Source organism: Camellia sinensis, chromosome 4, assembly GCF_055761805.1.
Source record: "Camellia sinensis isolate YWXY chromosome 4, ASM5576180v1, whole genome shotgun sequence".
Lineage (NCBI taxonomy): Eukaryota > Viridiplantae > Streptophyta > Magnoliopsida > Ericales > Theaceae > Camellia > Camellia sinensis.
The window spans coordinates 48,939,263-49,083,441 of NC_138964.1; the positions used below are offsets into that span (position 1 = coordinate 48,939,263).

Genomic DNA, 144,179 nt, shown 5'->3' on the forward strand with positions numbered 1-144,179 from the left:
TCTCATCTGTTTTCTCTCTCTGTCTCTCTTGCTCATCTCTCTTATCTCCATCTCTCTCATTTCTTTTTTTTTTCTCTCTCTTTCTTTCTCTCTTGTCTGTCTATCTCTTTCTATCTCTCTCACTCATTTCTCTTCTCCTTCTATCTCTCTCTTTTTCTGTGTCTCTCTCTCTATCTCTCTTCTTTATCTGTCTCTCACAAAATTAAAATATTTTTAAAATATTTAAATATTTAAAATATTTAAAAAATTGATTTGAATTAAGTTTTGAACAGTGTTTTGAATTATCTGTCTTCTTTATTTATTGAGCTCCCTATCGATTTATCGATCCACTACAAGAAAATGCACTTTTAGCGACCACTTTGTCTCTTTCTCGCTTATCACTCTGTCTCTCTATCTCTTTTCTCTATTCGTCTCTCACTCATCTTTCTCTCTCACTACCCATCTTCTCTACCACATTTACCACTACTGCAAATGCCATTCAACTACCACCACTATTCTCTTTCTCTCTTTCACTCATCACTCTTATTTCTCTGTCTGTTTGTCTATCTATCTGTTTGTCTGTTTGTCTGTGTGTCTTTCGTTCATCTTTCTTCTCTCTATCTCTCTCATTTGTCTTCTCTCTATGTCTCCCTCGCTCATCTCTCTTCTCTCTATCTCTCTCATCTCTTTTCTCTCTCTGTCTCTCTCGCTCATCTCTTTTCTCTCTATCTCTCTATTTTTCTATTCTCTTTATCGTTCATCTCTTTTCATTTTCTTTCTATATGCCTCTCTCATCTCTTATTTATCTCTATTTTTCTATATGTCTCTCTCTATCGATTTCTCTCGCTGCCTCTCTATCTCTCTCTATATCTCTTTCTCTCTTTATCTCTCTCTCGCTCATCACTCTGTCTTTCTCTCTCTTCTCTATCTGTCTCTCACTCATTTCTCTCTCTCACCACCCATCTCCTCTATCACCTTCACCACTACTGCAAACACCATTCCACCACCACCATTACTTCTACTGTAGCCACTTTACCTCTACGACTACCATTACTACTACTATCGCCACCACTCCACTACCACCACTACCACTACTACTACCATTACCTCTCTTTCACCCCTGTCACTCCATTTACACTACCACTACCACAAATTCACTACTAATCTGTTTCGCCATCACCATCATCGCCGCCACCACCATCATCTCTTATCCACTACTTTCACTACTGCTGCCGCTCCTTTTCCTCTACTACAAAAAATTAGTTTATGCTTTTCCAAGTTGCTTCATTTCCGTTATCTCTCTAGATGGTTGTGAAAACTTATTTACAAATATTAATTTGCATGATGATGAGTTTCAATATCACCCCTTTACAACTACAGATATTAAATTCATCGTGTTAAAACACTCTCAAGTAGAGCATCTCTTTGCTGACTTGTTTGGTAGCATTGAACTACAGACAGTGACAGGCTGTGTAGGGTTCCCGTTAGGATTAGGAAGCATATATATGGGGCACCCAAGATTCCCAGTAGGGTGCATTTTGGGTTTGAGTTATTTGCAAGAATGGTCTCTTGCCTAGTTTGGATTTTAGTGTGACATTGAACAGTAGGCATCGATAAAACATGAAGCAATGGGGCTGGAGAAAGGTAGCCCTCAATAGATGGATTTTTATGTACTCCATTATCTCATCATCATAACAGATCTGATATTATCTCAACAAAAAAGAGGGTACTCCATTATCTCAACAAAAAAGAGGGTCATATTAAACAAAATTTTAAAATTATAGTGTTTTCTAGGTGCCCTGAACTTCAATGATCACACCCACAGGAAGTCAATTCACTTGGGGGAAAAGAGATGCCCCCCAGGGCATCCCAACTGGCTCAAAACCAAATATCAAACTATGGACCAATGACTTGAAGACTTCTAGCATGTTTTGTGTGTGGGATTTTCTATTATAGATCATAGTTAAATTGTGTTCTCCTTGGTCACTCTTTTGTGCAAAAGCAGGGGCAAAACATGTTTATGTGGTGTGCCTTTATTTCTTTCTTTTGTATACAATTTTACTCTCTTGCTCTCCTTTTCAATTTCTTTTTAGTTTTGTTTTTATGAAGAAATTTCATGACCATTTAAGATATTTACTCTTATTGGTTCTTAGAAAGTCATTTAAGGCTAGTTGATCTGTAATTTTGCCTTTGCATTAGTCTGGTTGTGGGTGTTGGGCTGGTTGTGGCATAGCTGCAAAATTTTATGCCATTCATTATTATCTGGTAGATTTAAATGGCTTTCTGAGATGTTTGTACTCTATTTGTCTTGGCAAAACAAAAACATAATTCAAGATGTTTTGATTTGTGTTCTATTTGTCATCTACTCTGTTGTCTTCATTTATTAAGACAACAGATGGAGAAGTAGGAAATAAATCAATTTGGAGCATTTTATCATAGAAAGAGCTCATGGTTGTGTACAGTGTGCACCATATGACCTCTAATATAGCTTTAATTGTTTTGTTTTACTTCCTGAATTCATTTTCTGAAATGATAACAAGCTATATTTGGTAGTTTCATTCTACTACTTGTAAAAGTTTGGGAATTACTACAGTTGATTAGTTTCTTATTACTACATAAATGTTTGAAATTTGTTTTTTTAATTATGCTGATTTGGTCAATTTCTTACGTGTATCTATTCACCACCCCACTTGAAGCTGTATTGAAATTTGTTGTATACATATTTATTTGGCTTCAATTATTGGAAGTCACCTCGGAAGCATATACACGGATAAGGGCACGGACACTGACACTGACACTGGGCATGGTGATTTTAAAAAATTTATGATTCAGACTTGGTTGGGGATACGGAAAAATATTTATATAGTTTTATTTGCTATGTATGTGAATATAAATTTAAGACACGAGATATACGAGTTAGGGGTGTGCACGGGTCGGCTCAGCTCGGGTTCACTCCCAAACCATCCACCGAACCGACACAATCAGTTTTCAAATTCATTCGTCCATTTCCGACCGACCTCTTCTTCGAAATCGACCAACCAAAACTATTTAGTTTCTCGGTTGGTTTGGTCGATTTCGACGAGTAACAAGAAAAATGGGGAAAAAAGATTAGAAGTTTAAAAAACAAATCTCAAACTCATAATCATACAATACATGTTGAGTTTAACAAAATCAAATCACAAATTTGGTTAAACATGTAGTTTTGGTTTGTCTGTATATTATATTTTTCTTTAATTATTATTTCAAATTATGACTATTAAGTTCAGTTTCACCTATACATATTTACTCAGCTTGGAGATTTTGTTTTGGTGCAGCAAAGAAAGGGATAATGGTTTTTGCTCTGCATGAGGAGCCTGATCTCACAGAGCTAGTTGGGGATTTCAAAGTTCATATTCAGATCACCAAGGAGACTTTCAATGGTATACCAGCTAGACTCTTTCCAATCCATAACCGACAACACCACCACCAAAATTAGCTCCACCTTCAGTTTGTTCTTCATTTTTTTAAACCAATAAGCTTTCCACTTCGCTCATGATGGGACCTGAACTTTGTTCCTAATTTATAAGCATTGGAGAGCTTTGTTCCTAAATATCCAATGTGTTGATTGGTGAATTTTAGATTTTATTTTATTATTATTTTTTTTTTTAGGATTTGGGTGAATTTTATAATTTAAATATGCTTTTATGAACATGTACAGTTTAATTGTTCTTTGTAAAATATTGAATTTGATGGTTTGATAATTTTTTATTTTTGTTTTCTGTTATGATGTTTTTGTGAATGGAATGTAAATAATCAGCTCTTAGAGAGAGAGACGGCACCACCGTCGAAAAAAATAGAAAATTTAAATATTTTTATTAATTTTGTTACAGGTTTTATTTTTTGCGACAACATTATACTGTCGTAAAAAATAAAAATTTTATTATTTTTTAATATTTTTTGTGACGGCATTATCTGTCGCAAAAAATAGTAAATTTCATATTTTTTATACTTTCTGCGACGGCACCACACCGTCGCAAAAAAGTGTTTTTTTTTTTAAAAAAAGACTATTGGCGACGGTATGTTTTGCCGTCTCAAATAACATTTTTAGCGACGGTAAAATAGGGCCGTCGCAAAAAAGTCAAGAAATTTCAAACGTTATTAGCGACTGCACGGTGCCGTCGCAAAAAGGTAAAAAATGCCGTCGCAAAACATTAGCGACGGCACTTACCGTCGCAAAAACTCTTTTGCAACCCCTGCAGTTGCGACCCCCCTCTTGCCGTCGCAAAAAGTCATTTTGCCGTCGCAAAAAGTATTAGCGACGGCATTAGGAGTATTAGCGACGGTATTTTACCGTCGCAAAAAATCACTTTTTTTGTAGTGATCTAGGGTTACAAGAAACACTAGCAAAACTAAGATCGTTCGAAATTTTAATTTTTAGTAAGTTTTTCATAAGGTATGATATGTTTTGGTTGGATAATTTTGTACCAATATCGATTGAATTGATTGAAATATTATATTTCAATAATTTTTATATTCTATTTTTTTTTTTTAGTATTAGAATATAAATCACAAATATTAAACGTTTACAATAAAAATCAGTAGGAGGGATATTTCTAGAACATTTACATTTTTTTTTGAGGACAAAACATTTACATTCATCTCTCTTCGTTTATTCACAAGGTAGGACTTTATAGATTTTTATAAAATCTTTTAAATTTTCTATGAATCCATCATTTACCCTAAACTAAAAAAGAAACAAAGGGGTGATTTGAAACCCAAATAAAAGCTGCGTTTTGCAGCATAAAAAACGCAGTCTCAGACAACTAAAAACGGCAGAACATTATTTGGGAAGTTAACAAAACGCAATGTGTGAAATTACATGAACTACCCTCCATGTTTACAAGTAGAGGGCTAGGGCAAATCACAATTTGGGAACATTTTGGTTATTTTATTGTGATGTGATATCATAAACAAATATTAACCCCAAAGGTAAAAAAGTAGTTTTTTACCAACTTCTTAAATCACTTTCTAAAAAAATCAAAAAGTTTGGTTAAAAGTCAAAAATTAAATTTTAACCATATTCCTAAAATACCCCAAATTGAACCATAATATGCGGTCAATTTCAATACCTCAATTGACAAAATTGAAGGATTCGACCGAATGCTAAATTTTCTTTCAACCCAACTAACTCCAATAGCTTACACCCCTACTAACATTGTATCTAAGAGAGAAAAAAAAAAATTATGAAAATATAAAAAATAGTAATCAAACACAAGTTTTTATATAGTCATATATTTATATTTATCCAATAAATATAGAAAAAGTTTGGCCATTCAATTCTTCCTCTAGGTTGCTATCCTTCTCATTCTTAATTTTAAAAAGAAATTTTTTATTAATTACCCAAAGACAATAAAAATATAATTTGTCACTTTCAAAATATTAAGATGAAGTAGAACTACAAATAACATTAAATTTTTCAACAGAAATGAACTTTCAAATCATCAAATATTTAGGGGAAACAATTGATTTGCTTTCTCAAGTAATCTCCAATTGCTTTGTCAACTTTACTGTTGGAAAATGGAAAACATTTATTGCCATGTTGACACCATAAAGGAAAATCCAAAAATATAATTGTTCAACAAAATAGTTTCTTTGAAGAACAAATAAAAATAAATTGTTAATTTGTTAATTCCCTTTTCTTATAAAACAAGTTTTAGTCAAAATACTTTTTGTATGCTTTGTTTCAATCATGAATTCATGAACAAAAAAGGAAAAAGAAAAGAGAAAATAAGAAAAAAATAAAAGAAAATAGCTAAATTCTTGTCTTTTGTGGGGAAACTAATCAATGAAATGGTTAATTTCATTTTTAATCCTCAAAGTATGAGATTTGTATCATGTTGATTTTCGATGTATAAAAAAAAAAATTCAATTCGGTTTCTCAACCAAACTCCGTCACTAGACACTATTAAAATTAAGAGTAAACGTGTAATTTAAGTGACCAAATTGATGCTGATCACATAATTTAGAGAATAAAAGTATAATTTTTAAAGTAAATTTTCACATTTATTCTTAGCTTTAACCACATCTATTGATGAAATTAGATTGAGGGATCGAATTGAAGCAGTTTTTATATATTATGGACCAAATTGATACAATTTAAACACTGGAAACCAAAATAATACAAAAAACATATTTTAGGGACTAAAAATTATAATTAACTATAACTAAAAAAATAGAGAAACTAATATTAAAAATTAATTAAGGGAAAAAATACATAATAATCCCAATCAATGTATTAACTCTTCAGTACTCAAATGATAGTGTGATAAAATTATTATATAAAAAGCTTATTTATAGGTATTCCAAGAAACTTAACAAAAATAATTAGAATTTTTGGCTGAGCAATTGTGTAGTATTATTTAGTGGTGTGAAATTGTAAGCTTAATTTCTCTCTCATTATGTGGGATAAAAACCAATAATAATAAAATTGTAATAAGTAATGGTGATGGTTATATATTATCGAAATATTTATGGAAGAAATAAAGTGCTAAAAAGTATCGGATAGCACATATTTTTTTTAGTAAAATATAAAAGTATACTTATACAAAAGTTAATAAAAAAAAATGTTAATTATACCTTTAATCCTAATAGTTTGACCCAAGTTTTATTTTGATTTCTTTTATTTTTCAGTTAGTCCTTCCGTTCAAATTAAAAGTTAAAATTAATTATTTTAGAATATTTATTAATCTTCTAAGGTATACACATAGAAAAAATTAATTAAAATTTAGATAAAAAGATGAAATTAAAACTAAACTTAAAATATAAAAATTAAATTATTCAAATTAAAACTATAAGACTAAAACTATAAAATAAAAATCTAATTAACCATAATTAAAAATTCACATAATCTTTCAAAAAATCCAATCCGGATATAGCCGGTAATCTACCATCTCAAAAACCGGATCATCCGGTCACTATGTAATAAAATAAAGAATAAATTAGAAATACATTCTAAAAGTTTACTTAAAATATAAATTATTTTTGAAATTTAAAAAATTATAAATCTTTTTTCAAATTTTTTTATTTAACAAAATTAATTGAAAAAATAAAATTATAATTAATTTTTTATATAATAATAAAATTATTAATTAAAATAAATTTATAATAATTTTAAAATTATTAATGAATTCGATAATTTATTAATAAAAAAGAGGGACCTTGAGTTTGAAACTGAAGGAGCAAGATGTAATTTCTTTAACTATAAAAGACAAGGTAAAATTACAAATATATCTTTTGAGATTTGTTTAATATACAGATTACTCCTGTGGTTTGAAAAATTATAAATATTCCATTGCATAATTTTTTATTTAATAAAATTAAATAAAAAAATGAAGTTCATAATTGCTCTCTTATATAATAATAAAATGATTATTAATTGAAACATGTTTCTAATACTATTAAAAACTGTTAATTGACTTGATAATTTATTAATAAAAGACGTGATTATAAAATTAAGAACTTCATAATGTATTTATAATTTATCTCAAAAAATAATTGATATTTTAATTAAACCTATATTTGTAATTTTAACAATGCTTGGTAGCTTGAGTTTTTATGGTCCGAATGACTCGAATATCGCAAAACGACATTGTTTTGAAGATAACACGATGTCATTTTGATATATTCAAGCCATTCGAGCCACACAAATTCAAGTTACCAAACATTTTTCTTGTGATTTACCTAAAAATAAAGGGTAAATTACAAATACACCCCCTGAGATTTGCTTAAAATACGAATTGTCTTCTGTGATTTGAAAAATTAAAAATACCTCCCTATCAGAATTTTTCATTTAACAGAATTAATTAAAAAAGTGAATTTTCTCACTATTCACGTATATAATAATAAAATTATCTAAATTATTAATTAAAATAAAATTTTAAGATTATTAAAAATTATTAATTTACTTGATAATTTTTTAATTAAAGGACCTATTGGTTATGAAATTACAAACTTTAGAGATGTAATGTAATTTTTTAAACCATAATAACTAATTTATAATTTAAGTAAATTCAGAGGATGTGTTTGTAATTTATCCGAAAATAAATGGACAAAATGAAATCCCCAATCTTCACTCATTCTCTCTCTCTCTCAAATCTAGAAAGAGAAACTCACAGTCTGTCTCAGATCACACTGTTCTCTCTCTGTTTTTCTCTTCCTCTCTCCCTCTCTCCCTCTCTCTTTCGATCAATTCTCTCTCTCTCTCTCTCTCTCTCTCTCTCTCTCTCAGGTACGTTCCTCCAAACCCAGACCCACTTTCCCGCATTCTGTCTCCTGCTTCCACTTTCCCGGAAAATATCATGAGAAAATCCTCATTATTATTATTATTATTATTATCACCACTTTCAGCTTTTTTATCTGTAAAATAAAAAAGCAAGCACTAAGACAGTCCCAGTTCGATCTTTACACCCACAATAAAAAAGCTTAGATTTTTATTTTTTTTAATACAATGCACAACGGTATCTCTACGTTTCGAGGCTCTCTGAGACCTCATTATTGAAATGAACTTTCTTTACATACCCTTTGGAATCTCCTTACAGCTGTCTATATACAAATGAGCTGTGTGTAATCAAAGATATGTATATATATTAGGGTTTTGGAAGCCCTAGCTTTGGTCAAAAAGTGGGTTTCATTTGACAGATTTCAATGTATAATATATATATATATATATATTTTCTGGGGTTTCGAGAGGGAATTTGAAGTTTAAATTCTCTGGAAATGGCGGTTTGATGTGATTTTGAGGGTTTCACTGAGTTCTAGAAATAGTGAAAAGTGTAATATGTGCTGATTTTGAGGGTTGATCTCCTTTGTTGGGGAGCTCTGAGATTGAGGTGGATGAATGGTGGTGAGTTTTGGGTGGTTTTGTATGTGCTTCTGGGTTGGTGGTTGTTTAATTTGGTAATTCGAGGTCCAAAAAGCTCAAAATCTATATTGGTAGCTCTGAGAAGAAGATGGGTTTTGAATGATTGTTAGGGTTTCGTTATGTTTATTGAACATTTGAATGAACTAAACCTGAAGTCTGGTGGGTGTGGAAGATTTGGGGAACTTTGACAGAGATTTGTGTAGAACTGAAGGGGTTTCTTTAGATGTCAGGAGCCCCGAGAGTAAGATCATCAAACTTGGCTGATTCGGAGGCCAGACCGGTCTTTGGACCTGCGGGTAACAAGGTACAGAGGCTGGGGAGTGCACGTAAACCCATGATGAAGACACTGAGAACTGAAGAGAATTCGCTAGAGGAGGTTGCGGCATTGGCAGAAGAGAGTAATGGTCTTCCATCATCTCCTGTTGCTTTGCCATTGACACCTTTGTCGCATTCTGTTAGTATTCCGTCGGCACTTAGTAGGCAAGAGCATTTACTGCATTCTAATTTATCACTCAATGCTTCATGTTCGTCTGATGCATCTTCGGATTCGTTTCATAGTCGTGCATCAACTGGTAGGATATATAGGAGAAATAGTATGCCTGTCCGTAGGAAGCAATTGGCCATGAAGTCAAAAATTAGTGTATCTGATGCCATTTCAGAGGCTCTACCTGGCAGCTTACAACCCAAGAAAAGGTGTGCCTGGGTGACACCAAATACTGGTAGGTCCTTTTTGGTGTGATTCATTGAAAGTATGTGTACTGTATTTCATGTTTGATTTCTCATGACGAACTTATCAATACTAGTAATTTTCTGGCTAGGCATATCTTGACACATGAAAGAAGCTGCTCTTAGTAGGCTAGCAACATGGCTTTGTTTTCATTTTGCTGTTTAATATGTTGACATGAAGGTACTTGGCCAATCTGTTGAATTATGGTGTAGGACTTTATTGAATTTGTTTTTGAGAATTAAGCCACATTGGGCAACAATTTGCATAATATGTACCATGGTGTTATTAAGATCTTCATGGAACGGATGCTTTGTTTAATGTAGGCTTGGTTTGGGTCAACATGAGCCCAGAACCGAGACTAATGCTGAATCTAATCCTTTGTGATAATGTGATGAGAGTATGTCTCTGACATTCTATGTTGTTAGTCTTGTGTGAAGAAAGTAGATTTCATTTATTTTAATTTATGTCTTATTGAATAGTTGTAGTTTTCTTTTTAATACTTTACGAAAAAGCATTCTTTGCCATTGTAGTATTGAAAACTACTTGGTAAGACTGTAGCTGGTATGCCATTTGTTTAGAATTCTTAGCCTGTTGCTCTATGGCCAATGTATTGGTTGAGTTCTTTGTATGCATCATGATCTATGGTATATTTGCAAATAGATGTGCGATTTAATTTCATCTCATTTGTCTGCTTCATATTAAAAGTGCAAAGTGCTAATTTTGAACTTTTTGGTTAAGAAGTTTGAATTCATGCAACTTTTGTGGTTTTTACTTCCCATGTTTTGAAGGTAAGCAATCTAAAGGCAATGTAATATTTTATTTTTCTTCACGCATTACACCATATCCCATGGAAATTGCCATTATGTGGCAATGGAGGAAATCCTTTTTTTCTGTTAGTAGCATTTTGTTGGATACTATTTTATCATCTCTCAAAATTTTCATTGTCATTTGTCTTTTCCAGACCTCCTCAATCTATCCTTCTTCAAAAGTTTCAGATGCATTTGGTTGTTCTTAAAATGTTCTTTCTGTCTGTCTTGTTTTATGGATTGCATTTTACATGTCTTTCTTTTTGATAATTCTTATTTGGCTTCTGGAGCACATTACACATTTGTATTTTAAAATTGCCTTTTAGGTTTTGGAACCTTAGATTATGTCATAAACTTTTATTTGACTGGTCATTATTTATTGTGGTAGTTGCTCATAAGCTTTGATCGATTTCATGCTACTCCTTACAGTCATCTATAAGCTATAATGGGCCACTTTGTGGGCCAAAAAACAATGTTGCCCTGTAATTGTAATGTAGCTTTATGTGAAAGCTCGACTTCTTTTGACCTACCAGCAGATTTTTTTAAATTTTTTATAAAACCATATATATATGATTTAATGTATGGTTTTTGAAATGTGACCAATCGAGTGAATCATGACTTGGATTCACTATTTAATGGAATGCTAAAATTTATGCTGAAGGCAATGGTGCAGTATTTTGACATGACTAGCTAATGGAATTTAGTTGGTGATAATACACAATTCTTGTCTTCTTGATTTGTATTGTGAAAGTGTTGTGTTGATGCAGTGCCCCTGGTTTTATTCACATTCATCCTGGCTTATGGTGGGCAATGGTAATCAATGGATTGTTTGTAGTGGTGTATCCTATCACATGTATTACTGGATACTTAAAAGTTTCTACTAGTTAAATGTAATGAATAATCAAATGAACCAGAATAATGTTTTCATTTCCAACCTTTCACCATGTTTATCTTTCCCTATTAATTTTTCCTTTTCCCTTTCTTTGTTTGTGTTTCTTTTTTTTTTTTTTTTCGTTTATTGTTTTTCCATGTAGTTTTTAAATTTGGACCATTCAGCTGTACTTTTGTTGATTGTATGTGATGAAATAATCAAAATTGTTAATGGTTGTGAAGATACTCTTGATGCGGGTACTGCACTTCTATGTTATGTGATAGAAGCTCTGCTATTTGGTCTTGTACTTCTAATTTTATCTGATGACTTGTGAAATCTAGATTTAAGTTTTGTTGTTTCTTTTAAACATCAAGTTGATCCTTTCACGTGCACAAGCATTTTAGATCTAAAAAATGGTGCTTTCTATTGTATTTTCTTGGTATTCTGTTAAATGTTTCAATAATTTGTTTGTATTGGTATACTTTCATTGTGGTAAAAAAGTTTGCTTGGACCCACCTAGGCCATGCCTTACCCGGCCCAACTCAGGATGCTGAAACAGCTAGTTATCACCTAAGATTAGATGCCCTGACTCTACCTTCTGTCGCTATTTTTTGTTTTGTTTTGTGCTTGTGTATTTGTGTTTTCCCACTGATTGATGCTCTGGCTACTTTCCTCTTATTACTATCTGCTCATCAATTTTCATATTTTCAAACCAGACCCTCGTTATGCTGCTTTCCACGATGAAGAATGGGGACTCCCTGTACATGATGATAAGTATGTGAGCTCAACTCATTTTCATTTACCTTTGTCAATTCCAAAAGCCTATCTTCTTAAATAGAGTTCCACGTGACAGTTTTCTTGGTTTGCATTATATTCTTGACTACTTGCAGGAAATTGTTTGAGCTTCTCATCTTTTCGGGGGCTTTGGCTGAACTTACATGGCCAACGATTCTCAACAAAAGGCACATATTCAGGTACCGTTCCTATAAAATATTTATGTTTCTTTTAAGAAAATGACAGATTATTTTTCCAATTTTATATTATATTGTCTAGTCCTTTCTTCAGCGTGGTGCCCCTGCTTAGCTTTCTCTTATAACAATTTCCTTGATGCAGAGAAGTCTTTGCAGATTTTGATCCTATCACTGTGGCAAAATTTAGTGAGAAGAAAATAGCAGCACCTGGAAGCACAGCAAGCTCACTATTATCAGAGCTCAAATTACGTGCCATTGTTGAGAATGCACGTCAAATATCCAAGGTAGATTCTCAATTTCCCCCTAAAACTTTTGGGCTGTGTTTGGATCATGGATTTGGGTAGGGATTTAGAAAGGGAAATAAAAAGGTGAGGGAAATGGAAAAAAATTTTAGTTTATATTTCATTCACATTTCCCTCACCTCACCTTTTACCTTCCCTTCTCAAATCCTTACCTAAATCCATTATCCAAACACAGCCTTAATGACATTGCATAAAATTGGCTTGATAGATTTTCTATTTATTTCTTTGAAATGGTGGGAACAGATCCCATAATATAGCTGGTCCGAGTAGTTTGATTAGGACTATGTGAGTTTTGATTTATTTGTTTGAAAATAATTGCGAGATTGTTATCCATGTTTACACCACATATTCCAACTCTCTAAAGTTACTGAAGTTCAACCAGAATTGGAGTTTAAAATAAAATTTGCCTAGAATATCATGATGAGCCATGATGTCCTTTCCATTATGGACCACTTCTTTTTTTGTCATTGCTGAAAAGTTTATTTTTAATGATCACCTGATTGGGTAGATTAGGTGGAAAGTAGTTGAATCGTGGTACTGACCATTATACAATTTTCATGATTTGTTTAGGACAAAATTTAGATGGTCTGACCTCTATAATCCTATAATTTCATTAATAATTTCTGGTAACCTAAATAGTCTTCTTATTGATTATGTCAGGTAAACAACTTCTTGCCAAAGAAGTTAAACAAATGTCATAATGTCACACTTCATACTTTTATTATGATTATTATGCTACAACTAACTTTTTGCAGGTTTTACTGATGCCAGGTCATAGACGAATTTGGGTCATTCGACAAATATATCTGGGGCTTTGTGAACTACAAGCCTATAATTAGCAGATTCCGTTACCCTCGCCAGATTCCCGTGAAGACTCCGAAAGCAGATGTGATCAGCAAAGACTTGGTGAGAAGGGGTTTTCGGAGTGTGGGGCCCACGGTCATCTACTCGTTCATGCAAGTAACAGGTATAACAAATGACCATCTAATTAGCTGCTTCAGATTCCATGAGTGCATAACAGAAGCAGATGATGTCTCGGATGGGGTTGACGAGAAGAAAACCGCTCAAGTGATGGAATCAGAAATATGCCGAGCTATCAACGAATTGACTTTCGCTTCAGAATGATGGATTCATTCGGCATTCAGTCATTGGTTTTCCCATATTGACTGGTACTCGATTTCGATTCCTCTTAATTCTGCTGTAGTTGTGATGGTTGGTTGTGTATAAATACTTGATAAATTTTCTATGCATCATAGATTCCTAGATTGTAGACAAGTAATAGTGAACATTTTAACTAACTTGTGGTGACCCTTTTGCCGAGGGGACCGTTGGAAAGAGAGCCTTCAGCATAAATGTACAACTCTTTGTACAGTTGAAAGAGGTTAGTGATTAGGGTTTATTTCAAAAAAAAATTGTCTGAAACCAGGGAACAGAAAACAAGAACCATCTTTTACTGTTGTATCTGTATTAGGACATGGACTTGGGACCTTTGACAGTTCTTAGTAGAGATTGGCCAAAACCCTAAATGCCTCTTTACCTTGCTGGACACAGCTAGAACTTTAAATTGACAGGTCAGACCTAGCTTTTAATGGGTGAAAATGGGTAGATTAGGGACACATGTTTCTGTGTCTCCTTGTAGTGAGAGAAGAGATTTATACTATATACTATAAAGCTTTTCTTTCTATTGTTGAGAGCAGGATCACCAACTAATGTGGGGTAACCCTGTTTTGTAGTGATTTTGATGACTGATGCTTACCTTTGTCGATGCAAGTGGTTGAGCCATGTGGCTCAAAACCCTTGAATGGGTTGGGTGGTGGTTGGGTTGGGAACTGGATTGTCTGGTATTGTTTTTGTTTGAAAAATGCTCCAGACCCCCCCTGGGGGTGACCCCCAGGACCTCCACTGGGTTGTGATTGGTCAGAATTTTTTTTTTCTCCAATCACTAATCCTCACGTGTGCACGCGTGTGTGTTGGGGGGGGGGTCTCTATCATGTTTGTTTTTGTTTTTATTTTTGTTTTTTAAACAGGAAAAACATAAATTGATAAGAAAATTTGTTTGGCAGACTGTTTTCAGGAAATTTTTGGGTATTGCTTTTAAATTGTTTTATGTATTTTTGAAAACTATTGTCACCACAAAAATAAAAACAATGGGCATTTTTTAACTTTTTCGATGAAAACAATATATTGCTTCCTCTCCTTTCACTCTCTTGGGGTCACTTGCCTTAACTTGGAACTCATGACCCGTCTCTTTAAGCAATTAATGTTTTGAAGGATATCTAGGAGTTTCATAATATCTATATTTCTATATATATATATATATATATAAATAAATGAACTGCTTAGCTGTTTTTGAGGGCTTTTTTTTTCCCTCTCGATTGTCCTTTTATTTTGAATAATTAAAATGGTGGCTTATATGTTGAGTGGAGGGTTTTTGTAATTCCGTAAACATTCTTAGTCAATTGTGTAATAAGTTTTTTATGTAATTACGCGAACATTTTTTGTCAATCATGAAATAGGTTTTTCGTAATTACACAAATATTCTTGGTTAATTATGAAACATAAATATTTTATTTTTTAACAAATTACAAATATATCCATAAGGTTTGTTTAAAATAAGAATTGGTCTTATAATACTAGAAATTACAACTACCGTTTGTTATAAATTTTCACTCAACACAATACTCAAGGAAAAAAAAAAAAAAATCAATTCTCCTATGCAAAATAAATTATCAAAATTATTTATTGAAAATTATTTCTCATATCATTAAAAACTATTAATTGACTTAATGATTTATTTATTAATGGTTAATTAAAAAATATTTTTTATAACATTACAAATCGTTAATTTACTTAATGATTTACTTATTAATAAAATTGGTCATTTGTCATGCGAATATAATGTATGTATTAATAAAATTGGTTATATATATATATATATATATATATATATTCTTTTACTTCTTTATTAGTTCAGTGAATTATCGTAGTAATTTTTTTAGATGAGAGAATTATCTTAGTATTTGTTTTATATTTATCTGTTGAGAAAAGTTACACATTATAATTTTATAATTTTTTTTATAAATTCGGGAAAAAATATTACAAACTCATAAATTTATTCAAAATGATATGATAATAAAATTGGAGTCTACATCATTGGTCATATAACAAATCAAAAATTGATACATATCATACCATATAATTTTATTATATATCTAACGATTTATTCTATTTAATTTTATAGAACAATATTTTATTTTTTAAAAAAAATATCAAAATATAAAACTTAATAATACTGTAATAATCATGGGCTTTCTTAAATTAGTATAGATATATGAAAGGCTTAATTGCTTGAGATTCGTTTTTTTTTTTTTTCAATTTTGCCCGTTTATTTTGAATAATTTACTAATAATGGCTTATATGTTGAATGAAAGTTTTTTCATAATTACGCAAACATTCTTGTTAATTATGCAACAGGCTTTTTCGTAATTATGAGAACATTTTTGATCAATTATGAAATAGGTTTTTTCATAATTGCACAAACATTATTGGTCAATTATAAAACATAAATCTTATATTTTTTTAACAAATTACAAATACACCCATAAAGTTTGTTTAAAATATGAATTGGTCTTATAATATTAGAAATTACAACTATTGTTTGTTATAAATTTTAATTTAACACAATACTTAAGGAAAAAAAATAAAATAAAATAGTTAATTGAAAAATATTTTTGATAACATTAAAAATTGTTAATTTATTTAATGATTTATTTGTTAATAAAATTGATTATTTGTTATGCGAGTATGATTTATGTATTAATAAAATTAGTTATTTGTATATATATGTATTTTCTTCTACTTTTTAGTTCAGTGACTTATTTTAGTAGTTTTTTTAGATGTGAGAATTATCTTAGTATTTGTTTTATATTTATCTGTTGAGAATAGATAAACAACATAATTATTTATTATTTATTTTTATTTTTATAAATTCTGAAAAATTGTAAAGACTCGTTAATATACCCACAATGATATGGTAATAGAATTGGAATCGATATTATTGGGTGTATAACAAATCAAAAAATGATACATAACATACCACATAATTATATTATATATTTAATGATTTATTCCATTCAATTTCATAAAATAATATTTTAATTTTTAAAAAATTATCAAAATACAAAACTTAAAAATATTGTAATACGGGGCCTCTGTAAACTAGTATATATAAGAACCGTTTAGTTGTTTGAGGTTCGTCTTTTCTTTTCGATTTTGCCTTTTTATTTTAAATAATTTACTAACGGTAGCTTATATGTTGCGTGAAAGTTTTTTCATAATTACGCAAATATTCTTGGTCAATTATGCAATAGGTTTTTTTTCGTAATTATGCGAACATTCTTGGTCAATTATGACATATAAATCTTTTATTTTTTAACAAATTACAAATACACTTATAATGTTTGTTTAAAATATGAATCGGTCTTATAATATTACAAATTACAATTACTGTTTGTTATAAATTTTCATTTAACACAATACTCAGAAAGGATAAAAAAAAAAAAGCAATTCTTGTATTCAATAATAAATTATCAAAATTGTTTATTAAAAAAATTTCCAATATCATTAAAAATTGTTAATTAACTTAATGATTTATTTATTAACAAAATGGTTAACTTAAAAATATTTTTCATATTATTAAAAATTGTTAATTTATTGAAAAAATTAGTCTAAGGTCTCTCTCCCTTTTTTAGTAATGTAAGAGATCCAAAATATTATTTTATGATATCTAAGGTCCCTCAACTTCACACCCATATATCATAGAGAAATTTGACTTTTTCAACCTTGGCACTCAATCTTCGACAAAGACAGACTAGTATCTCTCTCTCTATAGATCTATCGATCTAATTTTGTTGATATTTATTCAACCATACATGACTTTGATTTGTAGAATGCATAACTCGAATGTTGAATATGAACCAATTGGGGAATTTAAGTCCTCTCTCTTTTTCTTCTTCTTCATCTCTCTGCTGGCGAAGAGTTCAAGCAACGGTAAACATTCAGTGACGACGCTAGGCAACATGGAAAAAGTAGCAAAAGTGTTCAAAAAGTTCAACGCCAATGGTGATGGAAGATCTCCGCCTTCGAGCGGACCTCAGTGGACTTGGCTTCGATATTTCTCTCGAGGACATTCAGCGAGTAATGTCAGAGATCGATAACAACGATGATAGATTCATTGATCTCCACGAGTTTGTTGATTTTCATCGAAGATGATCGGTCAATGGTGATGAGAGCAGTAGCAAAGAGCTTTGCAATGCGTTCGATTTGTACCATCATGATAAGAATGGATTAATATCGGCGAAGAAATTGCACACTGTATTGAAGAGCTTGGGAGAGAAGTGCTCGTGGAGAGATTGTTTGAAGATGATCAAGTTTGTTGATGTTGATGGCGATGGATGTGTTAATTTTGAAGAATTCAAGAAAATGATAAAGGCTTGAGTTAGGAATTTCTCTAGGGAGTGAGAAGTATTCCTTGAATTTCTCTAGATTCCCACAATTTCTCTAGAGGGTGGTAAGTCCAGAGAAATTTAAGTTCTCTAGATTCCTAGAATTTCTCTAGAGAAAGAAGATGATGAAAGTTTGAGTTAGAAATTTATTTGGGAAGTCCAGAATTTCTCTAGAGAGAAATTTTTTTAAACTTCCTAGAATTTCTTTGGAGAAAGAAGATGATAAAAGCTTAAGTTGGGAATTTCTCTGGGAAGTTTGAAATTTCTCTAGAGAAATAAGATAATTAAAACTTGAGTTAGGAATTTATTTGGAGAGAATTTCTCTAGAGAGTGGGAAGTCCAGAGAAAATTTCTCTGAATAGAATTTCTCTGGATCGAATTTCTCCGGATCGAATTTTCTCTAGATTGATATTGAGGGACCTTAGACATTATGAAAATATTAGATGTCCTTTATACTATAAAATCTTAATACCCAGGACCTTAAAAAAAATCCCCCAATTTATTTAATGATTTAATTATTAATAAAATTGATCATTTGTTATGCGAGTATGATTTATGTATTAATAAAATTAGTTATTTGTATATATATACGTATTTTCTTTTACTTTTTTATTAGTTCAGTGAATTATCTTAGTATTTTTTTTAGATGAGAGAATTATCTTAATATTTGTTTTATATTTATTTGTTGAGAAAAGCTGCACAATATATATATATATATATATATATATAAATAATATTTCATAAATTATAAAGAAATGTTAAATACTTATAAATTCACTTAAAATGATATGGTAATAGAATACGAATCTACATCATTGGGTGTATAATAAATCAAAAAATGATACATATCATATCACATAATTTTATTATATATCTAATGGTTTATTCTATTCAATTTCATAGAATAATATTTTAATTTTTAAAAAATTATCAAAATACAAAAACATGCCTTATTTGTTTTATTAGAAAGGGGTCCCCCTTCAGTACAAACTGCAGTAGCATTTTAATATTCATTATTGCCATTTTTTTTTTAAATAATAAATTCTTCATGCATTTTGATGGTGTCTACATATCAAGTGGTTGCATCCAACTGTGATCACTCTCACAGTAGTAAAATCCAGTTATTTTTTTATTTTATTTTATTTTAATTTTTTAATTTTTTTTTTGTGTGTGTTAAAAATGGTCCCGTCGGTTGTTCCAAATGATCCTAGCATTGAAATTTTTGGTTGTGGTTGGATTTTGGATTTGTGTAAGGAAATTTGTCTACTTTTTCATTTTGATTCATTTGAAAATGTTTATCCACTTTTTATTTTGGAGTTCTAAATTTTATTAGATTTCCAAAACTATCTACTATAAATAATTATAAAACAGTTGTTAAAATTGAAGTAGAATGTAGTGGTGGTAAAAATACTTAAAAATTTAAATGAAAGGGTAATGATTGCATTCTTTTTAATAAGTTGAATTTCTTAAAATGGATAAACAAATTAGGATGACGGGAGTAAAAATAGAAGTTTTTTTATTTTTTGCTATTTTATTTTTTATTTTTATCTACAATTTTCTTCTTAAATTTATGATTAAACACAATTTTAATGAATCAACTTTAAGATTTGGCAAGCTAAAACATGATAATTTAAGGTTGGGTTAACTTAATTCATCATTTAAAACTAAATATATTAAGTAAAAATCATTGGACAAGGTTAAAAGTTAACAAAAATTTAAAAATTTGTGCTTAATGTTGAATGAATTTATAATTAATGGCTTATGTATAAGTATCGATGTACAACATTGCTATCACCACTATTACATCGCACCACTACAGTTACTACCATTGCTACCACCCTTTTAATCACTACTACCTCTACTACCACTATTGTCATTGTTGTCACAAGGCAACACCATCTGGATTGTCTTTGCCACTATCTCCACTATGACAACCCTCCACTTACACCACCATAAGCATCGTGTAGTCATAACTGTGGTGAAGTGATTTGGAAATATTTCTTGATCTAGACAGACGCTCTTGATCCTCGGGTTATTACTTGAAATGGAAATAAACACTCCAATCGGGGTGTCGGAATTAGCACTTCGATAGACAAGTCAGTATTCTCTTAAGTTTTCTTCTTTCACAAGTTATATCACATACCTCCATTTAGCTGACGTTCCTCTCTTTTTATGTTACGCCTAAGCCCAGGGTCGGGCCCACTCTTATTCTTGCATATAATTATCTAGTCGCTCCTTTCATTTGTATGTCGGGTCCCATTTGGCTCCTCACATGGCCGATTCATGTACTCCACTTCAAAGGCCTCTGGATAGGGCCGAATCTTTATTCGGCCCAATGTCCCAACCGGATTGCTCGGCCTTTCTACTTCATTGATTTTGCCTCCACAATAACCATTACAATCACTACACCACATTAATATCTAAGGTTGGGTTAACTTAATTCATCAGTTAAAAACTGAATATGTTAAGTAAAAATCATTAGGTAAGGTTAAAAGTTAATTGTTTTTTAAAAAATTTGTACTTAATGTGGAATTAATTTATAATTAATGGCTTATGTATAAGTATCGATGTATAACGTTGCTATCACCACTATTACATCTCACCGCTACCACTGCCACCACCACAGTTACTGCCATTGCTACCACCCCTTTAATCACTATCATCTCTACTACCACTATTGTCATTGTTGGCGCAAGGTAGCATCATCACGATTGCCTTTGCCACTATCTCCACTATGACAACCCTCCACTTACACCACCATTGCCAACGTGTCGCCATAACCATTACTATCACTACACCACCCTCACCATTGCCACACCCCCTCCCCCCTAACCCCTCTATCTCCAGTACACCACTCCTTCCACCATCACTACAACTACCACTCCTTTGACCATCACTACAACTACTATCCCTCTACCTCCACTACCATGGGTGTTATGGCCATTACTATTGTCGTTAAAACCTTTGCTGCGCCCATTATAATATAAAAATTAGAACAGAATTTGAACCTAATAAATTTAATAATTTTATGTGGAACTACATGCAGGTAGGAGAAAAAGAAAAAAAATTACCAACACATGGAGGGGTGCAATTGCACTCATACAACCTTTCATTTGCACGGTTGCACCCCACCACAGACACATTTGCACCTCCACGTATTTGTAATTTTTTTCCCTTTTCCTACCTGCATATAATTCCTCCATTAGTTTTATTTTATACATATTAAATAACTTATTTTAGTTAGTTTCATATCGAAAAAGTGTCCTATCTAGAAAGATAAAACTCCAACAACTACGACGATTTCTTGGGTGATTGCTTTGGGGAGACCAAAACCACTCCGTCTCACTCATTTTAATTCGATCGCGTCTCTCTTAGGGGGAGGGGGAAGGGGGCACCACAAGTGCCTCTCAAGCGAAAAGAAAAATGTGATCTTGGGTAGGAATGTCATTTTCATTTATCGTAATCTATGTCACAACCTTAATGTTGCTATCACTTTACATATCGAAAGATCATAATGTAGAAGTGCAACTTATGCTGTGTTTAGTTGGGGGATTTGGGGAGGGATTTGGAAAGGGAAATGGAAAAGGTAGGTGAAATGGGAATAAATCATGCCTATATTTCACATAGTTTCACACACCTTTTCCCTTTCTCTTTCCAAATCCCTCCCAAAATCCCCCAACCAAACACAACATTAATGAATCCCACCCAAGTTTCATTGAACCACACTTCCCAATCTCAAGGGTACATGAAGAGCAACCGCAAGCATCGGTCTTTTAAGAGAATCCAAGCCCCAAGATATCGTTACATGGATTTGGAAGATATGGCAACAATAGTTGACTTCCTTTAGCCCCATAACCATGATATTTGCAATTGCTAGAGAGAGCCATGCATTAAAGACAACATTAACAACTCTAGTCTTTTTCAACCTCCTGGGCACAGTACTTTTTTATCTTAGTAACTCGCTCTTGTTCTCATTTGTTTCTCTTTTGGTTGTATGTTTTCTGGTACCTTTGCAAGGTTATTATTGATGCTTGTGGTGTGCAGTTGATGGTAGAGGTCTTGATTTTAGTTTCATATGTGTTTGAGAAGTTTGCACTTTCTTTTTTAAGATTAGCTTTGCTATTTTATCTATATCTGTTAGACTCTCTCTGTTAATCTATCTTTATATATGCAGTTTTAATTATTCTTTTTAAAAAAAAAAAAAAAAAAAACTTGTGTTAGTTTAACATAAAATTTTTATCAAATATTTTTTTAACTTAAAATACTCAACATTCAATTTTTAGTTCTACGAAACACCACCTAATTAGAAACTAAAAGCAATATCCATATCCTTCATCCATGGGCTGTAATTAAATTAAACCATGTCACTAGCTAGCCTTTACGCTGTGTTTGGTTGGGGGATTTGAGAAGGGATTTGAAAAGAGAAAGGGAAAAGTTAGATGAAATGTGAATAAAATATACCTACATTTCACCTAATTTCACATACTTTTTCTCTTTCTCTTTTCAAATCCCTCTCCAAATCTCTCAACCAAACACAGCATTAGAGTGAAATAATATTATTGTTTTGTGGTGTCTAAAACGATGTAGTTTAGGCTTCAATATCCCTAATACCATACTCCACACGAGGTAAAATGGATCAAGCATGTAAAATTTCGATTATGAAATAATGTTTGGTATCATTTCCTATTGATCATAGGTTAGATATATGATGATTCCTTATCTCGTCCATTGGACAACCATTCTGAAAATTCGATTTACATTAATTTCCTATAGAAAGGGGAAAAAAATATTGACATTTGAATAAAAAAAGGGGGGTCATTTTACTTAATTTCTAACCTATGAATAAAAAATCCTCCACTTATCATCCCATTAACTTTAACATTCCGTTTAGATCTTGAGGTGAGGATGATTGTAGTTTCTCATTTAAGTGAAGAAAGAAATGATTATGATTTTTTACAAATTATGTTTAGAAAGAGACGAGAATGTGATTTCTCATATATTTTGTTTGGGTATGGTAAATAAGAGAAAAGAAAGGAAAATGTTGTATTTTATTTTTACCAAAATAACCTTCAATATTAATAAGTTATGTTTTTTCATAAAAGTAATTTTGATATTTAGAAAACTTCTACCAAACCCAATTATTTTCTTACAAAATCTCACTAGTTTTGGTGAAAAACAAAACATAAATTCAGTGAGAATAATTTTCTCACCATCTCTCATCATTTCTCACCTATTTAATCATCTAAATAAATGAAGTGCTTTTCTATTCTTATCAAAATATTTTTTTTTTCTCACCAAACCTCTCCATCCAAAATGAGTGTAACAAAATCTTAAAACTCAGCATCTTAAGAGAGGATCTTCTCAACAATTTGACGGCTTCAGCAGCCCCATTCATCTCTACACAATACACATGATTATATTTAAAAAAAAAAAAAAATTTAAATCCATCCGATAATTATAATGATATATTTTTATATAAATTGAATAATTATAATTATTAAAACAATTTAATTTATTTTTTTATAAATAATTTGCAAACAAACCTAGAGGATTAACAGAACTAATCATCAAACATATACACTTCTCTCCTGTCCAAGAAAATGACTTTAACTCTGCAGTTTTATTTTTGTGCGCTTACATCAATAATTTCTCGACAAATAGATCTATACAAAAAAATTAAATTAATCAAATATTGATAATTACAAGATCTGATCACAAAATCATACCAAAAACATAAAAATAAATAAACAATTTATTTTCAAAATTATATTTGTCACTTCATATTATTTTTTGTGTGCATGATTTTGTGATCTAATCTTGTCATTGCCGATGTTTGATTAATTTAATTTTTTACATAAATAATTAACCTGATAGGCTTTATACAATAAATGATTTGAATTATCAAAGTGAACCTAAAATGGGCCCACAAATTTAAATTGCATCATCCAATTGAGAGAAATTCTATTCGCACATCGTCATGAGATATCTCAATATATACTCGTTCAGATATAAACTTTCGAATAAAAGAAACGTTCAAACATAAATTTATGAACAAAAATGAATTGTTCAAATACGTAAACTTTTTTTTGTTCATAAGTTTATATAGAAACCTTTAACTTTTGTTCAAAAGTTTATATCCAAACAGTATAAATGGTGTACTGAGATTTTCTGTAATGTGCAAATAAATTACCCAACTGTGTAAAAGGACGGAAAAGAAGTTTTACTCATCATAAAATGAACAGATTCTCTCTGGTCCAAGTCCAAGGTGCTATTAGGCCTCGTGGAAACCAACTACGATGATTTAAATCGTTCATTTTGTTCAACTATGCATTTAGATCATCCATTAAAAAATCATATTTATTCGATAATCATAGCTCAATTTTATCGAGTCTAAAAGAAATGGATAGCCTATTTTTTAAATTATTTTCGTCATCCTAAAAAGACAAATATCATCAAAACATGCATATATGTTTATCGGTTCAGTCAAATTTTTTTCACATACAATCTACCCTCATAATCAAACAAAATGAACGGTTTATATCGTCATGGTAAGCCCCAGGACACCCAACACCACCCAACCATCATCAAAATAGGTCTATCATCTGGTGTCAGAAAAAATTAAACTGGATGGTCCAGTCCATATTTGACCAGTAGAGAAGCCTAGTAGTCCTATCTTTCTACTTCGAATCTATTTCAACCCAACACAAAGGTAGTGAGTGCAATGGGTGTATCAAAACTATCAATCAATCTTTTTAACAACTAATCTAACAACTAGCAACCTGTTCAACACTAGTGCACCAATTTATACACAACTGTTTGCTTAAAGAACAACACAACTAAAAAAAAAAAAAACTAAACTAAAACAAACATAAATTAAAAAATAAAAAATAAAATCAAACTTGTAAATTTAATAATTTATTTTTTCCTCCCTTACCTTGCCAGCTTACCCCCTTGATGTGGGCTTTCAGCATTGCTTGATTTCGAATCCAATACTCAGAAGAGTTCGAGCCGATTCCATTGCTTTCTCCTCTCCGGTATCCAATGTCTCACTTGTTAATTCACCTTCTGTGTCCACTGACCACTGGGTCGCTGATATTTGGTTCGCGATTGCTTCAGTTTTCTTGAATTGCAAATTCATGGAAGCGGGAGCGGCAGCGGCAACAAGAGGAGCACTTGGAGGGCCGTGCCGCTTCTTAGGTACCGGCATATCGTGATCATGAATTCCCTTGTATGTTATTATGACGGCAGTCGTGTTATCTACAGCCCTTTCGATGTGCTTCCTGACAGGGCATCCAGCCGAGGTGCATCTGTAGTAGTTCCTTGAAAAAAAAAATATATATATATAGAAATTTTAGAACAAAAGAAAGAGAATGCAAAGATGATCGCTACAAATATATCAGAAGTATATATATCTGGTCAAAAGGACCTTGCCAACTTTCAAAATGGTTTAATGATACTTGCAATCCCCTCATCTTGAAAAAAGACAACTGATGAAATTGAAATTCTAGATGGGGTTTTGCCTAGGAGGTGGTTTGAACATGACCAAAGGAGACCCTAACTGCTGGGGAGCCAGATGGGAGGACCTAGACGGGCTCGGAAAAGAGGTGGATGGGAATCGTGCCACTCCCACGGAGTCTCGAACCCAGAGCCATTTGGTTACTAAGGGGCTCCACATCACCCCTATGGTGCTCCCTCAGAAAGGTTACACACTGAGGAGCAGTGTCTTAAGCTAATGCTATTTCCTTGTTCACCCAACACCGTTTTTCTCATTTGGTGAGCAGCTAACAAGAAAACCAGTTCTTTTTTCTAGCTAGCAATGGTTAGATGTAAGTAGTTACATGGTGCTTGCTTATCATATTTCCCAGACACGTGTGATTACAAATGAGGTTGTTTTTCATGTTTCCCCCCCATTAAGTATGAGATCAATAAGGATTATATCATCCACAAAATGTAGTCAACAAATGCTCACAAACATAATATTCTGTTAAAAAGACATGGATAGGTTAGTTCCATTTGTTTCAATTTCTAAAGACAGTTTGTTTTTAAATTAAAATGGAAATAAATGACCTTACTTCATTCCCATTTTGCATGTCGAATGTGCTCCAACCTTGCATTTGAGAGAATGCAGAAGAGAAGCAGGGGCTTAAGAAATAAGTTAATAGGTTTAAGAGTGATAATATCACCATAAATAGAAATGCAAGAGAGAGAGGAAGACCTAAGCTAACATAGAATGTGGTAGTGAAAAAATTAGGAATTTATTTAATTTAACTGAGCAAATAGCCATGATAGAGCTGAATGGTGAAAATTGATTCACGTAGCCAATCCCACTTGATTGGGATACAAGGTTTTGTTTGATTTGGTGGTTTATTGATGTATCTAGGCATATAGTTTTGGATAACAACATTTAAAAACTATAAAAGGAAAGCTAGGGGAGAAAACCACCTTGTCCTGAAAAACAAGTGAGGATAAAGCCAAAGCTAAAACCGAAACATAAAGGAAGAAATTAATCCATTCCACATTATGACAAAAGATATTTCTAAAAACACTAGTTACTTGCTTCCAGGCAATAAAGTTCTAGTACAGTCGGCCAATCTTTGAAAATACAAGCAATCAAAATGAAGACGCAAAACTTTGTTTTCAAACATTTTGAAAGCTGGAACAAAAATCGTTTGATATCTGTTTTTGTTTCCAAAAAATGGAAACAATTTCAAAATTTTCAGAAAAAGATGTTCACCTGTTTTCTAAATGAGTTTTCATTTTTCTCCTCCCTCCACCCCCTCCAGCCACTTCCTCTAGCAACTCACCAAACATGTTTTTTGTAAATAAAAAAAAAAAAAAATTAAAGAAGGAGAATAACCAAGTACCAGTGTCAATCCTCCCAAAATCATGGTGTCCAATATTGTGTCCAGATTCCTAGACTTGGCTATACTAGCCACCATCTAACAGCTGGAGAACTAGCCCGGCATTAGTCAGTGAGCCACAAATGATCTCCTGAAAGGAAAATAGATTCCCTACCTCTTCCACCATAAACTGTCAATTACCAGCGGGCTTGAATTCATAAGAAAATGTTTATTAACACTTGGGTTGGAAAATGCAAACACCTGGCTTAAGCCTAGAAATAAGACGACACCATATAGGGTGAATATAATTATTGACCAAATGAGATCACAACTCTCCAACTTGAATCTCTAATAACACCTGATAGTGCTATGTCCATGAGTTCTTTAAGCAGCAAAAACAAAAGTGGCGTTAATTTCGGTCAGATAAGAAATGGGGTAGAAGATGTTGAAATTCATCTTTAACTGATTCTTTCCTTCCAAGCATCACACATGCAAACTAGCATGCCACAATGGAAAAGCATTTCTATTTTGGAAAACATATGTCTGCAAGAGCATCCTCGACAACCTTGTAACCACAGCACAACGGTTACACTTTAATGAAGAAAGATCTAAGGTAAGTATAGGCAATAACATATTATGAGAGTTTTTATTCTTTAGTTTGACCACGATCCTGATAAAATTGGGATAACATGTAGTTTTATCAGGAGAATTGATGTTAAAATACTTACAAAAAAATTGATGTTCTAACCAACAAATTGGCAGTTGGAAAATAATGGAGCACTCGAGATGATAGAGAACTAAGAAGGATATACAAGGACGATAACAATAACAAGGAGAAGAAAGCATTGTACTTAGGATTGAACACTTCACAAAACAGCAACAACCAATGATCAGCCTTCATTACTTCCCATTGACTCCAAGAGTCTATCCTGCATACTGTTTCTCTAGCAAGAGGGTGCATTTAGGATAAGGCTAAAATAGCCACAAAGCCAAAAAACATACAAAGAAGTCCAAGGTTCGTTCCAATTCTCTCTACTTTTTACACGCTTTTCCGTGAAAAGCCAAAAACCCATTCCCAAACACTTTGGTTTTTTTCACCTCATATTTTAGCCAAAAAGGCCACTAAAAAGGCCACTTCCCAAACCAACCCTAAGGACATGCTTGATACAACCATAACCTATGTTAGTTGGAACGTGGATCATTTCCGTACGGGGAACGGGAATGGGAACGTGAACATGGTACATCACATGCTCTAAATTATGGTACGATAAGGGATAGGCTTGTATAGTTTACAACAAGAATTTAAGGTACTCTTAGTCTAGAGAAGGTTTTTTAACAATTAGACATCCAACAAAACATAGTTTTTTTTTTTTTTTTCTCCAAATTAATCATATAGCAACACATTTTTATGAAAATCATGACTCATTTTTTATGTTTTGTCATGTTAAAATTTCACTCACCTTAAATTTTAGGTCATTATATATATTTTTTTACTCCTAAGGAAACCTTAAGAAAATATATTAGAACAAACTTTTGGAATCACTTCGGATCGCCAAATTTACCGTTTTGGAATAAAGTGTACCATATTTTGGAACATATGTTCCAAAACTTAATTTGCCAGGCTATCAATGTTTTATGGTAACACTGACCATAACTAGTGTGAAAACAGTAAGGAAAGAAGCAAGTGAATTTCCAACACAACAGGATTATATCAAGTGTTGGCCTTGAGTACTCATCACTCTTAGTAGCAGATAACTGATATTCCGGTTGCATGTCATTTGTTAATGACATAGGCTGAACTGACAAAACAAATAGCAATCAACTCAAACGTTAAAGTTAAATGAGTTTTTTATTCTATTTTTTATGATAAGTTATAATTATCGTGATATATTGTAAAATTGAAATGATTTAGGTGAAGTAGGACTAACAATAAATAGTAGGTCATAATTTTAGCAAATCTACAAGTAGATAAAAAGACAACTAAATTTACGGGCCAGGAGATGACCAAAGTGACCATTTCCAATATCCAATTATCAATAAGAATTGAAGCAGGATGGATGGAATGAAAAAGTTCTTCAGAGAGTAACTTGTGATGGTAAAATTCCTGCAAAGTTGAATAGAATGTTGGGAGTACCTAAAATTGGGATGTTGAGAAAATAGGTGGTGTACAAAAACAGATGGAGAAAGAAAAGAATCCATCCATGGGACATTGGATGTTGTACTGATTGATAATAAAATAATAGAGTTATTTGGTTATATGCAACATATACCACTAAACTAATATACCAACAAGGAAGATTAATTTGATACAAGTAGAACATGTTAAAATAAAACGAGGATGGCCTTTAAGGACGTGTTATGAGAAAGGATATGATTGCCTTGAATTTAACTGAATATATGGCTCCAAATAGAACCATTGTAAGAAAAAGAATTGATGTGGTAGACCTCAAGGCCCAAATAATGGGATCAAGGCTTGTTGAGTTGAGTCGGCCTTCCATGAAAGAAAGTCAAACTACTATCGTTCCAAGTACGCAATGCGTGGTAATTACTAATGACAGATTGTGACACAGCATATTAATGATATTAAGACTCATTTGACTCTATTCCTTGTAAAAACTTAAACAAGGTGACGAAATTTTGGGAGTGTGAGTAGCAAAGTGTTGGAATAGAGTTCTATTTCACCTATGAATAATACCTACTTGTATTAGTAAGTTTGTTTGTGCCCAACTACCACACTAGATTAAGACTATGTTACATGGACTCTTCTATTTCCCACGAAATAACCTTGTCCACCGGATATGGCAAAGATAAGGGTGTGGCATATGTGTTTGACACCCGTACCCAATTTAGACACTTGGATCCTTTAATTTGTTATAATATAAGAAAAAGAAGAGACTCACATTTCCTAGTAATGCAATATTTTTAGCCTCTCACATGAATTAGAGATAGAAATTTTTATTTTGCTTGAATCTGGAGATGCTAAGTACCAAGACATTTCCTCTGCGATTGGCGAGTTTGTTTGAGCGGCATGCTCAACAACTATCCTAGATAATAGCATGCTATATCTTTGAGATACTAGAAAAAATACCAAGTTGATGTCATGAATCTGATTTTATCTTAGATAGTAGCGGACTATATCTTTGAGATATTTCAAAAAACACCACGTAGAGGTCAGGAATCTGTTTTAATCGAAGCACAGAGATTTAGTCATGTACACGAATGTTGTTGTGAAAACATTTGATTGTGAGGTCAATTTCCTACTTTTGAATGGAGAATCTTGTAAGGGGAGATGGGTGATATGCCATCTAATAGAACTATTAACAAGGACATAAAGGATATGGAGTTTACATCTCCCATGGAGTATGTGCTTGTAATAATCCTCACTCTAAGGGGGAAGGAAAGGTCACAACTATGGTCAAGGGATAGGAAAGAAGAGTCAGCTTGAGTATTTAGATGGATAAGACCTCCAGTAAATCTTGAGAGGTTTGCTTAGAAGGGTTTGAGGATGATGGGACAAGATTTGTTAGAGGTTGCATGGATCTGGTAGTGGAAAGGTTTGAGAGAAGATTAATTAGTTGGAACTTGGAAGAAACAGTTTTTATCCAAAGGGTAACCCAATTTTATAGCAACATTTTACCCTTTCACTGTATTTTATATCCACCCTCACCACTCCATTATTGGGGGAAAAAAATGTTAGACATCCTTCAAGGGGCTAAAGTGAAGAACATAGATAACAACTCATGGATTGGGAGGTGCTCTGTACTATGTAGTCATGAAGAGAATAAATTAGAATATTGAATTTGAGCTCATTCAACAAAGCACTTTTCCTCCATAAGTGGGAGTTGATCATTTTTAATAGCAATTTGGTAGTAAAACAAGGACCAACTTTCACACATTTTTCTAAGTATTGTTTGTGGGTATTAGGTATGAGAGATGGTCTATTGTGAACCTGTAAGAAGATGATGAATGCTAGAGGCGGCAAAAGACAAGACCAAGGCAGTCCTAGAGGGAGAGATGGTGGCAGTGAAAGACCTTAAACACCTGAGCTGTGGAAGCTGTATGATTGTATTGTGTTATGTTGTTGTTCGACTATGTGTACATGGGCAACCCTTATATAAGCTCCCGGACTATTTGAGCCCAAGTTAGCTATAGATAGGTGGCCAGTTCTCCTTGAATCGATAGAGCAAAAGTAATCCTATGATTGAAACCTTGGGAAGGTAGTACATAAGAGTTGTAGAGGCAGGTATGACACACCTACGAAGGTGTATCATAGCATATGATGCAGAGGTTCGTGCAAGGTCAACATCCTCTCTCTCTCTCTCTCTCTCTCTCTCTCTCTCTCTCTAGGACTGGTCAAGGACAAGTTGTCTTCCCTTGGGGAGCAAGCCAAGCAACCTTGACAAATCTGTGATCCTAGCCTCCAATTCAAAATCCTCGGATGATCACAAGTAGTGGATGCCTAGGCCATGCTCCTAGCCTAGGTGCCAAGTGATATTATGATAGTAGTAAGCAGCTAGTGATCTCAATCAAGGAAGTGAGTGCTTCAGGGATACATAAGCAAGCCAAGGGCTTACGCTACTGCCAAGTGGGAGTGACCGCATGAAGACATGCTCAGGCGAGCAGTGCTCCTAGTCTCTCCTTGACACACCCTATGGGAATGAGGTTTGAAGGACCATGGTTAGTCGGAGGCTTGTCCAGGAGAGCCGTGGAGCTTCCAAGTCGGCTATGGCTGAGCTGGTGAGCTTGGTTTCACCGAGTAGTGCTGTGAGCCATGCATTGGGCTCTTCATACTTTGACTTATTACTCACACCGACGTACACATATTACTAATTTCATGCACGTAGTTTGTCTATTTTTTTTTTCTTTAGACAAATGTGATCCGATCAAGTAGCTACCGATATCCGTTCGTGCTCAATGGACCCCACAAGAAGAATGGTTCGAATCATTGGGAAGGGTCCCAAATGATCCGTGATTGGACTGAAGAAGAGCTTCTTCCTAATAGTGGGGCTACTTCTTACGTGCCCTAAACTTGAGCCCACTAAATGCAACACCCCCTGAACCTCAAACTTAAGATATGGATACTTTATTATAATTTTATTATTCTGATTTTATTATAAGCTTTGGTCACATTTAAGACCAAAATTGTGAATATGAAATAGAGGTTATTATCAAAGAATAAGAGGGGAAAGTGGGAAAGGAAAAATCATGATCAGATGTGTACACATGAGAACTGGTTGTTATGATTTACAAATCTAAAAGATTGAATCACAGTGGTAAATACAGCTTCAGTGATTCAAAATTAGTATTTGTTGGATGTAACTGTAATTTACATATAAACATATATACTTTTTTTTTTCTTTTTTGGTATTAAAAAGTTTAGGTGAGGGGAGGCTACCCCAGTCCAGGGCCAAGGCAAGCCATAGGCCTCAGTGAGGACTTACATTGGACTTATAGATCGCCCACTAAGGAGGACTGCTGGCAGCGGGAATCGAACCTAAGCCATGGAGGCAAAGTGTCTGATCCTTACCAACTTAATCAACCTCTGTTCGCATAAAAATATATACTTATTTTGTTATGTCCCCACTTCTATTTGTGTTCTGTGTCAAGAGATGATTTTTCTTCCAGAATAAAAAAATGGTGACTGAAGTGTGATTTTTTGTATGATTGCATGCAGCATGCTTGATGAGCATGAAAAAAAGATAACTAATCCCAATGCAAGTTTGGTAAACTATAACTCCCATGAAAACTTGTTAAGGGGCGTAAAAATAGTCATCCATACACCACAAGTAAGTTGAACCTAACTCTGTTTAAATTCAAGTGTTAAGTCCTATAACCTAAGAACAGTCACTTTTCAAGAAAGAGATTGCATAACCAGAGTGACTATAACTAATGCAAATCAGCATTATGAATCTAGATGGAGCACCAACAAAACAAGCATTTATAGCCTGATCAAGGTACAGAAATCAGATACAGAATTAAAAGGTTAAACTGAAAGATAGGCACACACCTGGGATGAGGATTTCCCTTTACCATTTTTTGTCCATACTTGCGCCACCTGTAGCCATCTCCTGAAATTCCCACATCACCAGCCGCATGCACGATAAATTTAGGCTTCTTGCCAGGTTTAAATGAAGAACCTGAATATGATGAGTTGCTTTTCTTCAATCTGATTACATAGAGACAATGTAAATAAAGTCCAATTTTTTTTTTTTTTTTTGATAAGTTCATTAAAAAAGCACCACAGTTCAATCTATGCACCTAAGCTGGCCCGGATACCAACCAAACCAAACCAAGCCTTGAGTCCCATCAAATGGGGTCGGTTCAAAATATATATATTCTATGCACCTAACAACACTGCGTCTGCCAAATAAGAAGAAAGATATCAAATAAGCACCAAAATTTGAGAACTGACTGCAAAGCAACTTACCTTCGTTTTGGTTCTGGTTCATCAACATGCTCCTCCTTAATGTCAATCTCAGTACTTCCATCAGAACCAATAGAGTCCTGGTGTTTTGTTTCAGGTAGTACAGGTGTTTCTTGTATTAGTTCTCTTGAAGAAGTGGATGGATCTGAATCATTAAGCATTCTCACTGGATGAGCTGTACTATTAGGTGCAGCAGGTAAAGCAAGCCTACTTTCCCTTGTGCAATTTATTCCCCAAGGCGGATCATGATTGTGCTGACCTTTAGAAATTATCTCAATGACCCGGTTTGAGTGATCACAGAACTCAATCTTTTTAGCAAGACAGTCACAAAATGTGCATTTGTAGTAACTTCGGGAACCTTGAGGACTTCTCACCTGCTTCTGACCATACTTCCGCCAATTGTAGCCATCAGTTGACGGTGTTTTTACAACACGTACAGAAGATATAGGTTTAGGGTTGGCAGAATCATGCTTTTCCACATGTGGCATACGTGCACTATTTGTGTTCACTACTGGTGACAGTTTTTTATCTAGGTGAGTGGGACTTGGGGCAGATGAAATGGACTGTGTCACAGATGTTGGTGACAATTCTGGTGAAGAAGTTAGACACCCAGGTGACTGAAGCTGATTATGTGACTTAGTTTGAGCAGCCTCGGTCGTTACACTTACCAAAGCTTGTTGCTGGGACACCCCAGTTTGATCCTGCAGGAAACAAAACAATCAGAACAAATTTAAACATATAATAATTAAAATCTATATGAATAAAGAAACAGATGTTAGCTTCTAAACAGTGTACGCGTATATGCATCTGTGTAAGAACAAACATGGAATTAGCAATCCAGGATGAAGAAAACAAAAGGCCTCTGGAGGAAAGTAGAGCATAAGGAAAAATTAAGTCATCCCATTGTTGAGAATTAGCAGGACAACAAAATGTTGTGAATATCAAACCACCAAGAAACTGTAATTGAGTCAATGATTTTCTTGTTTAATCTTTCTTCCAAAAACTAAGGGACCACAATTTATAGAGTAGAGTAACAAAGGCAGACGATCTGAGTAAATTCAAACCAACAAAAAGGAGAAACCATAAAAATTTTAACTTCAGATAATTAAGATGTATGATTAGAAATGTGGGATATTCTAGTAACTTATTGACATATTTAGCTATGCCACCAAAAAGAGAGTTTAACAAAATAAAAACTTTTATGAGAAAACTAACTTCTGAAAGTTCACCATTGAATTTTAGAGCAGACTGAAAATCTGTAACAAAGTAGTTGTTTGGGGGCTGTGCATGTTCTGCTAGCTTCCACAATAGTCAATACCTATAGTGACAACCGTGTCTAGTTGTTTGTTCCCTAACATTGCATACAAATGTTTAAAATGTGGATGTTGCTGTAAATCTTGAGTGGTTGAATGATGTTGGCAGATACTTCGATAGATACAAAGGTTTATGAAGAAGCACTTGAGGGAATCAAGATAAAGACTTCAGCATTTTGCCTGGAAAAACAGAAGTATAACCCCGAGTCATTTGCAAATGGTCAATTCATTGGCACAGGATATACTAAATGTGGTTTTTGTTCTTTGCTTCTCCGTACAATATAATATTGCTAACCATAACAAAAGCGAGTATGGCTAAATTAGACCACCTAAGATTTAAAATAGGTATACTATCAGTTCGGTTATGAAATACATCGACACCCAGAAAAACAGTGAAAATTCCGTTGTATGGGTAAGCTAACTACTCGTAGATTTATGAACATTCAAAAGACTTGCTTCCTTTATCAGAAACCTTTTTGTAGCTCTCACTCAATCTATAATTTAGTTGTCAAAGTTCTTGACTGTCAAACGTTTCCCATTATGACTGAAAACCTTAACTTCAGGACTCCTTCCCTCATCTCACTTCCTCTCTTTGCAGGGACAATGAACTTCAACAGCAAATGAAATCGATGAGATATTTTACTATAATTACATTACACATGAATGGCTGAAAATTGAATTATTAGCTGCCATCACGCATTGATTTATCAAATTTTACTTATAGAATTTTTTTTTAATTATATTAAGAAAATCTACAGGTTTAATTCTAGAGATCATGACCTAGTGTGATGGCAAGTACTATCCGCCTCTAGTGTTGTGCCTTGGGTTCGGGTCACATGAACTAGTCTCCCCACACAAAGGAAAAAGAAAAAAAGTGGAGGTAAGATTGCCTGCCTACTTAACCCATCTATCCATAATTTAGTTGTCAAAGCCTTTCCCTAGTTTGTTTCTCCCTCATCCAAATGACTCAAACACCTTGATGTCTTAAAATAATTATTTACATGCAGTTTAGAAACAACGAGAATGTTATTGTAAATATGGCATGAGGTCTGAAAAACAATGAGCCTCAAGACAGTGAAATGCAGCATGGCATAGACAAAATTCCCAACATCTAACTCTAAGACAAAGACGTATGGAAATCAAAGAGAAAATAAGTATATCATAACATGATATGAACCTGCTCGCTATTAACTAGACAAAGACCAATAATTATGAAGGGCCAATTTAGAAAGGAAAAATGCAATGAACGTATCTAGAAGTACTTCACTAATCTAGAAGACTGACTTTCAACATTATTATCCTAATTTTAAATTGGGCAAACTTCACTTTATCCCTTGTAGTTTGGACCAGGTGCAGTTTACCCCCTAATATTTGGAAATAACCACATAACCCCCCTGGACCAAAGCGCACCATCAACTTTTCCATCTAAGTTAACGGAATGTGAGGTTCACGCATCTGGAAAGAGAGTAAGTGAATTTTTAAGACTAAATTACCCCTTGTTCACCTTCAAATTTACACAAAATACCATAGCTTGTTTGGTTTCACTTTTCAGAAAATTTAAATTTTTTATTTTTCGTATTTTTTTGTTTTCATTGAATTTTTGTAATATTTAAGCAATTTTTAAAAATTTTAAATACACCAAACATAAATACACTTAAAAACTACAATTTTTTTGTCAAAAATGTTTAAAAAATTAACTAAATACCAAAAAAAAAAAGATTATGAAAATTCAGTACATTTTCGTATTCTTGTGTATTTATTAAAATTTTAAAAATATTCACTAAAAAAAAAAATACAAAATACAATAAAAACTCAGGGTATGTTTGGTTTGGTTTTGAGAGAATAGTTTTTAAAAATTATTTTAGGAAGAGAGTTTAGAAATTTTTTTAGTTTGTTTGGTTGTGTATTTTGAAAGTAGTTTTGGAGTTTGAGAGTTTGGAATGATTTGATATTTTGTTGTAATTGAGTAGATGTGTGTGAGAGAAAAAGTGATTGAGAAGTAGAGAGGAGAGAGAAAAATTGATTGATTGATTGATGTATAAGAGAGAGAAAGCGATTTTGAAAATTGTCTTGGAAAAATTACCAATCAAACAAGTTTTTAAATTTTTTTTTCTCAAAATCACTCTACAAATCCAAACCAAACATACCCTCAATTTTCAAAAATTTGAATCCAAAAAATTGAAACCAAACACATTGGCCTTGTTGGGTTTGGATTTGAGAGAGAGATTTTTGAAATATGCTCCACAAACACATTTTTTGGAGTAATCAAACCAAAAAGATTTTTTTTTTTTTGGGGGGGGGGGGGTGTTCCTACCAATATCAAACGAATATTGTATTTGGAAAAATATATTAATCACATAAAATATGGCAGTAAATCATTTGAGAAAATATGTTAATTACATATAAAAGATGAAAATGATGTATTACAAATGAAAAATCCAACTACGTATAAAAATTGCAAAATCCAATTATGTATAATTTTTTAAAATTTTTATTTTATTTTATTTTTGTGCATTTTTGAAGATTTTTTTTTTTTTTTTAATTTGGGGTGTTTTTTTATTTATTTTTGTACAAAAATCAAACCAAACAGATTTCTGAGATTTTTTTTTCAAAATGTGTTTGCAAACATGTTTCAAAACTTATCCTGGAAAAAGTCAAACCAAACACATTTTTGAGAGTTATTTTGTTTGATTACTCCCAAAAATGTGTTTGTAGAGCATGTTTCAAAAATCTCTCTCTCAAATCCAAACCAAAACAAGGCCATAGTCATCAGAGAATATTTCAGAAAATTCATTACCAAACACGTTTTTTTACTTTTTTTTCTCTCTCTCAAAAACTGATTTTAAAACACAAACCAAACACACCCATTGATTCTTCTTCCTTCTTCTTTCTCTACTGTTTCTCTCTCTCTATTCACTCCCCTTTACCATCCCCATACCAACGTCCCTTTCCTCTTCCTTTTACCTTGCCAACCCCACCTCGCCACCCCAAACCACTGATCCACACAAACTTTCCATAAAGAATAACATATATATACATATTCTTGGACTAAACCTGTAAATGCATATATATATATATATATATATAATATGTATATAATCTGTATTTTTATTTTCACATAATTTTTTAACATAATCTCATATTAACTAATTAAATTACATATTAATTCAAATATCCCTAATTCATAATCTAATGTATAATTTTTTAACATAATTACTTGTTTAATTTCATTTCTAATTGTACATATATATACAGTATATGTACGGGGAGGAAATAATTCTCCTCGTATAATCCTGTTGACCAAGTCCACGCTCCTCCGTACGACGTCGCTTTGTCACCTGAAAACACAAACGTGAGCTAGCCGGCGGGTGTGTGCCGGAAACCTCTCCGATGCCTAAGTCAGAAAACTTGACAAATAGACAAAGCTCTAAGTTCTCAGAAAGATTGTGTTCAATTACCTCCTCCAAGGTGTTGCTTGTGAGCTTTTATAAGTTTCGTATGGCACAATCCTAGTAGGACTTGTACTTCTCCATGCAGAGTCCTCCTAGGATTCATTCTCCTAAGGATAATGCTTATCCTTTTGCACCCTCCCCCACTGCTTAAACCAAGTGGGATGGTTTTTTATATGACCGAACTTCCACGTGACCGAAGTAAAATTGGCTATACCGAGCCACAGAGGGCCGAACTATACTTAGCTCGGTCTGCTCCTCCAATTGATTACTTCGGCTGCCCTGTTTGACCTTGATGTGCTTAGTTCAAACTTCCAAGTAGCAAGTTCTGACCGTCCCAACCGCTGTATGTCACGACCGGACTAATTCTGAAACCGGTCTTCCCAGAACATACTGCGGCCGGACTAACTCTGAGACCGGCCTAACTCCGAGTTGTCTCGGGACCGGAGTGGCTTCACTCTTCCTTGGACCGGAGTAATCTCACCTCCTCGGGCCGCAGTAACTTTGTCTCCTTAAGGCCGGAGTAACCTTGCCCCTAGGCCGAAGTAGCCATTACGGCCTTTTTACTTAGTCCTTCGCGTTTTGGGCCTCGAAGCCAAACTCGGAGCTCGGCCCAATTTTTCCCAAAAATTACCCTCTCAATTGCCCCTTAATTCCATCTGTGCAACAAGATTGGGATTACCAGTCTGCTGGCCGAGCTAGAGTTTCATTAGGCTTTTTCAGCCGATCTAAAAACCCTTTAGCCTCTCTAGCCGATCTAACTTTACCTCGGATATCACTATGTCCGGTCAAAAACGTCTCTTCAATCACAGCGACTGTAACGCTTCTCATTCCAGTGACACGTGGCAGGCTCTGATTGGTTAAGGACGGCTGTCACGCCGTCTTCGTGCTTTGTGATCTTGAAACAGTTCCCGCCCAAATTTTGGGCTTTCTAACAAAAGTAATTCCTGAGGCTAGGGTCTCTTCACTTTTGCTATTCCTTCGTCTTCTCTCTCTGTTCTCTTGCTGCTCGAGTTCTGAGCTTACTGTGTTCGTGCTTCCGTTGCTGCTACTGCTCCATCTTCAGCTTCTTCTTCTTCAATCTGGTAAGCAGGTCTACCCTTCTCGCTTTTGTTACTTGTTTTTCCATCTGTTTTTGCTTTGTATGCTTTTTGCAAACATTTTTCTTCATTTGTCTGCTTTGCTCTCGTACTTTCATGAAGAAACCATAGAACCCAAGAGTATATGTCATATACCCTAGAGAAAACTCGATTTCGATCCAGAATCACATCCCAACCGAACCAGGATACTGTTTGTGTTGTGTATGTAGATAGATTTCAGAGAACAACCGAACTAGGACTCAAAGGAATAGCAGTAGTTTCTTCTCAACCACTCTAGCCAAGATAAGCTCACCGGAAAAACGTGCACGTACCGAACTAGGTACTTCGGTCAATAACCGAGCTAAGGCTTTCGGGGCCCAGCCGGCTTTCTTAGTTCTTAAACCGAACTCAGAAAGCCGCCCCTAGGGGCTTCGACCGAAGTAACTTTCCTCAAACTGCAACCGATTTAGGCCTTGGGACTAAACCAGCTTTCTGAGTTTTTTGGACCGAACTCAGAAAGCTGCCCCTAGACGTTAAAACCGGTCTAACCTGCTCAAAACCGAGTTAACAAACCTTCTGATGAGCCGAGGTAGAACCAGCCCACTGAGCCGAAGTAGGATTTGTATATCTTGCTTATAATTTGTAGCGCGGTCCAACGATCTGTGCTTAACCCCTTTGTTTTCTACCTTGCAGACTTAGGTTGCCCAGGCACTCCTACGTGTGCTCAACCGGGCTACTGAGCCAAATTTTTGTACCGAAATAATTTATTCGTAACTTATTCAACAAATGGGTAAGTATAGATATTTAGTCGAAACCCCTGGTGGCATGGCCGAATTCAGGCAGGACTACCAGATTCCTGATGATGTCCAACTGGAGTTGGCCAAGAAAGATGCTACTCCCTGGGACAATGAAGGCTCCGTCCCCTTTACCCTTCAGTCAATAATTGAAACCGGACTACGGTTTCCTGTCCAACCGCTCATCTGCGAATTTCTTAGACAGACTAGGTTATGTCCTACCCAACTGTCCACCAATACATACCGTATTATAATGGGAATAGACGCATTAAACCACCAAACCGGACTAAATCTCGGTCTAGCCGAAATATTCCATCAGTATTCCATCGGCTCAAAGAATGCTGGGTGGGTCTACTACCTCAGAATTCGCCGCCGCCGAGAGAAGATAATTAAGCACACTCCGGACAAAGATCTTAACGATGATGATTTCCTTTGGGTCTCTGGGAATTTTGAGGATTTTCAAGCTCAAATTCCTGGCCGACCTATAAATTGGAAAATGGGAGAACCTGGTAATTTTGCTTCGGTCTTCTGTCTTGTTTGTTATCTCGGTTGTTTAGTTTATTAGCCGAACTAACACTTCTCTTTATTGCAGATTTCGCCCATCTCCGTTCCCTGTACAGTTATCCCAACCTTGGGGTTCTGCGAGCCGCACTCCGGGTTAAAGAAAGAAGTTGGTCAAAGCTTCTAAATTTCGAACCGACCTACCGTTACAGCGGTCGACGGAAAGCAAAGGTAACCGATTTTCTTCTCGAGGAAGCACCGGAGCCGGACCCAACTTTGCCCGAGATTAGACTTGTTCCATTAACCGCTGAGGAAGAAATGGCAAAGAAGAGCAGAGTCAGGGCCCTTCTAACTTCAACAACTAGAGCCGAAGTAACACCAACTGCTGAGGTGCTGCCTGCCGTCGTGGCCCTTCCTTCACAACGGCCTTCTTCGTCCCGTCCTTCAAAACGCGCCCGATCTACGTCAGCCGAACAACAACTTGTTGACGAAGTCGAAACCGTCCCCCAAAGTCCTCATCCTGCGTCCCAACCAGAGCAAACGGACCGAGCTCGATCTCCGAAGTGGGCTCCGCCTTTGATCTTCAATGACCGGAACATCAAAGCCACTGATTCGGTCGTGGGTGAAAAAGACCACCAACTGGCCTTTAACCTGGCCAAAAGTGTGTGCCTCCCCAAGGACATGGAGCACCACTTGAAGCAACTGAACACCGAAATGAAATCAATTCGGTCTGTTTCCAAGTCCATGGTCTTGGTAAGTAGCTGTCTGCTTTTTCCTGTCTAAATTTTTCTAACTCTTACTTCGGTTCTAAAGATATCTTTGCTTTGCCAGGCCTTGCAAAAGAACAATGTCACTTACCGGAAAGTCCAAGAGCTCCGCAAAACCACAAGGCAGGCGATGGCGGAAGCCGAAGCAAAGTCGGCCGAACTACAACAAGCCGAAAAGAGAATGGCCGAGCTGGAAGCGGAGAACGGCCGTCTTGCCGATCTAGTTAATTCGGCGGAAGCGGAGAAGCAGAAAGCTGCCATTGTAATGAAGGACAAGTATTTGCGGGAGTTGTTGAAGCTAGAGAAGAGAAAGGACGCCGAAATAAGCGAACTGAAAAAGAATATGGAGGCGGTCGACAAGGGGGGGGTACAAGCGAGGTTTCAAGGAGGCCGAGGAGGCCTACGTCAAGCAATGCGATGCCGCCAAGGAGCTTTTCTTCAAGTGCGGCTGGAGGGCGGCTGTGGAGAAGCTCGGTCATGATCAACAGACCGAGGTCTTCAACCCTCCAGAGTACTTTATACCGAAGTCCCTTGCGGGGTACGCGGATGCCATGCAGCAGCAATTCCTTGAAGGTTCAGATACTGACGAAGATTCTGCTTCTGGGGGTACTCCAGTTGAAAACGTGGATCAGACAGATCGGCCGGAGTCCAGAGTGGAGGATCTGACTATTGAACAGCCGAATGAAACTGTGGCTCCGGTCGATGCCACCGTTGTGACTGAAGGAGTGCTGCCGCCAGAGACCGGTCTTCCAGTAGATGCCGATGCGGTTTTCGATGCTGAAATTGATGAACTTTTTTCTTAGTTTTTTACTTTTTCTTCTTTGTAACCGAACTAAGCCCCCTTGTAATGACTTCTGTTTGAATAAAAATTTCACTTCTCTTATTCCGGTTATTGTGTGTATGCTTGCGTTTGTAATGTCTTCTATTACTCCAAGTGTTATTTCGGTTTTTGGTTGGTTAAACTATACTTACCAGCCAACCACTCCTTAGCCGACATAATTGCTTCGGCTGAGGAGTACTAAGTGTGTTTAATCCAGCCAATCACTCTTCAGTCTTACACTTACTTCGGTTGAAGAGTACTAAGAGTTGGTTTATTCTAGCCAACCACTCCTTAGTCATGCACTTACTTCGGCTAAGGAGTACAAAGTGTTGGTTTGTTCCAGCCAACCACTCTTCAGCCTTACACTTACTTCGGCTGAAGAGTAACAAGAGTTGGTTTATTCCAGCCAACCACTCCTTAGTCATGCACTTACTTCGGCTAAGGAGTACAAAGTGTTGGTTTGTTCCAGCCAACCACTCTTCAGCCTTACACTTACTTCGGCTGAAGAGTAACAAGAGTTGGTTTATTCCAGCCAACCACTCTTCAGCCTTACACTTACTTTGGCTGAAGAGTAACAAGAGTTGGTTTATTCCAGCCAACCACTCCTTAGTCATGCACTTACTTCGGCTAAGGAGTACAAAGTGTTGGTTTGTTCCAGCCAACCACTCTTCAGCCTAACACTTACTTCGGCTGAAGAGTAACAAGAGTTGGTTTATTCCAGCCAACCACTCCTTAGTCATGCACTTACTTCGGCTAAGGAGTACAAAGTGTTGGTTTAATCCAGCCAACCACTCTTCAGCCTAACACTTACTTCGGCTGAAGAGTAACAAGAGTTGGTTTATTCCAGCCAACCACTCCTTAGTCATGTACTTACTTCGGCTAAGGAGTACAAAGTGTTGGTTTAGTCCAGCCAACCACTCCTTAGTCATGCACTTACTTCGGCTAAGGAGTACAAAGTGTTGGTTTAATCCAGCCAACCATTGAAGTTTGTTTTTCCAGCTAACTTCTAGTATTTGGTTATTCCGACCAAATGTCCTGCAACCTGGATCCTTATCCCAGGTTTAGGAAGGGTGTTGGTTTAATCCAGCCAACCTCTAAGTTAGTTTTTCCGGCTAACTTATAGTATTTGGTTATTCCGACCAAATGTCCTGCAGCCTGGATCCTTATCCTGGGCTTAGGATGGGTGTTGGTTTAATCCAGCCAACCTTTAAGTTAGTTTTTCCAGCTAACTTAGAGTAACATGTTTGTAATATACGTAAGTCTTGAAAGCTAACTTTTACAAAGGGTAATTTGCGCCAAAAAGAATTTCTTATTTTATTGAAGGAAAAGGAAATTACATATGCTTGAAAAAGAAAAAGCTAAAAGTAAAATAACTTGAGATTGGCCGTGTTCCATGGCCTAGGGATTGCCTTGCCATCCTTGTCTTCTAGGTGGTATGCCCCTTTGCCTGCTAATCCAACCACCTTATAAGGACCTTCCCAATTTGGGCCTAACTTGCCGTCTCCTGGGATTAGGGTGTTTCCCATTACTTTGCGTAGTACCCAATCCCCAATCTTGAATTGTCTTGGATGTACCTTTTTGCTGTATTTTCTGATTAACTCTCGTTGGTAGGCGGCGATGTGAACCATTGCTTTTTCTCTTCTTTCTTCTACAAGGTCGAGTTCTAAGGCTATGGCTTCTCCATTTAAGTCTGGATCAAAATTTTCGCTTCGGATTGTGGGGAGGCCAACTTCTAGTGGGATGACTGCCTCTATTCCATAGGCCAAGGAGAATGGTGTTTCTCCTGTTGATCGCCGAGGCGTGGTTCGGTAAGCCCATAAGACGTGAGGGAGTTCGTCCGCCCATTTGCCTTTTGCTTTCTCTAGCCTTTTCTTTAGTCCATCCAAGACGACTTTATTTGATGCTTCAGCCTGCCCATTTGCTTGAGGATATGCCGGAGTAGAATTGTAGAACTCTATCTTGTATTCTTCGCAAAAGCTTCTGAAAATTCTGCCGTCGAACTGAGTTCCATTGTCTGAGATCAGTGCTTTTGGTATGCCAAACCGAGTGATAATATTTTGCCAGACAAATTTCTTCACATCCTTCTCTTTGATTGACGCCAATGCTTCTGCTTCCACCCACTTTGTGAAGTAGTCTGTTGCTGCGAGAAAGAATTTTCTGCCACCGGGTGCTGTTGGAAGTGGTCCTACTATGTCCAAGCCCCACATTGCGAAAGGCCATGGGCTAGTTAAGGGTAGGAGTTCTCTTGCTGGTTGATGTATTTGGTGCGCGAATTTCTGGCATTTTTCACACTTCTTCACATATTTTTCTGAGTCTGCTTGCATATATGGCCACCAATATCCTTGCGAAATAGCCCTGTAGGCGAGCGACCTTCCCCCTTGATGACTTCCACATACCCCTTCATGTATTTCGAACAGGAAGGCTTCTACTTTGTTGGGATGAACGCACTTGAGGTAAGGCCCAGAGAATGACTTCTTGTATAATGCCAAAGATGGAGACAGCCAAAATCGCTGCGACTTTGCCCTTATTTTGTTGGCTTCTTTTTTCTCTTCTGGTAGGATGCCGTCTTTTAGGAACAGGATGATGGGGTCCATCCAGGAGGGCCCTAACTCTGCGCAAAATACTTCTTCTGCTTCGGGGTTTTCTATGCTTGGTCTTGGTAAGAAGTCGATGAGTAATGGATGAGGGACTGATGTATCTGCCATTGAAGCCAGGCCTGCTAGTTCGTCCGCTCGGCTGTTTTCCTCCCTGCCAATTTGTTCTATCCTTACCACATCAAACTTCTTGATCTCTGTTCTGACTAACTCTTGGTATTTGGCCATTCTATCGTCCTTTGCTTCGTATTCGCCAGAAATTTGATTTACCATCAGCAGAGAGTCACTGTATACCATTAGTTCGGCTGCTTTCATGAAGTGTGCTGACTTGAGTCCTGCGATGAGCGCCTCATACTCTGCTTCATTGTTGGATGCTGGGAAGCCAAGGTTGATTGCTTGCTCTATAACTAGACCGTCTGGAGAGATGAGGACTATGCCAAGTCCCGCGCCATGTCGGTTGGATGCTCTATCCACAAAGAGCTTCCACATCTCTCCAACGAATAATTTCCAACAAGTGGAGGGATCAGATGATGCTGTGAGGTCTAGAATGGTGTTCTCTTCAAGGTCCATGTTGGCTATCTGTCCTTCGTCCTCCGTTTGAACTGTTGGTGAGCCTTTGTTTGTCTCTTCCTTGCTATCCTTAGCATGATCTGCCTTGGTGCTTGATTGACTACCTTCTACTAGGGGTTGCGCTATTCCGGCGTCAACTTCTGTCCCTAGTTTGGTTGATGGACTACCTTCCACTAGGGGTTGCGCTATTCCGGCGTCAACTTCCGTCCCTGGTTCGGTTGTTACAGTCAGGTCGACTGGGCAGATATGATGACTTCCAGGAGTGAATTCTGCGATGAAATCTGCCAAGGATTGGGCTTTTATTGCGGTTTTGGGTTGGAACTTGACGTCGAATTGTCCCAATTCTACTGCCCACTTCAGAATTCGCCCACTAAAGTTTGCCCTTTTAAATAGAGCTTTTAGTGGAAAGGCTGTGAGGACGACTATGGTGTGGGCGTGAAAGTAATGTGCCAACTTTCTGGATGCCATCATTAATGCTAATGCTAGTTTCTCTAGGGGCAAGTACCTTGTTTCGGCTCCCAATAATGTCTTGCTGACATAAAAGATGGGCAAGTGTTGTATTCCTTCTGCACGAACCAACACTGCGCTAACTGCATGCTGAGAAACTGCCAGGTACAAAAAGAGTTCTTCACCAGGTACTGGAGTGACAAGTAGTGGTGGGGAAGACATGTACTCCTTTAAGCTTTCCAGAGCTCGGTCGCATTCTTCATCCCATTCAAACTTGGCCTTTAAAGCTTGGAAGAACGGTCGTAGTCTGTCCGACGATCTGCTTATGAACCGGTTGAGTGCAGCCGCCATACCAGTGAGATGCTGCACTTCTTTGACTGAGTTTGGTCTCTCCAATTCCTGGATGGCTTTGATCTGAGAGGGGTCTGCTTCTATGCCTCGGTTGGTCACCAGGAAGCCCAAGAATTTGCCAGATCCAACTCCGAATGCGCATTTGGATGCGTTGAGGCGTAGCTTGTGTTTCTTCAGGATCTGGAACATCTCCCCTAGGTCTTTCAGATGGTCATTCTCATCCTTGCTTTTGACCACCATGTCGTCGATGTACGCCTCCATTGTTCTGCCTAACAATGGTTCAAACATCTTGGTGACCATCCTTTGGAATGTCGCCCCTGCGTTTTTTAGGCCGAAGGGCATGACCTTGTAGCAATATAACCCCCTTGGTGTTGTGAAGGATGTGACCTCCTGGTCTGGTTCATGCATGGCGATCTGGTGGTAGCCTCTGTATGCATCCAAAAAGCTAAGTCGGTTATGTCCCGCCGTTAAGTCCACCAGTTGATCTATCCTTGGTAGAGGGAAGCTATCTTTTGGGCACGCTTTGTTGACTGTTTTGTAGTCGACGCAGACACGCCATTTACCATTCTTTTTTGGCACTACGACGGTGTTGGAGATCCATTTTGGGTAGTGCACTTCCCTTATCGCTCCTGCCTCCAGCAGGTTGCCTACCTCTTCTGCCACTATTTCGGCGTGGTGGAGTGCCGATCTGCGCGTGCGTTGAATGACTGGTCTGGCGGATGGGTGGACATTGAGTTGGTGACTGATGAAGTTTGGATCAATGCCTGGCATGTCGTAAGGTGTCCAGGCAAACATTTCGATATTAGAAGTCAAGAATTCCATGACCTCTAATCTCTCAGCGCTGGACAATGATGAGCCAAGCAAGAAGAACTTATCCGGGTTCTTCTCATCTATTTTTACCTCCACCAAGTCTTCCACCGCTTTCTGATTAGCTTCTTTGCCGACGTCAGCGAATAGTTCATTATTCTCTGGTTCTTCTACCGAATGAACGTATCCTTTGGCAGCTCGGCTTCCATTTGCTGTGGCGAAGCACTGCTTTGACATGATCTGATCGCCATAGACTTCTTCAATTAAACCGGCGTCATTGGGGAACCGCATTACCTGATGGTATGATGACGCCACCGAACGCATGGCATGCAGCCATGTTCTGCCTAGGATGATGTTGTAGGTGGAGGGGACCTTCAATACCCAGAACTCCACCTGTTTTGATACGCTTCCAGCTCTGACTGGAAGGATTATTTTGCCGACTGGCCACTCTGGTATGGAGTTGAATCCAATCAGGGGAGAAACTGCAGGTGCCAAGTCTTTGTCTTGCAGCTTTAGTTGTTTGAATGTGTCGTAATACATGATCTCACATGAACTACCCTGGTCGATCAGAATCCGCTTGACGTCAAAATCCTTGACTCGGAGAGTGACAACCAGGGCATCATTATGGGGGCAGTAAATTCGCTCCAAGTCCTTATCCGAAAAGGACATGACGTTTGTTGCCTCTGTCCTCCCCTTCTTGATGGCGGGTTGGGAACTTAATACTTCCCTAAAGTGTTCAGCCTTCTTGATTGAACCTCTAAGCTCGCATACGCGCTCAGGTTCAAAAACTCCATGAATTACATTGATAATGCCTTGTGGTGGTGCTTCGTTTGGCATTCTGTTGGGTTGGTCATCATGATCATGGGGGGCCGGTTGCGCTCCTCCTTCAATGTATTCGTCCAAGTGGCCTGCTGCCACCAATTCTTCTAAATGCTGTCTTAGTGGCGTGCAATTCTCAGTTCGGTGCCCCTTTTCTTTGTGGAAGGTGCACCGTGATCTGTCGTCGTAATTCTTCTGAGCTTCCCCAAGCTTGGCTGGCCACTTGACAAAAGGCTTGTCTTTGATTTCGCTCAGGATCCGATATATTGGTTTTTTGAACACCGTTGTTATGGCAGTGCGGATTCTCAACCATCTTTTGTCTGGGTCTTCTCCGTTATCTCGTCTGCCACGCCCGTTTTTGTTACTTCGGTCCACCGTATTCACCTTTGCTGAGGTTTTCTTTTCTGGTACCGCGGTCGCACTTGATTTTGCCTTGGCACGTGCGCCATCCTCTTCTACCCTGATGTGCTGATGCACTCTCTCCATCAGGGCCTCCATGGTGAGGGGTGGCGTCATTGTAATTGAATCCCTTAGTCTATTCCCTACTGGTAGGCCTCTTTTATATTGCGCAATGGCCAGATTGGTGGGGCAGTCTCCAATCTGGTTGAATGTCTCCCAGTAGCGACTGTTGTAAGATCTGAGGGTCTCTTTTTCTCCCATGTCGATGGAGAGTAACTGGTCTATCTCCACCGGTGTTTTTGTATTTGTCCGAAACCTTGTTACGAACGCTTCTGCCAATTGGGCCCAGGAGGCTATGCTGCCCTCTGGGAGCTTTTCGAACCAAGTCAAGCCTAAGTCGCCCAGGCTTGATGGGAAGAGTATGCACATTAGGGCCTCGTTTCGCCTGTACACAGCCATGACTTGGCGAAAGTGGCTCAGGTGAGAATACGGATCCGTCTTCCCTTCATATGTATTGAACTTCGGCTGAAGGAAGCCTGATGGTAGGGGTGCGTTTTCGATCGCTGGGACAAACGGCGAAGTCTGTAGTCTTGCCAATGCCTTGTCCGCTGGTTCGTAGGCCGGTCGCGGTATTGGCATTCCAACCTCGACGCTTCCGTGCGTCCGAGGAGCCAACCGTTGTAAGGCCGAAACTCGTTGTGGATCCCTTGCCCTGGCATCCTCCCTGCATCGTGCTTTTTCTTCTAGCACGGTTCGTAAGTCGGATGACCTGGGTAGTTCGGTTTGTCTGGATCTAGTTTGGTGTGAATGTGAAGGCCAATACGTGCTTCCTTCAGTACATGATCTTTCGGATCTCGTCCTCTCAGACCTGGAGTGACGAGTTCTTGAAGATAAGGAGTGAGTGTCGCCTGTCCTGAGGCTTCTGCTCTCTCCTTGGGAGGGCGTAGTATTCCTACTACGATTCTCTGAGTGGCGAGGGGGTGTTTTGTGCTTACGCCCCTCTCCTGTCGCCACCTCTTTAGTCTTCATCTGGCGTTTGAGTGCTTCCATGTCCGCCGCCATCCTTCGAATTAGTTCATCTTGCTCCTTCACGCGATCTTCCAGGGCTTGAGGATCAACCCTCCTCCTTTGCCTGTCAGGACTTTGAGAGTGACGAGGGCTGCTATTCCGCCTTCCCCTGCCACTCCTCCTGGAGTTATGTTGTTGGGGTTCCAACTCTGCCATGGGGGGGACGGAAGGTAATCCTTCTCGCCTTGCGCCCCCCTCTGGAGTTAGTCCGTCGATGGCGGACTGTGGTAGTTCTTCAATGTGTGCCATTGACTTGAGAAAAAGGAGAAGCTTAGTCAAGAGGTTTTGTTCTTGTCTGTTCTTCCCACAGACGGCGCCAATTGTACGGGGAGGAAATAATTCTCCTCGTATAATCCTGTTGACCAAGTCCACGCTCCTCCGTACGACGTCGCTTTGTCACCTGAAAACACAAACGTGAGCTAGCCGGCGGGTGTGTGCCGGAAACCTCTCCGATGCCTAAGTCAGAAAACTTGACAAATAGACAAAGCTCTAAGTTCTCAGAAAGATTGTGTTCAATTACCTCCTCCAAGGTGTTGCTTGTGAGCTTTTATAAGTTTCGTATGGCACAATCCTAGTAGGACTTGTACTTCTCCATGCAGAGTCCTCCTAGGATTCATTCTCCTAAGGATAATGCTTATCCTTTTGCACCCTCCCCCACTGCTTAAACCAAGTGGGATGGTTTTTTATATGACCGAACTTCCACGTGACCGAAGTAAAATTGGCTATACCGAGCCACAGAGGGCCGAACTATACTTAGCTCGGTCTGCTCCTCCAATTGATTACTTCGGCTGCCCTGTTTGACCTTGATGTGCTTAGTTCAAACTTCCAAGTAGCAAGTTCTGACCGTCCCAACCGCTGTATGTCACGACCGGACTAATTCTGAAACCGGTCTTCCCAGAACATACTGCGGCCGGACTAACTCTGAGACCGGCCTAACTCCGAGTTGTCTCGGGACCGGAGTGGCTTCACTCTTCCTTGGACCGGAGTAATCTCACCTCCTCGGGCCGCAGTAACTTTGTCTCCTTAAGGCCGGAGTAACCTTGCCCCTAGGCCGAAGTAGCCATTACGGCCTTTTTACTTAGTCCTTCGCGTTTTGGGCCTCGAAGCCAAACTCGGAGCTCGGCCCAATTTTTCCCAAAAATTACCCTCTCAGTATACATACATATATACCTGTTATATATCCCGCTTGAACAAATGGTGGGGATTAAAAAAATATATAAACATATGCGTAATAGATAGGGCCATCAATGGGATTGTTTCGGGGTTGTCCATGTATAAACATATATGAACATAATTTTGTTTCCTAGTTTCCATAGTTTGATTATTATCAATGGGATTGAACAGATTGGGTTTTCTACTGCTCGAGAACGAGGTGGTAGAAGGTGTTGTGGGAGGGAAGAAGAGGTAGCAGCCCTCATCAGATCAGACCTTTTCTGGAGAAGCAAACCGACGGTAACAAAGGCAGATGAACAGCAAGAACGAAGGAAAGAATGGTGGTGACACACCAGCGTCGGCAAGTCAGGCCTGCCACGGTGCATAAACGTCAGAGAATCGTGGATACAAAGACGCCGGAGAAGGGAGGCAAGCTCTAGCACTAACGGGCCAAACTTCAACACCAACAAAGCTTCCCCAATGTCGGGAATGGCAACACAAAGCAACAACAAGAGAACAATCACGCCGTAAGGAGTGACATGCCGACGGATTGTCTGAAGTAGAAGCCAATCGGAGAGGGTGTGGGGTGTGAGGGTGACTGGGATGCAGTGTGTATATATATATGTTTACAGGTTTAATTCAAAATAGATAAGAGGAAGAAGACCATGGTATAAAGGTCAATTTACTTATTCTGTTAATAGAAGTTAGCGTGTGTTTTGCTCTAGAAACTATAGGGGGTTGTGTGGTTATTTCCAAACGTCCGGGGGGTAAACCGTACCTAGCCCAAACCACAGGGGGTAAAGTGAGGTTTGCCCTTTTAAATTTACAATAACTACAGCAATCACTTTACCTATATTTTCCAAAAGCTCTACTCCCACTACATTGAAATGCATTCTATTCCAGTTCCACTATCTACTTATTTCTCTATTGCAACACAAAGCCCTCCCAGTGATGAATATACATCTCCACTCTCAGGGTCCAATCTCTAGTGAGCCATTTGACTTGGGGATGACCATATACAGACTTCGTGGTGCATTTTGCCAGATTTCAGAATTCGAGGCAAATCCCCAATTGATATACTCAGTAATTCCAGGTTGTTCAACACCCTGGAACTACAAAATATGATCAACACGACCCTATCGCCTGCAAAAACTACTGGATAAGACACAAAGCTATAATTCTAAAACAGAAACCTCATATTTCAGCAATCAAGCAGAACCACATTAAATCCCTGTCCGCTCAAGTTTTTATAGTCTCAAAAGGGAAAACGTGGAAAACAAAACTAATTGAAGAAAAACCTAAATTCATGATGCAAATAACTACTACTACAACAATATATCGTTCCCATGAACAAGCTCATAAATCATCCAAATTCAAAATTTTCAGCCACCAAATGCCTAATTGAAACAAATTCACAATCACAGAAGCTCACCAATTCATGCGAAACAGAATTAAAAAAAAAAATGCATCAAACATAATTGAAATGAGAAACTCAATAATAATCAGTAGAAGATAAGATTAGGTACAGTTCTAACCTTGAATTCAGTCGACACCAGCGGCCGTAGAAGGGCATAATCCACCGGCACCTCTGTCAGATCATTTTCCTTTACTGTCAGCTTCACACACACATATACATGCACACATATACACACATGCATACATATATATATATATATAGAGAGAGAGAGAGAGAGAGAGGGAGAGAGACCTGAGAGTAGGTGAGAGGAAGTATGAAAATCGGAGGGGAGATCATTCTCGGACGAAGCAGAGGCTAGGGTTTCAGATTGAGAAGCTCCGTACCGAGTTTCAATTGGCGGTAACTCACTGAGTTGCTTCCTCTGCTCACCACCAACTTCACCTTCAGCACCACTGTCGTCGTCGTCGTCATCAACTTCATCGAATTCCTCATCTTCGTCTTCTCCTCCTCCTCCTTGTTCTTCGTGTGGTATCGTCTTCTTCTCTGGTTCTTGTTGTTTGAGAGCTTCGAAGCTCTGCTTCTCATCCATGTCCGATTCCAAGTCACGGAGAGAGAGAGAGAGAGAGAGAGAGAGAAGGTAAAGGTTTCGAACGGTTTAGTTGTGTAAATATTATTCTATTATTTTATCGGTAATAACCTTATAAACTCTTTAAAAAAAAAAATTACATAATTATGTATTTTTTGAATCATAATTACATAATTATTATATTAGTTAGTATATTAAAACATGTTATATAATATTATAATTTTAAAATTATAGAATTTCACTTATTATACAAACTACAACAATTTAAAATCAATAAAATTATATCACATTATTAGTTAGTATACTATTTAGTGTGCATAATTCTATTAACCTAAACATCTCAGAATGATATCATAACTAAAGAAATTCTAGGACTTTCTTTTTTTTTTTTTTTTTTTTTTTTGTAATTTGTCAAAAAATAATAATAATAATAATTCTCATCATTAGGGACTCATCTAACACAAATTAACTTTGATATAGCCAAGTTAGGGGTGTTTGGGTAGAGCTTTTTGTAGCTTTTTTTTTGGGCTAAAATAGTATTAAAAGATAAAATAGACTAAAATAGATAATAAGACAAAATATAATACCAAATTCATAATCATTTCACTTTTTCTTTCACAAACATCACATTCAATTACAAAAAAATTTAATTATCTTTTCAAATATAAAAATTTTAACCTCTTAAAATAATAAAAAACTAAAATAATTTACTAAAATAACAATTTTTCAAACACCCACATATAAGGATACCACGAAACTAGTTAACCAAATTGCATAGGATCATCCTTGTGAAAAGTAATCATATCGTTTGCATATAAGAGATGAGAAACTATAATGGAATCACCCTCTAACATATATACCCTAAAACCCTCCAAGAACTCCCTTGCTAATTATTATTATTTCTTTTTAATCGGCAATTTAAAAGATTTATTGATGAATAAAGTAATACAAGAAGTACAATAAAATTACATTGATAAGAATGATTTAGAACAAATGTATGATTGTTTTAGAGAATATCCCAACAAAGTTGGCATATGCAACAAGAGTGCCGGCCTTGAGTTGTTAGGGGCCTAAGGCGAATTTTTTAAATTGGGCCCTTCATGTATCATTATCTTAAAAAAAATTTGTTTGGATAAAATAAAAATGATAAAAATTTATTTCTATTGCATTACAATTTAACAAAATTTAGATAACAAATATATATATATATAGTTAAACTTCAATTAGTTGAATCGAATCTTTATTTTTAGCTTACCAATGCTATAAGAACTAAAATTAATTGGGGGTAAAAATGAGAATTTTCGACACAACTCAAGTAATATATAAAATTAGTAAGTTAGGGTTGACTATTTTTCAATATGAATCTAAGTATAGCACGACTTAATAATATGAATTATTAGTTATATATTTTAATGTTCACTAAGAGATGCGATGACATTTTTTTAATCTTTTATTTAACTCCATCTAACTGAATGAAAAAGTATGTACAATAATAATTAAGGCTAATATCTTTTTTTCATTTAAGATATGTATTTTTTTGTTACCTATTTTAGAGTCAATCTAATAGAAAATATATAGTAATAAGGTACAATTTTTTTAATTAGAAAAATGTAATTGAATTAAAATCAAACATTCTATGAATAATTTCATTTAGTAGAAATAAATTTTATAAAATTCAACTTATGGGAAAAATTTTAATCTCTTCATACACTTGCTAAGTTATTTTTAACTAAAAGTAAAAGTTTTCACATTAAATATCAATCGGACACGAATCAAAATAACACCATACAATAGCATGAAAATAAATGAATTGAATTAATATTAAAGTAATTATGAAATAACACGACATGATACACTCTCCTAATTAGGGATCCTAAATTTTGTTCAAAATTGGGGGTTGCCTTAGTGGCCTCACCTCAGGACCGACCCTGTGCAACAAGTCATCATAAGTAAAATTAAATCAAGTTGACAAGATAATGTCATTAAACAATCGAGTGCAAATTTATTCACACACATATGAATGATACACATCACGCTATTAGTTCATTTTGTACTTTCTGTGAGACTTCTTGATTAGTTCAACCAATGAGATCTGTATATCTTTTGCCTTGTGTGAATAAATTTTCCCTCCCAAACCACCTACACGAAGATACGGCAAAGACACCAAACAAAAACAATAACTAAACAACTCAAGCAAATAACAAAAGCAAACACCACCTAGAGTACTTGCACACCAAAATAGAGCATCAACCATAAAAAACTGAGAGCATCATCAGACTAACCAAAATGAAGGAGCAACACCCAACACCACAATTTCATGAGTTGCAGCAGAGGAAAGATCATCAAGCCCACTTCCAGCCATAAAGAGAGCAATCAACAAAACAAGACCAAAGCCTCTAAAGAAACAACCCATCCTCGAGTATGGAGCATCAACCATACAAATCTGACAGAGGAGCAGAAAATGTTCTGCAATTTTGAATCAATTCGCACCCACTGGAAGAACCATCCTCCTAATTAGAAATCTCATGAGAGTTACACACAGAAACAACCTCATTGCTTTTGCTGCTTTTACTAACCAACAGTAAAGCATTCTAAAAGAAACAACTCTTAAGTCGTTAACCACTAATGCCGTGTTTGGTTGGAGGATTTAGGAGGGATTTGGAAAGGGAAACGGAAAAGGAAGGTGAAATTTGAATAAAACATACTTATATTTCGCTTAGTTTCACACACTTTTTTCCTTTTCCTTTCCAAATCCCTTTCCAAATCCCCCAACCAAACACAGCATAAAAGTTCTAGTAGATCCCCTCGGCAGATGGACGCAGTATTCTAATGTCGGGGGTGAATGTATATGCAATTAAAAAAATTGTAATGAGCGTGTGATATACAATATTAATTTGGGTATGTGATATACAATATCTATATCTTGAGAGCCTCTTTTCTTAAAGAAAGAATCAATTTTTTTGTTCACCATATTTCACCTAACATTCAACTCAATTTTGATTTAAGATAAGAACTTGAAAATTATTAAACAAATTTTGTTACTCATTAGGTAAGAAGTACACTAACAATATAATCTACTCTAACAAAGGACATGTCATTTTTAATGGGTAAACAATAAAAAAATTAACATAACAAGCAACATGGCAATAGAAATGTAATATAAAAGTATAAATAGTTGACTGAAAATTACACAAATGGATCCATTACCAGCATCACCAAGTTCATAGTCTAATATTTTTTTCTCAAATAATAAACCCTAACTCTTTGAGAGAGAGAGAGAGAGAGAGAGAGAGAGAGAGAGAGAGAAAGTGTACCGGAGTACTGCCGGAGGAATCATGATCTTGAACGCCAGAAGACTCACGATGCATGAGAGAGAGATTGTGTTTTGGGTCATTGGTTTTGATGATTTGGGTTCACTGGTTTTGAAATAAGAGAGAGAAGAGAAGTTTCTTTGTTTTGAATATATGATGACTGCTGTAGGTAGGCTACTGCTGCCTACATATGATTGAGACTTGTATCTTCTTGAGTAATCATTTTTATTTATTTTTATTTAGTTATAAGCAAACAACTAAAAATTTTGGGCCCTAATCAAACAAAAAAGACTTTAAAATATTAACAAATAAATTCTCAATTATTTTAACATTACTAAATTTAAAATAAAAAAGTAATCATACTTAAAAAATAAATTATTATTATTATTATTTTTAGTATTTATCAAAAAATAAATAAATTTTTAAATTTTAAAGTACAAAATCTAGAGGGTGGCGGTTCATAAATTTTTTACAAAAACTTTAAAGTGGCGAAGCTGTATAATTTAAAAATATTTATAATTTTATTACTATATCTAAGGAATTTTTTCAAAACTTTGGGGGTGACAGCCGCCCCTGCCAGCCCCCCTTCTGTCCATCCTTGTTCCCCACTCTATACATACAAGCCAATTACAATATGAGTTTTTCATTCTCCTGAAAGAGCATATTTGGATCTCAAATTCTTCTCAATTTTGGAGATTACTACCTCAACATCAAGAGCTTTGTTCTGGAAAGTCCTGTAATTTCTTTTAGCCCAAACACGGCATAATAGCAACCAAACTGAGCCTCAAGATAATCTTCCTCAATGATGGCATGCGGTTCTGAATAGCCCATTTTATTTGAGCGTCCATATCCATTGAGTTCCACCCTATATGATTCTTCAGAAGAAAAAAAGCCCACACAACTTTTGAGAAAGGGCATTCAAATAACAAGTACATGTGAGTCTCCTCTTTCCTATTGCACAAAACAACAATCAACATTATCAATGCCATTTCACATTTTCAGTCTGTTTTTAGTATTCAATTTGCCAAGTATAAACACATCCACATGATGAATACTTGCTGGGGGTATCAAATCAATTTATTCCAATCGACTTTTTGATGCTTTTCTTAAACCTTGCTTTGTTTTTCAACTTTGTTTTTTTACACAGGGTCTTTTTTTGGTTCAAAATTTTAACAATAAGTGACGGAAGAATCATATTGCAACAAAATTAAAAGTGTGAGGATCAAATTGTTCAAATTGAAACTATAGAGACCAATGATGTAATTTACTCTTGATTCAAACTAAGGCCTTGTTTGGCATGTGCTAAAATAGCATGTGTTATTTTAGCACATTATCTTATTTGAGTTACAATCATCTTATTTCGGTCACATCACTTAAAACTCAACCTATATTTTATGTTTTTTTTTTTTTGGGGTAAAATGTTAAAAAGTATACTAATTTGACACTTCCCAAACAATCCCTAAATTGAGTCATGCACATCCTTAACAACAAATATATTACAATAAATGCTTTTTTTACTCCGCAATTATCAAGTCTATATGTATGAGAGATCCTAAAACATTATTTCTTAATTCTTTCCAAATGATCTAACAGAGTATTAGATTTTGATGATGCAGCGGGTTTTAGACGGAACGGGTCGGACTTATCCACGCTTCCCAAACCGGAATCCGGATGACCAAGCCCACCCAAAGATCTGCACAAGAGTTCAACGGGGAACGGGGAGTCCCCCAGCGAACCCTCCGACGAGCAAGTTAGAGAGAGAAGTGGTATATAGAGATGAATAAGAGATAGAAAGCTTAACCTTCTTTCTGTCTTCGATCTTTGCTTCTATCGTCTGGTAATCATTTCGTTGTCCCTTCCGACCTGTCACCTTAGCCGAAAGTCTATGCTCTAGCTTACCTTGTTCGTGGTGAAGGCGTTCTGTTCCGACGGAGAGGAGTTATCACAATAAATGCTGTAAGGGGCCTCATTAATGGCGATGTGCCGTGGCAATAACTTTGCAGATCTTTGTCTGCTGATGTGGCTTGCCCTTCTCTCGCCATGTGTCTTGATGTCATTGGTTCTTATTGCTACATGGGGCTTCACCAGTGCTGGGCTTTAGCATTTAAGTTATGTATTGGGCCCTAAATGGCGGACTATAATCTTTATGGGCTTACACACGTCAGTAATCCCCCATTCCCAAGTGCAGCTTTAGTCCAATGAAGGGAATAATGAAGAAAATGAGGGTTGTGAGAGGGTTGGCCGACCATGAGGAGGGGCGACCGCGAAGGCGACTGAGCGTGGGGTCGACCATGGGGGAGCGACTGCAAAGGGTGGCCGAGTAGAGAGATCGACCATGGGGAGGGCCGACCGCGAAGGGTGGCCGAGTGGAGAGACCGACCATGAGGAGAGCTGGCCGCGAAGGGTGGCCGAGTAGAGAGACCGATCATGGGGAGGGCCGACCGCGAAGGGTGGCTGAGTGGAGAGACCGACTATGAGGAAGGCCGACCGCGAAGGGTTGGTGGTGCGGCGCGGGGCTCGAGAGGTGACGGGGCACGTGGTGAAGTGAAGTGGAATAGACAGGGAAGGGGAAAGGGGCAGTGGATCGTGATCGTACACGTGACAGAATCTCGTAGTGGGAAAGGTTAGGCGTTGGGCAATAAGTGAATCGATAGGGCATTATAGGGTGTTAAAAAGACAGTTTTGGCGGATTTTTGAAAGTTTTCGAACTGGCGAAATTTAATTGTGACCCTTGGAATACAGGAAAGCCTTGGGCCTTTGGTATTATTCGGTTTACCTACCTTTTTGCAGAAAATTAAAACATTCCAAGTGTAGACTCCTTCCTTGCTAGCGATGCACCCCTGCAACACTTTGTGAGTTTTCTTGCGCCCGCATCCAAAGCCATTCGCAGACATACCACAGAAATGGCCCAAAAAGAAGCTGCAACCACTAGGGTTGATCCATTAGGGGACGACGATGCGGTGGATCTGGTGGAGCAATACAGGATGGAAAGGCAAGTGGGGAGTGGGGGGGAACTGTCGAGGCGACCTCGTTCGGCCACAATGATAGCGGCTCCGTAGCTAATCAGCCAGGTTGAGCCAGATCATTGGCATACGAAGGCCGACAAGTCGACCGTTACCATGGGGGAGTTGGAGGGTATGCGCGAGAGATACCAGATTCCCACAGAAATAAAGTTGAAACTGCCGGCGTCAAGGAAGAGGGCATCTGGCGCTCGTCCAGGGGAGTTCGTCCTGTATGAGGAGGCGCTGAAGGGGGGCTTGAGGTTGCCACTTCCCCGAATAGTAGTGGATGTGTTGGATCGGTTGGAGGTGGCTCTAGGCCAACTGATGCCCAATGAGTGGAAGATCCTACTGGTCTGTGCGAGCGCGTGGCCGTAGGCGAACGAGGGGGCTGAAATGACGGTGGACAAGTTTTTTGCGTGCTATAAGGCTTCGGGCCAGCAAGAAACTTGGGTGATGTTGCAAGCAGCGGCAGGAAAGGGCCTGGTAGCGGGGTTGCCATCGTCTATTAAGGGATGGAGGCTGCGGTGGTTCTACGTATCCGCAAACGGAGGAGCTGGAGTGCGGACGGTGTGGAGGGTGCCCAACAAGTTTGTGGAGCCAAAACTGAGCGCGGCAGCAGAGGAGAGAGTGAAGAAGGTGAAAGCATAGAGGGAGAAGGAGGGCGCCAAATAAGACGACCTCGTTCAGTCCTCATCCTTGTTTGCCGCCAAGCAGGGCCCTCAGCCAACCAGTGGAGATTTTGCGGCAACAGAGTTAGAGGCGAGAAGGAGGGCGTAGGAGGCGGAGGATAGGGCGAGTTTTGCAAAGGCGAATAAATACAAAGAGGCGTAGGGCAGACCGTCCACCGAAGGCAATCTTGAGGGAAAGAATCCGACCGCGCCGCAAGCCGCTGGGCGAAAAAGATTTGGGTGAGTTTGAGCCGAGACCGCCCCCAAGCGATCTGTTGAAGAAAAGGGCCATCGGGGAGATGGAGGGCGTGGTGAAGAAGAAGAAGAGGGTGAGGGAGAACGAGGAAGAGCCCGCCTTGAAGAAGAGAAAGGAGGTGATGGTGGAGGAGGCCGCCCCAAAGGTGGGCTGGGGGAGGTGGAGAAGGGAGTGGAGAGTGGGTCGACCGTCTCTGAAGAGCGAGTGGAGGTTGGTGGGACTGACCCTATGAGGGGGGTGGAGCAGCAACCCCAAGGCGCTCCTGCGCCCCAAGGAGAAGGAGAGTGGGAGAGGTTGAAGACCGCCTTTTACCATGTCCTAGCTGTGTCTGGGCGGCTGGGGGGAGAAGGAATAGAGGCTAGGGCCGCTGCAGATCGCCTCTTACGAGCAGTGGAAGACGTAGCCGTGCGTTCGGTGGAGAATTTTACTGAGGCTGAGCTGCTAAGGGGGTTGTGTTCTGTCCAAATGGAGGCGACCTCCTTAACGGGGGCTCTTTTGAGAAAGGCGGTGGCTGCAAAAGGCGAAGTGGGGCCGTTGGTGGCAAAGTTGGAGGGGGTGGAGGCCCAACTTGAGAGCTTAAGGAGGGAGACTGCAGGGTGGCGGAAGGTCGCGCGAAGTGCGTGTGCCAGGGGTTTGGAAGAGGCCCAGAAGGCCAAGAAGATGGGGATGTTAGCAGTGGTGCAGGGCAGTGTTGCCGACCGTGCCTATGCTGAGTTGTTCGCGGTCAAGTTGGAGCTAGAGGACAAACGCCGCAAGGTGGTGTCGCTCGAGTTCCAATTGGGGAATGAGCAGAAGAAGTTGGAAGAGGCGTAGAAGGCCTGCGCCATCACCAACGACCGGTGGGATGAGGCCATGACTTGCAATGAAGATCTGCAGGCCCAGTCGATTAAGGAAAAAGAAAAAGCAGATTCGAAGATTGTTGGGTTAGAGAAGGAGTTGGCAGACGAACGTGTCAAGGCGGTGGCAGAGAAGGCTAAGCTGGAGAAGGAGTTGGAGAAAGAAACAACCAAGGCAGCGTCCGAAAGGGCAGCATACCTTGACCTGTGCGTTGCTGTAGTAGAGGAGTTCAAAGGGTCTGCTGACTTCCAGATGGCGATCGATGCTGCGATTGCCAGTAACCTGGCAAGGGAAGCGTCTAGGGGGGCTGGTCCATCGGGAGCGACCGTTGGGGGCAGGAGTGAAGAAGAAGTAATCTAGAGCTTCCAGCGGTCGGACTTCTACAAACACGAGATGGTTGAGTACTGGGATAGCGGCTGGAAGATGTTCAAACGTAAAACAGAAGAGCTGTTCCCAGACTTAGACTTCAGCAGGGTCAACATTGACGAAGACGACGTGGCCCAGACCCCCCTAGACGAGGGTGTTGAAGAAGAAGATCTCGCCTCAAGTGAAGAGGAGTGAGCGGGGTGGAGAAAATTTGTACTTAGAGTTTTTGTGTGGTTTTTCTTTTTGTTGTTGTTGTTGTTGTTTTTGTTTTTGTTTTTTTTTTTTTTTGAATTGCTGTAATAAACTTGTGTATAAGTTTGTGAATGAATAAAATTATAAGGTTGTGTTTGTCACACTGCTGTCTTTATGTTTGTGAGTCTTAAATGAATGAAAATGGTTTGTTCAAATTAGGCTTGACTTGTAAGGAAAGAGGCTGACTTGTAAAAGTTGATAAGTAAGAAAACAATCTGACTTGTAAAGGAAGCATGTAAGAATGTCAAAAATGTGAAGTTTCAAATCACGCCCGAAAATGAAGTTGTAGATCATGTTGTAAGGGTGTTGATAAATGAAAAGTTAAGTTGGGAAATGAAAGCCAAAAAATGTAGAGAGTGTTGAGAGGTGTAAAAGCATGGACCTGGAATTTGACTAAGTATGGCCACTATGCCACAACCATGAAGTTGGCAGGAATGGCCTTGACTGAGCTCTTCATTCGTGCTCAGTTTAGGTTAAGCTACGATTAACTGGCTCTTCAAGTACCTCAGTGGCTTTAAGTCACCCAGTCTGGCTGAGCTCTCTATGCTCAGTCTGGCTGAGGTTTTTCATGCTCAGTCTGGCTGAGGCTTTTCTTGCTCAGTCTGGTTGAGGCTTTTAGTAACACGGTCTGGCCGAGGTCTTCGTGCTCAGTCTGGCTGAGGCTTTAAGTAACTCGGTCTGGCTAAGGTTGTAATCAAAGCGTTATTGGAATACCACACAACTAACTGAGATATAAGCTTGCTGTCATTAAAGTGTAGCCCATTTGATCAGAAATTTACATCATGTGAGAGAAGAACAAGAACATTCAAGTGTGTAGATTGCCGAAAAGAAAATTCAATAACTGATCAGTACAAGATTGGGAAATTATTGAAAATAATGCTTCAAGTGTTCGGCGTTCCACGGATAGGGGAGGTCTCGACCTTCCATGTCCTGAAGTCGGTATGTACCCGGATGAGGCCTAGCTTTAACAACGCAAGGTCCTTCCCACTTGGCTGCCAATTTCCCTTCAGTCGAATTTTTGGTGGCAAGGGTTGCTTCTTGTAAAACAAAGTCCCCCACGGCGAACTCCCTCGGTCGGACTTTGCGGTTGTAGTGAGTTCTCATTTTCTGTTGGTATGAGGCCCGTCTGAATGCAGTGGTTTCTCGGAGCTCTTCAATTAGGTCTAGGTTTGCCCGACGCAGCTCTTCAGTCAGTTCTGGATTCGGATGTAGAACCCTTGGGGTAGGAAGACTGGCTTCCATTGGGATGACCGCCTCAGCGCCGTATATTAAGCGAAAGGGGGTCTCCCTAGTGGGAGTTCGAGCAGTAGTGTGGTAGGCCCAGAGTACATTCGGTAGTTCCTCAGTCCAGAGTCCCTTAGTAACTTCCAACTTGGTTTTGATGATCTTCAGAAGAGAACGGTTGGTGACCTCAACTTGGCCATTGGCTTGGGGATGAGCTGGGGAAGAGAAACATGGCTGGATTTGAAGCTCTGCACAGAATTTCCTGAACTTGGCATTGTCGAATTGCTTGCCATTGTCGAAGACGATGGCTTGAGGGATGCCAAATCTGCATACGATCGACTGCCAAATGAATCTAGTTGTGTTCCGCTCGGTAATTGTGGCAAGGGGTTCTGCCTCTACCCATTTAGTGAAGTAATCAATGGCGACAATGACAAATTTGGTTTGGCCTCGGCCAATGGGCAATGGGCCAGCTAGGTCGATCCCTCATTTGGAGAATGGGTAGGGACTGCAAAGCGTGATTAATTCTGTAGGAGGAGTATGAGGGATGTTGGCAAAACACTGGCACTCATCACATTTGAGCACGAAGTCTGTCGCATCCTAATTAAGAGTAGGCCAGAAATAACCAGTGCGAAGTATTTTGTGGGCTAGAGACCGGGCGCCCGAATGATTACCACAGATACCCTCATGGATTTCCCTTATCACGTAGGTTGCTTGAGTAGGATTGAGGCATCTGAGGTATGGTCGTGAAAAACCACGTTTGTATAAGAAGTCGCCGACAAGAATGTAGTTGGACGACCGGGCCCTGACTTTGGTGGCCTGCTGTTTGTCGGCTGGCAGTTCCCCCGTTGTCAAGAAGAGAGAGATATCGGCCGCCCAGGGGATAGGTTCGTTTTGGAGAAAGTAGACTTGCAGTTGGTTTGGGGAAATGGCAGGGTGAGTCAGGTACTCGAGGCGGACACCGTGGCTGAGGTCTGACTGGTCTGCCGATGCCAACTGAGCCATTTCATCTGCCTTGGAGTTTTCTGTCCGAGAGATGTGCTGGATGTGGAAATTACTGAAGAGGCGAACGAGAGGGAGTGCAATGTCCCTGTCAGCCCGCATTGTGTCGTCCTTGGCATCGAATTCCCCCGTGATTTGGCCGACAATGAGCTGGGAATTGTTGAACACTTGGATATGGCTAACACCAATGTCTCTGGCTAGGTGGAGACCTGCTATCAATGCCTCATACTCGCCCTCATTATTGCTTGCATCGGTGAGGATAAGACCAGCCCTACTGCCTTCTTTGCAGGATGATCCGTCGACATTGAGGTCCAAGAGTGGGGATCTTCTGGCTCGGTTGGGGGTGGTGGAGGCGGAGGAGCTATGGTTTGAGTGGGATTAGTGAATTCCAAGATGAAATCAGCAATAGCCTGCCCCTTAATTGCTGTCCGAGGTCGGTAGGAGATGTCAAACTGGCTGAGTTCGACCGACCACTGCATAAGTCTACCAGAAAGCTCTGGTTGTTGCATTATCTTTTTCAATGGTTGGTCAATGAAGACCACAATGGAATGGGCTTGAAGTAGGGATGGAGCCGTCTAGAGGCGTGACTAAGGCCAAGGACATTTTTTCTAACAATGGGTAATTCTGTTCCGCTCCCCTAAGAGCCCGACTGATGTAGTAGACTGGCCGTTGGACCGAGCTATTTTCCCTGATAAGAGCTGCACTGACTGCAGTGTTCAACACGGCTAAATAGAGGAAGCGGGGTTCTCCCGTGATTGCCTAAGAAAGGAGGGGGGGTTGGCCATGCACTGCTTCAACTGCTGAAAGGCCTCTTCGGATTTGGCCGTCCACTCAAAAGTTCGCCGAAGCACTTTGAAAAAGGGGAGACACTTATCCGTTGCGCGTGAAATGAAGCGGTTGAGGGCGGCAACTCGGCCAGTAAGTCTCTGAACCTCCTTAACCGTTCTGGGAGACTGCATTTCAATCAAGGCCTTGATCTTTTCAGGGTTAGCTTCAATGCCCGCTGACTGACCATGAAACCCAAGAACTTCCTAGATCCTAGGCCGAAGGCGCATTTCTCCAGATTGAGCTTCATTTGGTACTTTCGTAGGGTGGCGAAGGTCTCTCGCAGGTCGGCCAGATGATCTGTGGAGAGCTTACTCTTCACTAGCATATCGTCGACATATACTTCCATGTTCCGACCTATCTGGTGATGGAAGACAGCATTGACCAACCGTTGGTAGGTGGCCCCATCATTTTTCAATCCAAATGGTATCACACGGTAATGGTAGGTACCTCGGTCGGTGATGAAGGAGGTGTGTTCTCGATCAGACGGGTGCATTGAAATTTGGTTGTACTTAGAAAAGGCATCCATGAAGCTGAGCATTTGATGACCGGCCGTGGTGTCAACCAGCAGATCTATGCGAGGAAGAGGATAACTGTCTTTGGGGCAAGCTCGGTTAAGGTCGGAATAGTCGACACAGAGTCGCCATTTACCGTTGTTCTTACGGACTAGGACCACGTTTGACAACCATCTAGGGTAGTCCACGTTCTTAATGAATTGTGCCTCAAGGAGCTTATCTACTTCTGTGGCAATGAGGGTGTTGCGCTCTAGATGAAAGATGCGCTGCTTCTGGCGGAAGGGTCGAAAATGGGGTTCGATACTGAGGCGATGGGTTATGAAGAAGGGTCGATACTCGGCATATCGGAGTGGGTCCAGGCAAACACATCTTTGTGCTCGATCAGGAGGGCGGTAAGGTCAACTTTTGCCTAGGTGGATAGTTGGTTGTCGATCTTCGCGGTTTTTGCTAGGTTGGTGGGATCGATGAGGACCTCGACGAGTTCTTCCACTGGTTCCCCCCTAACCAGCTCGTCCTCGTCTCTGACATTGAGTCCGTCAATGATCATAGCCTCCTTCAGCTTGACTTCTTTAAGTGAGGCGACATAACATTCTCTGGCCACTGTCTGCTCTCCCTTTACTGTCCCGACCCCAAGGTCGGTGGGGAACTTGATGACAGGGTGGTAAGTGGATGTGATAGCTTGGAAAGTATTTAGGGCGGTGCGGCCGAGGATGATGTTATAGGCAGAGGGACAGTCAACAACAAGGAAGGTGAGTAACTTGATGGTTTGACGCAGGTACTCACTGATTGTGATGGGGAGATCAATGGAGCCGATGGAGGTCACCCAGTCGCCAATAAAATCGACCAAAGGGGTCTGGAGAGGAGACAGACTTTCTTCCCCGATCTTGAGCTGGCGGAAGCAATTGAGGAAGATGATGTCTGAAAAACTGCTGTTGTCGACGAGAACCCGTCTGACCTTATAATTGGAGAGGAGAGCAGAAATGACGAGAGGGTCATCATGGGGGAAACGGATTCCTGTGCAGTCGACGTTCGTAAAGGTGATAGGCTCGGTCCACTGCCGGGGTTGTTTATGGGGTCGGGTCAATGTGGCAACTTCTTTGTCTGAGCCCTGCCTTATTCTTCTGAGTTCTACCTGCTGAGCCGAGCGGGATGGTTCTCTACAAGCAAGCCCACTGAAAATAACTCTGATTTCTCCAACAGATGGGGTGGGGTTGCCTTGTGCCCGAGGTTGCTGTGGAGGGCGATCGTGACCTTGGTTAGGTTGCGCTGGTTGTCGAGGAGGGGTGTGCCGGCGGTTGTTTTTGATAGGTTCAGTCCGTTGCCTCTGCTGAGGGCGAGTATCCGTGAATCGACTGAGACGTCCTTGACGAATCAAGCCCTCGACCTGATCTTTGAGGTTAACACACTCCTCGGTATTGTAGTCGTGGTCCTGGTGAAAACGGTAATATTTGGACTGGTCTCTCCGAATAGAAGGAGTCTGTGATGGATGGGACCATTTTAGGGGGTAGTCCCGCTGAATCTGATTGAGGACTTGTTCCATAGGGGAATTGAGCGGTGTGTACCGCTCGAACTGCCCGGGCGGTCGGGCTGGTGCAGACCAGTCGGCTTGGGGGGGTCGGTTGGTATACTAACTTGTTGGGTTATTATACTAGGTATTTCTGGTTTTTGAGTCTTTTCGTTTTTCCTGGGGGGTCGGGTTTTTTGCTGTAGGGTCTTGGCGAGCGGCTAGGGAATCTTCGGTATTCATGTATTTTTGGGCTTTGGAGAGTAGGGTTGCCATGGAGATCAGGGGGTTTTTAGAGAGGGAGAAAAGGAAGTCAGACGACCGTAGGTCGGCTATAAAAGCTGTAAGGATGACCTTGTCATCATTTTCCGCTACCTGCAAGGCTTTGGTATTGAAGCGGGTAACGAAACTACGCAGCGACTCCCCCTCGGTCTGACGGATGTTGAGGAATTGGGTTGCCGGATACCGCTGGTGCTGGGTCCCAATGAAATGGCTGAGGAAGGAGTCACTGAAGTGCTGGAAAGTGGGGACAGAGTCTGCTGGCAATTGACTAAACCAAAGTCGAGCTGACCCCTTGAGTGTCACAGGGAAAGCCCGACACATGATTTCGTCAGGGAATGCATGGAGGATCATGAGGGTTCTGTAGGTCTCCAAGTGGTCGACTGGATCCGTCGTACCGTCGAAAGAGTCGATGGTGGGCATTTTGAACTTGGGGGGTAGAGGTTTGTCCCGGATGGAGGCGACGAATGGTGAGTTGGCTATGGTGGATGGTTTATGCTGTATGTCCTGCATGACTCCTTGGAGCTAGAGCTTTATGGCTCGGATTTCTGCATCCCAGAGAGGAATGTTGTCACCACCGGAGAGGAACGGGGGCTGGACGCTACTGGCCTCTCCCTCGGGGGTTGGTACCGGGACTGATGGATGCGGGGCCCGGGGTGGCGCGTTTACACCTAGGGGAGGGGGTTGCAAGCCTTCCAAGTTGGGTGGATTAGGCTGTAGGATAGTATGGCCCGGGGCTCGTTCTTGGTTAGGTGGGATATCTGGAGGTGGAGGAGGAGGCATAGGAGGGTTTCTTTGGAGTAGAGTATTAATAAGGGCTTGGTTTTGCTCGGCCAGGCGGTTTATGCTGTTGGTGAGCTCGGTGATATACGGCGGTGGGTCATTTGGATTAGGAGGGTCAGCTACATTGTGGTGAGAAGCCATGGATCTAGTCGTGACCATACACCTTGATGGGTGGTAGGAAAGAGTTGCTGGGACAGGGTCTCCAGCGACAATGAACACAACTGGCACGCGGAGCAAACCTTTTCCCACAGACGACGCCAACTGATGATGCAGCGGGTTCCAGACGGAACGGGTCTGACTTATCCACGCTTCCCAAACTGGAATCCGGATGACCAAGTCCACCCAAAGACCTGGACAAGAGTTCAACGGGGAACGAGGAGTCCCCCAGCGAATCCTCCGACGAGCAAGTTAGAGAGAGAAGTGGAGTATAGAGATGAATTAGAGATAGAAAGCTTAACCTTCTTTCTGTCTTCGACCTTTGCTTATATTGTCTGGTAATCATTTCATTGTCCCTTCTGACCTGTCACCTTAGTTGAAAGTCTATGCTCTAGCTTACCTTGTTCGTGGTAAAGGTGTTCTATTCCGTCGGAGAAGGGTTATCGCAATAAATGCTATAAGGGGCCTCATTAATGGCGATGTGCCGTGGTAATAACTTTGCAGATCTTTGTCTGTTGATGTGGCTTGCCCTTCTCTCGCCATGTGTCTTGATGTCATTGGTTCTTATTGCTACATAGGGCTTCAGCAGTGCTGGGCTTTAGTATTTGAGTTATGTATTGGGCCCTAAATGGCGAGCTATAATCTTTATGGGCTTACCCGTCAGATTTAAATCAATTTCTAAATTCTTTCCAAATGATCTAACAGAGTATTAGATTTAAATCAATCATGGATTTGGTGGAAAAGACCATTAAAGCATTTCCAATGGTTTGTCATTGGAGTTGCTATTATTATAATTTGATAACTGGAGAAAAAAATAATGCTCTAATGGTGTCATATGGCAGCTGCCAAATTTGGCAAATGCCAAAGCTTGTGCCAAATTTGACACAAGCTTTTGCAGTTGCCATATGTGCCCTATGAGGCAAAACCTCCCTCCCTCCTAGCAAAACCGATAAATTTTTGCAAAACCGTCATTTTAGCAAAACCAAACACAGAAATTTTGTGTTTGGTTAGTCGTTCGAACTTATCAGTTTCTGTGTTTGGTTCTGCCAAAATAACACTTGACCATTAGAATATTATTGTTATAATTCTATAATTTTCTACTATTCTTCCTCACATATTATGTGTGAATTTCTCTTCGTAATTATATTTTTTCGAATTACGCAAATCATACGTATAGGCCACTAATATATATATATATATATATATATATATATATATATTTATAGGATCATGCTAACAATTGTCCAAAAAACACTAGTTCTGAATAAATTAAACATCGTGTATTTAAGGATCTTAAGCTTTTTTCGTCCCACAAAATACCATAACTTTTATTTTTGTTGCTGATCTGTTGACTGTGACACGGAGACATCTATTATGCTGTTCATTGTATTGTTGTCAGGAAACGGAATAATGTTCATGTTGTATGTTGTTTTTCACTTGGGGTGCATTAAAAAATTCCAAGATTTCTTCAAAGGTTTATCTTATGTCCAATCTAGTTTATGAATTAAATCGTATTGTTTGGGTTTACATGGACTTTTACGGATTTAATTTTGATTATTCGAATTGTTTATTTTTTAAATTATAATGTGTAAATCATTCACAAAAAACCTCCGATCAATCCGATAATCATAACCACATTAGTTTATGACATTTATTTAAAAAAAAAAAAAATTGAATGACAAATACTATTTGAAAATTAGACTATTCATTTTTTGAGAGACAAATGTAATAAACTATTACAGTTACAATTATTGGATTGACCTTAGTTTTTAAATAAATGATCTATATGTTGTGGTCTAAAAAATGAATGATTCGAATTATCCATGTGAAACTTGTGATGGACCCAAACAACACAGTCCAGTGGAGACAAGCTAGACCATTTTTTTTAAAGTCAATCTAGATTCTGCTAAGAATAAATTATGAAAACCTATTTAAAGTTCATAAAAAAATGTAAATTTACTCTTCACCTTTTAGAAATTACATTCGCGTATGACATTTCTAATGACATTATATTTATCCATTCCATAAACACATCATTAATTGATTTAGGAAATTCTACTTACACAACAAAGAGTTCATTACACCCCAATTTTTCAATTATTTATTTATTTATTTAACTTTTGCCCCTTTTCAAAATTACCAAAAGCCCCCTAAAACCCTAATCCTAATTTCTCACAATCGTTTCCACCGCCTACACCACTGCCACTGCCACTGCCACTGCCACTGCCATTGCCATCGCCACCGGTGACTCTTTTTCCCATCGTCGGCGAGCCATTTTGCCATTTCTACTGCCACCAGACGTCAAACCCCATCGAAGATGACCCTCACCAACCCTTTTATCTTAACAACGACTTTTATTACCATCACTTATTGCCCTTTACCGCAGTAACCATCACTCACCGCAACGCCTGTCACCATATTTGCAGATCTTCATCGTCGCAACCACCCATTCTGCAACACTCTCACCTCTGCGTCTCTCGCCATTGTAACCCATTGCCATCACGACTTACTTTCATCACCACCTAACCTCTTTCCCTATCCACTAAGAGAGAGAGAGAGAGAGAGAGAGAGAGAGAGAGAGAGAGAGATGAGACAAAAAATGGTAGGGTTTCCAGATCTAGAAAAAATAAAGAAAAAGAGAACCGAGATGATTGTTTGTCGTGGCAGAGGTTGGCGGAGGGATTCGTAGCGGGGGAGAGTTGTTGGAATGTGTGTCGAAAGTGGGGATCAAGGGGGATTGTAGTGGTCAGAGATAGTGAAGAGTGTGGTTGGTTCGTGGGGAAGAGTGATCATGGTGGTTGGTAGTGGCGGCCAAAAGGGGAAGACGGTGGTGGAGGAGGTCGCAAGAAAGAAAAGGAGGTTGGAGAAGGGGGTTGCTGGTGGGAAAGAAGTTGTAGTTTGGTAATCGAAGGGGCCGAAAGTGCCGGAGTTGTTGGCGTTGGTTGTTGCTGCTGGAGGTGGGGGATGAGCTAGGTTTAGGGTTTGAAATTGTAAGGTAAATATGAGGGTAAGTTTGGTATTATGGTAAGTGTAAAGAGAGAAAGCAAAATTGATTTTGGTGTAATGAAAAATTAAGTGTAAAAAGATAAAATAGTGGTGTAAGTAAAATTTTCCATTAATATATTGAAAACTAATGACATCAACATTACAAAATTTTAAAGGTAGTGGCTTCTCTAATGTTGGGGCTAAAATTGGACCAAACAGTCCAATCAACAAGATCGTGACACATCAGCAGATATAGCAATCAAAGGTTGAGATTCAACCACACATATGGAGTCCCAACTCTTACATAGAATGACATCGTTTTGTACTATCGGAGGATCACAAACTAACGTTGAGGGCTTTTCATCGTCATCTCCTAGTGAGACTTCTCATCTTTGCGCTTAAAAGCGATAGGTGATTTTTTTTTTCATCTTCGCGGTAAAAAACGATAGTGATTGTTTTTCTTGAAATTTTCTCTCCTCACCAAAAATCTTCATTCATAAAAAATGAATGGATGAATCAATGTGTACAGAAGGTTTTGAAACTCCATGGATGAGAGATCTGTTTGGACCAAACAAGTGATTTGTATTCTCTCTCTCTCAATAGTTAGTGTCGTAGGAGTATATATGTTCATAACACACACACACACACACACACATACACACATGTATATATTGTATATCTATGGCCTTTTTTTTTTTTTTCCTTCACCAGACGTTCACATGTTTTAGATAACTCTTGTGAATGTACCTATATACAATAACTTCTATACTTCTGGGACTAATATGTAATTTTTCCAATCAATTTGATAAGAAGTGTACCTTTTTATTTAGAAAATATCATAGGTATTTATGTTCTCAATTCTGTGTTCACTAGAAATTATATAAAAAAACTTGGTGAGGTTATGTTGCTTTGAATGATTTCATAATATAATTTATTCTGTTGTTGAAAATTGAAATAGGGATGCCAATCCAAACCTCAATATGCCAGATTACAAACCCCGAATAGGTTTGGAGTTTGATTCATTGGATGACGCAAATTTTTTTTACAATGAGTTTGGAAGGATTACTGGTTTTAGTGTTCGAATTTATAACGATTCTGGTTTTAACCTGACCCTTTTGTATCTTGCACTCGGGTTTTGTGGTTTCGTAGTGTTGTTTATGTCTTTTTCCTCTCATACTTCCTTGAGCTTGGCCATTGGATTGTAATGGTTGCGTTTGGAACAGGTTGGTTGTTTGGTTTTCGAACTTTTGTTGTCCAGAATTTTACTCCTCCACTTAAGCGGCACTTCTTGCACTAGAGCGGACTTTGTGAACTTTCAGTACTTTTGTAGGCTTGCAAAACTATTGGGAGAGTATATTCTACGCTCGAACGATGCTTTCGGCACTCGAGAAGTCTCAGCTTGAGCGGCTTTTCTTGAGCCCGAGCGTTGGTCTTTTGTCTGCAAAACTACTGGAAGTGTGCATTCTGTGCTTGAGCGTCACTTTTTGCGCATGAGCGAAACAACTTATTATGTCTGATGCTCGAGCAGACTGTGCATATATCAATTCGTAAAGGTCACCTTTTACATCACTTTTTCACCTCTGTCTCTCTCTAAACATTTCAAAAACCCTAGATCTGGAGTTTCTCTCTCTAAAACTCATCTTCTTTCTTCCAAAACACCTAGATCAGTTGGATTCTCGACCTTAGTGTCTTTGGAAAAAAGTAGAGCATCTCAAGAGCTCCATTTTGGTCCAAACAAAACTTGGCTTTAGCATCTTTGAAGTTCCTCCATTGCTTGCTTGAGCTCTAGTTTCAAGGTAGGAACTTTCTACACTCTTCTATGAGTTTTAACTTAGTTATTTGTTAATGTATAAAGAATATTGAAACTTGGGATGATTTTGAACAAACCTAGGGTTTTGGTTTAAAATCAAAAGAGGGGTTTTCAAATGTATGTATTGAAAATGGTTATGGGAGGAGATGTGAGTTTGTGTTGTGATATATTTGTTGATTTTGATACCCGGGATGGATGTTGGAAGAAAATGGAGTTTTGTCCTAAAATGTCTCAAATAGTTATTTTGTACAAATACATGAAATTGGTATTGGGAATATGAAATTGGATGGATGTCTGTATAAATGGTGGAGTTGGATATGCAATACCTCTCAGTTATGGAAATTTGGATAATTTATCTGTTTTGGAGATTGTTTATCTATTTAGAAATATCTATTTTGGGCTATCAGTGGAGGATATCTACGATTGTTGTGGAAATTACATGAGGATTAGGTGAATTGAAACTAATCTCTTATTCGTTATCATTGAATATGACCATGTCTTTAATACATTGTAAATGTATGATGTTTGGGAGAAGAAAGTGGATGTACTTTATGTTTGGGAGAAGAAAGGGGATGGACTCTATTGAATTAAGTTGGCCTGTGTATCCAAGGTGAAAGTCTCGAAAATTGCACATATAAATGGTTGCCGATTCCCGTTGACGAAATATCCGTAAAATAGAAAATGAAAGTGTCTATATAATGGTTGTGCTGGTTAGAAACCCATTGATTTGTACCCTCAGTTTGGTTGTTTGAATAAAATAGTGAATGACTCATGAATTGAGATATAAAGCTTGGCATAACATGGTTTTGTAAAAGAGGTATGAATGATCTTATCTTGAGCATTGGATATGCATATCATACCTATATCTTTGTCAAGATTCATACATTGTGTTAGATTGTTTTTACTGGACTTTGGCTCACCCTATTTGGGAAAACCATTTTCAGGTGCTGATGATATGCCTCCACTAAGGACTTAGCTTGGAAGGATTGTGGAGCCGAGGGCTCAATTTTTTTTATCTTATATTTAACTTTTGTACAAGCCTAGGGTTTTATTTGTGTTGAACTTATGACTCATTTTTGATGTACCCAAGCCTTGGCTTGAAAAGATGTAAGCCTTTAGGGCATATGAACATTTATTTAGCCTTCATTCCTTATTACCTTTTGTATATTAATTCTGACTAATGAAAGCTTGACATTTCAATTATGTCACTTTGTATTAGTTGTTTGGAGTTGGATTATTGTATTTATTTCGGGGCGTTACAGAATTGAATACTCTAACACATGCAAAAAAAAAACATAGAGGATCACTTCTAGGAGGTTTGTTTGTTCGAAAGAGGGGTTCCAACGTGAAGACAATAGGGATATCAAAACCAAAAAGCCACGTCAAGAGACAAGAACTGGTTGCAAGGCACTTATGATAGTTGTATTGAATAAAAAGAGCCAAAAATATGAGGTTACTGATTTTTTTGATGATCACAATCACCCACTTCATATTCAAGAGTGAGTCCATTTGATGCCTTCGCAATGAATAATTACCAAAGCTCAAGCAATTGAAGCTGATTTGGCAGAGGCCTCTGGAATTAGATTACGATCATCGTTTGAGCTTGCATTTCGGCAAACAGGCGGAAAGGAATGTCTTGGTTTTACCCACCAAGACTTGAAAAACTATCTTTGGACCAAATGACAACAGGACTTGAAGTTTGGGGAAGCTGGAAGTTTATTATTTCGCAGACAAATCAATGAATGATTCTTCATTTCACTTTAATATGCAATTAGATGTTGAAGAACAAATTACTAACATCTTTTGGGCTGATCCGAAAATGATAATTGACTATAGTGTGTTTGGGGATTTTGTTAGTTTTGACACAACATACAGAACCCATAAGGATTATTGTCCGTTAGTAGTTTTTTTGGGGTTTAACAATTATAGAAAGAGTGTTATATTTTTGGCTGCACTTCTCTGTGATGAAATTGTTGCCTTGTTTGAATGGTTATTTAGGAGCTTATTGGATGCTATGTGGGGAAAGAAACCGAAAACATTTTTTACCGATCAAGACCCTGCTATGGCAAAGGCTATTTCGTTGGTTATGCTTGACACATTCCATAGAATATGCACATGGCATATGAAGCAAAATGGAATTAAGCACTTGAGAAGCAAATATCTAGACGATCATGGTGGGATTGGTGCCAAGCTTGGTAAATTCATTTACAATTATGAGGATGAAAGCTTTTGCATTGCTTGGGAAGAAATGCTTGATAGATTTGATGTTCATGATAATAGTTGGTTGCCTACTATATATGGGATGAGGGAAAAATGACAAAGCCTTATGTTATGACAGTTTGGTCGGCTTGGGCTGATACAACGTAGGTAAGTGAAAGCTTCAATGCCAGGCTTCATAATTTCTTGCAATCAGGCTTAGGAATAATGCATTTCTTTAAACATTTGGAAAAGGTTGTTGATGATATTAACCACATAAAGTTGGAATGTGAATATGCTTTACATCAAAAGTTGCTGAGAATTGGATTACCCATTTCCATGTTGATTAATGCAGGAGATTTTTACACAAACCAGATTTTTGAACCCATCAAGATAGAATATTTGAATAGCTTGCGTGTTTTTGCTTGGAAACAAGATGAAAGTAACCTTTCACATGACTATATGGTCAAGATACCTGATGAGCCTATAGTTCGTGAAGTGAAAGCCAACCCACAAGGCCCTCAAGTGTCATGCACTAGTCAATTGTTTGAGAGATATGAAATTTTGTGTTCCCATGCTTTGAAAGGCCTTGACATGATGAACATCCAAGAGATACCAGAATCTTACTTGCTGAAGAGATGGGCAAAAAAGCCAAAGATGGATTAGTGTAAGAAAATAATAGGTGTGTAGCTAAACAAGTTGTGGCTAATTTGGATATGAATGATCGTTATAGAATGTTGTGCCCGAGTTTGATTAAGTTGGGTTGTCGTGCGGTTGGAAGTAAAGAAACTACAAGCATGCTTATGAAAAATTCTATTGAAATGGAAAAAAAGATTGATGATGTCTTAAGCAAACAAGCTAGTGTGAACAAACAAGAAAATGATGCTCATGCACTTTCATACCCACAAAAATCAAGTGAAAAGGTTGTAGAAGAAAATCAACCTCATAACCCACATGTCTTTAAAGCAAAGGGGTTAAAGAAAAAGGAGGGTTTGGGAAAGGGTGGGCTGAAAATAAGACCTAAGAGTTGGGTTGAATTGCAACCCAAAGTAAAGAAAAGTAGATGCAAAATGGAATCTCAATCAACCCCTCAGCCGCCTATTATAGATTGTACAGTACAGGTTGAAGGTTATTTTATGTTTATAAATGTTTTCTTTATTAATCATACACTTCTTATTGATTTTATATAAATTTACATAATATAGGATAATATGCCTCTTTATGTGCCTGTGTTCCAAGATAAGAACATGGATGAAAGTCCTCTCCATCTACAGGGTGTCGAGATGCCCAATTCCATGTCACGGATGATCCCAGAAACACCTCAAGCTTGGAACCATCTTTCATTCACTTTTTTGTTACAGGTGAAAATAAGTTCTACTGAAGTTTAATTTTTTGGTTTTATACAACTTATATTATTCATGTCAAGACTGCATAGCTTTGATTTGTTTTCTGGCACATTACTTTCTTTTTTGATGTAGGAGTCCTTGCTTTGTCCTTTAATTGAAGATTCTAAAGGATCCTCAAGCGCACAATATAGTAAATTTATTAGACTTTTTTTGGGTGAATAAATTTATCAGACTTCAGTGAAACTAGTTTAGTCAATTTTTGCGAAAGAAACTTTTTGACAGTGGCCTTTTTTGAGATCCTAGACAATAGAAAAGTGTACACAGCTTCCAGCATGCTTGTTATTTGCAGTGTGGCCTTTTGCTCTTGGTTATGCTTTTCATGTGCTTTTGATGTTGATTATGGGGAAGGTTATTGATAACAAAGAATTATTTTGTGTAAGTAAATATCAGCAACAATGTTTTTGTAGAATTAGGGATAACAACAATTTGTAATTGTGTATGGATGGAGGAGATAGCTAACTTCCTTTTTTAAGTTGTTACTGCTGAAACAAATTTTGCTTTGTAATTGGTTTTTGGACTCATGGCCACCACCAAAAAAAGGGAGGAAAAAAAAAAAAAAAACCAATTTGTACTCTTCTTTTTCATTAACAGAGTTGAACAAGCACAACACCGTTGAATCTTTACATAAAGGAAAAGAAGAAACAAGAAAAGAATATAGATTTAAAACAGTTATTCACATAATTGTATTTCACTCCTCCAAAGCTAATTATTAGTTATATATACAATCCAATTGGTGCCTCTCAACAATCCCTTGTCAAAATCCTCTTTGTGCTCAAAATTGTTCACTAAGAACCTTTCTTCCATGGTTTACCATGGGTAGAGATTCCCCCAAACATGCAAGACAAATTATAATCAGTGAACTCTAAACCCAAAACACAAAAACAAATCATTTTTGCCTATAATATTTTCTAAATAAAAGTTACAATTCTTATTAAATTGATTGGAAATATCATAAATTAATCCTAGAAGTATCAAAAGTTATTATATAGGTACATTTACAAGAGTTATCTAAACCATGTGAACATCTATTTAAAAAAAAAAAAAATGACAATAGATATACACAACACACACACACACATATATATATATGTATGTATACGAACATATATACTCCTGCAAATTAGTTATTGAGAGAGAGAGAGAAAGAGTACAGATCACCTGATTGGTCCTGACAAATCTTGCATCCATGGATGTTCAAAACCTTCTGTACCCATTGATTCATCCATTCCTTTTTTTGCAATAGAGAATTTTTGGTAAGAAGGAGACAAAGTTTTAGAGGAAAAGAAAACAATTGTACCCATTGATTCATCAATTCATCTTGTGCAAGAGAAATTTTTTGGTGAGGAGATAGAGTTTTAGAGCTAAATCACACCAAATGTTGAGAATAGAAAGGAGATAACGATGCAATGCAAATTTTCCTAGCTCGTGAGACGTTAGTTTGTGATCCTCTGTCTGTAGAAAATGATGTCATTTTGTGTAAGAGTTAGGACTCTACATGTGTGGTTGAATCTCAACCTTTGATTTCTATATCTACTGATGTGTCACGATCTTGTTGATTGGACTGTTTAGTCCAGTTTTACCCCAACATGAGAGAAGCCACTCCTAATTTTAAAATACCAATTGAAACCCTTTTAGACCTTCCTATCATAGACCTAATCAAAGGTACCACAGGCCCAAGCCTTGCTGATGCTTCCCAATGAATATACCAACTACCCATTTCAATTGGGGATGTGGGTCACTGCTGTGATCTTCGCATCTGTTCTCCTACCGTGCTTTAAATGATATCGTTTTAATATTTTTTTGGTAAATTATATCGACATTTTTTGAAGTTTTTGTTTAGTACAAATTCTTTCTTCATATTTGAAAAATTATATATTTTTTTCAAAAATTTATAATCTCATTACAAATTAGTCTTTGGATTACTGATGTCATGTCCTAAAATTTTCTAAATAACTATTTGGTCCTTTTTCCTATCATTTCTTCTTCCTGTATCATGACTACATTTTATAACTTTCCATCATTAAATTCTATCTGAATATATTCTTATTGAGTGATGATATACAAACATAAATTTTATATAGAATTTTCAAATACAATGATATAGCTTAATGGTGAAATTTCACTTTAAAACAAAACAATCATAAACATGATTTATATTTACAACAATATCACTATCACAACATTTTTATAATATTTTTTGTATAATTTTTATATATGAATATAATGTTCATCTTTATTTCCACTTTAATCTAGATATATTTAAAAAGTATAAAATTTGTACAAAATTTAAATTTTTTTTATTGAATATAACAAAATAAGATAATGTATTGAATTTTTTTATTTATGTATTTTTTTTGTATTTAGTGAATTTAAAAAAAAAATATTATAATACTTAAGTATATCTAGATTAGGTGTATCTAAAAAATTAAAAAAAAAAAATTACTTAAAATATTAAAAAAATTTAGTAAAATAAAAAATATGAAAAATAAAAAAAAATTAAATTTTTTGTGTGAGTTAAACCAAAGAAAATGATAATTATTTCTTTTAAAATGATATGAACAAAATATATGTATTGTTTTATTATTTTATATGTATAAAGGTTAAGGGGTAAATATGTCATTTAATCTGACAGGAGATAAGTATAATTTTTCAAATGGGATGAAAATATGTATTAAATAGAAACCTGAAGGAATGTCAGTGTAATTTATATATATATATATATTTCTCTTCAACTTTGTTCTCCTGATGCTATTTTGCAAAGTCGGTGCTTTTAAAGAATATTTTTTTGGGTTTTTTTGGTTTATTATTTTAGAATAATCTACTTTAAAAAAACAATTAATATAACTTAAATTATATATATACAGGGATACATATAAATATATTAAATTAAATTATCACTGATATTAATATTAATTTAAGTTACACTTTGATAGCATGATATTTCTACATTGTAAACGGGATAATATACTTTAAAATAAATTTTAGAGTAAATTAAAAATATTTTTTTTGAAATTTACTTAAAATACGAATTGTTCCCTATAATTTTAAAAATTACATTCCGCTCCTTCAAATTTATAATAATATAACAAATGATATTTTTTATTAATAAATCTTTAAGTCAACTAACAGTTTTTAATAACACCAAAATTACATTTCAATTAACAATTTGGGTAATTTTATTATTGTATAGGAGAGTAGTTAGATTTTTTTTAATTTTAAATTTTGTAAAATAAAAAATTTTGACAAAGGGTATTTGTAATCTCCAAAATCACAAGGGGCAATCTGTATTTTAAACAAATATCAAAATGTGCATTTATAATTTATACATAATTTTATTTGTATTTATATATAGAAATGCACATAAATATTTAATTAATATTACCACATATATACATATAAATAATTTAATTAATATTAAAAGGAGGTATCTATGATCTTTTCTCAAAATGTTAACTGTAGGTGTATTTTTGTCAAATGATAAGGGTGTTTCTGATTTAACTAAATGTTAGGGAGTGTTTGTGATATAACTTTTAAACCTCAAGGAATATCTGTGATATATTGAAAATGTTTGGAGGTGTTCGTGTATTTACATCAAACGTTAAGGAGTGTTACATCAAATGTTTGGAGGTGTCGTACCCTTTTTATTTTGATTTAATAAATTGACAACAAAATAATAAACAAAAAGATTACATTTTTTTCAATTGGGAACAAAAAAATATCATATTGGGTTTGAAATTTTATGTTACATATTTTTATGCAGTTGAATAAGATTATATAAAAATAATTAAACAGATCAATTAAAATGACAATTTTACTTTTTTAAATGCAAGCAATATATATCGAAGAAATAACTTTGAAAAAATAAAAAACAACCAAACAACATCGTAACATAACTGGATGAACAAAAAAAAGAAAAAAAAGATTTTAAATAGCATCGGCTCTGCAAAATAGAATCAAGAGAACAAAGTTGAAGGGAAAAAAAAAAAAATTTCTAAAACGGTGCCGTTTAAAACATGGCAGGGAGGACAATCATGAGAGTCACAGTAGTGACCCCAATTAACGATAGAAAATGAAATTTGTAATTTCATGAGATAGATTGAAGATGAGATGGTCATGACTCTTCCAAATGGATAGATAGTGAGTTAATAAACTTTGTAATGCAAATTTCAATGTAGGGGTAGACATGGGTTAACGTAGATGGGTTCACCCGAAGTCCTAAATTAGTGACTGAATTTAATGTTATCGGCCTTACTATTTGATGTTGTCGACATCTAGAGATTCCCAAGCCCATACAAATGACCTCTTGTTGGCGCTACATTTAAATCATCTAATTCGAATGTCACACGTGACAGTAAAGGACATTCAACAAGATATAGCAAAATATGGAACCTTTGAAGGAGTTCATGTGTCACGACTCGCTTCCCGTACCCAAGGATTAAGTACCGTGATGGCCAGTGACTGAATTTACCTTCGGTTAATTCTTAAACAAATCAATAAACGCAAGCGGAAAAAATATTTAAATAAGGGTACCAAAATAATCATTTGAGCTTCTATTTTTATTACAAAATTTATGTTGACCAAAAAAGCCGATATTTACATATAAAAACTATCAATAAAGTGTTGTGTGTGTCTATTCCGCAGCCTTGCATCTAAGACTTTTCAAAAGTTATTTCTGAATTGTGTTGTTTCCTGAAAATTGGTAAAAAACTGTAAGCACATGGCAGAGTAAGAAATATTATACAAAGAGTATAAGGGACACGAAATAACCATGAATAGTTAATTAGGTCAAAACATTTTAGATAACTTAGTCGGAACAAATAATCCGTTAAGTAGCAAAACTGAGATTATGTAAATAAATAACCATAACCACGGTAATTTGGTAAACAAATCATTTAAGTAGCAGAAATTGAAATACATAAATTATGTAAGTAAATGACCATAACCACGGTACAGAACAGAACAGAACAGAATAGAGGTCACAGAAGTGATAGTCAGAAAAGAGGTACGGATTCAAGAGGTGGCTTGTACGGATTCTAGAGGTGGCTTCCACAATAATGTAGCACTTAACTCCGCACAGCACTTTGTTTCGCATAAAACAGAGGTACGGATTCTAGAGGTGGCACCCACAACAGTGTAGCACTTAGCTCCGCACAAAATAGAGGTCAATGGATCAGAGGGCCACAAAGTAACCAAACAAAGGTCAATGGTTGTTTAAGTCCCCCAAGGCGTGGGACTCCCGTGTGGTACTTACAAAACATAATTGTATATGAGGTCATAGTCAAATATTCTTTAAAAGTAAAACGAACATATCCATGGGTTTTACTTTAGCAAATAAGATTCAAAAAATAATCCACGTACCTGAAATCTTTATAAAATATAACTTTTATTAATATACTAATAAAACATAACTTGTGTAAAACAGATTTTGATAAGTCAAAACATGAGTAAAATACCAAGGTATAATATAATTCACCTTAACTTTAATACCTTACTATTTCTTTCTACTATCAAAGACTCTGTCAACTTCCACTATTTTTTTCCTTTTTCCTCTCTTTTCTATCTTTCCTTTCTTTTTCTTTTTCTTCACCCAGCCGAATCACCTCCTCCTTTTATACTTGAGCGTAACAGGTGACTCATCCTATAATTAATTTCCTAGGTGATGATCCACCATATCTATGGACTTAGACTTAACAGGTGTTTGGCCACCTTTCACAATATTTTACTTTTGCCCATTATTATTATTATTATTATTATTATTATTATTATTATTTATATTTTGATCCTTAAATTTTTAATAATTATATTATTTTACAAAATTACGCATAATAATATATAATAAATTGTGTATTTTTCGAATTGAGATTAAATAATATTAGTATAAATTCTACAGAATAATTAAAAATTTGGGTTGTTACAATCTTTCCTTCTTTTAAAAATTTCGTCATCGAAATTTGTCATGTGTAAGCTATTCGCTGCGCACTCTGATAAATATATATTAGATGATTAATCTGATATAAAATATTACCTCAAAAAAAAACTTTACCAAAAATAATTCACTGTCTAGTTGTCAAAAATTGTTTTGGGCCAAAATAAGAAATAAGGAGCGACTTTAAAAACTTTTCACACGTTTTGTTTACGATAAAAATAAATAAAAATGAGAACACAATGGCAGAATTATATGCAAGAATTAAAAAATTTGAGATGAACTTTTCATTGGTGGGAAATAGTTTCAAAATTAGTATCTTTATAATTTGAACCCACTTTTAAAAAACATCAAAATAATTTTTTTTTTAATACTGAACTGGAAATTCCATGTATTTAATTATATTATAATTTTAGTGGGTGATTGAGCCTGACATCCTTTGTTTCTTTTCCTTCTTATACAAAAAAAAAAAAAAATTTATTATATATAATCATATAAAATTATAATATAATTAAATCGGCTAACAAAATATAATATTTAGGTATTAATTACCCGCTATCCTACTCCCTAAATGTGCGTGTGTCCTATGCTCCAATGATGACTTTTTTTATTTTTTATTTTTTTTAAACCATTACTCTGATACCATTTGTCACGACTCGCTCCCCGTACCCAAGGGTTAAGTATCGTGATGGCCAGTAACTGAAGTTACCTCCGGCCAATTCTTAAACAAATCAATAAACGCAAGCGGAAGAAATATTTAAATAAGGGTACCAAAATAATCATTGGAGCTTCTATTTTTATTACAAAATTTATATTGACCAAAAATGCTGATATTTACATATAAAAATTATCAATAAAGTGCTGTGTGTGTCTATTCCGCAGCCTCGCATTTAAGACTTTCCAAAAGTTATTTCTGAATTGTGTTGTTTCCTGAAAATTGGTAAAAAATTATAAGCACATGGCAGAGTGAGAAATATTATACCAAGAGTATAAGGGACACGAAATAACCATGGATAGTTAATTAGGCCAAAACATTTTAGATAACTTAGTCGGAACAAATAATCCGTTAAGTAGCAAAACTGAGATTATGTAAATAAATAACCATAACCATGGTAATTTGGTAAACAAATCATTTAAGTAGCAAAAACTGAAATACATAAATTATGTAAGTAAATGACCATAACCACGGTACAGAACAGAACAGAACAGAACAGAGGTCACAGAAGTGACAGTCAGAAAAGAGGTACGGATTCAAGAGGTGGCTTGTACGAATTCTAGAGGTGGCTCCCACAATAGTGTAGCACTTAGCTCCGCACAGCACTTTGCTCCGCACAAAACAGAGGTACGGATTCAAGAGGTGGCTCGTACGGATTCTAGAGGTGGCTCCCATAACAGTGTAGCACTTAGCTCCGCACAGAACAGAGGTCAATAGATCAGAGGGCCACAAAGTAACCAAACAAAGATCAACGGTTATTTAAGTCTTCCAAGGCGTGTGACTCCCGGGGTGGTACTTACAAAACATAATTGTATATGAGGTCATAGTCAAATATTCTTTAAAAGTAAAATGAACATATCCATGGGTTTTACTTTAGCAAATAAGGTTCAGAAAATAATCCACGTAATTGAAATCTTTATAAAACATAACTTTTATTAATATACTAATAAAACATAACTTTTATTAATATACTAATAAAACATAACTTGTGTAAAACAAATTTTGATAAGTCAAAACATAAGTAAAATACCAAGGTATAATATAACTCATCTTAACTTTAATACCTTACTATTTCTTTCTACTATCAAAGACCCTCTCAGCTTCCACTATTTTTTCCTTCTTCTTCTCTTTTCTTTCTCTCCTTTCTTTCTTTCTCTCTGTTTTTTCTTTTTCTTTTTCTTCACCCAACCGAATCACCTCCTCCTTTTATAGTTGAGCTTAACAGGTGACTCATCCTATAATTAATTTCCTAGGTGATGATTCACCACATCTAGGACTTAGACTTAATAGGTGTTTGGCCACCTTTTACAATATTTTACTTTTGGCCATTATTATTATTATTATTATTATTTATATTTTGATCCTTAAACTTTTAATAATTATATTATTTTATAAAATTACGCATAATAATATATAATAAATTGTATATTTTTCGAACTGAGATTAAATAAGATTAGTATAAATTCTACAGAATAATTAAAAATTTGGATTGTTACATCACGTGAGCCGCGAATGCAAGTTTGCAATTGTTAAAAATTCTAAGTCACACATGAGAAGCACACGAGGAAGGAGTTAACAAGAGGGCAGTTGCTAGCAGTTATACATGCACAAAGAAAAGATCATGGCCCTAAGAAGTAGTGACAAGAAAGGAGATCATGGTGGAGGATAGCAGCCTAACTCTTTGAAGGCACCATAAGAAGGCTATAAATAGATGAAAGCAAAGACTAAGAAGGCTCCCGACTAAATCTAGACTCTACGTCTTTGTCAATTTCATTTATCTTTAAATTTCAGTACTTTACTTTCATGGATTGCACTTACATTTCGTAAGAGTAGATTAACTTTGTAATTCCAGAACTTGGTCAGTTTAAAGCTTCAAAGTTGCTCTTACTAAAGGTAACACTTTGTAATTGTTTATTCAATTAATCAATTGCAATTTTTGCCCAGTCTTTCTCTCCTATTCTGTTATGAATTTAAATTAAAAACATTGGTTCATCTTTATAGCACAACACAGTAAAGTTCTCTTTATTGAGGCTAAGAGAACCTTAACACAATCGTTTAATAAAATTGGCATTTATTATCTATAAGAAGATTTCAGATCCTACTGGCACACTCTAATTACATTTCTAACATTCAAAGTGTCAAAAATAGCTAACATATATTTTTTGGCACGCTTAGTGAGACCTTTTTGTGTTGAAAATATGGTTTGAACTCGACACCAAAGCAAAAAACATCTAAATGATGAGGATGTTGAGATACAAGAAGAGGGTTTTGTGCCTCAAATAGAAGGCATGCTAGACTTTTCTTCTACTTCTGGCCTGCAGTTAGATGGTCGTGCACTAGTAGAAGAAGATCCTTACCCAAGGATAGATACACCCACTCAACATATTGGCCATTCACAAGGCAAAACTTATGAGCATGCACTTTCTCAAGGCTAAACACTTGATCAGAGTAGTCGAAGCATGAGTGAACCATTAATCTTCACTCCTGCTATGTCAAATAAACAATGGAGTGGAATGATGTCCATAACGAGTCAAATAATGATTACAAACCTCAAAAATTGGTCTTATTCATTTAGTGCTACGCTTGTTCAAATGATTAATAGGGCAAGAAATACCCAATCTTTCCATGAATTGGTTAGACCCACACCTTCAATTGGTCCAAGGCCTTACCGAAGAGTGTCAAAAGCTCAAGAAACACATGTTGTGTATAGAGAACCTTAGATGATACCTTCAATTGCATCTGGTAACACCATTTATGGTTTTGCACATACTTAAACACAAAATACAACATGAATGGTGTTAAATCTCATCTTCGAACCAACACTTGGGGGGTTTACAGAGCCTTTTTAGCTACCACTTGTTACTCTTAGAGAAGAAGGCATCATAGGATATGAGCAAGCACCAAATCCTACAATGTATCCCCTGGATCGAATGGTTGCACCCTTTATGCAAGCCACACCAAACATAGAGCCTCAAGCCCCTAGGCAACAAGTCTACCAAGGATATATGCCACCTCAGGCTCAACAGGGTGTCCTTAATGTTATTCTCAGGGACCAATTGCTTAACATGGCGCATGTAGGTGTTCGGAGGGGGGGGGGCGGTACCCAAGCGCGCTTGACAATTCGGACTCTCTCGATTTCTAATCTAATATCATTAGTGCAGTGTGAAATAGAAAATGAGAGTTTAAATCTGACAACTTTATAGAAAATTCATTTATTGCAAAATATGCCAGAAATGGGTTGTATTACCAGATCTTAGAGTCGCCACCTAATTTTTTGGAAAAACTAGGAAACCTGTGACTCGTGCCAAAGGCCACTGTTCGTCATAACCAAAGATGTCTTGGTTCAGAATCTTAGGTATGAGGGAGAAAGGTCATGAATTGAGCACTCCCGCTCACCCGATCAAAAGATCGGTCCCTACTGAACCATGATATGAATATTATAAATACTATATGCTCATGTTTCGGTTTTAATAATGCTAACATTACTATCTGAGGCAACACAACCTCTATCCACCAACATTCATGAAGACATACCACTTAAGCACGTAGCTGCATGGTAAGTGTAATGCCCTGATATTTACACCATATTATTGGTTACCAATCCATTATTATTATCCAATTTCATGACATTGATATAAACAAGAAATAAGGGTAAACAATTCTATAAACTAAAATCTGTCACATTCTCATAGATTCCTTGTCAAGTTCATTGCAATAATTTATAAGACACTGAAATATGAAAATATGCATCCAATTTGCCATAAGGGCTTATACCTTTCAAGAATAAGGGCCTTGATTTCAACAAATAAAATTCTAACTCGACAAATAAGCTCGATAGCTGCAGGCAAACAACATCAAAGAAGCTTCATTGCTCCATGTTGAATTCCATTCACTTTTCAACGATATCATGGTTCACTGTCATCACCTGAAATTTTAGGATATCCAGCCCATAAAAAGAGAGTAAGCTTACGCCCACTAGGAAATAAACTTGACAACATAGATGCATGTCAATATGATTATGCCCATGCAATGCCATGCCATGCATATGACTTAACTTTTTTTGGAAACTCAATTGTGAAATGCATAATTTGGAACCCATGCTTGACCCAACTCATTAACCATTGTTATAACCAAGAACTTTCATTTTGTAATAAACTCCACGTTACATATCTCAAACACTCCCCACATTTACTGGCCACCAAGCACAGTGGGGCAAATGGGCACCTCTTACTTTTTGAAAACCTCCACATTTATCGGCCACCAAGCACGGATCGGCAATTGGACACCCGTTTCATTTTAAAAACATCTCCACGTTTTTCGGCCATCGAGCACAGAGGGGCAATTGGACCACCCATCAATCATTTCAACTTTTCCCCCATATTTACCGGCACTTAGCATGGAAGGGCAATTGGGCACCTTTACCAACATACCAATGACACCCACATTTTCTGGCTACCAAGCATAGTAGGGCAAATGGGCACCTCAACACACACAACGCATTTCCAAAACCACACACACACCTTTAATGTATTCTACATTTAACCCAAAAATCGTTTGAATGCAATGCAACGCATGAGTTTTTAAATATTCTAATTTACCGAAAGCATAATTTAGTTGCACAAGAAATTAACATGTAGAACTAGTGAAATATTCTCTATTTTCATGAATCCAAGTCCTTCTCATTACCAATAACAATCCCATGTAAGATATTACTTTACATTCTTCCAACATGCCAAAGTCTTCATACGATTCTCTTCCATGAATCATTAATAATATCATCATAATTCATAATTCATCCAACATATATATTTTCAAGGAATATCAAGTGAAATTTCAACATAAAGCACAATTAGCTCAAACCCTCTTTTAATTTAAAAATCCCAAATCTAGGATTTTTAAGAAAATTGGAAGGTTTTCTCATTTCTTTGTAAATTTCTCAAATCATAAATTATTATCCATCAATGTACCAAAACATTCAACATACTTTAAAAATTTGAGTGAAAACCCCCTTTTGTACACAAATAACTTACTATTAAAGTTTTCTAAATCATAATCAATTCAAAATCCCAAAGTCAAAAAATCACACCAAATCATAAATATTTATGGTTAAAAGAACCCCCTACCTCACGGATGAGAGCTAACAAGGAAGACCCAAGCAAAAATTTTGGCGAAATCGTAATCTAATCGGTCAAGATGGTGACCTTCACTTTTCCTTCACTAATCTTGCAAAAACTATGATGGATCCTTAGTAAAATGGGATGAAATCAAAGGTTTTAGGGTTAGGGTTTTCGGACATGAAGGGGTGAGGGAGAGAAAAGAGAGAAAAGTGAGAGAAAATGACTAAAAAGTAGATTTTATACTTACTGAACCCGAACAGACCGCTTGAGCGAATATTTCACCACTCGAGCGGTGAATACAATCCGCCATAAGTTTTGCAGGTCTACAGTGAGAATACTGGGAGCCTCGCATCTCCGCTCGAGCAACCACTTGACCGCTCGAGCGGTCACCCTAGACACAACTAGTCACATAACTCAGCTTCTTAGGCACTCTTTACACATCAACCTTATTTCCACATATAACCATTTAAGTAAGTATCTAAATGAAAACATTTACTTAAGTTTACAATGTAAATAAGGCAATACACCGCATTTGGATTCAAAGAAAAATACAATAAAATAAAAATCCAATTAAATCAAAAAGTGATCCCCCATGTTTAGTACAAAAATAATTTTCCGACTGAAATTTCTAAGTTTGACACTGAAGTAAAGTGGTTAATACCTCATAGAAAAATCTTATAAAATCAAGTTAGACTATTTACTATATAAGGAATAATTACAGCAAAAATTTATTTTCAAAATTATAATTTTTGAAAAATCCAACTTTTACACTTAGAAAGATTTCAAGTTAAGTTCAACCTATTACAGAAAACCTTTTTAACACTACTATCTTTATACAAAAAAGAATAAGGATCGAATCTTAACCTGAGCCATTATAGAAAGATGCTAGACACAATAATGACATATACAACTGAGATGCTAAACTAGAAATGCTCTATGGCAAGCTAAAAATAATATGCTATAAACATATGCATAATCCTATATACAAATAGTTAATGCAACACATACACAAATTGCATCTAGAGGTCCAACTACTAACACATGACATGTGAATCGTCTCAAGGCATGAGTTAGCGCACAAAATCACGTTTTAACTGATAAATCCCACAAAGGCAAATGAACCGAACCCATATGCATGAAAAGTGGATGCAAGGCATGGATATGATTAATAAAACATGATGCTATACACATACATAGAAAGCATAGAAATAAAAGGGATAGAAAGACTTGGGGTTAGAAGTTATTACAACAATTGAATGAATGAAAAAGACATGGGGTTGAAAGTTATTGCAACAATGAATTGATTTAGCTAAATGGAAGCTGAATCCAACAAATCATAATAAAATTGAAAACAAATTAAAACAGCAACCACAAATACTAAGGAGAGCACCCCCAAGAAGCTGCCATGCTTTGCTCTGTTCTATCTGGGAAAATCATCTGGCTGTATACAAAATAATTTAGCCGAATGAAAGGAGAGCCAACCGTATATAACATCTGAAGGGTATCCTATTTTGTGCAGCAGAACCAAAATAAAACCAAAAAACATCTTCCAAAGGGGTGCTCATCCTTTTTTCCTTTTCCTCCTGTAGAGACCCTTAAAGTAGAGGTAGAGAGGCCTTAACCAACATCCAACAACAAAATATGCTATGTAACATGTACAAAACCTATAAAATAGACAGGCTAATATATACAGGAATAGAAGCTAAAAAGAAATACAAGCCAAAGAAATAGATGGAAACATGTATCCATCTCTTTGTGGATAAGGGTAAATTAACATGTAAATCCATGCTATTAAATGAAGAGAGCAGATTGCCATCATTTCTAAGGTGAAGCCTCATAAAGCTAATGAAAGGTTTATAGAGCTTCTAAGAAAGCAGGGAAGAAGAGAGTAAGAATACATAACTCATCAAAATAGTTAAAAACTCATCTTCTTGGTCATGGAACAAGGATGTGAAATCCATTTCCATGTTCAAAATTGATTAAGAAAAGAGTTTTCAACACTTTTGATGAGAAAGCTCTTATAGCTTCAAGAAGGTGAAAGAGAGAACGAAAGATAGCAAAGGATCATCCAATGGATCTCGTGAAGTAACCACAAATACTTATTAGCATTGAGTTGGGATTGAATCACATAGACCAAAACACTTTGATGATACAAAAGAGTAAGGAAAGTATATAAAAACAAAGAAATTACACTATCTAATAATTCTATAGGGGGTGGCTGAGCCATTGTCACGTCCCAAACCCGCCCCTATGGGTTTAGCATCGTAACCGGCTAGTAATCCTTGGATACCAAAGGCCTTTGAACAGGATAACATAAGATAGGGGCTGCGGAAGCAAATATACAAAATTAACATAGTCCATAGAGCTGTGCAGACATACATGAGAGAGAAATTTTCAAAACAAACTTATATATATACAGATGTGACGTCAAAAATACATTAGTATTATGTCACTCAATTACACAGGTAGAGTTTAAGGGTACTTAGCCCAAGTACAGATATACAAAACAAGCTCAACTAAAGCCTTGACATAATCCTTTCAAAAGGAACCTCCTCAGGAGGCACGGTAGTTGGCTGACAAAACAGAAACATAGGCCATCAACTCTGGGCCTGGTCACATGACTGCTCACCTATATACATAATATAAATAGTGAGCTGTAGCCCAGTGAATAATAACAGAGTAAAGGGGTTTAATGAGTGTTGTCCATTACAGTTACAGAAAATAGAATTTAATAGTTGTCAGAAATGAATTCGTAATTATGTTCAGAAATTATAGTACATAACAGATACAGTTTTAGAGTCGTATTCATAAACAATTGACCCATAAGGGACAACCATAAAGGCATACAGTTGACCCATAAAGGGACATCCATAAAGGCATACAGTTGACTCATGTGCACGGAGACGGTACAGTTGGCTCATAAGACGTATAGTTGGCCCATAAAGAGACATATACATAAGGATCCATAACAATTGGCTCATGAGATGTACAGTTGACCTATAATTGGGACGTAACATAACAGATAACATATGTCATTTGAATGCTAAGAATGCCACGAATACATTTCAGAAACATTGGACAACCATTCATTCATACAGAAAATAATATTTCAGAAAACAGACCATCTTATATCATTCAGAAAGCACTTATAAATTGAACATAGCTTTACAAAGTTATTACTCACAGATAACAGAGGCTCCAAGGTAAACAGACAGGATAAGCAATTTAGATGTCTTGTGGTGCGTGACCTACATAACATAATAGATACATATATTGAAACACACGCTCAGAGTGTACATAACTTAATTCATTGTTCTTAGTGTACTTCTAGCCTTATCCTCATTATGGTGTGATAATCTTGGCTTAGGAATGCCTAGGATGAAATGAGGATACAAAAATGTACTTGAAAACATTTTTCAAAACTTGCTGAAAACAAGGTCCACGCTCGAACGTGGCTTTCCTCGCTCGAGCGAACATGCAAAATATGAGGGTCCGCTCGAGTGTAACTTTCTTCGCTCGAGCGGTCTGTAAATTTTGACAAAAGTACTGGTTACTTGTTTTTTACGTTCGACGGACGCTCGATCCTCGGTTGGGCGTGACTTTTGTCGCTCAAGCGTGCTGCAAAACATAAGAACCTTTGGGAACATGCATTTCACGCTTGAGCAGACTTCTAGTCGCTCGAGTGGAGGTGCACGCACTCAGAGTGGTTGCTCGAGCGTGAATTCCTACGCTCAAGCGTAGGTGCAAATTCTAGAATTTCGAGATATGATCTCTAAGTTCAAACTTCAATCTTTAAGCATCAAAACTTGGTTTTTCTGGGTCAAAACTTGAGGAACACTTAGAAACTCATAATACATCATGAATTTAGGATCATTTCAAGAAATCCTGGCCAAAATAGCTTGCCAATTGTGCAAAAATTCAACTTGAAATTTATGGATGTTTCATGAACATGACATGCATGAATTCCTTTAAACTCAATCTTCACAAAACATGATCAAATGCTACAAAACAACATAAAACTTGATGATTTCCCAAAATTAAGGTGAATTCAAGACATGCATGAGGGAATTCTTGGAAACCATGGTCAATTTGTGAAGAAATGGACATGCATGGATGGTATGGACTAAGTAGTTAAATTCAAGCTCAACTCTAGCATTACATAGCTTAATTCTTTGGTTTCCTGGACTAAGTAGTTTAATCTCAAGGTCGCAAGGTTGAATTCTTACCTAGAAGCCTTAATTTCCTTGATTCATAGGAGGTCTTGTTCAATACCACCAATTCCCTAAGTTTCCAAGCCAAATCCTTCTTTGAACTCAACTCTCTCTCCCCCTCTCTTGGTCCCTTCCTCTCTCACACGTTTGTGTGTGTTTATAGCTCAAATATGTTTGACAATGAAGAAGAAGAGTTGAGTGGAGGCTTATATGGAGCCTTATATAGGCTTTATTAGTGTTGGTTTATTAAAGCTAATCAAACGGGCATTAAATTAATCTAATTTAATCGTTCCGAATCGGATTTCAATTGAACCTACCATAATATTCTAAAAATTTTAATTAACACATAAATCAAGTCAATTTCTAAATTGGATGCTGATAGGGCCTTTAATTCGCAAACTGAAGTGAAAACATGAACATATCTTTCTATGGTAAACAGATATATGCACACACAAGGCAACATATGATGCAACATTTCACTTCAATTATTTATTAGGCGTAATTAAGCATGAATTAACGTTAATCATGGGCCAGGGTTGTTATAACCATCCATATCCCAAAGCTAAAACATTACATATTTAAGTATAAGAAAGCAATAAATTACAGCATTTATGGAGGGTGGTTGAGCTATCCATATCCCAAAGCTAGAAGATTACATTGAAACAAAGATAAATTATGCTATAACTCTATGAGGGGTAGCTAAGCCATCCACATCCCAAAAAAGATCACAAGTTTACATAACCAAAAGCTATGAAAATAGAGAGAAAGAAAGGAAAAAGGGACCAAAAAAAAAAAAAAAAAAAATTTCCAACTCTTACCTTCAAAGAAAGGAAGAATTTTTGATTAGCAAACTTCTTTCCTATCACCTTCATGGTTCTTAGAGATGGCTTGGACCCTTAGCAAGGAGCTCTAAGATCAAGCTTTAATGGTGTTCAGGTCGTGGGTATATGAGGAGAAAGATGAAACAGTAAGGAGTTCTTGGGCTTAAGGTGGTTTTGCTTTCAAGCTTTTAAAATCACTCCCTAGCTCTTCAAAAACAATTTCTCACCCTTGAAAATGAAGGAGGGTCATATTTATTGACTTAGAGCTAAAACAAAATATCTAAGAAACTTGTAGAGGAAGCCCAAAGGCAAAATATCTAAGATATTTGTGTGAAATTTGTAGAAAAAGCCAAATTTCCTAAAACTACTTTGTTTCTTAGACAAACCATCTGGCCAGACAAAATTTTTTTTGGTTAGACAAAAAAATATTTGGCCAGACAATTTTTTTCTACACAGCCAAATCAGTTTTTTAAAAGGGAAAACAAGGCCCATTTCCCCCCCCCCCAAAGAATTCTCATTCCTTCACTCATCTCCACTTTGTCCTTGCTCAATTTTATGAAAAAATACAATACTTGAATTTTGAAAATGTGGGTCTCGGAACTTTTGTAGAAATGTTTGGATTTGCATGACAAAAAAAAAAAAAAAAACCATTTAAAAAGGGGTTTTAAGATGGTCTAAAATAGTTTGGCCAAAACAGGTGCAAGATTGGGATTAAAGCTTGAACTCGACTTTTTTGTTGAGGGATTCGTAAGATAGCACATTTCAATTTTCATCATTGGGTGTTCAAAAGAAAATGCCCAAGTCTTAAGACGGTCAGAATGGAGTGTCTACAATGCGAGAGGTATGTAGTCCTATGGCTGGGGGGGGGGGTGCAAACACTAGTTTATAGAAAGTTATATCCTGATTAGGTAGATAGATTATATGAGTTTCTAAGGGGATACACAATCACAAATTTTACCTTGTTTAGGGGGGGATGGAAACTAGTCAACCATAGAACACATTGCTAGGTTTATAGGGCAGTGTGAGGAGTACACAAATCATGATTATATGAAGTTTCGATTGTTCTCTAGTTTATTGACTGGCCTAGCATTTGCTTGGTATATTTGTTTACTACCTGGTACAGTTCAAACCTAGCCACAAATGGAAGAAATATTTCATGCACAGTTCTTCCAAACTGAGCCAAAAGTTACAATAGCTGATTTAACAAGGTTAAGCCAGAGACTAGAGGAGAAGGCTACTCAGTTTATAACCAGATTTAAAAGGGCTAGGAACAAGTGTAGAGTGATCCTTCTAGAGCCTAAATTTGTCAAGTTGCATTAAAATGATTTATAGTTTAGGCTTTGAAAGAAGTTTGATGTAATAGACTTTAAAGACTTAGTCGATTTGACTTATGAAGTATCTATATATGAATCGTTGCTAGAAGAAGAACAAAATAGGAACAATTCCTTATGTAGGACCTATTATAGGGACCCTAATATAGGAATAGATGCTGCCGAAATTGTAGGCAAAGAACCATATTGTAGCTCGACTTTTTCGTGCCTCTTTTAGAAGTCAAATAAGCCCTACAGTATCGGACTCTCGTGGTTTTGAATTTGATCTGACAAGTGCATTGCGAAATAGATAATCACCAAAGAGTCCCAATCCGACAAATCTTTTTGGAAAATCGATTTTGAATCAAATTGTCAAAAATAGACTACTTTGCCAGATATAGAGTTGCCACTTAAATATTTTTTGGGGAAATTTAGGAAACCCATGACTCGTGCCAAAGGCCACATGTCCATTATCACCAAGATTGTCTTAGCTTGGGAACTTATGTACGAGAAGGAAAGGTCATGAATTGAGCACCCCCGCTCCCCCGATCAAAGATCGGCCTCTACTAATCATGATATGAATCTTGTCTACATTATATGCTCTTGTTCCAGTTTATTAGGATAAAATTACTATGTGATGCGCACACACACAAGTATAGACCAACTCGCAAGAATTGGAACACATGATTCATGTTTGTTTTTTAAAAGAGTTTCAAATATGTACTACTTGAAAAAGTGATCGCATATGAACATTACTCAAATTATTCCAATTTGAGCAATTAGCCTTCATCCACAGGCATTCAAACAGTTTATCAATTAAACACTTAGCCTCATGGCAAGCATGCTAGACATGGCAACAATCACACGAATGCGATGTGCTAAAGCGAGTAAAGGCGAACCTAGTACTCCAAGCCAAAAAGAAATGATAAAGTTAGAAAGATGCATGATCTTAACTAGGCAATATGACTAATGTAATACATGCAATATGCAATTACTAGGCTCGGCTACTAAACATGGTATGTGAAGCAATTTGATGGCATGCGGTCTAAGCACGTATTCAAAAAAGTGTTTAAACTAACAATGCAAGTTAGAATGATGAACCGAGCCTTGGTGCATGCAAAACAAGTGGATGCAAGACATGGAGAATGCTAAACAAAACATGATGTCCCTAAACTAACCATCATAAGCTAGTAAATAAAAGGGAGAAAGACGTGGGGTTAGAAAACATACACATTATTACAACATTGCGCTCTCATGAAGGAGAGTCCGAATGAACTAACTAGCTAACTAATTAAAGCTAAACTAATTAATTAACAATTACAATATGACATGAATAAATAGCTAAACTACTTAACTAATTATTACAAACCAAACTAATTAATTAACTAATCTAGCTAATTAAAATAATTACTACACGAGACGAATTAGCTATTTTAACTAATTAAGTACAAAGCCACTATTTTAAGCACAACACTAGTATTGTTACAACACGGATCCCAAGGATTGATGGAAGGATCATGCATGAATGCAGTTTTCACCCAAAAAGTCCCTGTTTCTGCTACTGAATGTCTCTGTTGCACAGTAGAACATTTGCATTGATTTCCACCTCCAGACCAACTCTGTTCTGCTTCTGAAGGACACTGCTGGATTTTGCACTGGTGGTTGGCAGAGGGCCTGCCGTCCATTGATGATGGCCTGCCGGCCACCAATAGTGGCCTGCTGGCCACTGATGACATAAATTCCCTGCTGCAATATAGAGCAAATAGAGCAAAGACAGTGTATTCTCAAGGGTTTGTTTGCACAATTTACCCCTCCTTATCATTTGAACAACTCAAAGGAGTAGTAAGTTTAATTCACAAACCACCAATGGATGCAATTTCATTGCATGATGGCTAATGAGTCAAGTGTGCAAGTTTAATGAATGCAACAAAACAAGACTCTCAAAACCACCTCCCTATCATGAAAGATCAAGGGAAGTAGTTGACAATGAATCTTGAACCGTTTTCATCACTAATGAGTATGAAACGACTAAGACTCAAGGGTTCAATTAACATCCGATTGAACCCTTACAAGTTATTATCTTGTACCTTTTTTTTAGCCTCAATTTTATTACTTCATTTTAGATTACCACCCATTCTTTAGTCAATTGAGTCCAAAGGTGAATTTAAGTCCTCTAATGGAAAGAGGGCTCAAACCAAGAGTTACCTTGGGCATGGAAGAGACATCATACAATTGGTAATGAACCCCCCCAAAGGGATTAAACTATTAAGCATGACATCTCAATCTCATGCTTAAACAAACAAGTAGTTTGAAACCACTTTCAAAGCAAAACAAAAGCCAAGAAAGGGGGGAGGTTGCAGAGGTGATTAAGAGTGATTACAAGTACGGAAAGCCATAAATAAACACAATCAACTCAAATAAGATGGTGTCTAAGGCCTAAAACGCCAAGCTTATGAGGACAATTACACTACAAGCATGCAAAACAAAGCTCAAATGCAACAAACACTTGAAAAAAATCCTAAAACATTCCTAAAAAAGTCCTAAAACATGCTGGAATTAAGACAAAAATAGCTAGAATAATAAGCTAAAACATAGATCATGCTAGGCTAGTAAACAAAACACAAGGAGAGGAGGCTAACCCCTCCAATTTTGGACTTCAAAACATGATTTTAGTCACTGAAATAACTCTAAAAATCAGTGTTTAAAAGTTCAAAAAAAGATAACGCAAATGTGGGAAACACAAGGGTAAAGGCCTTGACCTTGAGAGCAAGGTGTAAAGAAGGGTGAACCACCCCTCAACCTTTATTGGCCTTAAAACCCAAGTTTTAGCCTAAAAATACAGAGTTTTTACAGCCCAAAAACAGTTGGAAAATAGTAAGAAACAGAGTAAATAAAGCAAGTAAAGAGACAAAGCTTTATACCTTTGAAGAGGAGATCACTTTCAAGCAATAAAACAAGGCAAACAACACCCTTAAGAGCTCAAACAAGGCTCAAAGACACCTTAGCTCAAAGATGGAGAGGTTTGGTTAAGAGTGTATAGGCAAACGTGAAGAGTGTATAGGCAAAGGTTAAGAAATTTGCGAGAGAGAGAGAGAATCCTAGAGAGTGAGGAAAAATTTTGCTCCAAAATTTTTCTAACCTCAAAATATGAGAGGAAGATCATCTATATATAGAAAACCAAGCAAGTCCCTCATAAACATCCAGTCATACACATGGGAGTAGATTCAAGCATCTGTGCAAACAGCAGGCACAACTGTCACAAAATATTTGCAAAAAACATTGGTGGCCGGCAGGCCACATCAGTGGCCGACAACCAAGAGCAATGATGGTAGCCACTAGGGGTGGCCGGCAGGCCACCAGAGGTTGTAGGCTTGAAGATCACAGGTTTGGTCCAAAAATAAGGCAACAGGGGTGTAAGGTTTGAAAGGCCCAAAGCTGTGGCATTTTGCTAAGGATTTTGAGCACTTGACAAGCATATGGACTCATCATCGGGTGTGCAAGTGAGGACGTCCAAGTCATAAGGGCCGTCAAAAATAGGGTGTCTACAGTTGCCCCTCTTTGACAGAACTCGGAGTCATGAAATGACGTGAGTGGATGTCAAAGCCCGAAGACGACCCATTTTTGACAAGGTTCTAAAACTTGGACAAACAATCAAGACAGAAATAAATGGTTGCGCTCGCAAGCTGCCTACGTATCCCTTTGTAAAGAATCAAACCAGCATAGTTCTGGGACAAGATGCAAATGATATACACAATGCAACTTTGAAAGCTGGACTAACATGTTTCGTGAAGCCGGTTATTTTGAAAACTCATGATCATGCGAGATGATGTAATAAGCAATAACAAATGCAATAAATAAGAATAAGATAACAACATATGAATGAGCTGCTTCAATCTTAAAACCAACACAGGTTCCATGCAAAATGATCTAAAACACACTCTGACCGCGCCAAAACAAGAGACGAGGAAAGAAAACACCGCTCAGGGTTGAGCCTTGCGCGTCCTAAGAAACAAGAAAAATCGCTCGAGCTCGCGCTTCACTTGTCCTGAGATAAAACACTCCTAGGGCCACACTTCACGCGTCCTGAGATACAAGAAAAATCACTCGGGCTTGCGCTTCATGCCTCCCAAGATAAAACACGCCCAGGGCCGCACTTCCTGCATCTTGAGATACAAGAAAAATCACTCGGGCTCACGCTTCACGCATCCCAAGATAAAACATGCCCAGGGCGGCGCTTTACGCGTCCTGAGAAACAAAAGAAATCGCTTGGGCTCGCGTTTTACGTGTCTCAAGATAAAACATGCCCAGGGCCGCGCTTCACGCATCCTGATAAACAAAAGAAACCACTTGGGCTCACGTTTCACGTGTCCCGAGATAAAACACGCCTAGGGCTGCGCTTCACGTGTCTTGAGAAACAAAAGAAATCGCTTGGGCTCGCACTTCACGCGTCCCGAGATAAAACACACTCAGGGCCGCACTTCACGCGTCTTGAGATACAAGAAAAACCGCTCGGGCTCGCACTTCACGTATCCCAAAATAAACAGAGAGGTGTGCGATAGATGCACAAAATGAGTAAATGCGATAAATGCACAAAGTGAACGTGATTATAGATCGAAATAGTGAGAATGCATGTTCCATGCAAGATGGTTAACCAACGTATGATGGTAATTAAAGGCGCATTCTATGTAAGAAACAAAAACATATTCTATGCATGAAATAAGAGCATATTCTATGCAAAATTGACTGCGTGTTCTACACACAAATCATAAATGATATAAGACACGTATGTAGCGTACATATATGTAAAATGCATATTCTACGCAACAGAAGAGAACAAAAGCGTAATTTAACAAAACGAATAAAATGATATTCGATGACGACCTCCGATTTACCTCTCGGAGGAATTGCAACATGTTTAAAAAGATACACCTCGTTCAGAGTAGCAAGTCGGACATGTTCACACCAGAACGCAGCTGTAGGCTTCCAAAACAGAACCTTCCATACACTACTCTAGAAATAGAAGCACAGAACAGCACCAGGACCCACATGAGAGCCACTGGCCACCTGCCAGCCATCAACAAAAGCTGCCGGCCACCAAAATCACTTCCCGTCCAACAATATGGCTTGCCGGCCACCGATGGCAGATTCATGGCAAATATGACTTTTTGCCTCAGGTCTTTAAGTATAGGTCACAAGACTTTATTTCCTCACTTCTCCAAGGCCAAAAATCTCCCCCCTCTCTCTCTGGGTAGTTTTTCTCTCTAGATCTGTGATTTATACGCATTTTCCAACGTCCCACGCACACTTTTTTTTGCAAAACCCTCTTAGTTCTCTTCATTTTGAATTGATTAGATTTTGATCTCGTCATTTTTTCTCGAATTTCCACCACTTTAGGCTTGCTCCCCTCGAGTTTATCTCGAGTTTCGTGAAGTTTTTCAGGCTTTGACTTTCTCTCCCATTTTCTCTTTCCTAGGGTTGACTTTTTCCAAGTTTACCTTTTTTTCTCCATTTTTCTTTGTTTTTCACATACTTTTCATCCATTTTCCAAATGGCGGATGAGGTTCCTTATGACGGGGCTCGTCCAAAGGTTCCACCCGCATTTCCACCTATTGTCGAGGTAGAGAAGCCAGTAGTTGCTGAGGCTGGTGAGACGGCTTAAGGCATTGAGGCTGACCTTGAGGCGGAGTTTGCACCTAAGTTTGAGCTAGAGTCGTTACCATTGAGGGTACGACCTTTCGATCCAGCGAGATATCGTCCCTGCACGCACATCTTACCTCCCAGTGGCATTAGGCATTTTAGTGACTTTGCTCACGGTGTACCAGAGGACCTCCTATTAAGGGAGCCGGCCTCCCACCTTTCATCCAACGCCACTGAGGTATGAATTTTGTTTTCATGCATTCTTGCCTTTCTTTTAACTGCATTTCTTGCACTGCCTATCATCTGACTACACTTTCATCACTGCATTTCATCTGATTCATCTGTTCTTTGCCAACAGGGAGAGTCCCGTGCCTACAGAGGGTACGGAGCTACAACAGCGAGGGATTAGTATAACGAGCTTCTTGTTGGGGTCTGTGACATCATGGATGAGACTGGCTTTGGTCTTTTCTGCATTGGCCTGACACATGTCATTGCGAGCTATCCCCTTCTAGGAGCGCTAATGGAGAGCTGGTGGGACACCACCAACTCTTTCCATATCTCTATTATCGGGGAGATGACGATGACTCCCTACGACTTTGCCATGATCACAGGCTTAGGAGTAGAAGGTGATCTGATCCCTTTTGACAAAGACATGAGGGAGTGAGAGGCTGCTTGGATCAACCTCTTGGGAGTGTGCTCACCTATGTACCTGCCAGCCATGGTCAGATATAGTTGGTTTGCTGAGCAGTTCCGAGGGAGTGAGCCCGAGACACTAGAGGAGATGGAGCAGTATACCTGGGGCTTCCTGATGTTCGTCCTCGGTACCACGTTTTCAAATAGGTGGAACACCGTGGGTTTATATCTGTTGAGCGCCTTGGTGACCCTTTTCCCGGCTACGCTTCTACGACTGGGGCAGAGCTGGCCTCACCACCCTGTACGACTATATGAGTTGTACCTCCCGCTTGAGGGGGAGAGCGGATTGAAGGCTACTGGCAAGCTTGGGAGGTATGCATTTCAGTTCCCTCTTTACACTTTACACTTTCTACTTCACATTTTCTGCTTAATATCTGTTCAACACCTGTGCTTTCTACTTTACACTTTCTGTATCTATTCACGACCTATGCTTTCTGCTTTGCACTTTTTGTATCTATTCATGCTGTGTGCTTTCTACCTTGCACTTTCTATATTTGCTCACACTGTTGATCACATATCATTGCACTTTCCTTGCAACTATGGGTTTATGCATATTTTCCATCCCTCACTCCATAGCCTATGGAGGAGCTCTCCCTGGTGGTTTCCTATTCGAGGCGGTATGATGGTTGGTGTCAGCGCTAGAGTCACGAGTCCTTCGCCTTCTTCTGCCATTACTTTGACACTGTGGCCGCCCACGAGATAACCCAAAACATCCAATCATTTTGCTTTAACACTATTTTGATTCACATTTTTAGTAACTGATAGCAACTAACAATGTGTACATCCCCTGTTTGCAGGTTGCGTGGCAGCTCTAGGCCATGATGTCGGCTGGGATGCGGAACCAGTAAGCGGGAGTGTGGGGCACATCGTGCTTTCGGATTCTACTGGAGGGCCCAATTTGCCGAGCTTGGTTCTTGAGTGAGAGATTCGTTCGCCAGACCGTCGGCTTGCCGGATTTAGTCGTTTTGATGCCACCTCCGAAGTCTGTGAGGACAATGGACAGCCTATCTGTTGATGCAGTCATTCAGTTCATGGCGGGCTTGGACGCTGATTTCTTTAGAGGAGAGGGCAATTACATGACCTTCATTCAGACCCACCTCATGCCATCTCTGACGGGCGCTCACGCAGGCGAGGGGGCAGCGGCTCCTATGGCGAGAGAGGCGACTAGGGCTCATGTTAGAGGGGCTCTCCCCACGGAGCAGATCACCCGTTGGCTGCAGCTTTCCACCACGCTTAGATGCTGGCGGCATACTGGGACTGCAGCTGGCAGAGGTTGGACACGAGCTTGTCAGAGTTCAGGGTTCGTCTCAGGTATGGACCATACTTTATCATTTGCACCCTACAGTTCATTTCAGATATGTTTATCCCAGACATTGATCATCTAAATGCATTTGCAAGCATCTATAGAGTATACGGGGAGCCTCCTCGAGCTAGTGGCTTCTTTGATGGGTATGGTATAGAGGAGGGAGACGTTACTTGGTCTCCACAATATCCAAGTAATTTCCTTCAGTTTGCACTTCATGCTATCATATTTCCACTGATACACTGGCATTTCAACTGTAGTCTTTCCCAAACTACACTGATGCACTGTACTTACGCACTGTACTCATACTGTAACTAATTTTTGCATGATACTTATTCTACATACTATGCATGTATCTGATACACACACTATAGCTAATATGTTGACAACTTTTTTTCAGATCCCATTTGCACCGATGGCACTAACGGCGACAGCAGCATCGGTACCGGCAGTACATCCTCCAGTAGCAAGGAGAAGAGAGAGAGAGAGGCAGGCCCTTGCTCGTGACTGAGATGTGAGTCACGGTCGAGATAGAGATAGGGGCACCCGAGGCCATAGCAGTCCTTCAGAGCCCATCTTGAGTGATGATGATGCTGAGATTAGTGACTCAGAAGAGGCAGTGAGTCGGCATTTTGAGTCATCCGAGAGTGGAGATGATGATACTGGCTCGGGAGCTGAGAGCGGAGGTGACGCGGGGGCAAGCTCTGATGTAGAGGGCGGAGATGATACCGGCAAGGACTCTGGGGCAGAGAGTGGAGACGATATCGGCTCTGGTTCAGAGTCTAATTTCGACAGCAGTGCCGATGGAGATAGTGCCCTCGAGTCCTCCTCTCTGAGGAAAAGGACGAAGAAGGCCTCTCGGGCCTGAGGCGACTGGCGCTATTTTTTTTGTACTTTTTTGCTTAGTTTCTTTTTGTTTTGTGGCATTAGCACATGTATTGTTTTAGATAGGTTTTATTTTTGCTTTGAAACTTGTACACCTCTTTTGTAAAAACCATGATCGGAATAAAACCTCACAGTTTTTATGAAAAGTGTTGTTATTTTTGCATCATGAGCCCTATATTTGCATGAAATGGGCATGGAATCGAATTGGCCAATAGAGCACTTGATTGAAACAATGTTCTTAATCGGGTAATGAGCCGACCAATAACCGAAATACAAAATACAACATACAACTCGATAAACAAAGCAAAAACAACTCAAATACAAATAAACAAACTTGCTAAAACCAAAAAGACTCAAAACAAGACCTTAAAACACACAAAGATAAAGACAAAACACATGCTTTCAGCACTGCCCAGCACACAGGTGGACGGCAGGCCATCTGCTGGCCAGAAAGAGAGACTGCCGACCAGAGAAGATGGCCAGCCAGCCACCAGTGTGAACAACCTCTAGATTAATGGCAGGTGGCTTCCACTCACAGCCTTATCTTCTACAAAAGGTTCAGTTTCGTGATTTCTTCTCCAGAACTTCATTTCAGTTGCAATTTCTTCCACAAATGGAGCCATTTTTTGCGGAAAAGCTCTCGGATTGGATAGCTGCTTTAGACAGCACGGAAAAGGTAAATTTCTAGAGTTTCAGCATAAACGCACTTTTTTCGTTGAACCGTACTCCACTTTGTTTTCTGTTCCTGCATGCCACGACTCGATGCTGGGACCCAATTACACACGTCTTTCGCTTCGGGAGACAAGAAATATGCTTGACAATTGAAGAATTTCAGGCACTAATAGAATCCTGACGGGATGAGGAAATATGCCTCAGTCCCGTTTTGGCCACGCCTAAGCTTTGGGACGGATGTGTAGACTCACTCTGCACGAGGCTCGATCTTTGGCCGATAATGGGGAGCTAGTCATATCCAGCTTGATTAATCAATTTTCCAACATCAGTGATAGAGGCGATCTTCTCTGGTGAGGTTTTCGGTAACATGCCCTTTGCTTATGCATGCTTGCATATTTCCTTCTTGTCCTTAGTTTTGATGGATCCAACATTCGTTCGATCGAAGTGGCCCAAGGTCTAAAAGAAGGCAAGAGTTGCCTTGGTTTGGTGCTGCCCGAGACCTTGATGGGCTTAGATGCCTTTCATCGATGAGAGATTACTAGATTTACGGGGAGTCCATTACTTCTTCAAGTATTGTTTCCTACCATTTCTCATATGTGTTTCTCATATCACTCGGCACTCATGCTCTATTTTTCTCTCAAAGCCCTTTTCTCACTTTTCTCTCAACATACATCTCTCTATTTTTTAATCTCTCTTTTCTTTAATCTTTTCCCAGGTGTGGCTTATGGATAAGCAGAAGGTAGTGGACTCTTGCCCTGAATACTCAGCTCGAGGTTATTTCTTCCACCACCGACTAGTGGATTTCTCGAATGAGGAATGGTGGGGCAACTGGATGTGCAACAGGTCTGCTGCTGACATAGCTTGGTGTTGCTCTTGGCTTAATCTGACCGAGATGAGTTATAACATGGCTCGGCAACCTGGCATATAGTTGATTGGCCTCATGCATTGCATGTTCTACTTCTTTTCTAGTTCAGACGTCAATTTGGATATGATCAGACCTACCTAGATGAGGGAGTAGAGTACCCGGTTTCATTCCCCATTCGTGGTTCACACTTGGCTAGGTACCTCATTGCTTGGAGAATGAGAAAGGTTCTGGCCCCCGTCCTTAGTTTCAGTTATGCCCTTTCTGGCAAGTGCTTGGCTTGGCTCAAGGATGAGGCATAAACCGAGCCCACTTTGGCTTCAGAAGCTTCCACAAGCACGAGCAGAGGACACAGGAGCACCTGACTCACCTATGCCCTAGTTTATTGCTTTGACCTTTCTTTTCAAGTTTTTTTGATGTAATAAAAGCAACTTTGATTTGTATCAGAGAGTTGGAGAACTTTATGTTGAAATCAATGAAATTAAAGTTGTGAGCACTGAGGAGTTGTACGGTTTCTTATTATTGCTTTCTTTTTGGTTTATTTCTTTTTGCTAGGTAGTTTATCACCATAGCTTCAAAAAGTTCAGATATCCCCCAAGTACTCTGGACCCGTGTCAGAAGGATTTGCAAAGCCAGGGATCTTGTTCGAGGACAGCCTGTGTTTACTTCACTCCCACCGGTTACAAGACGGTGGAGAGTCAATAGAGAGTTCACCAGTCCAGTTTTTACAATAGTCACCTTTCAATTCACCTGTATTCAGTCAGGTTCAGGGACAGTGTTCTACTTCTAGTCCAGCACGAGATTACTCGCTTATTCTGATGACACAATATTTCCCAGTAAGTATGGAGGAATTGATACATCATCTTTAGCAAACAGTTGAAACCCTACAGCATGATGCTGCCCGTGAAGCCAACGTCACTGCTCGTCAGGCAGAGGTAATAAACAGGCTACAACAACAGCAGCCATAGCCGGCAGCGGCCTCTGCATTCTATGCACCTTCCACTGATATCCCAGCACCCGGAGCCACTGCCCATACTGCTAATGTCCAAGAAAATCAGGGCAATCCAGCAGAGCTAATCCCAGCACAAGCCGCTAAAGCACCTGTGTATCAAACTGAGGCTCCGTTTGAGTTTAAGGTGGACCCGACTACGCTTAAGGTTAATAAACTGGAGAAGCTATTCAAGAGAGGACAAGGTGTTAACTCCATCCTAGACATAGAGGACGGGTATACCGACTTTGTAGTGACATTGCCAGATCGGTTCAAAATGCCGCACATCGACCGATTTGACATCTCTGGAGATCCAATGGTTCATCTTCGGCTGTTTTCGGACATCTTGCGGCCGATGGACCTGACTAGACTACAAAAGTTGTCTCTCTTTGGCCGGACCTTGTTGGGTATAACAACTACATGGTATGCGAAGTTAGAAGATTCTGTCAAGCAGAGTTAGGAGGAAATAACCGAGGCCCTCATCGCACAGTATTCGTATAATATGCAGATTGAGGTCACAGCTCGTGGTCTCAAAGTAACACGTCAAGAGTCGAAGGAGGGCTTCTCAGAATTTGTGACGAAGTGGAGAGCTAAGGCCTCAATGATGACCACAAGGCCTTCTGAGAAAGATCAGATAAGGATGGTAGTCTGTAATTTGCATGGTAAGTTGTTACAGAAGTTGATGGTCCTACCTTTGTTCACATTCACCGAGCTCCATGAGATGGGGGTTCAAATCAAAGGCGCCATGAAACAGGGATTGATTATAGATGAGAAGGAGCCGACAAAAAGGCCTTTTGTCCACAGTTCCAATGCTACCACCAGTGGTAGCACAATTGCAAGGCCGTCAGATGTGAGCATTGTCACCACCACAACCAAGGCTGCTAATCCCTTTGCCAACACAACTCCACAAACTTTAGCCAACCCTACTCGATCCTAGAGGACTTTTACCCAACTCTACATGGCCTTGTCTCAAGCCATGAAGGTGCTAGTTAAAAAAGGGCACCTCAAACCATTAAAACCTTGTCCGTTACCCAATCCTCTTCCACCCAAACACAACCCCGCAAAATATTGCGCGTTTTACCAACAGCATGGTCATGATACCGACCAATGCTTCCGATTGTGTCATGAGATTCAAGACCTCATTGACAACAATGTGATCGTACCACCCCATAAACCAAATGTAACTACAAACCCAATCCTGGCCCACAATCAAGTTCCTCCACCTCAAATCTAAACCCCCATCCCCTATGACCCCAGCATATATATTACCCTTTGCTACCTACCAAGACTGGCGTTGTTCATTCCCAAAGGCATAGATCTGTGCATGATGGACATGTCCGCACTTTAACCTAAGCCTGTGGTGGTGACAGTTGCTGTAGAAGGGAGGTCGACCTTGAAGGAAGGTATGAGTCCGTTGCCGGAGAGTTCTCAGGACTTACCTAATGGGGTGTATGATCCAAGCTACTACATTGTGCTGACTAGTCAAGTCAAGCCTAAATTAGTGTTGCCAACTGTAGTAGAGGTTAATGTGGTTAGAAAAGATGGCCCGAGCCAGAGGTTGGATGATTTGGCAGAACTCGAGAAGGATTTAGACAACCTGCAGTTCTTTGACGAGCAAGATCATGGAGATGTGCAGATTGGCTAGTTCGACTTGAATAGATCAACTGATAACTCTAGGTGGCTGAGTGATGTTGAAGGCGTATGGTGGAACGATGACGATCTGCATCTGGCCTACACCAATGAAGACTGGGATGAGTGCCTTCTAGACAACACGTGGTATGCTGAAGAAGTAGATCATATGACAAGAAGTGGGCGGTATTTTAAGCCACCACACTTAAATCAAGCTAAGGCATCTGAAAAAGACTGATAGGTCGAGAAACAGAAAAAGAAGTAGCTGGAAGAAGAGGCAGTGTTGATACAGCTTAAGAAAATACAAGGTGACATCTTAATCTGGGGTTTTCTCATGGCCTCCCAGGCACATCGACAGGCATTATTGTCAGTAATGGACAAGGCTAAATTGTCCATTGACACTACTCCCGAACAGCTTGTGAGATTGGTCTTCCCAGGTGGAGCTAGGCCAACCTTAACCTTCTCTGACAAGGAACTTCTGCCGGAGGGCTTAGCTCACAACAAACCCTTGTACATATCTGTGGAGTGCAGGGAGAAATGGGTACCGGTGGTGTTGATAGATACCGGTTTGGCCATCAATGTCTGTCTGTCTCGCACCACCTATGCAATTGGCCTTAAACCAGTGGACTTTGTTCCCACAGCCTAAGTAATTCGGGCATATGATAATACAAGTAGAGAGGTTATGGGCACGGTGCAAGTCAGAGTTCAGGTGGGCCCAGCTTAGCAGGAGGTTGAGTTTCGTATCTTAGATGTGTCGGCTACCTTCAATTTACTAGTAGGGAGGCCCTGGTTGCATCATGTGAAAGCTGTCTCCTCCACTCTCCATCAAATGTTGAAGTACCCTCATGGGGAGGAGTGGCAATTATTTTTGAGAATTCATCCATTCACCCGCCGCCAGAGGTAACTGCGTCAGTATTGGAGATCACCCATAGTGAGGAGGGTGTATTCCTCTCGGGCTTCACTTTGGTTGAAGCCCGGGTAGTGCAAACCATTTTGGTCACAGATGAGGGCATGTATGTTAGTGCCCAGTTTATCTATTTCATGAATAAATTGCAGCATGTGCCAGGAATAAGACTCGAAAGAAGCGACCAGAAAGGTGTTGTAACACTGACAGATGTGCCGCATAACCCACATGCCTTTGGTCTGGGCTATGTACCCACCAAAGAGGATTAGATCTGGAAAGGAGAAGAAATCAGAGGTAGAGCCAAGGCTAAGCAAGCAAGGAAACACTATGAGCTCATCCACAGGCCAATCCAGTGAACGTTGAATGGCCGCTTTGTTCAAGAGGGAGAAGATTTCCCTTTTTGCAACTTTCCCAAGCCTTGGGTGAATTCCACGAAGTAGCGTGTCACCGGGTTCAAAATCTTCTTTAATTTGTAGCTGCAAGATACTAAAACAGAGGAAAAGGCTGAATCAAGTACTGAAGCTAAACAGAGCATGGAAAGTGACTCAAACAACAACGAACTTAGAGTATAAGGTCGACTCAGAGGACTTGGGGGATAACCTTACTATCTCTGTGATCAGGGAAGAATCAGGTGTGAACCCAACCAGTAGCATTTTGGATGCATCAGCGGCACCATCTCTTATTCGACAGCTGGAGAAAGGTTATTTGTCCAGTTCTGAGTTGGGTGATGAACTAGAATCTGATTCCATTAAGTCTGTGGAGTCAGAATCAGATTCCAGTTCTTTTGAGTTTGATTTTGGTGTTTCTAGGGGTGGTAACCTGGATACCAAAGTCCTGTCTAGGTCTTCATTCAGCTTTTCTTGTAAGTCTGTAACCGAAGATCTGGACCTTTTGAATGAGAACTCTGCGAATTCTGTGTGTTTCTCTGTGCCGTTGGTTTATTGTATTGACCAAGATTTTCAAAATTTTAATGAAAACGAAGAGGAAGGAATTCCTCTAATTTTGAAAAACTTGATTAATCGAGAGAAGGAGAGGTTTGCTAAACCCTGTGCTGATGAAATCATTGCCATTAATGTGCGTACTGAGAAGGATCCGCGTCTGGTCCAGATCGGGTCCACGTTGTCTTCGGAGGAGCACGAGTGCTTAGTCACTTTGTTAAAAGATTTCAAAGATGTTTTCGCGTGGCCCTACGAAGACTCGCCTGGAATCAATCCTGAGATTGTATAGCATTGGATCCCTCTTAACCCTGAGGCTCGACCGATCAAGCAGAAGTTACGTAGAATCCGTCCGGATTGGGCATTGAAAATCAAGGAAGAGGACACCAAGCAGATCGAGGTAGGTTTCTTGTTAGTATATGAGTATTCGACTTGGTTGGCCAACATCATCCCAGTGCCGAGAAAGGATGGTAGACTTCAGGTGTGTGTGGACTTTAGTGACTTGAACAGAGCCAGTCCGAAGGATGACTTTCCTCTACCACATATTGATGAGCTAATGGACTTCAGTGCGGGCCATGCATTGCTATCCTTTATGGATGGGTAACCAGATTTTGATGGCGCCCGAGGATAGAGAGAAGACTGCATTCGTTATGTCGTGGGGGACCTACTGCTACCGGGTTATGCCGTTTGGGTTGAAAAATGCTGGAGCTACTTATTAGAGGGCTGCGACTACCGTTCTGCATGACATGATCCATAAAGAGGTCGAGGTGTACGTAGATGACATGATTGTCAAGTCCAAAGAAAGAGAGGGCCACTACACCACCTTAAAGAAATTCTTTCAACAAATCAGGGAATACAAATTGAGGTTAAACCCGCAGAAATACACCTTCGGCATAATGGCAGGGAAAATGCTACGCTTTTTGATCACACAGAGGGGCATCGAAGTAAATCCTTCCAAAATCAAGGCTATCCTAGAAATGCCACCACCAAGGATTGAAAAGGAGATGAGAGGCTTTCTGGGTAAAGTGCAATTCATAAGATCGTTTTATTTCCAAATTAACCTTGACTTGTGAACCATTATTTTGTCTCCTGAAGAAAGGGAAGAAATTCCGATGGGATGATCGATGTCAATTTGCCTCTAAGCAAGTTAAGCTATACCTCCAGAGTCTGCCTGTGTTGTCACCGCCAGAGCTGGGAAAGCTTTTGATTCTGTATTGGTTAATAACAGACACGACCATGGGATGCATGCTCGCTTAGGAATTTGAAGATAGGGTGGAGAAAGCCATCTACTACTTGAGCAAGAAAATGTTGGAATATGAGACCTGCTATACTCCGTTGGAGGAAGCCTGCCTAGCCTTGGTATGGGCCACTCGGAAGTTAAGGCACTACTTGTTAGCTCACTCTGTAATCCTGGTTTCAAGATTAGATCCCATCAAATATCACTTTGAGAAACCAGTGCTTACGGCTAGGCTAGCCCGTTGGTTGCTTCTCCTCTCTGAATTTGATTTCAAATATGTCACCTGTAAATCGGTCAAGGGAAGAACTGTAACGAAGTTCCTGGTAAACCACTCGATAGAAGGAGATAAGGTAGTGGAATACTTATTCCCAGATGAAGCCATTCTGCAAGTTGAGGAGGAAACTTGGACGATGTACTTTGATGGAGCGTCCAATCAGTATGGTTATGGGATATGTGTGCTGTTGATAGCACCCAATGACTCCTATATACCTTTAGCCTTCAAACTCCGGTTCAAGGTGTCCAATAATGAAGCAGAATATGAAGCGTGTATTGCTAGTTTAGAAGCCGCCCTGGAATTAGGAGCAATAAGATTGGATGTTATCGGGGACTCGAACTTAGTTGTTTCTCAAGCGAATGGAGATTGGAAAGTCAAGGAAGAAAAGATGAAGGTTTACCACTAGACCCTGGATGTTCTGATTCCTAGGTTTGAAAAGCTGACTTTCACTCATCTACTAAGAGAGAACAATAAGTTCACTGATGCTTTAGTAACTCTATCTTCTATGGTAGACATTCCACTTAGAGTCTGAACGCGTCTGATTATCATCAAGCAGAAATACACGTCGGCTTATGAAACTATTGTCACAATAGATGAAGTACAAGACAAAAACCCCTGGTACTATGATATTTGGAATTTCTTGGAAAATGAGACATATCCACCAGGGGCAAATGCCAAGGACAAAAGGGAAATACGACGAATGGCTGTCCAATTTATCATCTGTGGAGGTAAACTATATGAAAGAGGTCATTTGGGAATGCACAAGTTGTGTGTCGAAGAAGAGGAATCAAAGCGCTTGATGAAGGCCATCCATGGAGGAGAGTGCGGGATGTACATGAACGGGTTGATGCTAGCCTAGAATATTCTCAGGCAAGGTTACTACTGGTCCACCATGAAGGAGGATTGTATTGGTTTTGTTCGGCGACGCCACACATGCCAAATTCATGCCAATTGTATGAATATCCCGTCGTCAAAACTGTACAACATGACTTTGCCATGGCCGTTCTCAGTCTGGGGAATCGACGTCATTGGTGTAGTCACGCCAAAAGGGTCGAATGGACATGAATATATCTGTAGACACCTCATTTTTGACCGTCCTCAAGACTTGGATGTCACCGCTTGAACACTCGGTGATCATCCATGTTTGTGTTCGTCTTGAGTTCCCGGAGGTCTCGGCTACGCGCCTTGCCTCAGGATCTCTCGATTCGACTGTTTTGTGTCTGGTTTTGCACCAAACACTTGTGCTTTGCCTTGGAGGGGCAGGGAATGGCTTGTGAGCCATCCCCACACTCCACCGGCCATGGCTTGAGGCCACCAGCTGTGTTTTGTTGCCACTGGCCAAATGTTTGGCCGGCCGGCACTATAGATGGCCGGCCGGCTATCTTTTTTTGGTCAATTGCATTTTTGGCTGGCCGACTACTGTGCATCTGCTTTTGCAGATATTTTCATGCAGTTGGCATGCACTTTGCTCCCCTCCATACACATGTATGGAGGGATTTCCCTCTTGGATGGCTTACTTGAGAAGCTTTACAAGAGGGAAGTTCTATAAAGAGGGGCCTCTTCTCCCTCTTTTTAGGTTAGACAACTTAGACAACATTTTTAGAGGGTTTTGAGTTTTAGGGTTAGGGTTCATATATCCTTCATCTCTATCTCTCTCTCTCTCTTGTGTTTTGTGTGTGTTTTGTCTTAGTTTTGCACACAAACACCCACCATCACACCTTTTCTTGGAGCTGAGGCCCTTAAGGGTTGTTTTTGGAGTTGTGGAGCTGGTTTGAGCTTGAAGAACCAGCTGGTTCACCATTGGTGAAGAGGGTCTACAAGGGTAAGAAACTTGTCCCTTTTTTTCCCATTTTTGCATAGCTTATTTACCTATCTTGCATCCTTTTTTGAGCTTAGTGTATAACATATAAAAGTTCTGATTTTTAGTGCTCTAAATAGTTTGTTAAGGGTGTTTTAAGCTTTGGGGTTGTTTGACCCCTCTTAAGGCTTGTTTGGCCCTTGTTTTGTGCCATTTCAGTTGAGCTCCGGGACCATTGTGTTTGGGCCTCCTCACCACTGAAATCTTGAGGGATTTCAGAGGTGAGGATGGTGCCTTGAGGTCCTAGGAAGGAGAGGGCCACCCCCTCTCCTTGTTGTCCTTGAAAAGGGTCATTTTTGCCTCTTTAGAGAGCATATTGTTTAGGTTCATGTTGGCCGTGCCTTAACTAATTTTTATGCTTATTATGTCATAATATAGCTCTATTTTCAATTGGTTTGGGCACACCTTGCTTGTTTAGCATACATGTCTTGTAATGCCATATTGTAGCCTTAACATGCATCTAGGTTTTAACCCTTGTTCAAGCATGCTTTTGGCCTAGCTTTGTGAAGCTTTTGTACTTGTTTTGCCATGTTTAAGGTCTGTTTTTGGTTGTTTTGGTCAACCATAACATGTATTGCATAGCTCATTTGCATTGCTAGCTTGTAGGCTTTAAGTATGTGAAGTGTTGAGTATGCATTGTTTGATTTATTTTAGTGGTTTGGCACCACTTTTGGCATCATTTCAGTCCCCATAATATGCTTGCATGCTTGCATTTAATGCTCCTTTGATGCTTTAAGAGGTTGTGTTGTATGCTCCATGTTTAAGCATTTGTGCATGCCTCCATGTGTAGATCATTTAGATGCCATCTAGGTGGTTTTTAAGACTTGCCTTAACATGATTTAGGATTGTTTTGATCTATTTTGGTCATTTGCTTCATGTGTCATATGATCATGCTTTAGGTCCTTGGACCAATTACATGCTTTGCTTGCTTTGATTAGTTGTTTAGCACCTCTTTTCTATGCAATTTCAAAGCTTAAGGTGCATGCCATTTGTCCATGATTGCATCCTCTTAAGTGTGCTTGAGAGTTACCTTTTGATGTTTAAAGTTTTAAGCCATGTTTGCATGCATGCTTATATATGTAGATACTTGGCTCATGACACATTGTTGTACACTTTTGTGTTGTTGCATTTGGCATGCTTTGTATCTAACATGTTGTCCATATTGCACCTTGCATGTGTGCATGTTGTTGTTACACTTTGCATGCTTGGTTAGTTGCATCTTTGCATTACTTGCTTGCATGCCCATATTGCACACTTAGGCTCACATGCTTAGGATTGCATTGCATTGGCATGCATGCTTCACCTCTTGATCAAGCCCTGATAGAGGTTGAAAGCCCCTTGGTTTGTTTACGTGCATTGCATTTCATTTGAAATCGAAATGCACACTTGATTCTTTGGGCCATCATGCATGGAAATGCGCGATTGGTGGTCCGAGAATCGAGGCACATCCTCCTTTGAGTCATACATATGATAAAGAGTGTGGTTGGTGCATACATTACTTGAAATGGATTGCCATGCTATGTTTTGCCCTCTGCTGCTGTCAGTTGCAGGTTTCAGCAGGAAGAATTGGCCGGTCGGCAGTGTTGGGTGCCGACCGGCAAAACATGTTTGGCCGAGAGCATAAGTTTGTGGCCGGTGACCATTCTCCATGGCCGGTGGTGTTCCCACTTGGTCGGTGGTGTTCCACAACACTCAGAGAAGCAACCTTGGGAGTTGTGCAATTTTCAGAGAAGTAGAACAGTCAAAGCAGAGGCAACTTGTGCATGGCAGTGACTTTCCGAGCGGAGCCGAGCGCGCATTGCATTGGGCACTCTTCCCGAGGCTGTTTACTGCTTTCATTAGATTAGTCAATTTGTTAATTAATTAATTGGTCTGTAATATTTAATTAGCTTGTTAGTTAGTTAAATTGTATTATTCTTTCGGTCCCTCCGAGCGAGGGCAAATCTGTAATATGTGTGGGTGCGTGTGTGCATGTCTTCCAACCCCCACTTCTTTCTCCCTTTTACTTACCTGCTTTTGATGGTTAGTATTAGGACATGTTTACTTTAGCATACTTTATGCTATGCATGCGTGCATCATTCATCAGTATTGCATGCACCAGGCTCGGCGCATCATACTAACTGCATAAGTATTTCAAATCTAACTTGAATGCATGCTACTTGTGCATCTTCACATGTCATTTATAGACTAGCCGAGCCTACTCTACTGACATTCCGTATGTGTTGCATTAGGCATTTAAACATGGACTTGGATCATGCATGATTGCTAACATGTTCTTGTTTTGGCACGGAGTACTAGGTGAGCTCTTTATGCTTTAGCATCTCACATGAGTGTGAACGTTAACACGATAGCATGATTACCATGAGGCTAGATGCTTATTTGATGAACTGCTCGAATGCCTGTGGGTGAAGGTTGGATTGTTTGAGTTGGGATAACTCGTTGAAATCCGTATTTTAGCCTACTTGTGAGTAGCAAATTCCAAAGCGTTTTCCAAACAAACGGATATGCAATGTTTTGTTCCAATTTAGGCGATTTGGTCTATACTTGTTTGCTGTGCGCATAACATAGTAAATCTAGGCTAATAACCGGAATAAGAACATATAACGTTTTCAAAAACGGATATCACGGTTAGTAGAGGCCGATCTTCGGATCGGGCGAGAGGGGGTGCTCATAGCTGACCTTCCCCAATCGTACCCAAGCTCCCGAGCCGAGGCAATTTTGGTGATGACGGACACGTGGCCTTTGGCACCGAGTCAGGGTTTCCTAAATTCCCCCATAAAAAATATTTAGGTGGCGACTTTGTATCTGGCAAAGCAGTCCATGTTTGGCACTTATTTTCTAAAAAATCTGTTTTCTCAAAACGATTTGCCGGATTTGGACTCTTTGGTTCAGATTTAGAACCGTGACAGTTTGAGAGTCTGAACTGTAATGAACCCCAAAACGAGCAGAACGGGGGGACTCGTCCTCTCGGGGCGTTCGGGGACGTCTACAATATCTTGGTGGCGATTGATTATTTTACAAAGTGGATGGAAGCTCAGTCCTATGCAATGTTGAAAGCATCGCATGTGGCTAAGTTTGTCAGAAACAATATCATTTACTGGTACAGAGTCCCAAATGAGATTATATCAGATAATGGCTCCTATTTCAAGAAAAAGGTGATAGACTTGTTGGAGAAATACAATGTGGCTTTCCATAAGTCATCTACATACAAGCCGCAAACTAATGGATCTGTTGAAGTCGCCAACAAGAACATCAAGAACATCTTGCAGAAAATGGTTGAGACCTATAGGGACTGGCCAGATAAATTGCAATTCGCACTTTGGGGCTACAGAACTTCAATCCAGACGTCTACAGGGGCAACTCCTTATTCTCTTGTCTACGAGATGGAAGCCGTTTTGCCAATTGAAATAGAAGTCTCGTCGTTGTGAGTTATGGCTGAGTGTCAAATAGTAGAGGCAGACTGGTAACAGAGCAGATTTGAGGAGTTAATGCTGTTTGATGAGAGAAGGCTGAAAACATTATATCATGTTCAGGGCTACCAGCGCAGAATTACTAGGGCTTTTAACAAGAAAGTTAAGTCCCAGAATCTCAAGGAAGGAGACATGGTGTTGAAAGACAACTGAGTTCTCATTTATAACCCTAGGGGCAAGTTTAGACCCAATTGGACTGGTCCTTACATCATCAAAGCTATCTGGTTAGGTGGAGCTGTTGTTCTCATAGACTTAGATGTTCTGGAATTTTCACAACCGATCAACATGGACAAGTTGAAGAAATACTATCCCTGAGAGGCTCGCTAGGCCGAAAACTCGAAAGGGCGACCTAGGCAAAAGTTAGAGCATGGAAAATTAGAAATAAAGAAAAATTGAGCTCGCAAGGCCAAAAACCTGAAAAGACGGCCTAGGCAAAAGTTAGAGCATGGAAAATTAGAAATAAAGAAAAACTGAGCTCGTAAGGTTGAAAACCCTAAAGGGCAACTTCGGCAAAAGTTAGAGCGCAAAATGAGAGAGTTAATACTTGAGTGAACCTGTACCGAACTACGTAAGGCCTGATTCCCATCTTCGGGATACATAAGCAGCTTCATTCTGAAGTTCGGTCGTAATCACCTCTAACTCAACTGTCTTGTCCATGTGATTGATTAGGTCATCTTTGTCCATAATCTAAGAGTTCAGTTATGATCTTCATTCTGGAAAAAAGAGTTGGTTAGAATGTAGAGCAGTAGTATTCAATCAAGGGCATTTATGATCTTTTGATTTGGGGTTGTACATCTTGAGGATTGATTGCATGCGTGTTAGGTGGTGATCCCCTTTGAAAATGATTTTGGAAAGTTTTAATAAAAGTCGATTTTGTTCAAAATTTTTACCTTTTACAACTTAGATCATTTTTGGACCAAAAGAAAATATTTTAATGCTTACAACTTTAATTTCATTAATTTCAACATAAAGTTCTCCAACTCTCTGATACAAATCAAGGTTGCTTTTATTACATCATAAAACTTGAAAAGAAAGGTCAAAGCAACAAATTTAGAGCATAGGTGAGTCAGGTGCTCCTGCGTCCTTTGTTCATGCTTGTAGAAGCTTCTGAAGCCAAGGTAGGCCCGATTTGGGCCTCATCCTCGAGCCAAGCCAAGCACTTGTGTAGACGTGCCCGCGTGGGGCCCCGCTACAGTTCGGACTCGATTTTGTGTCACGGTTCTTAATCTTGAACCAAAGAGTCCAAATCTGGCAAATCATTTTGAGAAACAGATTTTTTGAAAAGAGAAGTGCCAAACATGGACTGCTTTGCCAGATACAGAGTCGCCACCTAAATATTTTTATGGGGGAATTTAGGAAACCCTGACTCGGTGCCGAAGGCCACATGTCCGTCATCACCAGAGTTGCCTCGGCTCGGGAGCTAGGGTACGATTGGGGAAGGTCAGCTATGAGCACCCCCTCTCGCCCGATCCGAAGATCGGCCTCTACTAACCGTGATATCTATTTTTGAAAACGTTATGTGTTCTTATACCATTTATTAGCCTAGAATTACTATGTTATGCGCGCAGCAAATAAGTATAGACTAGATTGCCTAATTTTGGAAATAAGCATTGCATATCCGTTTGTTCTTGGAAAAATGTTTTGGACTTTGCTACTCGCAAGTAGGCTAAAACACGGATTTCAACGAGTTTTTCCAACTCAAACAATCCAACCTTCACCAACAGGCATTCAAACAGTTTATCTCATATGAGCACTTAGCCACATGGTAAGCATACTATCATGCCAACATTCACACGCATGCGGTATGCTAAAGCATAAATACTTACATCGTACTCCATGCCAAAACAACAAACTAGTTAGCAAACATGCGTGTCCTAGCCCATGTCAAGTTGACTAATGCAACACATGCAAGATGCAATTAGAGTAGGCTCGGCTAACCTAAACATGGCATGTGAAATGCAACCAATTGATTCACGTATTCAATTTGGAATTTGAAATACAAATGCAGTTTGCATGATGTACCGAGCCCGGTGCATGCAGGACAAATGTATGAATGCACGCATGCATTGCATAAGGTATGCTAACTTTCAAATATGCCCTAGTCTACCATCATAAGCAGGTAAATAAAAGGGAAGAAATAAGTGGGGATTGGAAGACATACACACACTCACCCACACTTATTACAGATTTGCCCTCGCTCGGAGGATACAAATAAATATTACAGTCCAAATAATAAGCAAATAAAATTATTACAGGATTTCTAATTTGCTTAATAGGAAGAATGCAAAAAGAAAGGAAAGGGATGGCCGCAGCCTCTGCCTCGGGATGCGCGAATGATGTATGCTCGCAACCCGGCTCGCCTAGAAAACCCGTACCACATCACTGCCACCTCTGTTTATACTGCCCTGCTTCTCTGAAAATTTCCAAAGCCCTAGGACAGGTTCCTTGCATGCTGCAGAGTACCACCGGCTAGGGGAAATTCCCACCGGTAGTGCACAATTTCCACCGGCCGTTTTTGGATCTATCGGCTGTAAACAGATTGCCGGCTGGCACAGAATTATGCCGGTCGGCAAAAACCTCCTGTAGAAGACAGTTTTGATAGCAAACAGAGGACAGACAGTATGGCATGGGATTTCAGGCACATGTAAGCATGGTCATGCTTCCTATCATGCTTTGAATTCAGGGAAGCATGGCCCTCGATCCTCGAGCCATCAATGGTGCATGATAGCCCAAGGGATCAAGTTTGCCACTTGATGTAAAGATGCATGCAACATACAAATGAGGACCAAGGCCTTATCATGTCGAAGTCAAAGGCCCCGGCGACCGAAACTTAAGGCACGTTACATCACTTATGGTATGAACGCCCCTTAACCTTCAACACTTGGTTTGACACCCCAAACCAAGTAGTGCAATGCATGTTATGCAAACATGGCTCAAAATGCAACAATGAGATGGAAATGCAAAGCATGCCAAATGTTATGTAACTAGTATGGCAAGTATGCAATGCTAGGCATGTGAAATGCAATGCGAATACGAACAATCTAAGCAATGGGACCAAAATATTACAACACTTAATGAAGCAATCATGCAATGGTCATAAGACAAGCATGCAAGGGGGCCTCAAACCATAAAGGGACAGACCTTAATCCACCCCAAAACAGCGGCCAAAAGTGCCTAAAAGGGTGGACAAAAACCTATGCCAACAAGCAATCCAATGATCCCAAGGCTAAGGCACAAAAAGGGCCACTTCACTTCCAACAACAAGACCAATCATGGCATGATTTAGATAAGTAAAAAACAGAATTTTTACAGGCAAAATAGGACTCCAAACCCTCTTAATATGGCAACTTAAATGGCTCCAAAGGGATGCAAGCACCAAAGTTCATATCTAGGCCTAAAAGGCCCAACTCTCAAGGCATAAAAAGAGGTCACACATGCACACATGTAAACATGATTTAGGGACTGAAGTGTGGTCCTAAATGATGCCAAAATCATGAAGATGGTTCAAGCTACACATGTTAGAGATCAAAATGCTCAAAGCTTACAAACTAAAACACAAAGAGATGACATCAAACAAGGCAAGCATGACTGAAATGGATGACCAACAGGCCTTAAACATGGCAAGGCAATGCCAAAACCTTCATGAAACTAAGCCTACACATGCAAGAATCATGGCCTAAACACAAGATACAACTCTAGGCCAAAAGGAGCAATGCAAAGCAAGTACTTTAAGCATGCAAAGAGATATAAATCCGACCAAAAACAGAGATTACATATGACCTAAAAACACCTAAAAAGTTCTGAAATAAGGCAAAAATCAAGCAAGCATGCATGTTACCCTTTAAGCCAAAATGCAAGGAAATAAGACAATGAAGGGAGAGGGGTGTCCCTTCCCTATGCAAGACTTCAAACCACCTTCCTTATCACTGAAAATCAATTGGTTTTTAGTGGTGAAAAGACCAACACACTCAAGCAAACAAGGCCTCACAAGGGAAGCACAAAAGGGGCCAAATAAAACCTAATAAGGTGAGTTTGCACTCAAACCACAAAACAACCTTAATAAAAGTTCTAAAGCATGAAAATGTAAGCTTTTTTTATGTTATGCACAAAAGCTAAATCAGGAAGCAAGATAGGTAAAAAACTATTGCAAGTTTGGGGAAACTAAAGTAAAGTGCTCACCCTTGAAGATCCTTTGAAGAACAAATGGTCCAGCCCTCTTCTTTTGATCAAAATCAGTCCAAAAACTCAAGAATCAACCCCCCAAGTCCCTTAATCTCGGAGCTAGGTGTAATAGTGTGTGTATTAGTGCAAAAGTAAGGTAAAAGCACACTTTTAGGCCAAGAAACACACACAAGGGAGGAGAGAGAGGGAGATATAGATATAGGGTGTATCTATCTATGGAAGCTCTGGTTTTGCCTTCAAAGTTTTCTAACCTAGAGCCAAGAGGAGGCTTGTCCTCTTATAGAACTCCCTCTTGCAAAGCTTATACAACAAGCTTGGTTAGAGGGCAATCCCTCCAAACACGTGTATGGAGGGAAGAAGAGTTGGTGCCAGCTATCACAGCTGGCACAAAATATCTACATAAAGTAGATGAACAGTGGTCGGCTGCCCAAAAATGTCATTTTGACAAAAAAGAGTGCCGACCGGCAACAAAATGTGCCGACCGGCAGAAAAGATTGCCGATGGAAGCAAAAACCAGCCTGTGGCCTCTAGCCACTGCCGGTGGTGTATGGGGATGTCTCACAAGGCATTCCCTGCCCCTCCAAGGCAAAACACAAGTGTTTGGTGCAAAACCAGACACAAAACGGTCAAGTTCGGAGATTCTGAGGCAGGGCGCGTAGCCGAGACCTCCGGGAACTCCAAATGAACGCAAACAAGAGTAATCACCAAGTGTTCCAATGGTGACGTCCAAGTCTTGAGGATGGTCAAAAATGGGGTGTCTACAACTTGCTAGAAAGGGCATAACTGAAGCTAAGGGTAGGGGCCAGAAGTTCCCTCGTCCTCCAGGCAGTGAGGTACATAGCCAAATGTGAAACACGAATCGAGAATGAAACCGGGTATTCTACTTCTTCCTCTGGGCAGGTCTGATCATGCCCGAACTGGCGTCTGAACCAGAAAGGAAAATAGAACACGCAGTGCATGAGGCCAATCAACTGTATGCCAGGTTACTGAGCCATGCTGTAACTCATCTAAGTTAGATTAAGCCAGGGGCAACGCGAAGCTATGTTGGTTACCATCCCTCGTTAGGAAAATCCACTAGCCAATGACGGAAGAAATAAGCTCGAGCTAAGTGCTCGAGGCAAGAGTCCACTGCCTTCAGCTTATCCATAAGCCATACCTGGGAAGGGATAAAAAAAAAAAAAAACAGAGAGGTTAAAGAATAGAGAGATATATGTCTAGAGAAAAGTAAGAAGAGGTATTTGAGAGAAAAATAGAGCATGAGTGCTGAATGATATAAGAAACACATATGAGGAGGGGTGGGAAACAATACTTGAAGAAATAGCAGACTCCCTGCAAACCTAGTGGTCTCTCACCAATGAAACGCATCTAAGCCCATCAGGGTCTCAGCTAGCGTCGAACCAATGCAACTCTTACCTTCTTTCAAACCTTGGGCCACTTCGATCAACCGAATGTTGGATCCACCGAAACTAGGGGCAAGAAAGAAATGAGCAAGCATACATAAGTAGAGGGCATGTTGCCGAAAACCTCACCAGAGAAGGTCTCCTTTGTCACTGATGTCAAAAAATGAATGAATCAAGCCGAGTATATCTAGCTTTCCGTTGTGGGCTAAAGGTCAAGTCTCGTGCAAAGTGAGCCCACCATCTGTCCCAAAGCTTGGATGTGGCCAAAACGGGGTTGAGGCATGATTTCCTCATCGCGCTGGGTTTCCATCAATGCTTGAAATTCTTCAAGAGTCAGGCACATTTCTTGTGCTACGAAGTGAAAGACGTATGTGATTGCGTCCCAGCATCGGGCCGTGACATGGAGGAATGGAAAACAAAGTAGAGTACGGCTCAATGGAAAAAGTGCATTTATGTTGAAACCCCAGAAATTTACCTTTTCCGTGTCGTCTAAAGTAGCTATCCAATTCGTGAGCTTCTCGGCAAGGAATATATCCAATTATGGAAGAAATAGCAGCTAAAATGAGGTTCTAGAGAAGAAATCATGAAGCATAACCTTTTGTAGAAGATAAGGTTGTGGTAGAGGCTAGCTGTCAACAATCTGGAGGTTCTTCACACTTGTGGCCGGTAAGCGACCTCCTTTGGCTGGCAACTTCCATCTCTAGCCGGTAGCTCTCTTTTCTGGCCCGCCGTCCACTTGTGTGTTGGGTAGTGTTGGCAACATGTGTTTTTGTCTCGATCTTTGTGTTTTGAGTCTTTTGGTTTAGCAAGTGTTTATATTTGTATTTGAGTTGTTTTTGGTTTGTTTATCGAGTTGTATTTTGTATTTTGTATTTTGGTTGTTCATTATCGGTTGCTCATTGCCCAATTAAGAACATCGTGCCAATACAAGTGTTCAGTATTCATTTTCAAATTCAATTCCATTTCCATTGGTGTTCACGATGCAAAAATGATAACACTTTTCATAAAAATTACAAGGTTTTATTCCGATTATGGTTTTTACAGAAGAGGAGTACAAGTTTCAAAATAAAAAATAAACCTATCTGAAGCTGTACATGTGCTAATGCTACCAAACAAAAAAGAAACTAAGCAAAAAGTACAAAAACATCAGCGCCGGTCATCTCAAGCTCAAGAGGCCCTCTTCGTCGTCTTTCTCGGAGGGGACTCGAGAGCATTGTCTCCATCGGCACCGCTGTCAGAATCAAACTTTGAACTAGAGCTGGTATCATTTCCGTTCCCTGTCTCAGTGCCCGTCTCGGCATCACCTCCGCTCTCGGACCCTAAGCCAGCATCATTATCTCCACTCTCAGATGACTCAGCATGTTAGCTCATTGCCTTCTCAGAGTTACTAGTCTTAGCATCATCGTCGCTCAAAATGGACTATAAGGGACTGCTTTAGCCTCGGGTGCCTCTATCCCTGCCTTGACCGTAGCTCATATCTCGGTCTCGAGCTGGGGCCTATTTCTCTCTCCTCCCTACTATTGGAGGAGGTACTGGTGCCGCTGGTGTCCTCGGCATGGATAGAATCTGGAAAAATAGTCGTCAACATATCGGCTACAGCGTTTATCAGATACAGGCATAATATGCAGAACAAGTGTCATGCAGAAATCAAATACAATATGCGTATAGTGTGCGAGTACAATGTGTGAGTACAGTGTGCCAATGTAGTGTATCAGTACAGTTTGGGAAAGACTACAATTGAAGTACCGATGTATCAGTGGAAATATGATAACGTGATACACAAATAGAGTTAGTAATGAAATGCATGCTGAATTGAAAGAAATTACCTGGATACCGTGGAGACCAAGCAACATCTCCCTCCTCTACACCATACCCATTTGAGAAATGACCAGCTTGAGGAGGCTCCCTATATACTCTATAGATGCTTGAAATTGCATTTGGATGATCAATGTCTAGGATAAACATATCTGAAATGGAAATGTGGGGTGCAAATTATAAAGTGTGGTCCATACCTGAGATGTGCCTCGAACTCCGGCATACTCATGCCCAGCCTTTGCTGACTTAATCGGAATGCGGTAAGTAGTCCCAATCAGCCGCCAGCATGTGAACGCAGTGGGAAGCCCTGGCCAACGGGTAGTTTGCTCAATTGGGGGAGCCCCTCTAGTATGGGCCCTAGTCACCCGAGTCGCCTTGCCCGCCACAAGAACCCCTGCTTCCTTGCCTGCATGAGTGCTCGTTAGAGGAGGCATAAGGTGAGTCTGAATGAATGTCGTGTAATCGCCCTCTCCTCTGAAGAAGTCAGCGTCTAGGCCTACCATGAACTGTATAATTGCGTCAACTGGTAGGCTATCCGCTGCCCTTATAGATGTTGGGGATGGCATTGGAATGACTGGATCAGGCAAGCACATAATGTGGAATACAAATTTCTCACTCAAAAAGCAAGCTCGGCATACTGGGCCCTCTAGCAAAATCCAGAAGTGCGATGTGCCCCAAGCTCCCGCATACTGGTCTCTCACCCCGACTGGTATCATCACCCAAGGCTGCCACGTGATTTGCAAGCAGAGAATGTACAGATTGTTAGTTGCTGTCAATTGCCAAAGTATGAATTAGAACAGTAGTAAAGCAAAAATGACTGTGTGTTTTGAGTTACCTCGTGGGTGGCCACTATATCAAAGTAATGATGGAAGAAGGAGAAGGTCTCACGACTCCGGCGCCGACACCGACCGTCATATCGTTGCGAGTAAGGGACAACAAGAGGGAGCTCCTCCATTGGCTCTGGAGCGAGGGCTAGAAAATATGCGTAAACCCATAGCTACAAGGAAAGGGTAGCGATGTTATCAATAGGGCATGAGCAGATATAGAAAGTGCAAAATAGAAAACACTAGGCATGAATAGATACAGAAAGTACAAAGTAGAAGCATAGAGTGTCAACATATACAGAAAGGGCAAAGTAAAAAGCACAGGTGTTAAACAGATGTAAAGCAAAAAATGTGAAATAGAAAGTATAAGTGTAAAGAGAGAAGTGAAGTGCATAACTCCTAGGCTCGCCAGTAGCCTCCGATCTGCTCTCCCCTCATGCGGGAGGTGGAGCTCATATAGCCGTAAAGAGTGGCATGGCCAGCTCCGCCCAGTCATAGAACCAGGGCACTCAGCAGGTATAAACCTACGGTGTTTCACCTGTTCGAAAACAAGGTGGTACCAAAGACAAACATTAGGAAGCCTCGGAAATACTGCTCCATCTCCTCTGGTATCTCAGGCTCGCTCCTGTAAAACTACTCGGCGAACTAACTATATCTCACCATGGCCGATCGGTATAGGGGTGGGCGTGCTCCCAGCAGGTGGATCCAAGCGGCCTCCTACGCGCTCATATCCGTGTCGAAAGGAATCAAATCACCCCCTACTCCTAAGCCTGCGATCATGGCAAAGTCGTAGGGAGTCATTGTCATCTCCCTAGTAGTAGAAAGGTGGAAGGAGTTGGTGGTGTCCCACCACCTCTTCACCAGCGCTCCGAGAAGTAGCTGGCTCGCTATGATGCGTGACAGTCTGGAGCAGAAAAGGCCAAAGCCAGCCTCATCGAAGATATCTTAGACCTCGGTAGGGAACTCATCATACCAGTACCTTGCCGTCATCGCTCCGTACCCCTTGTAGGCACGGGAGTCTCCCCGTGGCAGAGAACAAAAGTGAATCAGGAAGTGATGAAAGAACAAGCAAATGAAAGGCAGTGCAAGAAATGCAGTTAAAGGAAATGAGAGAATGTATGAAAACAAAGTTCATACCTCAGTAGCACTAGAACAAAAGTGGAAGTCCAGCTCCCTCAACAGGAGGTCCTCTAGTACGCCACGAGCAAAATCGGTGAAACGCCTGATGCCTCCAGATGGTAATATGTGTGTGCGCAGATGATATGTTGTCGGATCAAAGGGCCGCACTCTCAATGGTAACAACTCTGGCTCAAACTCTAGCGCGAACTCCGCCTCAAGGTCAGCCTCAATGTCCTCTGTCGCCCCACCGGCCTCGGCAACTATTGGCTCCTCTACCTCGGCTACAGGTGGAAACACAAGTGCAACCTCGGGAGGAGCTCTGTCGTGAGACATATCGTTTGCTATCTGAAAAATGGGTGAAAAGTGAAGAAAAATGGAGAAAAGAGGGTAAACTTGGAAAAAGTCAACCCTAGGAGAGAGAAAATGGGATAAAAGTCAAAACCCAAGAAAGCTCACGAAACCCAAGAGAAACTCGAGGGGAATAAGCCTAAAGTGGTGGAAATCCAAGAAAAAACAACAAAATCAAAATCTGATTAGTTCCAAATGTAGAGAATCAAGAGGATTTTAGGAAAAAAAGTTTGCGTGGGGCGTTTGAAAATGCGTGTAAAGCGCAAATTTAGAGAGAAGAAGCACCTAAAGAGAGGGGGAGAGCTATTTCGGCCTTGTGGGTGTGAGGAAATGAAGTGTGTTGATCTATACTTAAAGACCCGAGCCAAAAGGACTAATTTGCCCCAAAACTGCCACGGCTAGCCGGCAGGCCACATTTGTGGCCGGTAAGGTTTTCTGGTGGCCGGCGACTCTTAGTTGGGTTTTGGTGCTGTTCTATACTTCTGCTTCCTGAGTAGTGTATGGAAGGTTCTATTGTGGGATCTTGTAGTTGCGTTCCAATGTGGGAACGTGTCTCACTTGCCACTATGAACGAGGTGTATCCTTTTTGAGCATGTTGCAATGCCTCCGAGAGGTAAATCAGAGGTTGCCACCGAATATCGCTTTTATTTATTTTGTCAAATTATATCTTTGTTCTCTTCTGTTGCATGGAACATGTATTTTCATATACACTTATATCACATTCGTTCCTTGCAGTGCTCTTCATTCATGCATAGAATGTGTACTCATATATGCTTTATGGTCTTGCATAGAATATGCTTTCAGTAGCCGCATTGTTGGTTTTTTTTATCATTGTGGTGATTTGTAATCTTGTTCACTTTGTACATCTATCGCACATGTTCACTTTGTGCATCTATCGCATTTGTTCATTTTGTGCTTTTGTTGTTCATTTTGTGCATCTATCGCGCACTTTCAGTTCTCCGTGTTTTATCTCGGGACACGTGAAGCGCGAGCCCGAGTGGTTTCTCTTGTATCTTAGGCTACGTGAAGCGTGGCCCTGGGCATGTTTTTATCTCGAGATGCATGAAGCGCAAGCCCGAGCGATTTGTCTTATATCTCAGGACGTGTGAAGGATGGTCCTAGGCGTGTTTTATCTCAGGACGCGTGAAGCGTGAGCCCGAGTGGTTTCTCTTGTACCTCAGGACGCGTGAAGCGTGGCCTTGGGTGTGTTTTATCTTAGGACGCGTGAAGCGCGAGCCCAAGCAATTTCTCTTGTATCTCAGGACGCGTGAAGCGTGGCCCTAGGTGTGTTTTATCTCGGGACGTGTAAAGCGCGAGCCCGAGCGGTTTTTTTTGTATCTTAGAACGCGTGAAGCATGGCCTTGGGCGTGTTTTATCTCAGGATGCGTGAAGCGCGAGCCTGAGCAGTTTCTCTTGTATCTCAAGATGCGTGAAAAGTGGCCCTAGGCATGTTTTATCTCAAGATACGTAAAGCATGAGCTCGAGCGATTTCTCTTGTATCTTAGGATGTGTGAAGCATGGCCCTGGGCATGTTTTATCTTGGGACGCGTGAAGTGCGAGCCTGAGCAGTTTCTCTTATATCTCAAGACGTGTGAGGCGTGGCCCTGGGCGTGTTTTATTTCAGGATGCGTGAAGCACGAGCCCGAGCGATTTTTCTTGTATCTCAAGATGCGCGAAGCATGGCCTTGGGCGTGTTTTATCTTGGGACGCATAAAGCACAAGCTCGAGTGATTTCTCTTATATCTCAGGACGCGTGAAGCATGGCCCTGGGTGTGTTTTATCTTCGGACGCGTGATGCGCGAGCCCGGGCAGTTTCACTTGTATCTCAGGACAGGTGAAGCGTGGACCTAGGTGTGTTTTATCTTGGGACACGTGAAACGCGAGCCCGAGCAGTTTCTCTTTTATCTTAGGACGTGTGAAACACGACCCTATGTGGTTTTCCCTTTATCTCAGGATGCGTGAAGCGTGACCCTGAGCAGTTTTGCTTTTATCTCAAGATGTGTAAAACGCGACCTTGATCGGTTTTTACTTCAGGACGCGTGAAACGCGACCCCAAGCGTTTTTCATTTCTCAGTTTCTCAAGACGCGTGAAACGCCACCCTGAGCGGTGTTTCTTTTCTCGTCTCGTGTTTTTTGGCGTGGTTAAAGTATGTTTTAGATCTTTTTGCAAGGACCCTGTGTTGGTTTTAAGCTTGAAACTGCTCATTTATATGTTGTTATCTTGTTATTGCTTATTGCATCTGTTATTGCTTATTGCAACATCTTGCATGATCATGAGTTTTCAAAATAGCCAGCTTCTTGAAGCGTGTAAGTCTGGCTTTTAAAGTTTTCTTTTTGCATATCATTTGCATCTTGTCCCAGAACTATGCTGGTTTGATTCTTTGTAAAAGGATACGTAGGAAGCCTACGAGCGCAACCATTTATTTTTGTCTTGATTGTTTGTCCAAGTCTTATGACCTTGTCAAAATGGGTCGTCCTCGGGCTTTGACATTCACTCACGTCATTTTATGACTCTGAGTTTTGTCAAAGAGGGACAACTGTAGGCACCCCATTTTTTACCACACTTACGACTTGGACATCACCGCTTGCACACCCAATGATGAGTGTATATGCTTGTTAAGTGCTCAAAGTCCTCAGCAGAATGCCACAACTTTGAGCCTTTCAAACCCTACACACCTATTGCCTTTTTTTGGGACCAAAATTAGAGATTTTCAAGCCTGTAATCTCTTGTGGCTTGCCTGTCCCTTTTATTGGCTGTTGACCATTGCTTCTGGTTGCCGGCCACCATTAGTGGCCTTCCGGCCACAAGTGTGTTTTGTAGATATTTTTCTGCTAGTTGTGCCAACTATTGGCACTGATGCATGCACCTTCTTACACATGTATGTATTGATATTTCTAAGGGAGTTGCATGGTTTTCTATATATAGGAGGCCTCCTCTTCCATTTTGAAGGTTGGAATTTTTTAGAGCAAAAATTCTCTCTCTCTCTCTTGCAATTTCTTAGCTTTTTGCAAGCTTTTTCCTATACACTCTTAACCAGACCTCTCCATGTTTGAGCTGAGGTACCTTTGAGCCTTGTTTGAGCACTTGAGGGTGTGTTTGACTTGATTTGTTGCCTAGAATTGGTTCTCCTCTTCAAGAGGTATAAAGCTTTGCTTCGTTTCTTGCTTTATTTACTCTTTTTCCTACTATTTTCCCACTATTTTTGGGCTGTATAAACTCTATATTTTTGGGCTGAAACATGTGGTTTAAGGCCAATAAGGGTTGAGGGTTGGTTCACCCTTCTTTACACCTTGCTTTCAATGCCTTTACCCTTGTGTTTCCGGCCTTTACCCTATATTTTTTTGAGCTTTTAAACATTGATTTCAGAGTTATTTCAGTGGCTAAAATCATGGTTTGAAGTCCAAAATTGGAGGGGTTAGCCTCCCCTTCTTGTGTCTTACTTACTAGCCTAGCATGATCTATGCTTTAGCTTATTGTTCTAGCTATTTTGTCTTAATTCCAGCATGTTTTAGGACTTATTTAACACTATTTTAGGACTGTTTTTAAGTGTTCATTGCATTTGAGCCTTGTATTGTATGCTTGTAGTGTAGTTGTCCTCATAAGTTTAGTGTTTTAGGCATTAGATACCAATTTATTTAAGTTGATAACACTTATTTCTTGTTTTCCATACTTGTGATCACCTTTAATCACCTCTGCAACCTCTATCCTTTCTTGGCTTTTGCTTTGTTTTGAGGGTTGCTTCAAACCTATTGTTCTTTTAAGCTTGAGATTGAGGTTGTCATGCTTATTGGTTTAATCCCTTTTAGGGGTTCATTATAAACGGCATGATATCTCTCTCATGCCTTAAGCCAACTCTTGGTTTGACACTTCACTCCTTAAGAGGACTTAAACTCACCTTTTGGACTTAATTGATTAAAGAATTGAAAGGTAACTAAAATGGAGTAATAAAATTGGTGACTAAAAATGGGCAAGATAATAATTTGGTTTGGGTTCAATCGTACATTAATTGAACTCTTGAGTCTTGAGTCATTTCATATTCATAAGTGATGCAAATGGCTCAAGATTTATTGTCAACTACTTCCCTTGATCATTCATGATAAGGAGGTGGTTTTGAGAGTTTTGTTTTGTTGCATTCATTGAACTTGCACACTTGGTTCATAAGCTGTCATGCAACGAAATTGCATCCATTGATGGTTTGTGAATCAAACTTGCAACTCATTTGAGTTATTTGATGATAATGAGGGGTAAGTCGTGCAAACAACCCTTGAGAATACCCTGCTCTTGTTCTGTTTGCTCGTTGTTGCAACAGGAAGAACCAGGAAACAGTGGCTGGCAAGCCATCTTTTATGGTCGACAGGCTACCATTAGTGGACAGCAGGCCATCACTTCTAGCTTGCCGGTCATCTGTGCAAAATCCAGCAGTGTACTTTTGAAGCAGAACATAATTGGTCTTGAGGTGGAAAACAATGTAAGTGTTTTACTATGCAACAAAGGCATCTGGAAGTAGAAATAGTGGCATTTTTGGGGGTGAAAATCCGTGCATGCATGAACATTCCCCATTTCCCAAGGAAGAGTAATTCGAAGTAGTTAATTTAGTTACTTCATGTTGTAATTAATTAGTTAGCTAAATTAGAATTTTTTAATTAATTAATTAGTGTAATTAATTATTTAGATTGTGATGTTGTAATAACTAACTAGAATAGTTAGCTTCATTTGGGTTTGTAATAATTAATTAATTAGCTTAGCTTTAATTAGTTGCTAGTTGATTCATTCGGACCCTCTTGCGCGAGGGCACAATTGTAATAACGTGTATGTCTTCCAACCCCACATTTTTCTTCCTTTTATTTACTAGCTTATGTTGGTTAGTTTAGAGCATCATGTTTTGTTTAGCATATCTCATGTTTGCATCCACTTGTGTTGCATGCACCGAGGCTCGGTTCATCATTCTAACTTGCATTGTTAGTTAAACATTCTTTGAATACGTGCTTAGACCGCATGCTATTTAATTGATTCATATGCTATATTAGTAGCCGAGCTTAGTAAATTGCATATTGCATGCGTTGCATTAGTCATATAGCATAGTTAGGATCATGCATTATTCTAACTTTATCATCTTTTGAGTTTGGAGTACTAGATGAGCTTTTATATGCTTTAGCATGATTGCATGAGTGTGACTGTTGCCCTGTCAAAGCATGTTCACCATGAGGCTAAGTTCTTATCTAATAAACTGCTTGAATGCCTGTGGATGAAGGCTCGTTGCTTGAATTAGAATAATTTGAGTAATGTTTATATGTAATCACTTTTTCAAGTGGTACATATTCGAAACAATTTTCAAAAACAAAACATGAGCCAAATGTTCCAATTCTTGCAAGTTAGTCTATACTTGTATGTGTGCGCATCACATAGTAATGTTAGCCTAATAAATCAAAAAAAGAGCATATAATGTAAATAAAATTCATATCATAATTAGTAGAAACTGATCTTTGATCAGGTGAGCGGGGGTGCTCAATATAGCGACCCCGGTCTTTTCCCATTTGATTATTGTATCCGGACTTAGGTTCCGTAGATTCTGTCATTGTATAATTGTTGTTGTTGTCCTTTATTTTCTCATTTGGAATTATAGGATGTGTTGGGTAGGTTTGTTTTAGGTTGGTTGGGTTTAGAAACCAAGTGTTGCTGTCCAGGTTTTTGGTTCTTCGCTCGAGCGAGTAGTTGTTCGCTCGAGCGAGAGGTTGCGTTTGATTTGGACCTGTAGCTGTGCATTCTTGGCTCGAGCGAGATTTTCTTCGCTCGAGCGAGTTAGTTCGTCCTTCGCTCGAGCAATAGTTCCTTCGCTCGAGCGTGTGTCTTGTTGCAGACCTGAGGGTTTGAGTTCTTCGCTCGATCGAGCTTTCTTTCGCTCGAGCGAGCTTTTGAGTTGTTGGCTCGAGCAAGGCTTCCTTGGCTCGAGCGTAGTTTCTCTGTGTCTGGTCGCTCGAGCGACCAAGTCTTCGCTCGAGCGAGCCTGTCCAGTTTATATACGCAGCAGCGGGTTGTAACAAGCCCGCTGGGGGACCTCGCTACAGCTCGGACTCGACTTTTCGCAGTCACGGTTTCTAAATCTGAACCAAAGAGTCCAAATCCGGCAAATCGTTTTTAGGAAAAAACTGATTTTTGAAAGATGTGCCAAACATGGACTGCTTTGCCAGATACAGAGTCGCCACCTAAATATTTTATTTTGGGAAATTTAGGAAACCCTGACTCGGTGCCAAAAGGCCACGTGTCCGTCATCACCAAAGTTGCCTCGGCTCGGGAACTTGGGTACGATTGGGGAAGGTCACTTCGTGAGCACCCCCGCTCGCCCGGTCATAGACCGGCCTCTACTAATCATGATATCAATTTTTGAAAACGTTGTGAGTTCTTATTCCGGTTATTAGCCTAGGTTACTATGTGATGCTCACAGCATATAAGTATAGACCGGGTCGCCCGAATTGGAACAAAACATTTCATGTTTGCTTTTGAAAATGCTTTGCTACCCGTAGGTAGGCTTGAAACATTTTGATGATTCATTCCAATTCAGATAACCCAACCTTCACCCACAGGCATTCAGGCAGATATATCAGATAAGCACACAGCCTCATGGTAAGCATGTTATCATGGCATTCACTCACACACATGCAAGGATGCTAAAGCATAAAACTCACCGAGTACTCCAAGCCAAAATAGAAACTATATTAGAAATCATGCATGATCCTAAGTGTACAGAAATGCCTAATGCAACACATGCAAAATGCAACTATAGTAGGCTCGGCTATTCTAAGATGGCATATGAAATGCTACAACTAACATGTATTCAACTTGGTATTGAAAGTACAATGCAGTTAGTATGATGCGCCGAGCCCGATGCATGCAAAACAGATGGATGAATGCAAACATGCTATCATACTGTATGCTAATTTAAACATGCCCTAATCTAACCAACAAAAGCGGATAAATAAAAGGGAGAAAGACGTGGGATTGGAAGACATGCATCACACTCACCCACACTTATTACAGTTATGCCCTCACTCGGAGGGTCCGAATAAATAATACAGTCCAAATATTACAGTCCCGAATAAAAGAATATTACAGAATTCTAATTAATTAATGAATTAACTAGAAAGCAAATAAACTGGCGTGCAAGCCAGGGACCGCCTTGCTTCTGATGGATGATGCATGTCCAGGTTGTCTTGCGCGGAAATCCACCGGAATGCCCCAATTAGCCTCTGTTTACACCTGTTCTTGAAATGCGTGCCAAGTCCCAAAAGGTTGTTGATTCTTTGTTTTGCTGCAACAGAGAGCAGGAAAGGGGCATAGCAATGTATTTGCACAGATATATGCATGTCTCGATCCTCGCGCCACCAATCACGCATACCGAGGCATGATGGCCGAGGAATCGAAATGCACAACTCAATATAGGATGAATGCACATGAAGCTAAAACGTAACTCCATCATGGATAATCCAGAGTATCGGTGACTGGGGAATTGAGACACATTCCGTCACTCGGAGTACGAAATGTACCTCGTTTCCCGTGCCCGGGTTAACTCCTATTCCGGACACGATGCAATATGCATGATATGCATGAAATGCAACTAATATGCAATCCTAACATACACAATGTTATGAAAACGAGATGCCTCGAAATGCGTGCACACAGGCACGCAAACCGAGAAAGTGACGGGATGTTGAAAATGAGATGCCTCGAAATGCGTGCACACGGGCACGCAAACCGAGGTAATGGTAAATGCAGTGAAAATGAGAAGCCTCGAAATGCGTGCACACGGGCACGCAAACCGAGGCAATGACAGATGTAATGAAGACGAGATGCCTCGAAGTACGTGCACGCGGACACGCAAACCGAGGCGATGACAGATGTAATGAAGATGAGATGCCTCGAAGTACGTGCACGCGGGCACGCAAACCGAGGCGGTGCTAAAGTGACATGGAAATGACAAATGGGCTTATACTAACATGAGTGAGCCTCAGCCACACTCACATCGGATGCCGATGGCAGAAAATGAAGTGCCTCGAAATGCGTGCACACGGGCACGCAAACCGAGGCAATGCATACGCAATGCATATGACATACAGAATGCAATATGGACTTATACTAACATGAGTGAGCCTCAGCCACACTCACATAAGATGCCGGCGGATAAAAAACGGAGTGCCTCGAAATGCGTGCACACGGGCACGCAAACCGAGGCAATGATAAAATGCAATGAATCATGGCAAAAATGATATGCAAGCATGCTAATGGAATTTCAGCAACAAAATATGGGGGAAAACAGCCCCGAAATGAAGCGAAATGACATGAAATGCAAGGAAATGACCCGAAATGCAACATTAGGCATCCGAAATGGCCTATAGCCATACTAAACATGCACAACATGGACATGCAATGCAAAGACAGAAGTTAGACAGTCCCAAAATAAGCACTTTTCCAGTTATAAACATGGCCAAACAGCAAGTATAGGTATGGCGAAAATAGCATGCAAGAATAGGGGCCAAAAGAGGGGTAATGAAGCAAGTGGTATAAGCAAAACTCAAACTGAAAAATTTCCTTCTACAACACTGAAGATGGACCAAAAATATGAACATTTACAGTACATGGCAGCCTCAGAATCAGTATACAAACATGTTAAAAATATGATGCAAAATAAGGCTCAAAAGGTGTTAAAACATGAAGTGTATAAAATAATCACCAAACAGAAAAAAAGTGTGAATGAAACATGAAGTATAGGCCAAAATAAGACCACTTTCATTTCGGACCAAGGTCCAAAAACAGAAGCAAAGAGGGCTACTAATTCATGCAAAAATGAGGCCAAATAAGGGATTGAACTACAAGTGCCATATGGAAACACCAAACAATGTTGAGCCCTTCTCCAATATTGAAGAGGGGCTCAAAATAAGCCTCATATCAGTTTACAACATGCTCGAAAATAAATTGCTCATGGGTCAAAAATAGCATGCAAAATTATGACATACAAGATGATCAATGAAGCAAGTGTATTATGGAGGGCTCAAACAGGGTTGAGCCCTTAATGAGAAGTGAAGATGAGCTCAAAATATGGCCCTTTTCAGTTAGGGCCGAAGCTTGAAACCAAAAAGAGATGAGGCTTAGAAATAGATCAAAGGAAAGGGTCAAAAGGATCAAAGTGTAACTTACCCTTGAAGATCCAAACTTTTGTTGCTTCTTGGGTTGATTTGCAGCTTCTTTAGCCTTCAAGAATCCCTCCTAGCTTCTGGAAATGAGATGGTGGTGGTGGAGCTTGGTGGTGTAGAAGGAATGAAGGTTAAGAAGTTAGGGTTTTTTGAAGAATTGAAGGAGAAGACAATGGAGTTTAGGGTTTATGCTTGGAGAAGAATTTTTCTAACCCTCATGAAGAAGACCCTCAGCTGGTTTATATGGTCAAGAAAGGGGTGTAAAAGGGGGGTCAAATGGAGAGGAAAACTCTCTCCCAAAATATCCCCCGGATACAGAAAATATCTGGGGGATATTGCCCCACAACTGGAAAGGGTACAGTGAGGAGAGCACGGCCGGCCGCTCACTTTGGCCGGAGGTGGCCGGCCGGCCACACCCCCTAGCCGGCCGGCTAGGGGTCAAAAGGGTCAACCAGATTTTCTGGCCGGCCAGGTATTGGGGAGGTAGCCCTATGTGTGTACAACACAACCATGTAATTGAAATTTCAAGAAAGTGGGCCCAAGGGGTTCAACAATGGCTCGGAAAGAGGGGGTCAAAAGGGTCAAGTTGACTTACTGGCCGGCCATGAACTTTTAGGGGCCTCTTAGGTGTGTACATCACAGATATGTGGTTGAAAGTTCAAGAAAAAAGGTCCAAGAGGTTCAACATTAGCCCGGAAGAAAGGGGTCAAAAGGGTCAGGTGACCTTAATGGCCGGCCATAAACTTTTAGGGGCCTCTCAGGTGTGTACATCACAGATATGTGGTTGAAAGTTGGCAACGCTAGCTCTAAGGTATTCAACATTAGCCCGGAAGTGCGAAAAACGGGCGCCGGGAGGCTCGGGAGGAGAGATAACTGGTTGCTGCAACAATTGCTGGCCTCCCACCCTTCAGTGACCTTCTTCGGGATAAAACAGAGGTACCTGCCAAAAATGAGCGAAAACCGTTGCAAAACGAATGTTCCGGAGCCAAAACACGCAGTTCGGGGTCCCGGAAATGGGCTGTTAAGCACCGAAAATTGTATTCGACCCCGAAGTGGGTTTCTCAGCCCCCAGTGTCCCTCAAAATGGATGAAATAAGATGTATGCCAAAAATCAGAACAATAGGAGATGGTTAAGCGGTCCCGAACCGAGGCACACGGCCTGACGGCTCCGAAAACCGGGAACCGGACCCCGAAATGGGCAAAATGGCCTACGGCCACCAAATGTAGCCTACGGACATTGAGAGATGGTCTACGGGACCTCTCCCTCCCTTCAAGAAAAGAAACAGAGAAAACCGAGTCTGGTTCGCAAACCGAGACAAGGCACAGAAAAGGGTTCGGAAGTCCGGAGGCAGGGCTTACGGCCGCGACTCTGAAACTTCTGAACGAGCACATTATGCAACATCACCAAGCGCTCAATTGGCGACGTCTGAGTCTTAAGGTCGGTCAAAAATGGGGTGTCTACAGTTGCCCCTCTTTGACAGAACTCGGAAGTCACAAGTGACGGGAGTGAATGTCAAAGTCAAGAGACGACCCATTTTTTACAAGGCCGAAGACTTAGACAAACATACAGGAAAAACAGAGATGTGCCCGCAGGCATGCTCGCAGGCAGGGGGCAAAATGCAAATGATATACAAGAAACCGAAGGTAACCCAATGATCGTGCAAATGCAGCAAGCTGTAATGAAGCAAGTATTCGTAAATAGATGCAACAGTTTTAAGCAAGAATGCAAAGCAACAACTACATTTCACGCAGTTAAGAATGCGGAGGATTATTCAATCCCCGCCACGTCTCACACGGAGAAGATACGATACCTGCGCGATTCGTCTGGTCGCACCAGCCTCAATTGAACTGTACATACAATATCGTACAATATCGTGCCTGCAAAAGAGAGGAATTGCAACAAGTATAATATGCTAACAACACATATTTGATGTGATTCTGGAAGTTTCGACACACGCGGCGTCGGTGAGTGTATGCATCGTAATGCAAGAGTGGAACATGCGCGACAACGCATGCTCCAACACAGAGGTATACAAATAACAAGAAATGTACATGACAATGTGAGTATGCCCATGAGAATGCAAGATATGTGCATGAAAGTACAAAACGAGCATGAATCAGGGTGTTCATTCGTCGTGAAACAACGAGTACGGAAGTGCGTGTTTCGGCGAAGGTAACTCAATCGCGGCCTCCGATCTGCTTCTTCGAAAGGTTACAACTCATTCAAAAGGGATACACTTTGATTTCAATGAATGATGATGAGAGACATGTCAGAACTTGAAACCGAAGTCCTGACGGAGCAATTTCGCGAACGGAAGTGTACTTTTCTTGAACTTTTTCAGGTCCCGGGAACTCCGATCTTCCTCAAAATTTGTAGAGAGCTAGGTGAGCATGTGGGGAGCATGGCCGGCCACTTATCTTCCCAAGGGGGGGTGTCCAACCGTTTTCCACAAAAGCTAATGGCTGGCCGGCCATTTCTGCAAAAAGCAGATGGCTGGCCAGCTATTATTAGAGGCCGGCCGGCCATGCCCTTTTCCGGGGGGCATTTTGGTCTTTTTGCCTCCTTTTTGATGCTCTTTCAAACCAAGGCTTGAGGCCTATAAATGGCACCCGAACCCCATTTCATTTCGTGCCTCTTTCAACACTTTTCTCTCCAGTTTTGAGTTTTACGCGCGTTTTCCAACACCTCGCGCAAATTGTTTTCGTAAAAACACTTAGTTTTAAACACTTTGGAGCGATTAAATTCCGGCTTTGAAGCTTCTTTTTGCATTTTCACCACTTGAGGTAAGTTCATCTTAATATTTAGAATATTTTCTCGGGAGTTGACTTTTGTTGACTTTTTCCAATTTTCGCTCATTTTGCTCATTTTTGCTCCCTTTTGCAGATTCTTGGAAATGGCAGGCAATTCTCCTCACGGCGGGGGTTTCCCAGGTGCCGGAGACGATTTCGATCCCACGACTCTACCTCCGAGGACTCGACCTTTCATGCCTGAGAGGTATCGTCCGGCAGTGCACGCCCTCCCTCGTGCCGTTTTCCGTCATTTTACCAGTTTCGACGAGAGAGCACCTGCGGATCTGCTTCTCAGAGAGCCGGAGCAGCATCTCTCTCACGAGGCTCGAGAGGTATTTACCTCATCTTCTGTTTTTTACATTTCGCACCCTCGCCATGCTTAAACATTTAGCTTGTGACATAGTACTTTCCTTACATCTTGAACATGTAGTTTCAACACTTGAATTTTCGAACACTCGGTTCATTAATTAATTGCGAACACACAGCCCACATTAAAACACATGGCTCAAACACTGATTTGTCGAACACCCAGCCCGAATTCGAAAGTGAACACACAGCCCACATTTTAAATGGAAGTTGAACACGCAGCCCGAACTTCAAATTTTCTGAACACGCAGCCCAGGTAGATAGTGAACACGCAGCCCACAAATTAACTGAAAGTTGAACACGCAGCCCAAAATTCAAAATTCTATGAACACGCAGCCCAGGTAGATAGTGAACACGCAGCCCACAAATTAACTGAAAGTTGAACACGCAGCCCAAAATTCAAATTCTCTGAACACGCAGCCCAGGTAGATAGTGAACACGCAGCCCACAAATTAGCTGAAAGTTGAACACGCGGCCCAAAATTCAAATTCTCTGAACACGCAGCCCAGGTAGATAGTGAACACGCAGCCCACAAATTAACTGAAAGTTGAACACGCAGCCCAAAATTCAAATTCTCTGAACACGCAGCCCAGGTAGATAGTGAACACGCAGCCCACAAATTAACTGAAAGTTGAACACGCAGCCCAAAATTCAAATTCTCTGAACACGCAGCCCACAAATTAACTGAAAGTTGAACACGCAGCCCAGGTAGATAGTGAACACGCAGCCCACAAATTAACTGAAAGTTGAACACGCAGCCCAAAATTCAAATTCTCTGAACACGCAGCCCAGGTAGATAGTGAACACGCAGCCCACAAATTAACTGAAAGTTGAACACGCAGCCCAAAATTCAAATTCTCTGAACACGCAGCCCAGGTAGATAGTGAACACGCAGCCCACAAATTAACTGAAAGTTGAACACGCAGCCCAAAATTCAAATTCTCTGAACACGCAGCCCAGGTAGATAGTGAACACGCAGCCCACAAATTAACTGAAAGTTGAACACGCAGCCCAAAATTCAAATTCTCTGAACACGCAGCCCAGGTAGATAGTGAACACGCAGCCCACAAATTAACTGAAAGTTGAACACGCAGCCCAAAATTCAAATTCTCTGAACACGCAGCCCAGGTAGATAGTGAACACGCAGCCCACAAATTAACTGAAAGTTGAACACGCAGCCCAAAATTCAAAATTCAAAATTCTCTGAACACGCAGCCCAGGTAGATAGTGAACACGCAGCCCACAAATTAACTGAAAGTTGAACACGCAGCCCAAAATTCAAATTCTCTGAACACGCAGCCCAGGTAGATAGTGAACACGCAGCCCACAAATTAACTGAAAGTTGAACACGCAGCCCAAAATTCAAATTCTCTGAACACGCAGCCCAGGTAGATAGTGAACACGCAGCCCACAAATTAACTGAAAGTTGAACACGCGGCCCAAAATTCAAATTCTCTGAACACGCAGCCCAGGTAGATAGTGAACACGCAGCCCACAAATTAACTGAAAGTTGAACACGCGGCCCAAAATTCAAATTCTCTGAACACGCAGCCCAGGTAGATAGTGAACACGCAGCCCACAAATTAACTGAAAGTTGAACACGCGGCCCAAAATTCAAATTCTCTGAACACGCAGCCCAGGTAGATAGTGAACACGCAGCCCAGGTAGATAGTGAACACGCAGCCCACAAATTAACTGAAAGTTGAACACGCAGCCCAAAATTCAAATTCTCTGAACACGCAGCCCAGGTAGATAGAATTTGCATGTAGCTTATTTTACTTCATCGGCACACAGCCCATTTCATCTTATTGGCACACAGCCCATTTCATTATCATTGGTATACAGCCCATTTATTTCATTATTGACACATATATTCATTCTGAATGCAGGGTGGTTCCCGCAGTGTGCGAGGATATGGTTCCACCATGGCGCGGGATTGGTATGCTGAGCTCCCGGAGGGCGTCAGGGATTTGGTAGACTTGGCAGGGTTTGGGCCCTTCTGTGCCGGGTCGTCACGCTGTCCTGCCAGGAGGACCTTGATGGCAGCTTTGGTAGAGAGATGGTGGGACACCACCAATTCCTTTCATTTCTCTGCCACCGGGGACATGACCATGACCCCTTTTGACTTTGCTGTATTGACCGGCCTTGACGTCGGAGGTTGGGCCATCCCCTATGACGAGGATATGGGCGAGTGGGAGGCCGCCTGGATGTATTTGTTGGGGGCTCGCCCACCTGTTGATAGGGTTTCAGGGAGAGTCAGGTATACTTGGTTCTCCTCCCATTTCCGGCGGGCGGAGATGGTGCCCGAGACTCCTGAGGAGACAGAGCAGTATGCTCGTGGCTTCCTGATGTTCCTCTTCGGGACTACCCTGTTCGCCGACAGAGGGAACACCATTGGGCTATATTTGCTGAGCGCTCTAGTCGACCTATCACAGGTCAGTAGATATGATTGGGGTGGCGCTGGCCTGGCTACCCTCTACTTTTACATGAGCGCGACCTCCCGCGGGCGGGGCGATTTGCTTGGCGGCTACTGGAGAGCTTGGGAGGTATTTTCCGTCCCCTCGATTTACATTTCTGCTCTTCATTACTTGTACATTGCACACACAGCGTACTTTTACAGTCTGCATTTTGCTCTCAGCATTTCGTACTTACATTCTGCACTGCTTTTCTCAGTTATGGGCTTATGTATACTTCCCATTGTTAGCCCCAGTGCTGGAGGTGGTGGGGATTCCCGTGACCCCATATTCATTGATATTTGAGGGCCCGCACCGGGCGAGGCCTCGAGAGACCCTGGTTCGCCTGCGACAGTACTTCGACACTGTGCGACACTCAGAGGTACTTCAGAACTTTCAGTTCTTTTCATTTTCATCTTTGACTTGCTCTGTATATTCTCGTTCTCTGATTGGTTTATACATTTATCATCCACAGATCACTTGGCAGCCTTGGGCACCTCTGGGTGATGATCTCCTACTTCAGTATACCGGAGCATCAGGCATCTCCCGGTATAGGGTCCTGCTCGAAGGGCCAGTCGGCAGAGTCTGGTTCCTGGGGGAGCGCTTTCTATGCCAGGTACGGGGGTATCTTTCTCAGGATGTTCCCGCGGTACCTCCAGCTAGTATGCGGACCGCTGACAGGCTCTCTTACTCAGAGGTAGTCGGCGCCATGCTGGGCAGTGATGCTTTGTTATATGTTGCGGAGGGGGACTACGCCACCTATCGTCACATATATTTGATGCCTCCATTGACAGAAGCTCGTATTCCGATGATGAGACCTGCCGGTATGTCATCCTCGGATCAAGCTCAGGCTCGAGCTACAGACATCCCTTCTTCTAGCAGGGCTGGCGCATCTAGAGGTGGGAGTAGACCGTTTCCTCCGAACCCGTCGATTCATCCTCATCTGGGATGGCCAGATATGCCTACTGAGTTGATGGCGTGGCAGTATGGGACTAGCTCTCCGATTCCGATTCCACTAGAGCCTCCGATGCCCAGTGATCGATACGCCATTGATCCGGACTCACCGCCGGTATGCTCCACTTTCGTCATCCATCATTTCAGATGTTTAGACACTCATTTGTTCACTGATGATTATGAGCTCATTTTTGCAGCCATCGCGAGGGTACATGGAGGAGATGGTTGGGCTGGTGGCCACACTCGAGGGCATGGTCCTACGTAGGGAGGCACAGTTGTCTGTTGCGGGCATTCAGGTACCCTTCAGTTTTTTGGCATTTATCATACTTCTGATGACATGCTGATTTCTACTGCATCGATAGACTACTTGTGTAGAGCACATCTGACACACACCTCACTTGTACACTGTATTTATATGCACCCACTTTACGTAGCTTTTGCTTGTATCTGCATCTGATGTATATATTTGGACTGATGTATTTGAATTTGAACTCTTTGTTTTCAGATGCCTTCATGGTCCGGTCAGCCACAGACCAGGCCACCTGGGCCTCATTGGGGAGCTGGGCCATCTGGGCCTTATCAGGGAGCTGGGCCATCCGGGCCTTATCAGGGGGAGGGATCATCTCGGCCTTCCCGAGGAGCCGGGCCATCTAGGCCTTTTCGAGGAGCTCGAGGGGGGTCTGTCCGCAGACGCAGGGCTCATGTTGTGGAGGTGGAGTCTAATGAGGAGGAGGAGGAGGCTACCGACCGTCAGTTCGAGACATCTGTCGAGGAGGGAGGCTCCGGTTTTGGCTCGGGGAACAGAGGCGAGGCTGAGGAGGATCCTGAGGACGACAGCTCCGACTCTGATGATGGTGTGGAGGTTGTTCCACAAAAGAGGACCAGGCGTGCTTCTCGTTCCCGTTCCCGAGGATTTTGATGTTGTTATTTCCTGCTTTATTTTTCTTTTACTAGTAGTTTGTAGCACTTTGCACATTGTTAGGCAGTTTTGTTTTTGTAAAACCTGTACCTTTTGTTTGTTGTAAAGCATGATGAAATGAAATAGCTTTTGAAAAGGTGTTTGTATTTTGAACTTTTAGCATCGTACGCATCATTTATTTCACACAAAAATGAATTTGAAAGGAAATGTACGTTGTATAATCACCTAATCAGGTAGTGAACCGACGCAACAAACTAAACAACTCAACTTACTAAGATATAACAGAATCTTTAGCAAGTTTACAACTCGATAAGCAAAATGCAACAACGCAAATAAACAAGACTTTAACAAAAATTGCTTAAACAGAGAGCAATGACTCAAAACACAAAACACGTCCGCTCGACAAACAACTCGATAAGCAAAATGCAACAACTCGATAAGCAAAACTCAACAACAACAAAGTGTACTTCTGACGATCTGGGCATCGGAACGCATCCGGGATGAAGGCCTTTGAGTCTTCTATTGCCCGGAAATGCTTGGAATTCTCTCTCGAAGGATAAGACAGGGTCAAGGAGATACACTGCAGCACTGCCAGCCATCCCGGGGAGCTGGCCGGCCATTTTTGCAAAAAGTGAATGGCTGGCCAGCCAGAGATATGCCACGGCATGGAGGACTAGAGAGCTTCTGGCCCCCCCTGCTTCAACCTTCAGTTGCACTTTGTCAGATGAATGCATGGATTGGCTCAAAGAGGAGGTACAATTTGGGCCCAGCTTGGCATCAGATGCTCCGTCCAGCTCTGGAAGGGGACACAGAGATACTTGATTCAACTATGCCCCAAATTTATTGCTTATTTAGCATTTTCAAGTTTTCTTTATGACTGTACTAAAATAAGCAACCTCGATTGTAATGCAAGAGCAAGAGAACTCTATTTTGAAATCGATGAAATTGAAAGTTATGGTACTGAAAATTTTCCACTTTTGGTCCAAAAATGGTCTAAGTCGTAAAAAGATTGATTTGAACAAAGTCAACTTTTATTAAAACTTTTCAAAACTATTTTCGATGTGGATCAGAACTGGACATGCCGAAAAACTGTCACTGAGATACACAACCTCAGATCCCTGCAACTGGAAAGTTGCCCCTAGTCTGAAGAACAATGTGGCACTCCAAAGCAACGGAAAGTTGCCCCTAGTTTGAACAGCACTGTACCGGAGATCACGGTAAATGCTGATAGATAAAGATGACTGAGATGATCGAAATGGACAAAGTTGATCGGGGAAAAAGTTTATGACTGAACTTCAAGACGAAGCTGCCTACGTATCCCAAAGATGGGAATCAAGCCTTACGTAGTTCAGGCTTAGGTTCGCTCGAGTATTTTCACTCTCCTTTTGCGCTCTAACTTTTGCCAAGGCCGCCCTTTGCGGGTTTTCAACCTTGCGAGCTCAGTTTTTATATTTTCTAATAATTTTTTGTGCTCTGAATCTTGCCTAGGTCGCCCTTTCGGGTTTTCGGCCTAGCGAGCCCCTCAAGGATAGTATTTCTTCAACTTGTCCATATTGATTGGTTGTGAAAACTCCAAGCCATCTAGATCCATCAAAACCACAGCCCCACCTGACCAGATAGCTTTGATGATGTAAGGACCAGTCCAATTAGGTTTGAATTTGCCCCTTGGGTCGTGGATGGGAGCTCGATTGTCCTTGAGCACCAAATCTCCTTCTTTCAGATTCCTGGACTTAACCTTCTTGTTAAAAGCCCGGGCAATTCTGCGTTGATAACCTTGGATGTGGTACAGTGCTTTCAGTCTTCTTTCATCAAAGAGCATGAGTTCTTCGAATCTGCTTTGCTGCCAATCTGCTTCGGCTATCTGGCATTCAGCCAATACTCGTAATGATGGGACCTCAATCTCAATGGGTAGAACAGCCTCCATTCCATAGACCAATGAATACGGAGTTGCTCCAGTAGAAGTTCTGATTGAAGTCCTATAGCCCCACAGAGCAAATGGCAGCTTGTCTGGCCAGTCTCGATAGGTTTCCACAATCTTCTGTAGTATATGCTTGATATTCTTGTTGGCGGCCTCAACTGCTCCGTTGGTCTGTGGCCTGTATGTAGATGACTTATGAAAAGCCACATTGTATTTCTCCAACAAGTCTATCACTTCTTTCTTGAAGTGGGAACCATTGTCCGAAATTATTTCGTTTGGCACCCCGTAGCGACAGATGATGTTGTTCCTGATGAACTTTGCGACATGCGACGCCTTCAACACTGCGTATGATTGGGCCTCGACCCACTTTGTGAAATAATCTATCGCTACTAGGACAAACTCATGCCCGTTGGACCCCTTCGGGGTAACAGCCCCGATCACATCAATTCCCCAGACTGAAAAAGGCCACGGCGAAGTCATGTTGTAAAGTTTTGACGGCGGGATGTTCATGCGATTTGCATGAATTTGACATTTGTGGCATCGCCGAACAAAGCTAATACAATCCTCCTCCATGGTTGACCAGTAGTAGCCCTGTCTGAGGATCTTTCTGGCCAGCATTACTCCATTCATGTGTGCACCGCACTTCCCCCCATGGATGGCTTCCATCAGGCGTTTTGACTCTTCAGCTTCTACACAGAGCTTATGCATTCCCAGATGACCCCTTTTGTACAAATTTCCTCCGCAGATAACGAATTGAGCAGCCATTCTTCTGACAGCCCTTTTATCCTTGGCATTTGCCCCTAGTGGATATGTCTCCTTTTCCAAGAAGTT

General features: G+C 39.6%; 2 protein-coding genes across 3 annotated transcripts; one reads left to right on the plus strand and one right to left on the minus strand.

Annotated features, from left to right (window-relative positions):
- Nucleotides 1-8,088: 8,088 nt before the first annotated feature.
- Nucleotides 8,089-14,261, plus strand: LOC114311415 (DNA glycosylase superfamily protein). Of its 2 annotated transcripts, none has more exons than XM_082924824.1 (5): nucleotides 8,089-9,597; nucleotides 11,999-12,056; nucleotides 12,173-12,256; nucleotides 12,396-12,537; nucleotides 13,311-14,261. In XM_082924824.1, the coding sequence occupies exons 1-5, from the start codon at nucleotides 9,102-9,104 to the stop codon at nucleotides 13,392-13,394; spliced, it is 864 nt and encodes a 287-aa protein (XP_082780950.1). In that variant the 5' UTR covers nucleotides 8,089-9,101; the 3' UTR covers nucleotides 13,395-14,261. The 2 variants fall into 2 exon arrangements, with proteins under 2 accessions (XP_082780950.1, XP_028113357.2); XM_028257556.2 differs by having other exon boundaries at nucleotides 13,327-14,261.
- A 10,526-nt stretch (nucleotides 14,262-24,787) lies between these two features.
- Nucleotides 24,788-52,634, minus strand: LOC114311414 (putative WRKY transcription factor 32). Its single transcript, XM_028257555.2, has 5 exons — nucleotides 51,962-52,634; nucleotides 51,789-51,841; nucleotides 33,327-34,024; nucleotides 32,907-33,065; nucleotides 24,788-25,378 (listed from the first exon to the last, which is right to left on the minus strand). The coding sequence occupies exons 1-5, from the start codon at nucleotides 52,257-52,259 to the stop codon at nucleotides 25,024-25,026; spliced, it is 1,563 nt and encodes a 520-aa protein (XP_028113356.2). The 5' UTR covers nucleotides 52,260-52,634; the 3' UTR covers nucleotides 24,788-25,023.
- Between the last annotated feature and the right edge of the window lie 91,545 nt (nucleotides 52,635-144,179).

Coding starts and splice junctions, on each gene's coding strand:
- LOC114311415 (XM_028257556.2), top strand. CDS start 9,102: ATGTCAGGAGCCCCGAGAGTAAGATCATCAAACTTGGCTGATTCGGAG. Junction 12,257..12,395: donor AACAAAAGGCACATATTCAG/GTACCGTTCCTA, acceptor TCCTTGATGCAG/AGAAGTCTTTGCAGATTTTG. Junction 12,538..13,326: donor ATGCACGTCAAATATCCAAG/GTAGATTCTCAA, acceptor TACTGATGCCAG/GTCATAGACGAATTTGGGTC.
- LOC114311414 (XM_028257555.2), bottom strand. CDS start 52,259: ATGGATGAGAAGCAGAGCTTCGAAGCTCTCAAACAACAAGAACCAGAG. Junction 51,842..51,961: donor TTCCTCTCACCTACTCTCAG/GTCTCTCTCCCT, acceptor ATGATCTGACAG/AGGTGCCGGTGGATTATGCC. Junction 34,025..51,788: donor TGGTGTCGACTGAATTCAAG/GTTAGAACTGTA, acceptor TGTTTCCTGCAG/GATCAAACTGGGGTGTCCCA.